The 144,179-nt window shown below is 39.7% G+C and overlaps 1 protein-coding gene across 4 annotated transcripts; it reads left to right on the forward strand.

Moving 5' to 3' along the window:
- Window positions 1-28,843: 28,843 nt before the first annotated feature.
- MAGED1 (MAGE family member D1) lies at window positions 28,844-111,936 on the forward strand. 4 transcript variants are annotated; one of them, XM_068962080.1, is made up of 13 exons: window positions 28,844-28,859; window positions 105,851-105,924; window positions 106,650-107,378; window positions 108,030-108,698; window positions 108,832-108,895; window positions 109,112-109,191; window positions 109,388-109,479; window positions 109,706-109,785; window positions 109,877-109,919; window positions 110,203-110,265; window positions 110,824-110,938; window positions 111,182-111,567; window positions 111,775-111,936. In XM_068962080.1, exons 2-12 carry the CDS (start codon window positions 105,880-105,882, stop codon window positions 111,557-111,559), a joined length of 2,358 nt encoding a protein of 785 aa, XP_068818181.1. In that variant the 5' UTR covers window positions 28,844-28,859; window positions 105,851-105,879; the 3' UTR covers window positions 111,560-111,567; window positions 111,775-111,936. The 4 variants fall into 4 exon arrangements, with proteins under 4 accessions (XP_068818181.1, XP_068818182.1, XP_068818178.1 ...); XM_068962077.1 differs by lacking the exon at window positions 28,844-28,859 and adding an exon at window positions 90,793-90,849; XM_068962078.1 differs by lacking the exon at window positions 28,844-28,859 and adding an exon at window positions 105,220-105,328.
- Window positions 111,937-144,179: the final 32,243 nt, after the last annotated feature.

The raw sequence follows: 144,179 nt of genomic DNA on the forward strand, positions 1-144,179 counted from the left end.
GGAGGGAGATTTAAGAGGGAGGGAACATATGTATACCTATGGTTAATTCATGTTGATGTATGACAGAAATCAAACCAATATTGTAAACCAATCATCAATTTAAAATAAATAAATATTAAAAATTAAAGTTTTTCTTCCTTATATATCATGCTTCACTTCTTTCTTGCTGCTTTCAAGAATTTTTTCCTCCAAATTTGGAAAATTTTATTCCATTATTTCTTCAAATACACTCATAGTTGCATTATCTTTCTCTCTTCTTGTGAATCTCTGATGACAGGAACATTATATTTTATAACAGACCCTGGTGCTGGGAAAGATTGAACGCAGGAGGAGAAGGGGACAACAGAGGATGAGATGGTTGAATGGCATCACCGACTCAATGGACATGAGTTTGAGCAAGCTCCAGGAGGTAGTGAAGGACAGGGAAGCCTGGTGTGCTACAGTCCATGGGGTTGTGAAGAGTTGGACATGACTGAGCGACTGAACAACAAGTACCTGAAGGTCTGTTCTCTTTTTTTCCAGTCTGTGAATATTAGTCAATTTTTATTGTTCTATATTCAATTTCACTTATTCAGTTTCTTGTCTTCTCTATTTTTGAGACCATCCAGTGATTTTATTCTAGTTTTTGTATTTTCAGTTTTAAAATTTCTATTTGAGCTATTCTATTCTATTTCTCTTCTATTTATGTCTTTTATTTCTTTGCTGATACTTTATTTGCTGAGATTTTCTACTTTTTTTGTTTCAAGTGTGTTTGTAATGCACATTGAAACATTTATAAGATGGATGCTTTAAAACATTTGTCAGATAATGCTAATATATATGTCAACTCGACGTTGGCATGTGTTGATTGTCTTTTCTCATTCAAGTTGAGATTTTCCTGGTTCTTGATGTGATGAATGATTTGTGTTGTATCTTGGACATTTTTATATCATGTTACGAGACTCTGGATCTTATTTAAATCCTTCATTTCAACAGATCTCCTCGGACACCATACTAGTGGGGTAAGGGGATATGCTGCCATTGCAGGCAGATTCTTTAATATCTGAGCCACCAGACCTGCCCTGGGAGAAGGGGAAATACTGCCTTATCATTTCCAGGTGTTTGTGGAAGTCTGGGTTCCTCACTCAGCTTCCCTTGATACTCAGAAAAGGAGTGGCTCCTCATTACTGTTGGAAGGTGAGCAGGAGTTCAGGCTCCCCACTAGCCCAACACTGAGACAACCCTATCTGGATGTTGTAAAGGGCACCTTGTTACTGTTCCCTATGTGGCCTCTGCTGAAACCACAGGGGAATGCTTCCTTATCACTGAAAAGGGAAAAGTTAAAGTGCTGGTCGCTCAGTCATGTCTGACTCTTTGCAACCCCATGGACTGTAGCCCACCAGGCTCCTCTGTCCATGGGATTCTCCAAGAAAAAATACTTGAGTAGTTAGCCATTCCCTTCTCCAGGGGATCTTCCCAACTGAGGGATCAAACCTGTGTCTCTTGCATTGCAGGCAGATTATTTACCGTCTGAACCACCAGGGAGGATAAATTCCAGCTCCCCACTTGGCTTCATCTAAAACCACTCTGATTCAGGAAAAGTTGTGCCTTGTACAGCCAGGTGAAAATGGAAGTCTATGCTCTCCACTCAGCCATTATTTTGGACCAAGGGGTGAATTAAGGCCGCATTTTTTCCATGAAGATTGGCTGGAGCAAGGCAATAATTGCCTAAAGTTTCCTATCGTATTACACAGAGGTGTATTATCTTATCCTGGTTCTTTTGCTACAGAAAGAAGGCTTTTCTTGAAAATGTACCCATTGGCATTTCTAGGTTTGCTAGATTCTGTTGCACACAGTCTTGGATATACGAGGGAAAAAAATAAATCCAGGAATTCACTGCTGTGTTGTACTTCATGTCCTGAGGTTCCTAGCTGGTCTGATTTCTTCTCTTCACCTATCATGTGTGGGGTTTTTAGTTGTTCTTAGTGGGAAGAATAGGGAGAAGTGTGTCTACTCTATCTTGTCCCATAATGTGACAGTTGATTTTTAATGAGAATTTTATTTTTCAAGTGCATCAATAATTTACACCTTTGCATAAGTTTGTTCTCTTCCTATCTACAATGGAAAAAAGTCCTAATGAGTGAGAAAGATTCCTTGATGCATAAATAAATAAGATCAAACCTTACAGATTATGATTCTTATGGGTGATGTCAATGAACCTAACATACTTATCACTTCTACCAAAGGAATTAAATGTTCACATCTTCTTCTTAATTATTGACACTGCACCCCCTCTTTGTTTACTAGTTTTTCTACAGTCTACGCCTAATATAGTCTATTAGATTTCAAGTTTCTTGGATTCTAACATGTGATTTTCATATTGTACTTCTTGTCATTTATATGGACCTTAGGTATGGGTTTCTCTTATAGCTCAGTCAGTAAAGAATCTGCCTGCAATGCAGGAGACAGGGGTTCGATTCTGGGATTGGGAAGATCCCCTGGAGAAGGAAATGGCAACCCACTCCAGTATCCTTGCCTGGAAAACCTCATGGACAAAGCAGCCTGGTGCACTGCAGTCCATGGGGTTGTAAAGAGTCGGGCACAACTGAGCAGCTAACACTTACCTAGGTATTGCTAAATTACTTCAGACAAATTTGTAAACATGGTTACAAAAAAAGCATACATGGTAGCCCATGATACATTATATAAGAGCATTTTGGTATCTGAATAATATAATACACGATAAAATTTTAAAGTGAAGTTAATACATTTTAGTGGCATGATAACATGACTTTATAAGTTTAGAAAAAGAACTCAATTATCTAAAGTTCTTAGGATCACTAAGTTTAAAATATCATGACATATTAAAGACATTAAAAAAGGTATATAGAATTGTACAGTTTAGTCCCATGTCCACACCGTCCTGCCTAATAAATTAAACTATACTAACTTTAATGTTTTGTGTTCTTTGAATCATTATTATGACTCTGAAAATTTTGAGTACAGACTAAAAGACATAATAGTTGATCCAATTTTTACTATTTACTACTACTATATTAGTGGACCTATGCAAGTACTTTAAACTCTTTGAGACTCAGTTTCCTCATCTGTAAAACTGGCGTAGTTCAGTTCAGTTCAGATACTCAGTTGTGTCTGACTCTTTGCAACCCAATGAACCTCAGCACGCCAGGCCTCCCTGTCCATCACGAAATCCCAGAGTCCACCCAAACCCATGTCCATCGAGTTGGTGATGCCACCCAACCATCTCATCCTGTTGTCCCCTTCTTCTGCTCTCAATCTTTCCCAGCATCAGGGTCTTTTCAAATGAGTCAGCTCTTCACATCAGGTGGCCAAAGTATTGGAGTTTCAGCTTCAGATCTGTCCTTCCAATGAACACCCAGGACTGATCTCCCTTAGGATGGACTGGTTGGATCTCCTTGCAGTCCAAGGGACTCTCAAGAGTCTTCTCCAACACCACAGTTCAAAAGCATCAATTCTTCTCACTCAGCCTTCTTTATAGTCCAACTTTCACATCCATACATGACCACTGGAAAAACCACAGCCTTGACTAGACGGACCTTTGTTGACAACGTAATGTCTCTGCTTTTGAATACGCTGTCTAGGTTGGTCATAACTTTCCTTCCAAGGAGTAAGCATCTTTTAATTTCACGGCCGCAATCACCATCTGCAGTGATTTTGGAGCCCCCCAAAATAAAGTCAGCCACTGTTTCCACTGTTTCCCCATCTATTTGCCATGAAGTGCTAGGACCAGATGCCATGATCTTGGTTTTCTGAATGTTGAGTTTTAAGCCAACTTTTTCACTCTCCTCTTTCACTTTCATCAAGAGGCTCTTTAGTTCTTCTTCAGTTTCTGCCATAAGGGTGGTGACATCTGCATATTTCAGGTTATTGATATTTCTCCTGGCAGTCTTGATTCCAGCTTGGGTTTCTTCCAGTCCAGCGTTTCTCATGATGTACTCTGCGTATAAGTTGAATAAGCAGGGTGACAATATACAGCCTTGACGTACTCCTTTTCCTATTTGGAACCAGTCTGTTGTTCCATGTCCAGTTCTAACTGTTGCTTCCTGGCCTGCATACAGATTTCTCAAGAGGCAGGTCAGGTGGTCTGGTATGCCCATCTCTTTCAGAATTTTCCACAGTTTATTGTGATCCACACAGTCAAAGGCTTTGGCATAGTCAATAAAGCAGAAATAGATGTTTTCCTGGAACTCTCTTGCTTTTTCCATGATCCAGCGGATGTTGGCAATTTGATATCTGGTTCCTCTGCCTTTTCTAAACCCAGCCTGAACATCTGTAAGTTCTCGGTTCACGTACTATTGAAGCCTAGCTTGCAGAATTTTGAGCATTACTTTGCTAGCGTGTGAGATGAGTGCAGTTGTGTTGTACTTTGAACATTCTTTGGCATTGTCTTTCTTTGGGATTGGAATGAAAACTGACCTTTTCCAGTCTTGTGGCCACTGCTGAGTTTTCCAAATTTGCTGGCATATTGAGTGCAGCACTTTCACAGCATCATCTTTGAGGATGTGAAACAGCTCCACTGGAATTCCATCACCTCCACTAGCTTTGTTCGTAGTGATACTTCCTAAGGCCCACTTAACTTCACATTCCGAGATGGCTGGCTCTAGATGAGTGATCACACCATTGTGGTTATCTGGGTCATGAAGATCTTTTTTGTATAGGAGACAGATGGCTCTTCCATTCCATTCTCCTGAGGAGCCTCCTAGGGCTTTTGCTTTTTCTTCTTTTTGGGTCTTTCACTTGTCTCCTTCCACTCCTTCAGGCCAGGACAACTGCAGCCAGCCTTTTCTTTTCCTTCTTCAAGCATTTCCTCTGTTTCTCCAGCTTGCTAGTAATCTCAACAGCCACTTCCTCTGCCTGAAATATTGCCCCCTTCATGACATCCAGATTTTTTTCGTGTAATCTCTCCAGTCTCATAGGACAGCTGCTCCACATCTTGTCCTTGAAGTTTCTCTCCAAATATACGGGTGGGTAATTCAGAGAACCAATCAGTTCATGAGGCAATACTGGATTTGTTCACCAGGTATTGGGAGATGCAGCCTTTGTTCTTGGCAGCTGCTCAGCCAATGAAGATAGAATGGAAAATTAGTCTATATTTTGGAGTATTAGCATTTGTCTTCAAGGCTGTGGAATTTTGGTCCTTTTGCTAGGTGCAGGGAATCACTCAGACACCAGGACTGATATATTTCATATCTCATATGCATTATATATATTGTATACTACACATATTGTAATATATATTATTTGTAATATACAATATCCATCAGTTCAGTTCAGTTGCTCAGTCGTGTCCAACTCTTTGCGACCCCATGAATCGCAGCACGCCAGGCCTCCCTGTCCATCACCAACTCCCAGAGTTCACTCAAACTCACGTCCATTGAGTCAGTGATGCCATCCAGCCATCTCATCCTCTGTCATCCCCTTCTCCTCCTGCCCCCAATCCCTCCCAGCATCAAAGTCTTTTCCAATGAGTCAACTCTTCGCATGAGGTGGCCAAAGTACTGGAATTTCAGCTTTAGCATCATTCCTTCCAAAGAAATCCCAGGGCTGATCTCTTTCAGAATGGACTGGTTGGATCTCCTTGCAGTCCAAGGGACTCTCGAGAGTCTTCTCCAACACCACAGTTCAAAAGCATCAATTCTTTGGCGCTCAGCCTTCTTCACAGTCCAACTCTCACATCCATACATGACCACAGGAAAAACCATAGCCTTGACTAGACGGACCTTTGTTGGCAAAGTAATGTCTCTGCTTTTGAATATACTATCTAGGTTGGTCATAACTTTTCTTCCAAGGAGTAAGCGTCTTTTAATTTCATGGCTGCAGTCACCATCTGCAGTGATTTTGGAGCCCCCAAAAGTAAATCTGACACTGTTTCCACTGTTTCCCCATCTATTTCCCATGAAGTGATGGGACCAGATGCCATGATCTTCGTTTTCTGAATGTTGAGCTTTAAGCCAACTTTTTCAATATCCATAATATATACCATATACAAGCTCTTTATATCTTTATATATTATATATAGAATATATTATGGATATTATATATATTATATACAGATATAATATATGTTCATTATGTGTGTTAATATATTATATAAAAATATATTCATAATATATATCATGCATGATAAATATAACATATATCACATAATCTATTTTGTATTCATATATATCTCTTATTGTGCCTTATAATTATATATATTATATAACAACTTACTATATATTTATAGTAATATTAATATATATTTATTATATCCATATACATGTATAGGCATGATATATAATATATATGTATGTACATATATAATATACAAAACAAATATTATGTATTCACGTATATCTCTATGCTTTATTATAATATATATTATATTGTATATTACATATTAGCAAATTGCCAACATCTGTTGGATCACAGAAAAACAAGAGAGCTCAGGCACCAAATAGAAGGTAAAGGGTACCGATATCTTTATGGTTAGTTGAAAATAATCAGCGGTTGATGAACATGGGTAAAATGGCTGAGTAAAGCAATAGACTGTAAATCTAAGAACGGAGGTTTGATTCCTCTTTTTACCAGGTCCTGTAGTGAATAAAACATATTGAATTCCAGAAAGACATCTACTTCTGCATCACTGACTACGCTAAAGCTTTTGACTATGTGGATCACAGCAAACTGTGGAAAATTCTTGGAGATGGGAATACCAGACCACCTTACCTGACTCCTGAGAAACCTGTATGCAGGTCAAGAAGAACTGGACATGGAACAACAAACTGGTTCAAAATTGGGAAAGGAGTATGCCAAGACTGTATGTTGTCACCCTGCTTATTTAACTTATATGTAGACCACATCATGTGAAATGCCAGGCTGGATGAAGCACAAGCTGGAATCAAGATTGCCGGCAGAAATATCAAAAACCTCAGATATACAGATGACACAACCCTTATGGCAGAAAGTGAAGAGGAACTCAAGAGCCTCTTGATGAAGGTGAAAGAGAAGAGTGAAAAAGCTGTCTTAAAACTCAACACTCAAAAAATGAATGTTTATGTCATTGAGTGTTCTGCCTATATTTTCCTCTAAGAGCTTTATAGTTTCTGGTCTTATATTTAGGTCTTTAATCCATTTTGAGTTTATCTTTGTGTGTGGTGTCAGAAAGTGTTCTATTTTCTTTCTTTTACATGTAGCTGTCCAGTTTTCCCAGCACCACTTATTGAAGAGGCTGTCTTTGCCCCATTGTATATATTCTTACTTCCTTTGTCAGAAATAAGTTACCCATAGGTGTGTGGGTTTATTTCTGGGCTTTCTATCTTGTTAGATTGGTCTATATTTCTTTTTCATGTTGAGGTTTGACAGAAAACAGCAAAATTCTGTAAAGCAATTATCCTTCAATTAAAAAAATAAATTAATTAAAGAAAACAACGAAGATCATGGCATCTGATCCCATCACTTCATGGCAAATAGATGGGGAAACAATGGAAACTGCGACAGACTTTATTTTCTTGGGCTCAAAAATCACTGCAGATGGTGACTGAAGCCATGAAATTAAAAGACGCTTTGAAGAAAAGCTATGACAAACCTAGACAGCTTAATAAAAATGAAGACATTACTTTGCCAACAAAGGTCCGTCTTGTCAAAGCTATTGTTTTTTCTAGTACATGTATGGATGTGAGTGTTGGACCATAAAGAAAGCTGAGTGTCAAAGAACTGATCCTTTTGAACTGTGGTGTTGGAGAAGACTCCACTCTTGAGAGTCCTTTTGCCTGCAGGAACAAACCAATCAATCCTGAAGGAAATCATTCATCATTAGAAGGACTGATGTTGAAGCTGAAGCTCCAATGCTTTGACCACCTGATGCAAAGAGCCAACTCATTGAAAAAAACCCTGATGCTGGGAAAGATTGAAGGCAGGAGGAGAAGGGGAACACAGGAGGAGAAGGGGAAGACAGAGGACATAATAGTTGGATGACATCACTGACTCAATGGATATGAGTTTGAGCAAGCTCTGGGAGACGGAGAAGGACAGGGAAGCCTGGTGCCCTGCAGCTCATGGGGTTGCAGAGTCGGACATGATTGAACGACTGAACATCAACAACAACATATTAACATAGCTATTACATATATTCTAATATGTTACATATTATTATAAATATTATATATTGTTTTTATATAATTTATTATTATGTAGGTTGGTGTGCTGAAGTCCATGGGGTCACAATGCCTCAGACATGACTTAGTGACTGAACAACAGCAACAGCAGTATAAAAATCATATATAATTCTTTTTGTGCCTTATATGTAATTATATATATATTATATCATATTATATAATTATGTAATAGATTTATTTTAGTATATTTAATATATTATCCTTTGTCATATGATTTCCAGAGGAAAAACACATTACTGTGTGTCTCTTCCATTCTCAGTTTTCTAACACTTCTACACTTCTGACATGAGATGTGTTGGGGGGTATCCCCCAGCAAACAATTCTGTACCAGCTGAGTGTTCTACAGCTCTCATATTGTTTACCTGGAGATAGCATCATACGCCAGAGGTTAAGGACTCAGTCCCACAAGACTGTCCCTCTCACTTCAGATGTCAATCGCAAGTCCAAGTTGTTACCTTTACTTCTGACCTGCTGACTGTAAATTGGAGGTTTCCATGACCCCCTTCTCAGATTCAATTAATTTTCTAGAGCAGCTCAAAGACTACAGGAGAAAATGTATTTACTAGATTACTGGTTTATTATAAAAGGATATAACTCAGGAACAGTCCAATGAAAGAGATGCATAAGGCAAAGGATGTGGGAAGGGGCACAGATTTTCCATACTCTCTCTGGACACACCACTTTTCCTGCATCTTGGGATATTCAGCAACCTGGGAACTCTCTGAATCTGTTCATTTGGTTTTTTGTGGAGGCTTTATTACATAGGCATGGTGAAATAAATCTTTGGCCTTTGGTGACTAAACTCAATCTTCAGGCCCTCTTCTTTCACTGGGGGCTATGTGTGTGGGGCGGGGGTGGTTAAGGCTGAAAATTTCAAATCAAAGTTGTTTCTCCTGGCTACTAGCTCCTATCCTTAGGAGCTTTCCAAAAGTCACCTCATTAACATAATCTTAAATGTGATTGACAGGGATTTGTTATGAATAACAAGACATCCATTTCACCTTTATGCCTTAAACCTATTTCAGGAACTGAGGAAAAAGACTAAATGTTACAGCAAAAAATGCCCTTATGGCTCTTATACAGGAAATTACAAGAATTTTAGGGGCTATGTGGCCAAAGACCAAGTATATATTTTTATTATAAATAATAATATCACACTATTTCTGGCCTTCTTCATTGTTTTCTGTAGATAAATATTTCCATCTGGTACCATTTTCCTTCTCCATTAAGCACTTTTACTAGTTATCGTAGTACATGTTGCCAGTAATAAATTATTTCTGCTTTTGTGTGTCTGAAAAATGTCTTTACTTTTGAAAGACTTTCATAGCAGATACAGAATTTTGCTTTACCATTTTACTTTCTTTCACAATGTTAAAGATGTTTCTCCACTGTCTTCTTACTTGCATCATTTCCCAGGAGAAAACTGATGTCATCATTTTCTTTATCCCTCTGTACATAACAAGCCTTTTACTCTGGGTGCTTTTAAGATTTTCTGTTTTTCAGTGGTTTTAAGCACTTTGATCATAATGTGCATAGGTGTAGTTTTCTTCTTTTTTCTTGTGCTTGGAATTCATTTATCTTCTTGGTTCTGTGGGTTTATAGTTCTATCAAATTTATAAATTTTTAGCCTTTCTTTCTTCAGTTTTTTTTTTCTGTCTCCTTTCCCTCTCCTCTCTTTCAGAGACTCCAATTATCCATTCATTAGTTACTGGTCCCATGGCTCACTGATACTCTGTTCATTTTTTATAATTCGTTTATAACTCTCCCTGTTTCATTTTGGATAGGTTATGCCACCAAGTACATTAATCATTTCTTATGCAGTGTGTTATCATCCATTAATTCTATCCATCATTATTTGCATCCTAAAAACTTTAGCTTTCATCTTAACAATGTCTATTTGAGTCTTCTTCATATATTCCGTGTCTCTACTTAACTTTATGAACATATAGAATATGATTATAGCGTCTATTTAAATGACTGTGTCTGCTAAATCTAACATCTCAGCTTTTGATCAGTTCCAACTTTTAGTTTGATTTTTTTTCCCTCAATAATTTTTGTTTATATTTTTATGCTTTTTGCATTCTCTGTCATTTGAAAGTAAATACTACCTGAAAATGAAAAATGAAAGTGTTAGTTGCTCAGTCACATCTGAATCTTTGCTACCCCGTGAATAGTAGTCCACCAGGTTTCTCCGTCCATGAAATTCTTCAGGCAAGAATATTGGAGTGGGTTGCCATGCCCTCCTCTAGGGGATCTTCCCAACCCAGGGATCGAACCCAGGTCTCTTGCATTGCAGGCAGAATCTTTACCATCTGAGCCATCAGGGGAGCCCCAAATACTACCTTCATAGTGTCAATTTTAACTTTTTCAGTGCTAAATATGTTTGTATTCCTATAAATATTCTTGACAAAGTTCTGGGACATAATTAAGGTAGTTTCTCTTCTATAGTACTCTTTGCTGAAAATTCTAGCCACCTAGGCCTCTCTGGATACTCAACTTCATGTTCTCAATGCAAGGAGTCCATCACTTTATCCTCAATTCTCTCTCCTTGCACCATAGCCCAGAAAACCTCTCAAAGTAATAAACTGAGGCATCCTTTGAGTTCATCACACTTGTTCCCATTGCTGGACATCTGGATCGCCAGTGTCTTAAAAACTGATGTTTCATATAGTTTGACACATCTTTTGGTTGTCTCAGCTTTGAGTGTAAATTTTGGTTTTTACTTCATATTGTCCATAGTAGAGATATGTGTAATTTCTTATGTCATTTAAATTGAAGTATTTTATGTACAATAATATGCACTGGCAATAAGTGCATTATATTCTGCTTTATCTACTTTTGCTTTATTGACTACATCAAAGCCTCTGACTTTGTGGATCACAACAAACTGGAAAATTCTTTAAGACATGGGAATACCAGACCACCTGACCTGCCTCCTGAGAAATCTGTATGCAGGTCAAGAAGTAACAGTTAGAACTGGACATGGAATAACAGACTGGTTTCAGATTGGGAAAGGAGTACGTCAAGGCTGTATATTGTCATCCTGCTTATCTAACTTATATGCAGAGTACATCATGAGACATGCCAGGCTGGATGAAGCACAAGCTGGAATCAAGACTAGTGGGAGAACTATCAATAACCTCAGATAGGCAGATGACACCACCCTTAGAAAAACTACCTTGATAGTGTCAATTTTAACTTTTTCAGTGCTAAATATGTTTGTATTCCTATAAATATTCTTGACAAAGTTCTGGGACATAATTAAGGTACCTGAAAATGGTTTGATATTCTTGGGTCATGCTTTGATTTGTGATTATACCACAGGACTGACATAGTGCTCATTCTAAGCCCAATGATTCCTCACTAATGAAGCTACCATTTTGTATACTCTATCTTGTGTACCATGAATTTTGAGTTTTTTTTTAGTGTGGTTGGTGGAGATAGATATTATTTCTGGCTCTGCATCCCTCTGCCAGATACTGTTAGTTCTAATCCTTTTGGGTGATTCTCTATCTGGCCTTGGATACTTTCCTCATATGCATGTTCTGATCAGTCTTCAGCTGAATGCTAAGGGGAATCTCAGTAGATATCTGTAGTTTGACTTCTGTGTAGTTTCTCTTCTATAGTACTCTCTGCTGAAAATTCTAGCCACCTAGGCCTCTCTGGATACTCAACTTCATGTTTTCAACATTTGAAAAACAATGATCATGGCATCTGGTCCAATAACTTCATGATAAATAGATGGGGAAACAATGGAAACAGTGACAGGCTTTATTTTCTTGGGCTCAAAAATCACTGCAGATGGTGACTGAAGCCATGAAATTAAAAGATGCTTGCTCCTTGGAAGAAAAGTTATGACCAACCCAGACAGCATATTAAAAAGCAGAGGCATTACTTTGCCGGCAAATGTCCATCTAGTCAAAGCTATGGTTTTTCCAGTAGTATGTATGGATGTGAGAGTTGGACCATAAAGAAGGCTGAGTGCCGAAGAATTGATGCTTTTGAACTGTGGTGTTGGGGAAGACTCTTGAGAGTCCCTTGAACTGCAAGGAGATCAAACCAGTCAATCCTAAAGGAAATCAGTCCTGAACATTCACTGGAAGGACTGATGCTGAAGCTGAAGCTCCAATACTTTGGCCACTTGATGCAAAGAGCCAATTCATTGGAAAAGACCCTGATGCAGGCAGGAGGAGAAGGGGATGACAGAGGATGAGATGGTTGGATGGTACCACCAACTCAATGGATATAGTTTGAGCAAGCTCAGGGAGTTGATGATGGACAGGGAGGCCTGACATGCTGCAGCCCATGGGGCTGCAGAGTCAGACGTGACTGAACTGACTGAATATGCACTACTCAGATGTATACAACTCAATTATCTACCAATCTGCACAATCATTGTCCAGATCGTTATTAAAATTTTAAAGTATTCCTAGATTTCCCATTCCTCCTCCACTACTGTTTCATTGCAAGCCAGTCTCCTTGTTCTTAGGCTACAGCCATGAAAAGTCCATGTGATCTTTTTGCTGCCACACTTCAGCTATCAATTCCTGTCTTTTTTCTTCAAGTATTATCGCTTCTGATTTTTCTTACAGATAGCTACCACAGAACAGAGTAGATCTTTTTGTTTTACTTTTAAAAAATTGAGTTATAAAAATTGGACAGTTACATGTAAAAGAATGAAATTTGAACATTCCCTAACGCCATGTGTCTTCCCTGTGGCTCAAGTGGAAAAGAATCTGCCTACAATGCACGAGACATAAAAGATATAGGTTTGATCCTTGGCTTTGGAAGATTCTCTGAAAGAGGGAATGGCAGCTAACTCCAGTGTTCTTTCCTGAATACCATGGACAGAGGAACTTGGCAGGCTATAGTCCATGGAGTCACAAACAGCTGGACACGACTGAAGTGATTTAGCCCTTAGCCCTAGCCCTAACACCATATACAGAAATAAACTTGAAATGGATACTGATCTAAATCTAAGACCAGATACTCCTAGAGGAAAGCATAGGCAGAGCAATTTTTGACATAAATTGCAGCAGTATTTTTTTTTTGGATCAGTCTCCTAGAGTAATTACACAAAAACAAAAATAAACAACCAGTACCTAATTAAACTTAAATTTTTTTGCACAGCAAAGACAACCATAAACAAAACAAAACACACACAGAATGGGAGAAAATAGTTGCAAATTATGTGATCAACAAGGGATTAATTTCCAAAATATACAAATAGCACTTACAACTGAATTTAAAAAAAAAGAAAACAATCAAAAAACTGGGCAGAAGTCCCAGATGGACATTTTTCCAAAGAAGACATACAAACGGCCAATGGGCACATGAAAAGATGCTGAACATTACTAATTATTAGAGAAATGCGAATCAAAACCATAATGAGGCATGGTAACTGATACCTCACATGAGTTACCAAAAAGTCTAAAAATAATAAATGCTGGTGTGGTTGTGGAGAAAAGGGAACACTCTTACACTGTTGGTGGGGATATAAATTGGTATGGCCACTACAGAGAATAGTATGGAGATTCCTTAAAAGACTAAAAATAGTTACCATATAATCCAGCAATCTCACTCCTGGGCATATATCCAAAGAAATTTCTAATTAGAAAAGATACATGCACCCAAGTGTTCATAGCAGCACTATTTACAATAGCCAAGACATGGAAGTGACCTAACTGTCCATTGACAGATGAATAGATAAAAGATTTGGTAGCTATATACAATGAAACATTTTCAGCCCTAAAAAAGAATGAAATAATATCATTTGCAGCAATGTGGATGTACCTAAAGATTATCACACTAAGTGAAATAAATCAGACAGAGAAAGATAAATATCATAAGGTATTATGTATATGTGGAATCTAAAAATACAAATGAGCTCATTTACAAAACAGAAATAGGCTCACAGACTTTGAAAACAAACTGATTTCTCAAAGGAAAAAGGGAGGAGGGTTAAATTTGGGATTAACAAATACAAACTACTATATATAAAGTATATAAATGACAAGGACCTATGGTATAGCACAGGGAACTATATTCAATATCTTGTAATAAACTATACAGCAAAAGAATTTGAAAAACAATAGATATGTGTATGTATAACTGAATCCCTTTGCTATACACCTGAAACATTGCAAATCATCTCTACTTCAATTTAAAAAAATAAACATTTTAAAATGAAGTAAATATGGTAGTGGGAAAGAATAACAAAGAACAGAAAGAAGCCAACATAGGTGCACAGTTGGAATTCACCCAGTTGGACAACTCTGGGAAATAGTAAATGCATCTTAGAGTTGTATCAATTAAGGTATAGGAAACTACTGTATTTAGCCACTCATTCCCATCACTTATTAGTTTTTCTAAGGGAAATATCTCTCTAACACTTTTGGCTTGCTCTAACTGAAAATAAGTGTACTTCTAGGAATTCCCTGGCAGTCCAGTGGTTAGGTCTCTATGCTTTCATTGCCAAGGGCCCAGGTTCAATCCCTGGTTGATGAACTGAGATACCACAAGCCACACAGAGTAGGGGGAAAAAATACATGTACTCCTACCCTATAGCAAGAAACAAAATCAAAAGTTCCCTCAGACAGAAAGCTGAGAAATTCAATACGGGCAACCTTTATTGTAAAGACATGAGTGTGGACAGGATATGAGCAGGGTAACAGTTTATCTGCCACAGTGTTTATTTGACAGTGATTATGCTTCCCTTGTAGCTCAGTCAGTAAAGAATCTCTCTTCCTGGGTCAGGAAGATCCCCTGGAGAAGGAAATGGCAACCCACTCTAGTGTTCCTGCTTAGAGAATTCCATAGTCAGTGGAGACTGGCAGGTTACAGTCCATGGGGTCTCAAGAGTCACACACGACTTAGCAACTAAACCACCACAGTGATTATCTGAGGTATTTCATACCTTCAAATGTCAAACAAGACATGAGTAGTAAAGAGTTAACTGACAATATAAAGATTTTTTAAAGAACATATGAATCAATATAAAATAAAAACTACAGATCATTTACATTCAAAGACATGACAATCCTAAGTGGGAAATGAAAGTAATAATAAAACAAAAAAAACCACAGGATACTTTTTGATCAACCAACATAGTGGAAAATAAACTTTTGGGAAAAAAAATTTAAGTGTAATTGACATATGCTGCTACTGCTAAGTCGCTTCAGTTGTGTCCGACTCTGTGCGACCCCATAGACGGCAGCCCACCAGGCTCCCCCGTCCCTGGGATTCTCCAGGCAAGAACACTGGAGTGGGTTGCCATTTCCTTCTCCAATGCATGAAAGTGAAAAGTGAAAGTGAAGTCGCTCAGTCGTGTCTGACTCTTAGCGACCCCATGGACTACAGCCTACCAAGGTCCTCCGTCCATGGATTTTCCAGGCAAGAGTACTGGAGTGGGGTGCCATTGCCTTCTCCGAATTGACATATAACACTATATTAGTTTCAGGTGTATAATAATGATGTGATATTTGTATATATTATAAAATTATCACCACAATAAGCCTAGTCACCACATATAGTTACAAAAAATGTTTTTCTTATGATGAAGACTTTTATGTTTACTCTCTTTGGCAACCTTCAAATATACAGTCCAGTATTTTTAACTAACTATAGTCACCATCTGTACATTATATCCCCAAGATTCATTTATATTATAACTGAAAGTTTGTACCTTTTGACCCCCCTTCACCCATTTTGCCCACCTCTACCCTCTGCCTCTGGCAGCCACCAATCCGTGTTCTAAATCTATGAGCTTGGTTTGTTTTTGCTTTATTTTTAATTTCATATATAAATGAGATCATACGATATTTATCTGTGTCTGACATTTCACTTAGCATAGAACCCCAAATTTCATCCATGCTGCTTCATATGGCAAGATTTCCTTCTTTTTTTGTAACTGACTAGTAGTCCATTTATCTATTATCTTCCATTGATAGACATTATCTATCATCTTTATCTAGTCTTCCATTGATAGACATCAGGTTTCTCAAATATCTTGGCTATTGTAAATAATGCTACAATGAACATGGGAATGCTTATATCTTTTCTAATTAGTGTTTTAGTTTTCTTTGGATAAATTCCCAGAAATGGAATTGCTGGATCATATGATAGTTCTATTTTTAGTTTTTGGAAGATCCTCCATACTGTTTTTTATTGTGGCTGCACCAATTTACATTCCCATCAACAGTGCACAAGAGTTCCTTTTCCTTTACATCCTTGCCAGCACATTTTGTCAAACAGTACTGAGCCTGAGTATTCATGTTTTCCCAGCTTGACACCAAACCCACCTAATCCATTGATATGGTTCAGTAGCTAAGTCCTGTCCAACTTTTTGCAATCCCATGGACTGGAGCGTGCCAGGCTTCCCTGTCCTTCACTATCTCCCGGAGCTTGCTCAAACTCATGTCCATTGAGTTGGTGATGCCATCCAAACATCTGATCCTCTGTTGCCCCTTTTCCTTCTGCCCTCAATCTTTTCCAGCATCAGGGAATTTTCCAGAGGGTTAGCTCTTCACATCAGGTGGCCAAAGTATTGGAGCTTCAGCTTCAGCATTAGTACTTCCAGTGAACATTCAGGTTTGATTTCCTTTAGGATTGACTGGTTTAATCTTCGTGCTATCCAAGGGGCTCTCAAGAGTCTTCTCCAGCACCACAGTTTGAAAGCTTCAGTTTTTCGGCACTCAGCCTTCTTTATGTTCCAACTCTCATCTCTTACCTCTCATTTAGCATGATGTACCCTGCATATAAGTTAAATAAGTAGGGTGACAATATACAGCCTTGATGTACTCCTTTCCCAGTTTGGAACTAGTCTGCTGTTCCATATCCTGTTCTGTTACTTCTTGGCCTGCATTCAGGTTTCTCAGGAGGCAGGTTAAGTAGTCTGGTATTCACATGTCTTTAAGAATTTTCCACATTTTTTTGTGATCCACACAAAGACTTTAGCATAGTCAATGAAGCAGAAATAGATGTGTTTTTTTTTTTTTTTCTGGAATTCCCTTGGTTTTTCTATGATCCTTGCTTTTTCTATGTTGTCAATTTGATCTCTAGTTCCTCTACCTTTTCTAAATCCTGCTTGTAAACCCAGTCTGTTACCAGTTATTTATCATTCACATAGTAGAATATCAATAGCTGCCAGCAAAAGTGAATGATGCTAATAGAATTATAACCACGACTCCAATCAAGAAAAGTGGCAGGATGCTGTAGAAAAAGTAGTGGTTTACTTCCTATTTTTCATCTTTCCTGTCTAGACAGCAAGTCAAAAACTTTATTTTTGAATCAATGGTATTCTTTCCTGAGTTTATTTTTTCATCTGCCAATTACCAATTTTTCATGTTTCCCAGGCCACAATGGCCAAAAACTTGAATAACTAATAAAGGAATATTTCTTTTATTCTGCTCCCACTTAGTCTTCAGAAATTTCAGTCTTTGCCAAATTACTTTGAGAGAACCCAGGGAGGTTTCTTTTGCCCCACAGGTTTTCTTACCTTGTTTAGCATAAGAATTACCTCAGAAGGCTCTCAGGCCTAATCTCATCCTCCCCGCTCTTCCTCCTCCCACTCCTCCCCCCCCTCCACTTTCTCCTCCTTTTCTTATTTTTCTTCTGTTAATTTTTGTGTTTAGTATGAGGTAGGGGTCCAAATTCATTCTTTTTGATGTGGATATTCAGTTTCTGACGACAACTGAAAGGACTATTCTATCACTGTAAACTGTCTTGTACTCTTGGTGTATTGATGATGAAAATCAATAGACCAATTGCAAGAGTTTATTTCTGGACTCTCCACTTTATTCCATTTATCTATATGTCTATTTTTATGCCAATACCACAATGTCTTGATTGCTTTAGCTTTGTAGAAAATCTTAAAATCAGGCAGTCTATGTCCTTCAATTTTGACAATAAAGATTGTTTTAGCCGTTATCAGTCCTATGAATTTTATGGCTAACTTGCTAATTTCAAAAAAAAATGTAGGATTTGAAAAGGGACTGCTTTGAATTTGTAGATTAATTTGTAGAGCATTTCCATCTAAACAATACTAAGTCTTCTGATTCATGAACATGTGATTTCTTTCCCTTTATATAGGTCTTCTTGAATTACTTTTAATAATGTTTTCTAGCCTAAGAGTAAGCTTTTTAAACTTCTTTTATTAAATTTACTCCTAATTATGTTTATGTTTCCTAATTCTATGGTAACTGGAATCACTTCCTTGATTTCATTTTTGGATTGTTTAATGCTAATGTATAAAAATAGAATTTAGTTTTGTATATTGATCTTATACTTTACAAACTTGTTAAACTCATTTATTAGTCCTAATAGGGTTTCTTTTGGAGATTCTTAGGATTTTCCCTAAATGAGATCATGTCTTCTGCAAATAGAGATAGTTTTACCTATTCTTTTCAATCAAGATTTGCTTTTTTAATCTTGTTGCATAACTGCCCTCTTTAGAGCCTCTAGCACAATGCTCTGGTACAGTGTTTAAAAAATGTGGACGTGTCTATCATTGCCTTATTGTTTATCTTAGGAAAAAAGCATGCAATCTTTAATTATTAAGTGTGATAATAGCTGTGCCTTTCTCACAGAAGACCTTTATAAGATTGAGGGAGTTCTGCCCAATTTCTAGTTTGGCTTTTTAAAAAAAAATCTTGAAGGAGGATTGGATTTTGTCAAATGCTGTTTCTGTGTCTATTCAAATAAGTCATGATTTTTGTCTTTTATTCTATTGATATGGTGACTTTTAAAAATAGATTTTATGATTTTGTACCAACTTTACATTTATAGGATATATTCTACTTGGTCATAATATGATCCCTTATATATGCTGGTAGGTTTGTTTTGGTAGTACATTTTTTTTGAGGATTTTTGTGTAAAAAACGTGTAGTTTTCTTTTCTTGTCATTCCTTTGTCTGCTTTTGTTAGTAGGAAAATATTGGCCTTGTAGAATTTGGGAAATATTTCTCTTTTTCTATTTTCTGTAATAGTTTGAAAAGAATTATTATTGATTCTAATTAATCATTTAAAAGTTTGGTAGAATTTATCAGTGAATCTGAACATGTATTTTTTCTTGTAGGAAGTTTTTTAAATTGCAAATTCAATCTCTATAGTTGTTATGGGTTTATTTTGATTCTCCACTTCTTATTTACTTTAGATAGTTTAATTCTTTCTAGGAATTTGTCCATTTCATCTAAGTATTATAATTTATTGGCAACAGTTACTCATAGCATTCTCTTATATACTTTCTTGTTTCTTTACTGTCAGAGTAACACCCACTATCTCATTCCTTACTTTAGTAATTTGAGTTTTCTGCCTTTTTTCTCTTGGTCCTTCTAGCTAAAGAGTTATGAATTTTATTGGTCTTTTCAGATAATTGATGTTTTTGTTCTCTTGATTTTCAATTTGTTGTTTTATGGCCTAGTGTAATTGTCTAACCTGGAGAATGTTCTGTGTGTACCAGTCAAGAATATCTATTCTGCCTTTTTAAGTGGAGTGTTCTGTAGATGTCTATTAAGTTTATGTTCTTTATAGTGTTCAAGTCTTCTAATTCCTTGTTGATCTTCTGCTTTATTGTTCTGAATATCCTGAAAGTAGAGTGTTAAGTTTCCAACTATTATTGTTGAATTCTCCATCAGTTCAGTTCAGTTGCTCAGTCACTTACGACTCTTTGTGACCCCATGGACTGCAGCATGCCAGGCTTCCCTGTCTTTCTCCATGAAAGAAAAGAAAGTGAAGTCACTCACTCGTGTCTGACTCTTTGTGACCCCATGGACAGTAGCCTATCATGTTCCTCCGTCCATGGGATTTTCCAGGCAAGAGTACTGTAGTGGGTTGCCATTTCCTTCTCCAGAGGATCTTCCCAATCCAGGGGTTGAACCTGGGTCTCCCGCATCATAGGCAGAGGCTTTACCATTTGAGCCACCAGGGAGGACGTCTTTCTCCATAACTCTCTTCAATTCTACAACTTTCTCCTTCTTTCATTTAATGCTCTGCATTGGGGTGTATATATATTTACAAATTTAATACCTTACAGAAATACTCTTTTATCATTTTAAATGTTTTTCTTTATGCATAGTAAACATTTTTGTTTTAAAGTCTATTTTTTTCTAATATTATTGTAGCCACTTCAGCTTTTATACTTAATAGTGAAAAGCTGTGTGCTTTCTCCCTAATTTCTGCAAAGAGGCTATTCTCACCACTTTTATTCAATATTGTATTGTAAGTCCTAAACAGTGCAATTATGCATGAAAAAGAAATAAAATTTACATTGATTGGAAAGAGGAATAAAAAGATTCCTTATTTTCAGAAAACATAATTGTCTAGAAAAAATTGCCAGGAATCTACAAAACCAAAACCCCTAGAAGTATCAAGTGAGTTTAACAAAAACTCAGGATATAGGTCAGCGCATAATAGTGACATTTAAAAAAAAAATTTGTACTAGCTCCAACATTTAAGTAAAATTGAAGAAATGATACAATTTATGATAACTCAAAAAGGAAAACTGTTAGGTGTGAATTTAACAACAACAACAAAATAAACAGAATCTGGATCTGCAGGTTGAAAGGAAGCTAAGAAGATATAAAGAAACGGAGATGATCTAGTGCTTATAGATTGGTAGAGTCCTATTAATAAGATAACAGTTATCCCAACTTATTCTATAGATTCAACATAACTTCAATCAAAATCACAACAGGATTATAGGTAGTTATAGAAAAGCTGATTCCATAATTTATAGGGAAAGTCAAAGCAATTAGAATCATCAAACCAATTTTGAAAAAGAAAAATATATTTGGAGGAATCACACTACTTGAGATTAAGATTTACTTTAAAACTACAGTTATTAGAGGGACTTACCAGGTGGCTCAGTGGTAAAGAATCTGCCCGCCAATGCAGAAGATGCAGGAAACTTGGGTTCGATCCCTTGGTTGGGAAGACGCCCTGGAGGAGGAAATGGCAACCCACTCCAGTATTCTTGCCTGGAAAATCCCATGGACAAAGGAGCCTGGCAGGCTACAGTGAATAGGGTTGAAAAGAGTTGGACACAACTGAGTGACTAAGCACACATACAGAGTTATCAGGACAGTATGATATTGGTGAAGGAGTAACACACAGATCAGTGAAAAATAATAGAGCATTCAGAAATAGACCAATACAAATACAATGAATTGATTTTTAAAGCAAAGATACAGATTCAATGGAGAAACAATTGTCCTTTTAACAAATGATATGCATACTAAAATCACTAAGAGATTCTACTACATATCTGTTAGAATAGCAAACGTAAAAGTAGTATAAACAATACCAAGTGCTGGCAAAGATGTAGAGCAATTATAACTCACACGTTGCTGGTGGCAACACAAAATATTATAGTCACTTTGGAAAACATTTTGGCAGTTTCTTATAAACATCTATATATCATAACCATTTATAAGCAATCCTATTCCTAGGCATTTCTTTTGAGAAATTAAAATTTATGTTCACCGAAAAGACTGATATGAATGTTATAGCTGCTTAATTCATCATCTTCAAAACTGGAAACTACCCAAATATTTTTCAATTGGTAAATAGGTAAACAATTTGCAATACATCCATATGATGAAATGCCCTTCATAAATAAAGACTAATGAATGGTTGATATATGTATCAACTTGAATGACTCTCAAAGGTGTTATCTGAAGTTAAAAAAAAAAAAAAGCCTTTCTCCAAAGGTTACATATTCTATACTTCCATTTAGATGATATTTAAAAAAAATAATAAACTAGATTGAAAGAGAACATTAGGAGTGGGAAGGCTGTGTGACTTAGGGTATCATAGGAAATTTTGGGAATTATGGGATTATTCTGTATCCTGACTGTGGTTTGGTTACATGATCTATGCTGTACATACCATAAAAAGTAATTTACTGTATGTAATTAAAAAAAAAACCTTTTTGTTTTGGAGTATAGCTGAATAACAAACAATGGTGTGATGGTTTCAGCAGAGCAATGAAGGGACTCAGTCTACTATATGTAATTTTTTAAAATGACAATTGTCTATGTACCAAGGTGAAATTAATGCCCATAAAATATAGTTAAATGAAAAAATAATGGTGCAAAATAATATGTATCACATGTGTTGTTTGGTAAAAATGTAAATATATATGTGTGTGTGTTTATTTGCATATGTATAACATATCTTTCAAAGAATAATTAAGAAATTCACTAGGTAGCTAAGGGCCAGGTGTAAGATGGAGAGTTGGACTTCCCTGGTGGTTCAGTGGTAAAGAAACAGCCTACTGATACAGGGGACATGAGTTAGATTCCTGATCCGGGAAGATGCCACATGCCACAGGGCAACAAAGCCCAATTGCCACAACGATGAGTCTGCATGACTAGAACCCACAAGCCACAACTACTGAGCCCATGTCCTCCATCTACTGAAACCCATGCTCCACGACAAGAGGAGCCACCACAATAAGAAGCCCACTGTGTACAACTAGAGAAAGCCCATGCACAGCAATGAAGACCTAGTGCAGTCAAATTTAAATAAATAAATAAATAGATGGAGAGTTTTTATCATATATCATTTTGTCTCTTTTATGGCAATTTAAAATTATTCTTTATATCTTTATTAAAATATATGATATATAGAAAATAATACATCTAATATATTTCCCATTCTAAACAATAGAATGGGGAAGACTAGAGATCTCAAGAAATTTAGAGATAGCAAGGGAACATTTCATGCAAAGATGGGCACAATAAAGGACAGAAACAGTATGGACCTAACAGAAGCAGAAGATATTAAGAAAAGGTGGCAAGAATACACAGAAGAACTATGCAAAAAAGACCTTAATGACCCAGATAACCATGATGGTATGATCACTCACCTACAGCCAGACATCCTGGAGTGTGAAGTCAAGTGGGCCTTAGGAAACATCACTATGAACAAAGCTAGTGGAGGTGATGGAATTCCGGATGAGCTATTTCAAATCCTCAAAGATGATGCTCTTAAAGTGTTGCATGCAATATGACAGCAAATTTGGAAACCTCAGCAGTGGCCACAGGATTGGAAAAGGTCAGTTTTCATTCCAATCCCAAAGAAAGGTAATGCCAAAAATGTTTCAAATTACCACACAGTTGCACTCATTTCACACACTAACAAAGTAATGCTCAAAATTCTCCAAGCTAGGCTTCACCAATATGTGAACCGAGAACTTCCAGATGTTCAAGCTGGATTTAGAAAAAGCAGAGTAACCAGAGATCAAATTGCCAACATCCATGGGATGAAAAAACAAGAGAATTCCAGAAAAACATCTACTTCTGTTTCATTGACTAGGCTAAAGCCTTTGACTGTGTGGATCACAACAAACTGTGGAAAATTCTTTAGGAGATGTAAATACCAGACCACCTTAGCTGCCTCCTGAGAAACCTGTATGCAGGTCAAGAAGAAACAGTTAGAACCAAACATGGAACAACAGACTGGTTCCAAATTGGGAAAGGAGTATGTCAAGGCTGTATATTGTCACTCTGCTTATTTAACTTTTATGCAGAGTACATCACACAAAATGCCAGGCTGGATGAAGCACAAGCTGGAATCAAGATTGCCAGGAGAAATATCAATAACCTCAGATACACAGATGACACCACTCTTATGGCAGAGAGTGAAGAGGAACTAAAGAGCCTCTTGGTGAAGGTGAAAGAGGAGAGTGAAAAAGCTAAGATCATGGCATCTGGTCCCATCACTTCATGGTAAATAGATGGGGAAACAGTGAGAGACTTTATTTTTGGGGGACTCCAAAATCACTGCAGATGGTGACTGCAGCCATGAAATTAAAAGACACTTGCTCCGTGGAAGAAAAGCTATGATAAATCTAGACAGAGTATTAAAAAGCAGAAACATTACTTTGCCCATAAAGGTCTGGATAGTCAAAGCTATGGCTTTTTCCGGTAGTCATTTATGGATGTGAGAGTTGGACCAAAGAAACCTGAGTGCCAAAGAATTGATGTTTCTGAGCTGTAGTGTTGATGAAGACTTTGAGAGCCCCTTGGACTGCAAGGAGATCAAACCAGTCTATCAATCCTAAATATTAATTGGAAGGACTGATGCTGAAACTCCAAAACTTCGGCCACCTGATGCAAAGAGCTGACTCATTAGAAAAGACCCCGATGCTGGGAAAGTTTGAAGGCAGGAGGAGAAGGGGACGACAGAGGACAAGATGGCTGGGTGGCATCACCCACTCAATGGACATGTGTTTGAGCAAGCTCTGGGAACGGTGAAGGACAGGGAAGCCTGGTATACTGCAGTCCATGGGGTCGCAAAGACTGAGCAACTGAACTAATTCCATTTTATTCCTCTACAAATTTAAGTGTATGCATTTTTCTTTATTGTATTTTTACTCTCACTGTGCTTCTGTTATTTTAGTGGTAACTTCTGAATATTTCTTAATTATTTAACTTAACAATGTCTGAACTTCAAAAATATATTAACTTCTCTACCAAACAATTTTATTCTGATCTCTATCTCTTCCTGAGTTGTATGATATTTTTGTTTAGAATCTTTGAATCACCATTTTTTCAACCCACCACTCAATATGATTATGTTTTTAATATACACCATGGTTTTTAAATTGACATCCATGTTTATCATTTTATTTACTCTTAATTCCTTTTAGCTTTTCAGACTGTCCTTCTGGTATCATTTTCCATATCCTGGAGTACAGTAGTTTTCTATCTTCTCTGTCCATCAGAAACACTTTAAGGAGCTTTAAAAATATACATAAATGCCTGACCTCACTCCTAAGCTTTAGATTAACATTAGCTGGGATGGGGATCAGCGATTGGCATTTAAAAAAGAAGAAAGATGGAAGCTCTCCTAGTTATTTTAATGGGCATCCTGAGTTGAGAACTACAGCTTTATAAAGTCCATACTTATGCTTGTCTTCCTCATAAAAATGTAAATTACAACAGTGAAAGGACTTTTACCCACTCTTTTATTTATGCTTTTATCTCTACTGCCCGGAACAGTGGCAATCACATGATAGTTGACCATCAAATGTTTGTTGAGTGAATGAAAGTACTAAGAATAGTATACATGGCAGAAGCAGAGAAGGGGAGCAGTTGTCTGGTTTTGTTTAAGGAGTGAAACAAAGCATCAGCAAGGTTTTGAGCTGACATTTGAAAGATGAATATGAGTTAGCAGAGTGTGAAAGCACAGAAATATGAGATCTTAGTGCACTTTCCAAATTATAAGCAGCTGCATGAGACCTGGATTCAGGGAGAAGCTGTGTGATGAGAGATGGAGTGAGAAAGAGACAGAGTTAGACTGTCAAGACTTTTGTATATCATGGCTGGCATTTGGGGGAGAAACATGGAAGGTCTGAGCTAAGTGATCCTGATAAATGAGAAGTGGATGAAGTCTGTAAATGTCCAGTGAGTTCTCCTATAATGGCAACCTTCTCCCTGTTCACTACATAATGTAACCCCGATAGTACATTCCTCTCTCACTTTATTGTTGTTCAGTGTCTGTCTCTTTTGTGACCCCCATGAACTGTAGCCTTCCAGGCTCCTCTGTCCATGGGATTTCCCAGGAAAAAATACTGGAGAAGGTTGTCATTTCCTTCTTCAGGGCATCTTCCCAACCCAGGAATCAAACCCTCATCTCCTGCATTGGCAAGCAGGGTTCTTTACCACTGAGCCACCAGGGAAGTCCCGCTATTCCACTTACTTGGTTTATTTCTACACAGTACTTGTCACATTTTAGCATATATTTCTAAAATATTTTATTATCTATGACACAAGAATGAAAGTTCTGTTAGAGCATAAATTTTAGTCACATTTCTATCCTCAGGGCCTGGTGCATATTAATTAAATTTTTTGAATGAAATAATCAAAATTTTGATTGCAGAGGGCACCAAGGAAAATGCTCAGGTTTCACTGCCTCTGGATTTATAATAATCCATTGTGTTTTTCTTTCCAGCTCAATTCCAATCACAATTAATTTTTAATATAAACCCCCTCATTTTCTGTATTTGGTCACTGATTACCACAATAGCCTCTAAACCAACCTCTCTGCCTCAAGGTTGCACTTGCTGCTGGTTAGTCGCTCAGTCATGTCCTACTCTTTGCAACCCATGTACTGCAGCATGCCAGGCTTCCTTATCCTTCACTATCTCCCAGAGTTTACTCAAACTCAGGTCCATTGAGTCAGTGATGCCATCCAATCATCTCTTCCTCTGTCGTCCCTATCTCCTCATGCCTTCAATTTTTCCCAGCATGAGGGTCTTTTCCAGTGAATCGGCTCTTTGCATCATGTGGCTGAATTATTGGAGCTTCAGCCTCAGCATCAGTCCTTCCAATGAATATTTAGGGTTGTCCCTTAGGATTGACTGGTTTGATCTCTTTGCTGTCCAAGGGACTGTCAAAAGTCTTCTCCAGGGGAGGGGGGTTCATGTTTGGGAACACATGTAAGAATTAAAGATTTTAAAATTTAAAAAAAAATAAAAAAAATAAAAACGTAAAAAAAAAAAAATAGTCTTCTCCAGTACCAAAGCTTGAAAGCATCAATTCTTCAGTGCTCAAACTTCTTTATGGTTCAACTCGCCCATCCATATATGACTACTGGAAAAACAAGACAGATGTTTTTGTCAGCAAAGTGATGTCTTTGCTTTTAACATGCTGTCTAGGTAAGTTATAGCTTTTCTTCCAAGGAGCAACTGTCTTAATTTCATGGCTGCAGTCACCATCTGCAGTGATTCTGGAGCCCAAGAAAATAAAGTCTGTCAGTGTTTCCATTTTTTCCCCTATCTATTTGCCATGAAGTTATGAGGCCAGATGCCATGATCTTAGGTTTTTGAATGTAAAGTTCTAAGCCAGCTTTTTCACGCTCCTCTTTCACCTTCATCAAGAGGCTTTTTAGTTCCTCTTCACTTTCTGCCATTAGGGTGGTGTCATCTGCCTATCTGAGGTTATTGATATTTCTTCAGGCAGTGTTGATTTGAGCTTGAGCTCAACCAGTCTTGCATTTCCCATGATGTACTCTGCATATAAATTAAATAAACAGGGTGACAATATACAGCCTTGATGTACTCCTTTGCAATTTTCAACAAGTTTGTACTAGCACAACCCATTTTCTATATTTTGATTTGAAACAGTACTACATTTTTTCTTATTTAAAATTGTCTTTGATTTTCTGTTTTCCTCATAATTAAGCTCAAACTCCATAACATGGCATGCAAGGTTCTTCCTTGTCTGCTCTCTTACATTCAGCCTTCATCTCTCATCACTGCTTCTTTCACACTATACTTCAAATCCACTATCTTTCTTCCTTTCCATTCATCCATTCCATCATGTATTCAACATTAAACAAGTCTTCACTGAGTACCCTCTAGTATATAAGGAGTATTTTAGATTTTAATTATTCACCAGTCGATGGAGTAGCCATAGTTTCAACACTGTCTTCTCTTCATCTATTATTATTGTCACATTATAATGCTACTAGTTCTTTATGTGTTCATTTCCCTCACTGATTGGAGGGTCTTGAAATCCAGGATTATGTCTTAATTTTCTTCATATGGACAATATCAGAAACAGAACCTTACACCAAGTGGTTGTTCAAAATCTGTTGGTTGAATGACAAAATATGAGTTAAATGCTGAAATGAACTATACAAATACTAGCAAAAGTAAAGACCTTGTGCTAGCCTTTGTCATTGCCCTGACCACATTTTGGTCACTTATTCATTCCACAAGCATCTATAATCACCTATTTTATGCTAGACTCTTATGTGTTTAAATGTTGCCTTGGCCCCTAGGCTGTGGGCTTCTAGTGCCATGTCTCTGGATCTAACGTACTATTTGGTACACTTGCAAACTGGCTGAAAATAATGACAAAAGAGAAGAACTGGGGTACAGATTTTGGCCCTAGAGGAGTTTTCTGGAGGTAACAGCAATAGGTAACTCAATATTGAACTTTTAACCAAAGTAAGGCTTATTTTTATTATTGAAACTTTTTGTCAATTATCATTGTCTTCATTTGGGTGGGAGGGGTATAAAAGTACACAAGAATGCTTTCTAAATGAGTTCACTTTCTTTTGCAAATTTTAAGTATGGAATGTTACTCTCTGGATACCATTCCAAGACGGAAATGATTCAGATTTAAGACTTTTTAAAGATCTTGAAATTTTTTTAAATTTAAATTTATTTATTTTAATTGGAGGCTAATTACTCTACATCTTGAAATTTTTATACTAGTAATTAAAATGAACTTATTTTTTAATTCCAGAAAGCAGTTAATCAGTATGATAAATATGTAGCTGTAGACATCTGAGAGTTAAGGAAGTAACAGTACTTGAACGTCTGAATCAGCAAGGCGAGGTGACAAATAGGATACATAGAGTTTGGCAGAGATGCTACAGTTCCTGGGATGACTAGGGCTAGTAGGATTTGTAAAAAGTTACTGATTCCTTCTTCCAGAGATTCTACGTCACTATCCAGGTGCGCATCTGGTGAGAGAGCCATTGAGATACAATATTTCAAAAGCTTGCTAGAAAGGCACAGGAAGTTGTCTGGAGTGAAGGCGGAGGTGGGGGCGGGGAGTGATGGGGGCGGGGGTGAGGGTGTGGCGTCCTGGGCAAAAGCTTCCGCCAAACAAAAGAAATTAGCACTTCCGGTCACGCCTTCATCTTGTCGCGGCGTTCTTCTCCAAGGTGAGTGTAAAGAAAGGGACTGATAATTTTCACAAGTGAGTCCCCAAACACTTCAGGAACGCTTTCCTCTTTGTTTCGCCACGAGGTGGAAAGAATTCATCTCCAGGGTACATTGAAGGATGTTTCTGACGCTTGTGGTTCTGATCTCTGTCTTCACTCTCTCACTCCTCAGGAGATGGCTGGCCGTCATCCCCTCCTTCTGACTCTTATGGTCCTTTTATCCCTGATTATTCTTCACTTCACCTCTTAATCTCGAATCCTCTTCCCGGTCTTTATGAACTTGGGTCATTCCCTGTACCATCGATTTCTTTCCTACCTCTTACTCCCACCTTCCACCCCGCCCTCTTCTTAGCTTCAGAACTTTTGCTACCCTCTTCCCCGACTCTGGCTTCCCTGATGGCTCAGACGGTAAAGTGTCTACCTGCAATGCGGAAGACCTAGGTTCGATCCCTGGGTCGGGACGATCCGCTGGAGAAGGAAATGGCAACCCACTCCAGTACTCTTGCCTGGAATATCCCATGGACGGAGGAGCCTGGTAAGCTACAGGCCATGGGGTCGCAAAGAGTCGGAAACGGCTGAGAGACTTCTCTTTCTTTCCCCTAGTCTGAGCCTACATTCTTCCCCTTTTTTCCCCTTTAGAGCCCGGTATTTTACTCCCCTGAAGACTTCTGATTCTCTTTGGTCCTGCTTCTGCGGAGGACAGTGAATTATTTATTAATACTTTATAAAATTAGGTGTGACTTCAATTTCAAGGGCAAGGCTGTTTTTGTTGTTTTTAAAAATCAGCAATGGAGCAGAAAATTTTTAGAGCTCTCAGAGACGTAGGAACTTGTTCAGATTATGTACTTGTATTTATTTATTACCCTAAACGAGATCCCATATCAGATATTGCACTGGTTTCAGCCTATGACATAAAAAAATGTTGGTATACAACTGAATCTCCAAATTTTGAGTGACAAACATAGTGAGTTTTGCTTATAACTTGGTGTCAGCTTTAGAAGATGGAAGCTTTCCCATCTTTAGAATTTCTCACAGGGCAGAAATGGTTGACAGATATGACATCCAATCACAAATTTATTAATTCATGTGAGTTGGGTTTATTATGTAAATCTTTTCCTGTTGTTCAGTAGCAACATTGAAGAGCAAGTTGACAGATTTTTCAGACAAAGATTTTTTTTAGGAGCTATGCATGTATTATCTATTTGGTGTAATATGAATTTTGTCTTTTTCATTTGTTGCAATGTGAATTTACGTTTTTGCACCATTTATTATGTCTAAACTGTCTTGCAAGACTGTTCATTAATTATCACAATTTATTATTTCAATTCCAAGAGAGAGAAAAGTAAATTTATAATGAGGGTGAGGGGTATTTCAGGTTATAAAGCGGAATTTAGCAGTCTCCTTAAACAAGCAACTTATTCCCTCTTCTGTAAGGTGTTAGACTTGCCAAAATAACGGATGATTAAGTATAGTTGAGAGACAATGAGTGAATATAAAATAAATATATAATAGGTTGTGATAGAGATGGTTGTACTATGTTAGATAGGAAAGGCAGAAAGGCCTCCTTGGTATTGTGACATTTGAGCAGAAATCTAAAGGAAAAGAGGGCACAGACTATACATATATGAGTGGGAAGCCAGGATATATTTATGACAGTGGCTTTGCATTTGTTGGTCATTTTGCTTCCAACATTCGCTCTTCTTCCCTCTGCCTGTGGTCACTAGCCAATGGCAACCCATTCCAGTATCCTTACCTGGAAAATCTCATGGACAGAAGAGCCTGGTGGGCTGCAGTCCATGGGGTCGCAAAGAGTCGGGCACGACTGGGTGACTAACACTTACTGCCTACTCGAATGATCTAATCTGTCCATGTAAGTTCCCCATATTGTCTTTCTCCTGGCTAGCTTGTTGCTACCATTTAGGTGAACTGTCAGTTACCAGCCCCTCTGGGAAGACACATCTGCCTCTATCCTGACCTCTTCCTCAGTGTGTTAATTTGTGGTGCATTGTATGCTATCCTACAGCATATTTGCTTTCCTCTCTCACTGCTCTTTTCACTGCGTGTTCATAATGTTGCCCATAAATGTTTGGTGTGGTAAATTGAAATGAATTTAGTGCCTGTCTTTATATACAACCTTTTTAATGTAGTTGGCTCCCTAATTAATGTTCAGAACCACTGTTTAAAGTCAGTATCATCATTGTCATTTTCCTGATGACAAAACCCAGACTCAGGTGGGTAGTAACTTGCTAAATGGTAGTGGAGTTAATGGAGTTAAAAGCTGTCAGATACTCAGTCCTGGCCTGATCGTCTCTTTCTCTCTCTCTGTCTCTGTTTATTAATGAGAAGTAGAAAATACTCAGAATATTTTATTAGACATAGTGTGGATATAAAAATTTCATTTTGTAAGCTTTCTTTCACAAGTCTAATTATATCAGGTACTTGATTTACTTCCTAGTTATAAATGTTAAGAGCTGAAAAGTGTGATGACTTTTTACTTGAAATTTTTTCCCATTTTCAAACTTTTTATTCTTTTTTTTCTTTTTAATTTTTAATTGGGGTATGAATACATAAGGGTATAGCTGAAAGCATTGTCACCACTGTGTAACCTACCACATGATCCAGCAATTCCACTCATGGTATATATCTGGAAAAAGTGAAAACACTAATTTGAAAAGGTGTGTGCACTCCAGTGTTCTTAGCAGCACTATTTACAATGGCCAGGATATGGAAACGACCCAAGTGTCCATCAGCAGATGAATGGATAAAGATATGGTGTATATGTACAATGGAATATTGTTGTTTAGTTGCTAAGTCATGTTCGACTCTTTTGCTACCCCCTGTACTGTAGCTCGCCAGGCTCCTCAGTCTGTGGGTATTCCCAGCAAGAATACTGGAGTAGGTTGCCATTTCTCAAGGGGATCTTCCTGACCCAGGGATCCAACTCGCATCTCCTACATTGGCAGGCAGATTCTTTACCACTGAGCTAGCAGCGAAGCCTCACAATTACTCAGCCTTAAAAAAGAATGAAATTCTGCCATTTGTAGCAGTGTTGTATGGACCTAGAGAATATTATGCTTAGTGAAACAGAGAAATACAGATACTTGATGGTATCACTTATATTTGGAATGTAAAAAATAATACAAATGAATATATATAGCAAAACAGAAACAGATTTGGTGATACAGAAAACAAACTAGTGGTTACCAGCAGGAAGAGGGGCAAATAGCAGGTATGGGATTAATAGATACAAACTGCTATGTGTAAAATAGATAAGCAATAAGGATATATTGTATAGCACATGGATTTATAGGTATTATATTGTAATAATTTTTAATGGAGTATAATCTGAGTCACCATGCTATACACCTGAAACTAATATAATATTGTAAATCAACTATAAATTCATGTTGGGCTTCCCTGGTGGCTCATTGTTAAAGAATCTGCCTGCCAGTGCAGGCAACGCAGGTTCGATGCTTGGTCCTGGAAGATCCCCTGGAGAAGGAAATGGCACCTTGCTTCAGTATTCTTGCCTGGAAAATCCCATGGATAGAGGAGATTGCAAAAGAGTGGGACACAACTTAATGACTACACAACAGCATACTCCATTAAAAAAAAAACAATTAAAAGTATCTGAAATCCCTTGAATATATTTCCCTACCAGTTACAATCTAAACCCCAAATTAACCACATCTTGGCTTCTATCACTGTATAATAATTTTCCCGTTTTAGGACTTTATAAAAATTTGGTATGTTTTTGTGTGTGTTTGACTTTGGCTTAAGATTTTGTTTTTGATACTGATCCAAGTTATCGAGTGTAGTAGTAATTCCTTCATTCTTATAGCTCTGTATTCCATTGTGTGAATATGCCACAACTGATAGGCATTTTGGTTGTTTACATCTTTGGTCTGCAAATAGTACTATAAGCATTCTAGAACATGTCTTTTGGTGATATATATACACAGATTTCTGTTGAACATATACCTAAGAGTAGAACTGATGAATTCATAGGTTATGGATAAGATTAGCTTTAGTAAGTATTGCCAACCAGTTTTCCAAAGCAGTTGTACTAAAAAAAAACTGCTAATAGAAAAACTTTTAAGAGTTCCAGTGCTCTAGAATATTGCCACCACTTACTGTGTTGTCTTTTTAAGGAAAAAATATGTAATCATTCTAGTGGTTATTAATGGTATCTTGTGGTTTTAGTTTGCATATCTCTGCTGATCAGTGTGCATCTTTTCCTGTTTGTTGGCCTGGATATCTTGTTTTCAAGGTACCTATTCAAGTCTTGTGACCACTTTTTCTCCTGGACCATCCTTTTCTTATTGTTCTGTAGAAGATCTTTCTTTAGTAAGGATATGAATACTTTGTTAGATCTGTTTATTGCAGATTTCAGTTGCTTCCACTTTCAGACTCTTAATGGTGTCTTTTGATGAACTGAATACAACCACATTTTGGAGATATTGCAGGTTTGCTTCTACCATTGCAGTAAAGTGAGTATCACAATAAACAAGTCATACAAATTTTTGGGTTTCAAGTGCGTTTAAAAGTTAATTTTGCACTATGCTGTAGTCAAGTAAGTGTGCAATGCATGCATGCTCATTCGTTAAGTCTTGTCCAACTCTTTGCGACCCCATGCACTGTAACCCGCCAGATTTCAGGCAAGACTACTGGAGTGGGTTGCCGTTTCGTCCTCCAGGGGATCTTCCCAACCCAAACCTGTGTCTCCTGCATTGGTCACCTGGGAAACTCCAAGTGTGCAATAGCACTGTCTAAAAAAGAATATACCTTAATTAAAAAATACTTTATTACTAAAAAGTCTTAACCATCATCACGCAGGGTTGCCACAGACCTTTAATTTGTAAAAAATGCAGTATTTGTGAAGCACTGTAAAACAAGATATGCTTGTATCTCAATTTTAATATTGTTGAGTTCATAATTTTTCCTCTATATGGGTAGTGCTTGTTTGTCCTGGTTAAGAAATCTTTGCCTTTCTCAAAGTCATAGAGATATTTTTCTATGTGATGTTATTGTTTAATCTCATTTATATTTCTAGTTCATTTGATACTGATTTTATTGTATGTTGCCAGTATGAGATATGGATAAAAGCCCATTGTTTTGTTGTTGTTGTTTTGAAACAGACATCCAGCAATTCAATACAATTTATTGAAAAGATCATCCTTTCCTTCTAGCATCATCATCTGTTTCATAAATCAGATGATTAGGTTATATATGTGGGTTTGTTTCTGGATTCATTTCATTTTGGTTTTTTTATTCTTGTATGAGTACCACTGTCATAATTAATGTAACTTTATAATGTATCTTATATATGGTCAGTAAGTCCTACAATTTTGCTCTTTTTCTTTAATAATGCTTTGGTTATTCTTGGCCTTTTGAATTCCATATACATTTTAAAAAATAGTTGATATATTTATTTTAATTGGAGGCTAATTGCTCTGCAATATTGTAGTGGTTTTTGCCATACATTGACATGAATCAGCCACAGGTGTACATGTGTCCCTCATCCCGAACCCCCTTCCACTCCTCTCCCCATCCCAGCCCTCTGGGTTGTCCCAGTGTACTCGCTTTGAGTGCCCTGCTTCATGCATCAAACTTGGACTGGTGATCTATTTCACACATGGTAATATACATGTTTCAATACTATTCTCTAAAATCATCCTACCCTCGCCTTCTCCCACCGAGTCCAAAAGTCTGTTCTTTATATCTGTGTCTCTTTTGCTGTCTCACATATAGGGTCATTGTTGCCATCTTTCTAAATTCCATATATATGCATTAATATACTATATTGGAGTTTTTCTTTCTGGCTTACCTCACTCTGTATAATAGGCTCCAGTTTCATCCACCGCATTACAACTGATTCAAATGCATTCTTTTTAATAGCTGAGTGATATTCTATTGTGTATATGTACCGCAGCTTTCTTATCCATTCATCTGCTGATGGACATCTAGGTTGCTTCCATGTCCTAGCTATAGTAAACAGTGTTGTCATGAACATTGGGGTACACGTGTCTCCTTCAGTTCTGATTTCCTCGGTGTGTATGCCGAACAGTGGGATTGCTAGGTCAAATGACAGTTCTATTTCCAGTTTTTTAAGGAATCTCCACACTGTTCTCCATAGTGGCTGTACTAGTCTGCATGCCCGCCAACAATGTAGGAGGGTTCCCTTTTCTCCACACTCTCTTCAGCATTTATTGTTTGTAGACTTTTTCATAGCAGCCATTCTGACCAGCATGAGATAGTACCTCATTGTGGTTTTGATTTGCATTTCTCTGATAATGAGTGAGGTTGAGCATCTTTTCATGTGTTTGCCATCGGTATGTCTTCTTTGGAGAAATGTCTGTTTAGTTCTTTGGCCCATTTTTTGATTGGGTCATTTATTTTTCTGGTATTGAGCTGCATGAGCTGCTTGTATATTTTTGAGATTAATTGTTTGTCAACTGCTTCGTTTGCTATTATTTTCTCCCATTCTGAAGGCTGTCTTTTCACCTTGCTTATAGTTTCCTTCATTGTGCGAAAGCTTTTAAGTTTAGTTAGGTCCCATTTGTTTATTTTTGCTTTTATTTCCATTACTTTAGGAGGTGGGTCATAGAGGATCCTTCTGTGATTTATGTTGGAGAGTGTTTTGCCTATGTTTTCCTCTAGGAGTTTTATAGTTTCTGGTCTTATGTTTAGATCTTTAATCCATTTTGAGTTTATTTTTGTATATGGTGTTAGAAAGTGTTCTAGTTTCATTCTTTTGCAGGTGGTTAACCAGTTTTCCCAGCACCACTTGTTAAAGAGATTGTGTTTTCTCCATTGTGTATTTTTGCCTCCTTTGTCAAAGATAAGGTGTCCATAGGTTTGTGGATTTGTCTCTGGGCTTTCTATTTTGTTCCATTGACCTATATTTATGTCTTTGTGCCAGTACCATATTGTCTTGATGACTGTAGCTTTGTAGTATAGTCTGAATTCAGGCAGGTTGATTCCTCCAGTTCCATTCTTCTTTCTCAAGATTGCTTTGGCTTTTTGAGGTTTTTTGTATTTCCATACAAATTGTGAAATTATTTGTTCTACTTCTGTGAAAAATACCATTGGTAGCTTGATAGGGATTGCATTGAATCTGTAGATTGCTTTGGGTAGTATACTCATTTTCACTCATATACATTTTTTAGAGGGCTTCCCATGTGGCACTAGTTGTAAGGAACCCACCTGCCAACGCAGAAGACTTATGAGATGTAGGTTTGATCCTTCAGGAACATCCAGTGGAGGAGGGCATGGCAACCCTCTTCAGTATTCATTCCTGGAGAATCCCATGGACAGAGGAGACTGGAGGGCTGCGGTCTCTAGGGTCACCAAGAGTTAGACACGCCAGAAGTGACTTGGCATGCACACATTTTAGAATTAGCTTGTCAGTTTTCACAAAAATCCTTCTTGGCATTCTGATTCAGATACCACTTTAATAGATCAATTTGATACTTTTCCCATAAATATCTCAGTGTTCATCTCCTAATATTAGGAGCATTTTGTAAATAATTTAATTGCCATTATCTTACTAAGAAAACTCAACAGTAATGCCCTAATATCATATACATACCTACTGCATTTGCAGATTTTTCTCAAACAAGTCTTTTATTTAAAACTGTTATCCAACCTAATGTGTTTTTATATTTCTTAAGATTTTATTGTTGTTTTTTATATTTTATTGAACTTGTTATATATTTAGTACTTTTCAAGTCATTACTTCTGTTGCTCAAACTGTCCGGTTTGGAAGTAGCCATATGAAACTCCTTCACATTGGCTTCTGTTTTTTTCTTTTTCTTTTATTCCTGAAATTTTCAAATAGTTTTAAAGAAGAAAGTAGTAAGCACACACACCACACATAACCATGTCCCAAGCTTCAACAATTAATACCATTTAACCAATTTCATTTGATTTTTTTCTCCTCACCCACTTTTCTCACTGGGGCATTTGAGAAAATGGCACTCAGCCATTGTGTCATTGCACAGATAAATAACTCATTATGGATCCCTAAGTCTTAAGTGTGTTAAATAGGGAACCACTAGGCCATTATACTTAATAAGATTAACAGTAATTCTTTATATCATTTAATACTCAGTTTATATTCAGATTTCCATGATTGTCTGAAAAATGTCTATTTATGGTAGCTTTGTTAAATCTATATCCAAAGAAAGACCATTTATTGCTACTGGCTGTTTTTCTCTTGAGTTTCTTTTTTCCTGTAAATCCTCTAAAGCCCCCATGCCCTGCCAATTTTAAAGACTGTTGATTTATTGGAGAAACTGTCTGATTGATTTATTGGAGAAACTGTCTGATTGACAAATGGATTTAGATGACTGCTTCTTTGATGTGGTTTTTATTGTTTTCTCCTTCCCATATTTCCTCTTCACTGGAATTTAGAGCTAGAGGCTTGATTAGCTTCAGTTTAATTACTTTTTAAAGGTAAGAATCATCTCAGGGAGTGTAATGCACTTTTTATTGCATTACCTCATGAGTGATTTTATCTTTTTAACTGATGGCTGGAGTTGATTTGTGTTTTCAGGTTAACTCAGCCTGATCCCTCCATTGTAGCGTTTCTTCCCAGCCTTTCTCCTGTAGATTTTTGGAGCCATTGGAGATAACTGTCTAAATTCAGTATTTCAATAGTGGCTGTAAAGTAGTGGTAGAATTCTACTAGTTATTCTGCATTTATTAGCAGGGATTATTTTATAAAGGAAAACTTTTCCTCGCCAGATACCTTTTTTTTGTTCTAATTTATGTTTCATAAAAAGAAACTCAGGATTTATGAACAGAAATAGACTCACAGACATAGAAAACAAACTGACGTTTACCAAATGGGATAGTAGGATTAGGGGAGCAAGAGATAAATTAGAAGTTTGAGATTTAAATATACCCTACTATTTATAAAACAGATAAACAGCAAGACCCTATTGTGTACTACAGGTAACTGTGCTCAATATCTCATAATAACCTATAATGGAAAAGAATGTGAAAAACTATATATACATACACATATGTGTATATAACTGAGTCACTTTACCATACACTTGAAAGTAACACAACATTATAAATTAACTATAGTTCAGTTAAAAACTTCACATTTAAAACAAAAGATAAATGCTTTTTTTTTCATATATCAGTTTCCAGAATTGATTTCCTAGAGACCTTCATTGTTTAATATCATTAAGAATTCATGGATTTTTATGTATTTAATGTATCTATTGTGATTGGTTTACAATGCTGTGTTAGTTTCAAGTCTACAGCAAAGTGATTCAGTTACAGACATATATTTATTCTGATTATTTTCCATTAGAGGTTATTATAAGATATTGAATATAGTACCTATGCTATACAGTAAATCCTTTTTACTTATCTATTTTATATGTATAGTAGTGTGTATCTATTAAATCCATCAGTTCAGTTCGGTTCAGTTGCTCATTCATGTCTGACTCTTTGTGACGCCATGAACTGCAGCACACCAGGCTTCCTGGTACATCATCAGCTCCTGGAGCCTGCTCAAACTCATGTCTGTTGAACTGGTGATGCTATCCAACCATCTCATCCTCTGTCGTCCCCTTCTTCTCCTGCCTTCAGTCTTTCCCAGCATCAGGGTCTTTTCCAGTGAGTCAGTTCTTCCCATCAGGTGAATAAAGTATTGAAGTTTCAGCTTCAGCATTGGTCCTTGCAACGAATATTCAGGACTGATTCCCTTTAGGATTGGTTGGATCTCCTTGCAGTCCAAGGGACTCTCAAGAGTCTTCTCCATCACTACAGTTTAAAAGCATCAATTTTCGGCACTCAGCCTTCTTTATGGTCCAACTCTCACATCCATACATGACTACTGGAAAACCATAGCTTTGACTAGATGGACCTTTCTCAGCAAGGAAATGTCTCTGCTTTTTAATATGCAGTCTAGGTTGGTCATAGCTTTTCTTCCAAGGAGCAAGCGTCTTTTAATTTCACGGCTTCAGTCATGGTCTGCAGAGATTTTGGAGACCAAGAAAATAAAGTCTGTCACTGTTTCCATTGTTTCCCCATAATTTGCCATGAAGTGATGGGACTTGATGCCATGATATTAGTTTTTTGAATGTTGAGTTTTAAGCCAGCTTTTTCACTTTCCTCTTTCACTTTAATCAAGATGCTCCTCAGTTCTTTGCTTTCTGCCATAAGGGTGGTGTCATTTGCATATCTGAGGTAATTGATATTTCTCCTAGCAATGTTAATTCCAGCTTGGGTATCATCCAGCCTGGCATATTGCATGATCTACTCTGCATATAAACTAAATAAGCAGAGTGACAATACATAGCCTTGATTTACTCCTTTCCAATTTGGAACCAATCTGTTGTTCCATGTCCAGTTTTAATTGTTGCTTCTTGACCTTCATACAGATTTGTCAGGAGGCAGGTCAGGTGGTCTGGTATTCCCATCTCTTTCAGAATTTTCCACAGTTTGTTGTGATCCACCCAGTCAAAGGCTTTGGCGTAGTCAATAAAGCAGAAGAAGATGTTTTTCTGGAACTCTCTTGCTTTTTCTATGATCCAACAGAAGTTGGCAATTTGATCTCTGGTTCCTCTGCCTTTTCTAAATCCGGCTTGAACATCTGGAAGTTCACAGTTCACATACTGTTGAAGCCTAGCTTGGAGAATTTTGAGCTTTACTTTGCTAGCATGTAAGATGAGTGCGATGCCAAAGAATGCTCAAACTACCACACAGTTGCACTCATCTCACATGCTAGTAAAGTAATGCTATTTGTAAGGCTTCCTCAGACAACCATTTTGTCTTTTTGCATTTCTTTTTCTTGAGGATGATTTTGCTCCCTGTCTCCTGTACAATGTCATGAACCTCTGTCCATGGTTATTCAGGCACTCTGTCTATGAGATCTAATCCCTTGAATCTAATTGTCACTTCCACTGTATAATCGTAATGGATTTGATGTAGGTCATACCTGAATGGTCTAGTGGTTTTCCCTACTTGTTTCAATTTAAGTCTGACTTTTCCAATAAGGAGTTCATGATCTGAGCCACAATCAGCACCAGGTCTTGTTTTTGCTGACTGTATAGATCTTCTCCATCTTCAGCTGCAAATAATATAATCAGTCTGATTTCAGTATTGGGGCTTCCCTGGTGGCTCAGAGGTTAAAGCGTCTGCCTGCAATGCAGGAGACCCTGGGTTCGATCCCTGGGTCGGGAAGATCCCCTGGAGAAGGAAATGGCAACCCACTCCAGTATTCTTGCCTGGAGAATCCCATGGACGGAGGAGCCTGGTGCACTACAGTCCACGGGGTAGCAAAGAGTCGGACACAAGTGAGCAACTTCACTTTCACTTTCAGTATTGACCATCTGGTGATGTCCATGTGTAGAGTTGAGTCTTGTGTTGTTCGGTGTGGGTGTTTGCTATGACTACTGCGTCAATTGGCAAAACTCTGTTAGCCTTTCAGTTCAGTTCAGTCACTCAGTTGTGTCTGACTCTTTGCAACCCCATGGACTGCAGCACACCAGGCCTCCCTGTCCATCACCAACTCCCGGAGCTTATTCAAACTCATGTCCATCAAGTTGGTGATGCCATCCAACCATCTCATCCTCTGTTGTCCCCTTCTCTTGTTCCCATCAATCTTTCCCAGCATCAGGGTCTTTTCCAGTGAGTCAGTTCTTCACCTCAGGTGGCCAGAATATTGTAGTTTTAGCTTCAGCATCAGTCCTTCCAATGAATACTTAGGACTGATTTCCTTTAGGATTGACTGGTTGGATCTCCTTGCAAGTCCAAGGGACTCTCAAGAGTATTCTCCAACACCTCAGCTCAAAAGCATCAATTCTTTGGTGCTCAGCTTTCTTTATAGTCCACCTCTCACATCCATACATGACTACTGGAAAAAAACATAGCTTTGACTAGACAGACCTTTCTTGGCAAAGTAATGTCTCTGCTTTTTAATATGCTGTCTAGGTTGGTCATAGCTTTTCTTCCAGGCAGCAAGTGTCTTTTAATTTCATTGCTGCAGTCTGCAGTGCAGTTTGCATCTGCAGTGATTTTCAAGCCCCCAAAACAAAGTCTCTCACTGTTTCCATTGTTTCCCCATCTATTTGCTGTGAAATGTTGAGACCAGATGCCATGAACTTATTTTTCTGAATGTTGAGTTTTAAGCCAACTTTTTCACTCTCCTCTTTCACTTTCATCAAGAGGCTGTTCAGTTCTTTGCTTTCTGCCATCAGGGTGGTTCTATCTGCAAATCTGTTAAGTCTTTGCCCTGCTTCATTTTGTACTCCAAGGCCAAACTTGCCTGTTAATCTAGGTATCTCTTGACTTCCTAGTTTTGCATTCCAGTCCCCTATGACAAAATGGGCATCTTTCTTTCAGTGTTAGTTCTAGAAGGTCTTGTAGCTCATCATAGAACCTTTCAACTTCAGCTTATTCAGCATTAGTGGTTGGGGCATAGACTTGCATTACTGTGGTATTGAATGTTTTCCCTTGGAAACCAACAGAGATCACTCTGTCATTTTTGACATTGTACCCAAATACTGCATTTTGGACTCCTTTGTTGAATATGAGGGCTAGTCCATTTCTTCTAAGGGATTCTTGCCCACAGTAGTAGATACAATGGTCTCCTGAATTAAATTCGCCCAGAGGGGGAATATGGGTTTATTGGGGATTATTCAAGATGGTGGAGTTGAAGGACGTGTGTTCATCTTCTCCCACGAGAACTCCAAAACTGCAACCCACTCTGAACAGCCATTGACAGGAAAATGTTGGATCCCACCAGAAAAGATACCCCACGTCCAAGGGCAAAGGAAAAACCCCAACAAGGCAGTAGGGAGGCAAAATCACGTTTAGAATCATACCCCACACCCGCCAGAGATGCTCAGAGGGATCAAACAAATTGTGCCATTTTAGAAATTAGAAGTAGTTTTCATTTGTTTCCTGTATCATTTGACAAGATTTCATTAGATCTTGACTTCATTGCTCTCTGATACATTTTAAGTTCATCATGTACACTGTCTGCCCCAGTGCTAGAATCAGTCATTTTGCAAGGAATCGTGTATTCTTTCAGTAAGGATTGGTACTTTGAAAACAAGATGTGAATGCTCAGGAGACTTTTTTTTGTCATGCTCCCTGACCTTTTGTTGTGCTCTTTTCCTCTCTATTTTGAATACATTTGAATGGCTTTATTTATGTAGACTTTCATTCATTCAGCAAAAATTCACTTACAATGATATATATGGTGTTATGTTTGGTATAGGAGATGTGAAGGTAAATCTGACTAGTTTCCTGTCCTTGATGAAGGTTCATTATAGTGGTAATATGAATAAACAGTCAGTGACTAAAGAGTATGATCAGTACTCTGGTGGGCATAGGCAAGTGGGATTGACAGTCTGTGGCAGCACAGAATGGGCATTTGAAAATGCCTTGGAAAGAGGAGATAATGCTTGATATTGGATGATTAGAAGAAGTATGAAGGTAGAAGAGCTGTGAAGGGTTTCAGTCAGAGGAAACTGAAAGAGGCAGAGGGATCTTGATGTATTCAAGGAAAGGTATGTATAGAGTTGGTCATAACTGAAACATGAGTTTTATGTAGGGGAGGAGAGACAAAATTGGAGACATAGATGGGGTCCAGGATGTTGAGAGCCCCAAAAGTCAGGTCAGAGAACTGAGATTTCACTCTGAAGGCTATGAAGGAGAAGTAATGAAATTGTCTTAAGCAGATGAGATATATAATCACCCCTGTGATGTACTGATGATGCACTGGCTGGGTGGGGAGGAATGGGGCAGTAGGAGAATAGTAAGGAGGAGAAACAGAAGAGAAAGAATGTCATGTTACAATGAACTTCAGGTATGTGTGTAGCATGTGGGAGAAGTTTGTGTGTGTGTGTGTGTGTGTGTGTGTGTGCATTACAATAGGTTATAACATATACTATAGATTGTATATATATACACACAATAGATTATATATATTACATATAGAACTATATGCAACAGGTATATATAAAGTGTTTAATATATAATGTATATACATACACACACACGACTGTCCTACACACCACACACACATATATAGAATAATATAGATAAAATAGATCTGTGCATACACACATGAATGTAGTGTTATGTGTTTATAATTCTGTATGTGCATGTATATCCAGGGACTGTCTCATTGCCATGGATCTAGACTTTAGAATATTTCAGTGGAGAAACATTTCCCATGAAAGGTGGAGGAGTGGGAAACCACAATAAAGATTCTCCTTGACCTAACATTAGTCATGCTCCTTTGAGCCCTTTTTTTGACTAAACTTTATCTTTGGGCATTGTCTTGGCCCTACTTAGCTCAGTTTTAGAAAGAATCCTGCCAAGTCAATTTAGCAAGAATCCCCCCACCCTTGCTTGATATTTTAGCACTCTGGTCTGCCTTCAGTGAGAATCCCAAGTCAGTTTAGCAAGGATCAACTTAGTCTTGACGTCTCCTTTTAGTAATTTTCTATAGCTCCATGCTGTAGATCCCCAACTGTCTTTAACTGTATTCATAGTTGAGTCCAGTATCTCCCCTGTATTGCAGTAGTCTTGACACCTATCACAGTAGTCTTTAATAAAGTCTTTCTTACATTTTAACAAGTGTCAGAATGATTTTTTATTTAACAGACCACACCAAAACTTTGGCTTATTATGCTTTTCCTCTTCAAAGTTCCACCAGTTGACACTGTGGCCCAATTGTGTATCCTTAAGTAATCTTGAGAATTCCTCTTCCTCCTCTCCTTGGGATTTAAGGGTATGGAGAGGGAGGGAGTGAGGTGATTTTTTTTTTCAGCTTCTTCTGGAGGTTAGTATGTCGCTTTAACAGTTATTTCTGGGAGAGTGAAATGATGATTGAAGATGCTTATCTCCTTTTATATGTTTCTCTGTGCCAGGCATTGTCGTATACTAAACGACGTGTATTGCACTTCTCTGTTAAAACTACTATCTTAAACTTTTAAAACTATATAATGTGAAATTCATCTACATGGATATATAAGATATATACTTGAGATGCTTCTGTTAGTTTAAGGATTTAGGGGAAGCCAGGGCAGTGAGTGTGTATGGATCTGTGTTGGTGAAGGCACAGAGGGCCAGTAGTGTAGCTGGCAAAGATGTTGTTGAAGTGAATGTAGACTATTGTCTATGGAAAGTAGAATAGATAACAAGTGGTATATGTATATTTTTAGGATGAGAAATTTGAGCATGTTTATATGTTCTGTAGTGGAGGAGCTAATAAAGTCAAAGAGGTCGTTGAAAATGGAGAGAAATGGGGTAACTGGAGAAACAGATGTGGAAAAGATATGGTATAGTGAATATGTGGAAGGACTGGCCATGAGCAAGAGAAGGGGCATCACTTCAAATATCAGAGTTAAAGAGGGTCAGAAAGGCTTGTTTGTGAGGTTGTGGAGAGGCAAGAGATTGAGAGTTTTTTCTTGCCCTGGTACATTCTCTGTGATAAGGTAGTAAGGGCTTTCTGGAGTGTGCGAGGGGATGAAAAGGGGCCAGAGGAAGGAGGAGTAAGGTTGCACCCTTCTCTGGGGAATGAGAGAAGATTGATGGGCAGTAACTAATAAATGCATATCTGAGCTGGAAATAAAGTGATTTTAGTCTTGTCCTTTTTTCCAGGCGTATTCAGCTGCCAAGAAGTGGGAGTAAGGAAGGCAAACATTAGATTTGATTTTAGACTTGTGAATGTGTGATGATGATTTTGGGTGGTGGGAGGTTTGAAGGGCTAAGTGGGTTGTTGAGGTTACTGATGAGATTTGTTCAGGTTATAGACCATGGGATCTAGTCTCATCAGGAAAGAGTGTATTCTCAGTAGGATTCTGTAGAGAAGCTGGGAAGATAGGTGGGTGGCTGTTAGTGAAGCTGTATGGCGACTTCAAAGCTCAAAGAGATGTTTAAAAGGTGGAATGGCAAATAAGAAATTGTGGTCATAGTAGGATATTGGAGTTTAAGATTTCAGAGGAAAAGTAATTCTGAATGATGAGAAGGTTCTGTGGGTGGGTGAATTGGACTGGAGGAGGTCAAGGAACTGTGAAACTGGGGGATGAACAAGCTAGCCCTGGGATCATCAAAGATGGGAAAAGATACAGCGTTTAAGAGTGGAGAGGACGGTGAGAAAGATGCTCTGTTTTGTAGAAGAAGGGGTGAGTGTGGCTGAGAAGCACATGGTATGACATTGATTGGACTTTGGATATGACATTGATTGGACAAAGGATAGGACATTCCTATCCTTTGATAGGAATGGAGATTTTTACAGAAGGGAGGAGTTAGGGAATGGAAGCAGCTTTGCACCAGATCCCTTGGATGGTCCTGCCTTGTTTCAACTTTGTCTTTGCTTCACAAACTTTTTTTTTGTTTTTGTTTTTTTTGGCCCAAACCCAGGACTAGGAAAAAACTGGTGGCAAAATCTTGAATGTAAGGGAAGCTAATAGAGCATTCTGTTCACTGATTCCTGTGCTTGGAGGGACTTGAACAACTGCCCTTAGCAACTTTCAGGGAAATGGCACTGCTGGTAGGACCCTAGCCTGCCCAGGCTTCCCGTTCCAAGAATCCTATTATAAATGAATGTGGATAACCAGTGCCTATAGCTTTCACAAAGGGGTGGATGCTTTTTATATCATCCCTTATCTCAGAAGATTGAGAACACATGCTCTTAGGGTATGCTTTAAAGGAGTTCCATATGAAGGCCCTGGATTTTTTTTTAAAGTTTTTCAAATTGTGTAATATGATAAAAATATCAAAAGTTGCATAAAGTATAAAAGTACACTGAAATGAATAATTATAAAGTAAACACCCATAAAAGAACCTTCCAACACCAAATATAGAACATTGCAAGTTATCTAGAAGCCTCAATTCTCCCAGAGGTAATGGTTCTCTCTCAGAGGTAACCATTTATCCTGACTTGCCTTTTATATTTTTTAATATAAATTTACTTATTTTAATTGGAGGTTAATTACTTTACAATATTGTATTGGTTTTGCCATACATCAACATGAATCCTCCACAGGTATACACATGTTCCCCATCCGGAACCCCCCTCCCTCCTGCTTCCCTGTACTATCCCTCTGGGTTGTCCCAGTGCACCAGCCCCAAGCATCCAGTATCATGCATCGAACATGGACTGGCGGTTCGTTTCATATGTGATATTATACATGTTTCAGTGCCATTCTCCCATATCATCCCACCCTCTCCCTCTCCAGCAGAGTCCAAAAGACTGTTCTATACATCTGTGTCTCTTTTGCTGTCTCGTATACAGGGTTATCATTACCATCTTTCTAAATTCCATATATATGTGTTGCTGCTAAGCTGCTAAGTCATTTCAGTCGTGTCCGACTCTGTGTGACCTCGTAGACAGCAGCCCACCAGGTGCCCCTATCCCTGGGATTCTCCAGGCAAGAACACTGGAGTGGGTTGCCATTTCCTTCTCCAGTGCATGAAAGTGAAAAGAGAAAGTGAAGTCACTCAGTCGTCTCTGACTCTTAGTGACCCCACGGACTGCAGCCCACCAGGCTCCTCCATCCATGGGATTAGTATACTGTATTGGTGTTTTTCTTCCTGGCTTACTTCACTCTGTATAATAGACTCCAGTTTCATCCACCTCATTAGAACTGATTGAAATGTATTGTTTTTAATGGCTGAGTAATATTCCATTGTGTATATGTACCACAGCTTTCTTATCCATTCATCTGCTGATGGACATCTAGGTTGCTTCCATGTCCTGGCTATTATAAACAGTGCTGCAGTGAACATTGGGTACGAGTGTCTCTTTCAATTCTGGTTTCCTCGGTGTGAATGCCCAGCAGTGGGATTGCTGGCAGTTCTATTTCCAGTTTTTTAAGGAATCTCCACACTGTTCTCCATAGTGGCTGTACTAGTTTGCATTCCCACCAACAGTGTAAGAGTGTTCCCTTTTCTCTACACCCTCTCCAGCATTTATTGCTTGTAGACTTTTGGATCGCAGACATTCTGGCGTGAAATGGTACCTCATTGTGGTTTTGATTTGCATTTCTCTGATATGCATCAGAGCATCTTTCATGTGTTTGTCAGCCATCTGTATGTCTTCTTTGGAGAATTGTGTGTTTAGGTCTTTTCCCCACTTTTTGATTGGGTTGTTTATTTTCCTGGTATTGAGTCGTATGAGCTGCTTATATGTTTTGGGAATTAATCCTTTTTCAGTTGTTTCATTTGCTATTATTTTCTCCCACTCTGAGGGTTGTCTTTTCACCTTGCTTATAGTTTCCTTTGCTGTGCAAACGCTTTTAAGTTTAATCAGGTTCTACTTCTTTACTTTTGTTTTTATTTTCGTTACTCTAGGAGGTGGGTCATAGAGGATGTTGCTTTGATTTATGTCATCGAGTGTTCTGCCTATGTTTTCCTCTCAGAGTTTTATAGTTTCTGGTCTTACATTTAGGTCTTTAATCCATTTTGAGTTTATCTTTGTGTATGGTGTTAGAAGTTTTCTAATTTCATTCCTTTACATGTAGTTTTCCATTTTCCCCAGCACCATTTATTGAAGAGGCTGTCTTTGCCCCATTGTATAGTCTTGCCTCCATTTTCAAGAGTAAGGTGCCCATAGGTGCATGGGTTTATTTCTGGGCTTTCTGTCTTGTTCCATTGGTCTATATTTCTGTGTTTGTGCCAGTACCATACTGTCTTGATGACTGTAGCTTTGTAGTATAACCTGAAATCAGGAAGCTTGATTCTTCCAGCTGCATTCTTTCTCAAGACTGCCTTGGCTATTCAGGGTGTTTTGTATTTCCATATGAATTGTGAAAATTTTTTGTTTTAGTTCTGTGAAAAATGCCACTGGTAATTTGATAGGGATTGCATTACATTTGTAGATTGCATTTGGTAGTATAGTCATTTTTTCAATACTGACCCTTCCTACCCAGGATCATGGAATATCTCTCCATCTGTTTATGTCATCTTTAATTTCTTTCATTAGTGCTTTATAATTTTCTGTGTACAGTTCTTTTGTCTCCTTAGGTAAGTTTATTCCTAGATATTTAATTCTTTTCTGTTGCAACGGTGAATGGGATTGATTCCTTAATTTCTGTTTCTGATTTTTCATTGTTAGTATATAGAAATGCAAATGATGTCACTTGCAAACAGTGAGAGCTTTACTTCTTCTTTTCTGATCTCAATTCCTTTTATTTCTTTTTCTTCTCTGATTGCTGAAACTAGAACTTCCAAAACTATGTTAAATAGTGGACACCCTTGTCTTGTTCCTGATCTTAGGGGGAATGCTTTCAGTTTTTCATCATTGAGAATAATGTTTGCTGTAAGCTTATTATATATGGTCTTTACTATGTTGAGTTAGGTTCCTTCTATGCCCATTTTTTGAAGAGTTTTAATCATAAATGGGTGCTGAATTTTGTCAAAGGCTTTTTCTGCATCTACTGAGATGATTATATGGTTTTTATCTTTCAATTTGTTAATATGGTGTATCACATTGATTGACTTGCATATATTAAAGAATCCTTGGATCCCTGGAATAAACCCAACTTGATTATGGTGTATGAGCTTTTTGATGTGTTGATGAATTCTGTTCGCTAAAATTTTGTTGAGGATTTTTGCATCTATGTTCATCAGTGATATTGGCCTGTAGTTTTCTTTTTGTGTGTTGTCTTTGTCTGGTTTTGGTATCAGGGTGATGGTGGCCTCATAGAATGCATTGGGAAGTGATCCTTCCTCTGCCATTTTTTGAAAGAGTTTTAGAAGGTTAGGCATTAGCTCTTCTCTATACGTTTGATAGAATTCTCCTGTGAAGCCATCTGGTCCTGGGCTTTTGATTTTTGGGAGATTTTGGATCACAGCTTCAATTTCAATGCTTGTAATTGGGTTGCTCATAATTTCTATTTCTTCCTGGTTCAGTCTTGGAAGATTGAACTTTTCTAAGAATGTGTCCATTTCTTCTAGGTTATCCATTTTATTGCCATATAGTTGTTCATAATAGTCTCTTTTAGTCCTTTGTATTTCTGCATTGTCTGTTGTAACCTCTCCTTTTTCATTTCTAATTTGGTTGATTTGATTTTTCTCTCTTTCTTTCTTGATGAGTCTGGCTAAGGGTTTGTCAATTTTGTTTATCCTCTCAAAGAGCCAGCTTTTAGTTTTATTACTCTTTACTATTTTTACTTTCATTCCTGTTTCATTTATTTCTGCTCGGATCTTTATGATTTCTTCCCTCTACTAATTTCGGGATTTTTTTCTTCTTCTTTTTCCAGTCACTTTAGGTGTAAAGTTAGGTTGCCTCTTCGATGTTTTTCTTGTTTCTTGAGGTAGGATTGTATTGCTATAAACTTCCTCTTAGAACTACTTTTGCTGCATCCCATAGGTTTTGAGTTGTCGTGTATTCACTGTCATTTGTTTCTAGAATTTTTTTTTTATTTCCATTTCTATTTCTTCAGTAACCTGTTGGTTATTTAGAAACGTGTTATTTATTCTCCATGTGTTTGGGTTTCTTACAGTTTTTATCTTGTAATTGATATCTAGTTTCATAGCATTGTGGTCAGAGAAAATGTTTGATACAATTTCAGTTTTCTTAAATTTACTGAGCTTTGATTTGCAAGCCAAGATGTAGTCTATCCTGGAGAATGTTCCATGTGCCCTTGAGAAGAAGGTGTATTCTTCTGCATTTGGATGGAATGTCCTGAAGATATTAATGAGATCTGTCTCATCTAATGTATCATTTAAGACTTGTGTTTCCTTATTAATTTTCTGTTTTGATGATCTGTCCATCAGTATGAGTGGGGTGTTAAAGTGTCCTATTATTACTGTGTTACTGTCAATTTCTCCTTTTGTGTCTGTTAGTGTTCGTCTTATGTATTGAGATGCTCCTATGTTGGGTGCATAGATATTTACAATTGTTATGTCTTCCTCTTGGATTGATCCCTTGATCATTATGTAGTGTCCTTCCTTATTTCTTGTAATCTTTATTTTAAAGATATGAAGATTGCTGCTCCAGCTTTCTTTTGCTTCCCGTTTGCATGGAATCTATTTTTTTTGTATAATTCATATGTTGGTGCATTTGATATGGTCCCAGAGGAGAAGGCAATGGCACCCCACTCCAGTACTCTTGCCTGGAAAATCCCATGGACAGAGGAGCCTGGTAGGCTGCAGTCCATGGGAGGCTGCAGTCCATGGGGTCGCCAAGAGTAGGGAATGACTGAGCGACTTCACTTTTGCTTTTTACTTTCATGCATTGGAAAAGGAAATGGCAACCCACTCAAGTATTCTTGCCTGGAGAATCCCAGAGACAGAGGAGTCTAGTGGGCTGCCGTTTATGGGGTCTCACAGAGTTGGACATGACTGAAGCGACTTAGCTGCAGCAGCAGCAGCAGAGGTCTCTGAGACTGTCCTTAGCTCTTTTCATTCTTTTTACTTTATTCTGCTCTTCAGAAGTTATTTCCACCATTTTATCTTCCAGCTCACTGATTTGTTTTTCTGCTTCAGATTTTCTGCTATCGATTCCTTCTAGAGTATTTTTAGTTTCAGTAGTTGTGTTGTTTGTCTCTGTATGCTTATTCTTTAATTCTTCTAGGTCTCTGTTAATTGATTCTTGCATTTTCTCCATTTTGTTTTCAAGGTTTTTGATCATCTTTGCTGTCATTATTCTGATTATTTTTCAGGTAATTTTCCTATTTTCTCTTCATTTATTTGGACTTCTGTTTTTCTAGTTTGTTCCTTTATTTGTGCAGTATTTCTCTGCCTTTTCATTTTTTTAAAGTTATTGTGTTTGAGGTCTCTTTTTCCTAGGCTTTCCTTGAAGAAGGTTGAGTTCTTTCTTCCTTTTGGTTTCTGCCCTCCTCAGGTTGGTCCAGTGGTTTGTGTGAGCTTCATATAGGGAGATATTTGTGCTGAGTTTTTGTTTGTTTTTCCTCTGATGGGCAAGACTGTGTGAGGTGGTACTCCTATCTGCTGATGATTGGGTTTGTATTTTTGTTTTGTTTGTTCTTTAGATGAGGTGTCTGCACAGGGTGCTACTGGTGGTTGAGTGATGCTGGGTCTTGTATTCAAGTGGTTTCCTTTGTGTGAGTTCTCACGATTTGATACTCCCTAGGGTTAGTTCTCTGGTTGTCTAGGGTCTTGGAGTCAGTGCTCCCACTCCCAACGGCTCAGGGTTTGATCTCTGGTCAGGAACGCAGATTCCACAAGTGGTTTGTTATGGCATTAAGGGAGAGTAAAACAAATATCCAAAAATGAGAAACCAAAGATGAACCCCAGACAAATGGCAGTTACAAAATCAGGCAAGTGATAATTAAAATAAGGGGATATACACATATACAACCATGAACAAAGTGAAAAGAGTCCAACAAAAATACAGTACAGTGAACAAAGGAAAATCAAAAATTATATTTACCAGTTAAGAACAAAACTAACTTAAGCACAAACTGGAAAACAAAAGTAAAGCAAGGTGCCAAGTGGGGAATAAAGCAATGAAAACAAAACTAACAAATATGTTGAGAGGAAAGGAAAGAAAGAAAAAACAGATATGCTAAGTTAAATAGAGTTAGATGAAGGGGATTTATATACATTAAAGATTAACTGCAAAGGGAAAAGAACAGTAGGAAAAGCAAAGAAAGGAATAAATTTGGAAAAAATAAAAATAGGTTTTAAAAATTAAAATGAGAAAAAGGAAAACTCCATACAACTGCAAAAGCCTAATGTAAAGGAAGAAGTTTATGACAACAATAAAAAATGTGACTGATAGAAAAAGCTCAAAAGTTTAATTGGATTTCTTAGTGCCAATAAAATCGACAACTACAACAGACCAGGGCAAGGGTGGTGAGGGGTAAGGGGAAAAAATGAAAAAAAAAAATCCAAAAGAATCTACAGAACAAGTAAAAAAATAAGAATAATAAATTTTTTTTTTTAATTCTCTACTGTCAGAGTCCTTTCCTGTGCTGGCAATCACCGTCCACCTTACCTCCCTAGGATGCCCTCCAGTAGTGTACTGATCTCTGGACCTGCTGTTCAGATTCTCATCTGGTCCTACTCCTGTGTGTTTTGCCTCCAACATCCACAGCTATCACAGCTAGTACATTTTCTTTTGTGGGAGCTCTCAATGGCCTTTTATATATTCCATAGACAGAGTCTGCTTAGTTGATCGTGTGGATTTAATCTGCAGCTTGTATAGCTGGTGGGAAGGTTTTGGGTCTTCTTCCTTAGCCACACTGCCCCTGGGCTTCAATTGTGGTTTTATTTCCACCTCTACATGTGGGTTGTCCACTGAGGTTTGCTCCTGAGGCTTCCCTGGAGGGCTTGGGTTTGCCCCTTTGAGGGCCAGGTGTGGAAGTGGTGCAACTGCTTGGGTCACAGGGGTTTTGGCAGCAGCAGGTACGCAGGGGCATTGGCGGCTAGGACAGCAGGAAATCCCATGCTCTAGAAGGGTATGGCACCCAGTGTTTGCCAATACACTCCAGTATTCTTGCCTGGAGAACCCCTTCTCTAACAGAGCAGCCTGGCGGGCCACAGCCTACAGAGTTGCACAGAGTCAGACAGGACCAAAGCGACCCTGAACGCGTAAACACAAGACTTTTTTTTTTTTTTTGCCAGTGGCAGCTCTGCTCCAGTGAAAGTTGAGCATGAGGGTGGTACAGCTGCTTGACTTGCAGGGACCCTGGCAGAGCCAAGTGTTAGGGACACAAACTGCCTCCATGGCAGGAGCAATGTCCCTATCAGAGTCTTTTTCGAGCATCTTGTAGCTGGCAATCAGAAGGCCTGTTTGGCTAGTCTTTCTCTATAGCTCTGCCCGTTCAGGCACTTAAAGGGATCCCTTGCCTGGGGTCCTTCTTTGTTGTTCAGCACATCAAGCACATAGAGGCCCGCCCCCCCCCCCCCCCCCCGACTGGGGTCCTACTCTATAGTTCAGTGCTTCAGTCACTTAAAGGATCACCCTGGGTGGGGTCCTACTCGGTAGCTCAGTGCGTCAGGCGTTTGATCTGCTGGCCTCTCTATTATTCAGCTGCTGATGCTGGCGTATGGAGAGAGAGAGGCTGTGGTGATGGCTCTAGCCCCTACACGTGTCTCAGCAGTATCACCTTGCTTCGATGGCTGCCTGGCTTTCCTCCACAGGCATTTCCCACCATGATCTCCTCCCTCACATCCCCTTGATCCGTCTCACTGCAGTCAATAGCAGCCCTCGCCCTGGGATTGCTCCACAATCCCTAAACTCCAGCTCCCAGCTGCTGCCACTTCCAGGACACCAGCATTCCTGCTCAGCATATGTATGGCTGCGGCAAGGACTGTCTGATTCTCATTCCATTTAGGCTGCCACAGATCAGCTGTTTCACTCTCAGCCTTAAATGTTTCTCCTCTGACTCAGACAGTTGCCCCGCTGTGGGGATTGGATCCCTGCTTCAAGTCCCCCACCTGCTGAGGGTAGGTCCAGTCCTATTAATACTCCTGGTTTTCCCCCTAGTTCCTTTGTTCTACTGAGTTTTGCATGGTTCTATATATTCTTTTCCACTGGTCAGATCCTCCTGTCCAGAGTCTCATTTTTTATGCTTGTTTGTTTATGGCACACCTTTAATTACCTGAATTTAGTGGAAATACACTTACAGTGGTCAAAAATTGAGTTTATCAATTTTCAGAAAATTGACAAAATGTTTTATATTAAGATGTGAAATATTATGCATATGTATTATTGATTTTTTATTTTAAAAGTAATAGAATAATAGCTCTAAACCTTAATTAAAATTAGTATTTAATGTACTTCTTAGATCTGACTATATATAAGTTATTTCACTAATATCACAGCATATTTAAAATTGGGCTTTCCAGCTTCCACTAGTGGTAAAGAACCCACTTGCCAGTGTAGGAGATGTAAGAGACACAGGTTCAATCCCTGGGTTGGGAAGATCCTGAGAGCACATTTAAAATTAGGAGGTGCTTATTTCATATTTTAGTTAACTGTTTCTTTACTTTTTACTATTGTTATTATTTTTGTTTTCTCTATGTATGTTGAGAATTAGAAATTTCAAGATATTGAAAGCAGTGGCATATTTATTGTGGCTCTCCACTTGATGTCCTTTCATCCTTTGGCTGCTGTTTGTGTCAGTCTGTTTAATGCTCTGGCTGCATTTTCATACATACTCACATGGAAAAGTTATTGTAGAATAACTTTTGTTATTCTATGTTCTAGAAAACATCCTCTTTATTACCAGTTGGACACTACAGTGTAGTCCTACAATACAGTTAGTGTAGGAGCCTGTTATCTTTTACAACACATTGGGCTTTGCTCTATATCACAGGGCAAACCACCTGAGAATGTCCATCTGACAGATATTGCTTGAATAGTATGTTATGCAGAGGTTTCACATACCAGTGTGTGTAGTTTACCAGTTGGGAATTTTGTGACCAGGGATGTGGGAGATCCAGCAGGCTCAGGCTCCATTTATGGCTTGGAGGTGAAGGGTGTGTTCTATACATCACTGAAGGGTGTTTTGAGCTTATTTTTCAAGGAGGAGGGGATCCTGGAGATCACAAAGGGGAAATTCTAGGTGGGAAGGAGAATAGTGAACAGATAACTTCAGGAGGCAATGAGCGTGCCTTTCTACTTTTCATTCCCTCTATTTGTTTTCTTGGTTATTAGAAAAAATATTTTCCCAAGGCCCTGGTAGACAAACAGTGTGAGTGAACAAAGGGGGAAGTCATAGTAGATGAGAGAGGAAAATGTACATAGTCTGAGAATGTTAGAAGTGCTAGGATACCAGTGGAGAAGATCAGTTGATTGCAAACCTTAGAAAAGTTAGCTAGAAACCGTTAGTTAATCAATAAAGAAAATAAGTTAAAATGTAGTAATATAGACTCTGCTGCAAAATGAGGTATAGTTGAGTTAGATGTATTTTCTACTGAGTCTGGTGGATGAGATAGACACAGACATTGCAACAGGGAATATTCTGATGATGAGACCAGGGTGTGGTACTTTCAGTAGCAATATGGAGGAGGGTATCTCTAACCAATCCTGGGGCAAGGTTCAGAGAAGACCTCCTGGAAGGGCCCATGGGAAGAGCTTAATTTTCCATAGAAGTAGCAGTTAACCTGGCAGTGGATGAGAATCCTCTGGATGTTGGGACCAGAGAGCAGGTGGTCATCTAGACCATGTAGGTCATCTAGTCAGCTAGTCTTGAGCTTGGGAACTACCTGAAGAAATGGACAGCTGGAGGCCACTCTGGTGCAGAAGAGCTAGAAAAGGGGGGCAGATAGAAATGGTTTTATAAATGGTTCAATTTATGCTATAATATTGATCACCTTAAAAAGCAGAGACATTAATTTGTCAACAAAGGTTCATCTAGTCAAGGCTATGGTTTTTCCAGAAGTCATGTATGGATGTGAGAGTTGGACTGTGAAGAAAGCTGAGCACCAAAGAATTGATGCTTTTGAACTGTGGTGTTGGAGAAGACTGTTAAGAGTCCCTTGGACTGCAAGGAGATCCAACCAGTCCATCCTAAAGGAGATCAGTCCTGGGTGTTCCTTGGAAGGACTGATGTTGAAGCTGAAACTCCAGTGCTTTGGCCACTTGATGCAAAGAGCTGACTTATTTCAAAAGACCCTGATGCTGGGAAAGATTGAGGGCAGGAGCAGAAGGGGATGACAGAGGATGAGATGGTTGGGTGCATCACCAACTCAATGGACATGGGTTTGGGTAGACTCTGGCAGTTGGTGATGGACAGGGAGACCTGGCGTGCTGTGGTTCATGGGGTTGCAAAGAGGACATGAATGAGTGACTGAACTGAACTGATTGATCACCTCAGCCTTCATGGAAGAGCAGCCACTTCCATTTCCCTATGAAATGATCAGTTTCTCTATATGCCATGGTTTTTGCATCTTTTTGAAGGAATTCTTTCTCATTGTGATTTTATGAAGGTGTTCTAGTATATCTTCCTATAAAATTTTCGTAACCTTCAGAATTAGATTTATGACTCACTTTGAATTCATTTTTATGTATTGTATTATGTAGAGATCTTAATTTTTTTTCTGAATGATTAATTAGTAGTTCAGAACTGTTTACTGTGTTGTCTGTTCTTTCTCCACAGATTTATAATGCTGTCTCTATAATATACCAAGTTGTTATGTATGTATATATTTATGTATCTGTTTTAGATTTTTTGTTCTGTTCCACTGGTCTGTTTGTCTCTTTTATACTAGTATTACACTGTTAATTACTGTAGTTTTATAACGTATCTGATATTTGATAGGGAAAGACCCCTTCCTTATTCCTCGCCCTCAAAAGTACATTCTTTGCTGCTTACTTTTTCATACGAATTTTGAGATAAGGTTAATATGGTCTCTAAGAAACCAAAATTTTGATTAGAACTACATTTTAGTTATAGATTATAGATACAGAAATGGCATCTTTACAACAAAGAATACAGTTTATCTCTCCTTTTATCTATGTATTTTTAATGTCTTTGAAAAAAGTTTTATAATTTTCTCTGCAAGGGTCTCATACCTGTTTTGTTTCTTTGCACTGATAGTTTCTGTTGCTCTAGTTAATATCTTAAAATTATATTTTGTAATTTGTTGTGACTAGAGTATGGGAATGCTTGTTTCTGGTGTATGGTTTTTAGATCCATTCACCTTACTAACCTTTCTCCAGGCCCAATTGTTTGTTTGCAAATTTTATTGAGTTTTTACATAACATTTATGTAAAACATACTTAGAAGTGTGTTTTATACATGAATTACACAGTTCAGTGAATCATTGCAAAGTGTTTTTGGTTTGTTAATGTAATTTGTGGATAACTGCACTTGTTTTTCCCATTCAGTCCTTATACCTCTGTAAGTTGATGTCATTGTAGATAAAGTAAAGTAGAATTCTTTTGTGAAACAGTTTCACTTGAGCATCTCTGAGGCCTCCTGCTCTAACGAGCTGTGTTTGATGTGTAAATACAGCAAAATTCATCAAAGAAAGGAAATTACCTTTATTTGGAAATTTGACTTAATAAACCTTTAGTTCATAAGTCATGTCTGACTCTGTGACCCCATGGACTGTAGCCTGCCAGGCTCTTCTGACCATGGGATTTCCCAGGCAAGAATACTGGAGTGAGTTGCCATTTCCTTCTCCAGGGTATCTTCTCAACCCACGATCAAACCACATCTCCCACGTGGCAGGTAAATTTTTTACCACTGAGCCACCAGGTGGTAGTATTTCAGTTAAGTGACTACTATCTGGGTGGTGCTAGTGATAAAGAACCCACCTGCCAATGCAGGAGATGTAAGAGACCTGGGTTTGATCCTTGGGTCAGGAAGATCCCCTGGAGGGAGTGCATGGCAACCCACTCTAGTATTCTTGCCTGGAGAATCCCATGAACAGAGGAGCCTGGCAGGCTACAGTCCATGGAGTTGTAGAGTCAGACATGACTGAAGCAACTTAGCGTGCATGCATGTCCAGGATTTGGTCTTTAGCATTTGTGAAATGCTAAAATGAAACTTGGTGATAAACAAATACAAATTAATTTACCGGGACTACTGGGAGGGATTGGGGGCAGTAGGAGAAAGGGACGACCGAGCATAAGATGGCTGGATGGCATCACGGACTTGATGGACATGAGTCTGAGTGAACTCCAGGAGATGGTGATGAACAGGGAGGCCTGGCGTGCTGCGATTCATGGGGTCGCAAAGAGTCGGACACGACTGAGCGACTGAACTGAACTGAACTGAAGATAAATACAGAGAGAAAATCACACGTCTTACACTAATATTTTCTTTCTGATAGCCAGAACACTCAGGTCCTCTCCCTAGGGCATGTCATTTGGGGTACTTGGAAAGTCAAACTAAGAAAACATCATGTTGCTCATTATAAGCATGGAATTAAAGAAAGTAGAGTATCTCACAAACTTGGAGTTTTTTGTGCAGCTGTGGTTTGTCTGAGGAATACATTTAGATGTTCTACCCTCTCTCCATCACATCCCAAGTAGTTTGAGAGGCAGCAAGATGTAGTGAACTTCATAGCCAGTAGATAGGGATTTGAATCCTGACTCTTTGTGTACTGACCTTAGACGTTTCATTTTTCTCACTGGTGAAATAGAAATCATTACAAATATATCCTCTCAAAGTATTTTTTACGTAGTGAGTCCAGTGGAATCATGGGTTTATGTTTACTCATGCCTGTGGGCAGAGAAGAAAGTGCCAATGATCCTTACCCAATTTGTCAGAATGATCTTAGAAGTATTAACCTGTTTTTAAATAGAGAGTTGGCAATTTCAACTTTATCACCAGATGTATTAGTTTCCTATCGCTGCTGTAAAAATTGTGGCATAGATAATAAACAAAAATTTACTGTCTTGCAATTCTGGAGGTCAGCAGTCCTAAAATCAATGTATTACCAGAATTGAGCTCCCGCCCAAGGTTCTAAGGGGAAATCTGTTTCCTTGCTTTTTCCAGCTTCTTAGAGGCTTCCAGCATTCCCTTGGTTCATGGTCTTTTTCTCCATCCTCAGATCTACCTGTATATCATCTTCATCTCTCTGATTCTGACCTTCTACTTTCATGTTCGTAGCTCCTTCTCCGACTCTGATCCTCCTTTTTCCTTCTTATAAAGACTCTTGTAATTACATTGAGTCCACCAGGATAATTCAGGATAATCTCTTCATCTCAAGATCCTTAATCTCAAATGCAAAGTTCAATTTGCTGTGTAAGGTGACAAATTCACAGGATCAGGATGTGGACATCTTGGGAAGGCCATTATTCTGTCTACCATACCATGTTAATGAATTATCAAGTAAGAATTACACATTTCTTTTGTGGGTTATTTTCATAGAACAAAACATCAATTTCTAAAGTTGTAGAAGTCTTATCCCTTTCTTTAAATAATACTTTTAAGGAAAGATTTGTATTAACAGAGAATAGAATTAGTTGGTAAAAGTAATGAATATTCATAAGTCTCCATATTGTAAAAGAGCACGAGATTGACATCTTATTAAAATTCTCAATTTAACATCTTTCAAATTTAGAATATTTGAAATAATTGTGAAGCAAAATGATTTCCACCCCTCCAAGGCTGTAGGGGAGTGAGTACAGAGCCCACATCTCTTTTTGAGTTTCCTTTTGTTGATTGTGAACATTTGCATTTGTAAAATTAGGTTCTGGACTTTTACTAACTATATTTTTAAAGAAAAAGCAGGTCTGGAGCCCGATTTTTCTTTTAGAAATGGAAAAAGATATGAAAAGGATTTTATTTATTATCAATGAACTTCTGTATTTTGTGTCTCAAAGTAGTTGTTAAGATTTATTTTATGTCTCATAAAGTAGTTGTTAAGATTTAGTGTGATCACTTTTACAAAGTTCTTATACCTGCTTGGTGAGTAAGAGCAATTCTCTTATAGTCTTATAAGTAAGAGCAAGTCTCTTACAGTCTTCTGGGGCTTTCCAGGTGGCGCTAGTGGTAAAGAACCCACCTGTCAATGCAGGAGCTGTAAGAGACACAGGTTCAGTCCCTGGGTCAGGAAGATTGCCTGGAGGGGGAAATAACAACCTACCCCAGTATTCTTGCTGGAAAATTACATGGACAAAGGAGCCTGGCAGGCCACAGTCCATAGGGTTGCACAGAATCGGACATGAGTGAAGTGATTTAGTGTGCACACACCTATACATTCTTCTGTAATTTCCACTTTTTGACTCTTATTAATTTCCTCTGACTTGTCTTAAATTTTCACAAATTAGTTTCCTAGTCTCCCTACTGAAGCTATTCCTTGAGCTTGGGGTATTGTATTTTTTTTAAGTTTGATTAGGTTTAATTATGATATACTAGTTATAATTTCCTGTTGCTTGGAAATATCTTTGTTTGTTATTTATCTGTGAAAAATACTTATTTTATGGCTTGTCTTTGCTAATCCCAGTGTTTGAAATCTTTTCTGTTACCAGCTGATCCTGCTGATTTTCTTCTTTGTCTAATTCAAGGTTCAAGGATCCCAGGGCAAGTCCTGTAGTTCAACTTGAGTTGCAAAATGACTTCCTTCCCATCTATCCAGCTGGTTGTAGGAAGGGTCTCCTGATAGTTTTCCTACTCTAAGTAGTTTTGGGCTTTAATCTGTTTCCTTTGCCTTTCAAGACAACTGAAATGGAAGTTAAATTTGTGGGGATTGCCTCAGGGCAGAAATTGCCTCTGCTTATATTTACTTCTCTAGGTTCCCCTTTGCTCATGGTGTTGCTCTGTTGCCATATTTTTATTGCCATTTTTGTTGTTTTCAGGTAGTTGTTACTTCTTTTTTACCAAGATTTTTTTCAGTTGTTTTATTATGAGAGTTTGTCCAAACAAGCTGGGGGGCAATTACCAGAACTAGAAATTTTTCCTCCAACTCTTTCCTACCTTTTTTTTTTGCGATAAGATTTAGGCTCAAGATGCTTCATTACCTTTTGGGTTTTATTTTCTTCATTTTAGAAAGGAAAGATCTGTTGGCTGAAATAAAATGTACAACCTAAAAGTCGGGAGTTAAGTTTGATTTGGGAACCTTACTGAGGGAGGAGACAGGATATATAGGAGGGTTTTTTTTTTTTTTCCCGGGGGAAAAAATGTACTCAAACCTCAAAATATTATTGCTAATCACAAAGATATACATCTCTAGTTAATGATTTTAGTGTTTATGTTTGGGAAGATGCAAGAGTCTGGGATCAATTTATTACATATGCATCTTATGACTATCTAGAGCAAGTATCCCCAGCATAGAATGTTTCCTGTTTTTCTCTATAGTGAATTCCCTTCAGAATGAACCACCTGGGGGTGGGGGGCGGGGTGGGCAGCGGCTCCAGTGGCTGTTGACTTGATGGTGGGTAACATTTGTTGTTTATTGGAATGGCAGGCAACATTGTTTCCACACATCCAGCGCTCAGAAAAGTAAAGATACTTGCCCAAGGTCCAATAGCAAGGAAGAAACAACATTGGGATTTTAGCCTTGCTCTGTTTAACCCTGAAGGCTATGTGCTTAACCAGTTCAGTGTACTCTAACCTTTGGATTCCAATGTTTTTTGTTTGTGGATTATGGAACAAATCCATGAAGAGCAAATGACATGTTTGTTTTGTTTTGTTTTTTACTGGGTTTTCATCGATCAAGGTCAGTACCCTTTCCCTGGCTCTTGGAAACAGAACCATTTCTATGCCTCTTTCATAAGACCTTTACCTGTGCCTGGTTCTGAAACCTCCTGAGTAAGAAACCCCCTTCCACCGCCCTCCTTATACCTTTCAGAACTGAATTTAGGGACATGAAGTACCCCAGTTCTAACCACAAAGTTTTGTTTCCTTTTCAACTACAGGATTTTCCACATCAAAAGAACAAAATAAATTCCCAGCTGAATTTGGAAAGAGCTGAGGACAAAGAAACCCAGAAAGAAATCCTCTTAGGTGAGCACAGAAAGGAAACTGAGGCAGGAAGAGGCTTGTGAACTTATACCTTTATTAGATAGTGTTAGGTTAGTTTTGGAATTTTGGTTGGTGCCCACAGGCCCCTTGACATGGTGGGAAAACACAGGTTAAGAGCCTGGCATACTTAAATTGGCTGTCAGTTCCCCAACTTAGTAATTCTAAAATACTGAAGTCAGTTCCCCTCTCTGGCCATCAGTTTCATCATCTATACATTTGAAATAATAATATCTATCTATCAAGGTTTTCCATGTGAAGTACAGCCTTGCAGTGAAGTGCTTGTGCTTTTGTTATCTGTATTGTTGCAACTGTAGGGGTGGGAAAATTTTTTCTTCTTCCTTTCTAGGTTCTTTGACTGGCCTAATAATTGACATACGACAGATTAACGGGAGAAAAACTAATTTAATTTTTTAAATTATTTTAATTGGAAGATGATTACTTCACATATTGTGATGTTTTTGCCATATATCAACATGAATCAGCCATGGGTACACATGTGTTCCCCCATCATGAATCCCCTTCCCACCTTCCCCCCAACCCCATCCCTCTGGGTTGTCCCAGAGCACCAGCTTTGAGTGCCCTGCTTCACGCACCAAGTTTGCACTGGTCATGTATTTTACATATGGTGATGTACATGTTTCAATGCTATTCTCTCAAATCAGAAAAGCTAATTTAATTTTGTATGTACAGGAATCCTACAAAAATGTGAAATTCAAGTGATCAGAGCAGAGCTGTTATACCTTTTAGACAAAACAAAACCCAATAAATTTATGAAGTATCAACAAGGCATAGAGGGTTTGGGGCTAGAAGTAGTAAATAGTAAAGAATTAGTAAGGTTTTTTGTCTGGCCATCTTGGGCTCTAAATTACCTGTCTCTGGTGATAAGGATGCCTTCTACCTTTCTGGTACAGGGAAGATATCTTTCCCTTGAAAAACTTTTCTCCTGCTTTCAGGGAGACAAAGGAGGTCCAGATTATCCTTGTACCAGCTGTTTCTCAAGTACCTTTAATTCAAAATAATCAATATGTGAACATGGCATATTTTGGGGTGACATTCTGAACCCCTATGCCCCTCTCAGGAGAAGGCAATGGCACCCCACTTCAGTACTCTTGCCTGGAAAATCCCATGGACAGAGGAGCCTGGTAGGCTGCAGTCCATGGGGTCGTGAAGAGTCAGACACGACTGAGCGACTTCACTTTGACTTTTCACTTTCATGGATTGGAGAAGGAAATGGCAGCCCACTTCAGTATTCTTGCCTAGAGAATCCCAGGGATGGGGGAGCCTGGTGGGCTGCTGTCTATGGGGTCGCACAGAGTCGGACACGACTGAAGCAACCTAGCAGCAGCAGCAGCAGTATGCCCCTCTCAAACTCTCCATCAGGTGGGTGCCACAAGACCAGGCAAAGGAAAATTTTTTCCTATTTTCTTTGTGGCTACCTTTTTGTTAGCATGCCCAGTTATTTCTTACTTCTCTATTGCTTCCCCTTTTTCAGTACCGTGAAAATGAATCTCTTGCTGTCTCCCTTCTTCCAAATCCTTGTTTTTCACTCTTAGCACCTCCTTTGTTCAGGTTATCTTCTGATTTCTCTACTCAATTGAATCTCCTTCACTGTCTCTGCCACTACCTTCCAAACAAACCAGTCATCCTGACATTACTTTGCTTCTCCAAGCCTTCCTGAGTTGAGTGGCCACCTAAAAATGAGACAAAGCCAAGAAATTCCTGGGTCTTACTTTTCTGACCAATTTTCTTTCTACCTCATTTTGGCAGCTTCATCAAGTAAAAGATATATGATTTTTTTTTCTGTCTGTTCTTTTTTAATTGTTTGCTTATGGATATTTTTACCTTTTTTTTTAACATATTTTGTATTAAAACTTTATAAGGAAGGAAATGAACTTGTTCATTACCCAGCTATAAATCCTATTAACTAATTGATATATTTTCTTTCAGTATATACAGTTTTGCATCCTGCTATATTAGTTTGCCATTGCCAGTACTGCCGTAACAAAATACAGGGTGTTGATAGGGTTGGTTTCTTCTCAGTCCTCTATCCTTGGCTTGTAGATAGCTATCTTTTCTTCTGTGTCATGTCTTTACATGTTCTTTCTGCTATGTGTCTCAGTGTTCTAACTTCTTGTAAGGACACCGGTCATACTGGATAAAGGCCTACCCTAATGACCTCATTTTAACTAAATTACCTCTTTAAAGGTCCTATATCCAGATAGTCACATTCTGAGGTATTGGAAGTTAGGACTTCAACATAAGAATTTTGAAGGGATGCAATCAGCTCATACTTTCTCCTCTAACACCTGCTTTCTTTAAAAATTATCTCATGAGAATCTCCCTTGACAGTAACAATTTTTGGCAACATTTTTGATGTCTGCATAATATCCCATCAGAAGAGTATACTGCAGTTTGTTGAGTATACTGCAGTTTCCATGTTTTTGGATATTTTGTGTTTCCATTTTTTTTTTACTAATGTTAATGCTTCGTTGAGTCATTTTGTATGTGAATTTTTATTTGCAATCTGACCATTCTGTTGGATAGATTTTCTAAAGAGTGGCTCAAAAGGTACAACTGTTTTCTGACTCATAATTACACATTGGGAAGTTGTTTTCTAGAAATTGGTACCAGTTTACATTCATACCTGCAAAGACAACAGTCAAACATGCACTCATATAAACTGGTGAGAATGAAAGAGGAACAGTTAACCTCACATGGTTGTTTCAATTTACAGTTATTGATGACTAATAAGGTGAAATATTTCATGTGTTTATTATCTGTTTGTATTTCCTTTTTGTGAATGGTTTACACATATTTTTTAACCCATTTATGTTTGAGGATCTATCATTTATAACTAAGTACGATCTACTTGAAAGAGGGAAATTTCAGAAAAAGCCAAATTTCAGAGAATATTATGAATCCAGAATCCAAGACCAATTGGTCAGAGTCTCTTTTGTGGAGAAGACTAACATGTGATGACATAGGCTTCAGGAAAACTTGGCAGGAAAGAATCTAACATGTTCCCTTTTCCAGGGAGGTCTGTTGCAGGCACAACACTGCCTGCCACTTATAAAAATAATCCTACTGAAGAGAAAGGCTGAGAGTGCGATGGCTGAGAATAGGCTGAGCTAGATGTCTGCTATATGAGGAAACCTCTAGAAGAAAGAGCATAGAGTTACAGTTCCTAGGACTATCGCTCTGAAAAATTTTTAGAATGTGTGAGACACTGGGAGATTTTTGATGTACAGAAATCCTACGTGTATGATTAGTGTCTGAAAGCTTTTTGATGTTGTTGTTAGTGTTCATGGTTGATGCCTCAGAATACTCTAGTAGAGAGAAATCGTATGAAGGTAATGAATATAAAGTAATTTTTAGTCATTGAGGTTGGTTTTATTTGACATCTGAGGGTTCACTCCTGAGAACTTATTCATTCATGTGACTGTAAAAATGTGGGAAGGCCTTCAGGCAGAGCTCAATTCTCTTTCAACACCAGAAATTTCATAGGGTGGGGAAACATTCCCAATGTGAAAGAAATTGCAGTGAATAATCAAGCTTTTTCCAGCATATGAAGAAGAATAGTGAAGAGAAACCCTGTGAATGTATTAACTGGAAAAGACTTCAGGACAAGCTCAGAGATTTTCTTTTGAAACATGAGAGAGAGAAGCGAAAATCCGATGGGAAAAAAAATCCTCCATGCTTGTAATGCTTGTGTGGAAAGCTTTTCAGATCCAGTTCAGACCTTACTAAGTATGGAAGAATTCATGGTGCAAAGAAACCTTATGCATGTAATGAATGTGGAAAAGAGATTTTGCTGATATCAGCCCTATAGAACATCAGAAAATTCATAGTGGAGATGGAAAAGATCCTTATCATTGGCGAATTCATGGTGAAAAGAAACTACTAGAATGAAGAAGCCTTAAATTAGAGGCTGTCTATCATTAAATGATTCATAAAGGCAAGACCCTCTGTGTAAATAAAAATTATAAGTATGCTTTCAGCAGGATTTAGCCTTATTTGTTATCAGTGAGTTCATAGTGCAGTAAATGTAGAAAGGCCTCCAGTTTGAAGTGTAATTTTACTCAGCGTTAGACAATACAGAAATCGTATTAGTGTAATGCTATGGAAAAGTCTTTGTGAGAAAAATCAAATTTTGGTAGAAATGAAAAGAAGGTTTATAATAAAAGTTAATTAAAATACTTTCCACTTAGCATATAATTATGCACCTACCACGTATGAGAGTTGGACCATGTAAAGAAGACTGAGTGCCAAAGAATTGATACTTTTGAATTATGGTGCTAGAAAAGACTCTTGAGAATCCCTTGGACTGCAGGGAGATCAAACCAGTCAATCCTAAAGGAAATTAACCCTGAATATTCATTGGAAGGACTGATGCTGCAGCTGAAGCTCCAGTACTTTGGCCACCTTATGCAAAGAGCCAACTCTTTGGAAAAGACCCTGATGCTGGGAAAGATTGAGGGCAGAAGAGAAGGGGGCAACAGAGGATGAGATGGTTGGATGGTATCACCAACTCAATGCACATGAGTTTGAGAAACTCTGAGAGATGATGAGGTACAGGAAATCCTGGCTTGCTGCCATGCATGAGGTCATAAAGAGTTGGATTTGACTTAGCAATTGAACAACAGCCACGTGCTAAGCACTATAAGAACTTTACATAGTTTGTTTAATCATTTAATTCTTGCAACAGTCATAATATAGGAACTCTCATTCTTTTTTTGCACATGAAGAAACTGAGAAAAAGAGATGAAAGAATTTCCCCAATGTCACAGAGCTTTCACTGGAAGAGCTAGGATTTGAATCCCAGAGAGTTTAATTCTTCCGAGTTTATAATGGCAATGTGTAAATCTTCAGAGATGTGTTAGCCTTTATTTATCATTAAGGGATTCATTCCAGAAATCACAATTCATTCTTCAGTGCAGTGAGTTTTTGTAGCATTCAGTCAGTTTTGGGATCTGGTAAATACTCCCAGAAACTGCACATCGGGCTCAAAAAAATGGAGTAAAGGTTATAAAGAGTTTATCCTGTAACTCCCTTTGAATAGGGATCACCTCCAATTTTGAAAGATTTCATTAATAGCCTGATTCTCTTCTCAAATGTTCTCCATAACCACTTCTCATGGTGTAGACTCTGAAATTGGCAAAGACAGTTTTGTTGTTGTTTTTCAGTCACTAAGTCAGGTCTGACTCTGCGACCCCATGGGCTGCAGGGAGGAAAGAAGATGCTAAGTTGCTGGCTTTGATAATGAATAAAAGAGTCATGAACTAAGAAATGTAGACTCTCTGGAAGCTGGAAAAGGCAAGAAAATGGATTCTCCCCTAGAACTTCCAGAAGGATTGCAACTTTGTGAACCCATTTTAGACTTTGAACTTCTAGAATTATAAAAGAATAAACGTAATGTTGCTTTAAGCCACTAAGTTTGTGGTAATTTGTACTGATGGTAGGAAACTAATACACTGTGCAGGTAGCCCAGTTTGCCTGGAGGTTCCAGGCCAGTTACTTCTGGCCATGAAACGTCTTTTCCAGTATAGCCCCGTGTTTATACATGCCATCATTTTATATATGTGTTATGGTCTTAAGATTTGGAAACAGTGCTCTAATAAATTGTTCCATTTAAGAAAAGAGCTTTTACCCTTTTCTGTACTTTTCCCAGGGGTCCTGGATGCAGAAGGAATGAAGATATGTCGATCCATTGTTTCTCCAGGTGTGATAGGCCTGTTAGCTAAGGTGCAGCACTTTGCTTGTTACCAGATTTCTGATCCTTAGTCAGAGAGGAATATTTTCTGAATCAATTGAGACAAAATTGAAGTACAAATCAGAATACCAATATATGGGGTTTTGTTTCTTCTGATGACAAGATGTTTCTTCAGTGGGCAGTGCTGGATGCACATGGACAGAATTTATCTCCTGATGTTGATTTCTGCTACAACATACTGTTGAAAGAGTGTTTAGGAGATACTCTGCCATTAGTTACACTACTTCTCCCCTGTTAGTTCTCTTAGATAACTCTTCTTATTACTTAGGCACTCCATTGTGACAGCCTACATTCCAAGATAAATAAGTGTCTTGTGCCTATTCCAACCAATTGAAATGGGTTTTCATACTGTGCTGTCTTGACCGTGATTCTGAGGTGTAAGGGGGCAACTGTTTGGTAGATTACTGATATTTGCCAGAGATCGGAGACTGGCATCATGCTGGCCTCATATACTACATCATGATGATGATTTTTTAAAGAAATATTTTAAGTTTCTTCTCTATACCAGGTACTCTGATATATAGTTTGATAGAGATAAGAAAAAGATATGTTCCTGGTCACAGAGAAACTGATATTAGTAAAAAGAGACATGTAAACAAATCTACACAGCAACATATCACAGATGCTTGATAAAAAGCCTATATAGAATACATTAGAGACACAAAGGAAGAAATAGTTAATTCTACTGGGTGGGAGAGGGTTCCAGAAAAAAATTAATGCATACATCTTGAAAGGTGTGTTGTCAGTTTTAACTGTTGGATCTGAGAAAGAGTCATTTCAAGCAGTGGTGGTATGAGCAAAGACACATTATATGAGATAATTCAATGTTTATGGTATGTTTATGATATGTTCAAGATCATTAGTGTACTTGGAACATAGTGAGAGGGTATTTAATGAGAAGGACGTGGTGGCTGGATCATGGAGAGCCTTGAATGCTACACTAAAAACAGTGGGAAGACATTTGGGAATTTCAGTCAAAGAATTAACAGGATAAGATTTGTAATTTAGAAATATCCAGTGGATGAGATTGTGATGGATACACTGAAGAAGACAGAACTGGGTACAGGGAGAACATTTCAGAGGCTATTGCAAAAGAGGAGAGATGTTGATGCCTGAGTTAAGGCAGTGGGAATGAAATTAGAATACATGTATATAAGGAATTAAGAACTTGGTGCCTGACTGGAGGATATGTGAAGGCTGATGAGAAGAAGGAATCTAGGAAGATCCTCAGTTTTTTTTACTGCCTTGGGTGGTTGAGATTTAAAAGCCATTCCCTGAGCTGGGGAACTCAAAATGAGGAACAGGTTTGAGGGGAAAATGATGACTTCAGTTTTGAACAGTTGAAATCGGAAGCACCTTTGGAATGTCCAAGAGGAATTACTCAATAAGCAACCAACAATTTTATTCTGCTGCTGTGAAAAAAGTAGGGTTAGATAGTTTTGGAGGTCAAATGCAGAGGTGGTGGTTTTAATTAAGGTATGAATGAGACTGCCCCAGGAGAATATGCGGAGTGAGAAGGGGGAGCAGGACAGAATCTCAGAAATACACGCATGTGAGGGTGAAGGGTGTGGGCAAAAGAGATGAGAATAAGCAGCAGGAAAGATGGAGGGGAACCAGGGGAAATACTGCATTCTTGTTGTGCCCTCTTGTGGCGATCTGAGTTTCTCTCTCAGAATAAATTTCTCCTCTCCTGTCTTCAGTCTCCTCTGTCCCTGTTTTGGACCAGTAATTTCCAGCTCCACTCTATCTGTGACTGGGGCTACCAAGTTGTGTGGTGCTTCACCTTGTGATTCATCTAGCCTGGCATTTCACATGATGTACTCTGCATAGAAGTTAAATAAGCAGGGTGACAGTATACAGCCTTGATGTATTCTTTTCCCAATTTGGAACCAGTCCATTGTTCCATATCCAGTTTTAACTTTTGCTGCTTGGCCCATGTACAGGTTTCTCAAGAGATAGGAAAGGTAGTCTGGTACTCCTATCTCTTTCAGAATTTTCCACAGTTTGTTGTGACCCACACTGTCAAAGGCTTTCAAGTAGCCAATGAAGCAGAAGTAAATGTTTTTCTGGAACTCCTTTGCTTTCTCCATGATCCAACAAATGTTGGCAGTTGATCTCTGATTCCTCTGCCTCTTCAAAACCTAGCGTGTACATCTGGAAGTTCTTGGTTCACGTACTGCTGAAGCCTATCTTGGGAGTATTTTGAGCATAACTTGCTAACATGTGAAACTGAGTGCAATTGTACAGTAGTTTGAACATTTTTTGGCATTGTCCTTTTCTGGGATTGGAATGAAAACTGACTTTTTCCAGTCCTGTGGCCACTGCTGAGTTTTCCAAATTTATTGACATGTTGAGAGTAGCACTTTAACAGCATCATCTTTTGGGAAATAGCTCAGCTGTCAACTCCACTAGCTTTGTGGTAGTAATGCTTCCTAAGGCCCACTTCAGACTCCAAGATGTCTACTGTCCAGCTCTAGGTGAGTGACCACACCATCGTGGTTATCCAGGTCATTAAGACGTTTCTTCTATAGTTCTGTGTATTCTTGCCATCTCTTCTTAATCTCTTCTGCATTTGATTTAGGTCACACTTGAATGGCCTAATGGATTTCCCTAAATTCTTCAATTTAAGCCTGAATAATAAGGAACTCATGAACTGAGCAACAGTCAGCTCCAGGTCTTGTTTTTGCTGACTGTATAGAGCTTCTCCATTTTCAACTGAAAATAACATAATCAATCTGATTTCAGTATTGACCAACTGGCAATGTCCATATATAGAGTCATCTTTTGGAAAAGTGTTTTTGGAAAAGTCTTTGCTGTGACCAGCATATTCTCTTGACAAAACTAATATTCCCTGTGTTTTGCAATATATCCTTGTAGCTTATTCATAGGGTTAGTTTGAACCTCTTAAATCCCTACCTCTATCTATCCCCTTCCCTTTCCCTCTCCCCACCAGTAATCACAGGTTTATTCTCTATATCTCTGAGTTTGTTTCTTTTTTGCTACAGTCACAAGTTGTTTTATATTTTAGATTCCATGTATAAGTGATATCATAGAATATTTGTCTTTCTAACTTCATTTAGCACAGTACATTCCAGTCCATTAATGTTGCTGCAAATGGCAAGATTCCAGGCTTTTCTTGGACTGAGTGTATACACACATATATATATATAAATATGTATATATATTCAATGAGTAGTATTCCATTGAATATATATATATATTTATGTGTATGTGTATATACACACACACACACACACACATATATATATATATATATATATATATATAAAACTTCTTTTGTCTGTTGATGGACACTTAGGTTGCTTCCATATTTTGGTAATTGTAAATAATACTGCTATGGATAAAAACTATTATATATACAATGAATAACAAAGTCCTACTGTATAGCACAGGGAACTGTTAATATCTTGTGATAAACCACAATGGAAGAAAATATTTTTAAAATAATGTTTATATTTGTATAACTGAATCACTTTCTCTACAGCAGAAATTAAGATTGTAAATTAACTATGCTTCAATAAAAATAAAATGAAAAAATTAATAAACACAAATAATGCTGCTATGAACATTGAGAACTAACACCCAAGAAAGATGTCCTTTTCATTATAGGGGACTGGAATGCAAAAGTAGGAAGTCAAGAAACATATGGAGTAACAGGCAAATTTGGCTTTCGAATACAGAATGAAGCAGGGCAAAGGCTAGCAGAGTTTTGCCAAGAGAACGCACTGGTCATAGCAAACACCCTCTTCCAACAACACAAGAGAAGACTACACGTGGACATCACCAGATGGTCATGACTGAAATCAGATTGATTATATTCTTTGCAGCCAAAGATGGAGAACCTCTATACAGTCAGCAAAAACAAGAACGGGAGCTGACTGTGGCTCAGATCATGAACTCCTTATTGTCAAATTCAGACTTAAATTGAAGAAAGTAGGGAAAACCATTAGACCATTCAGATATACCCTAAATCAAATCCCTTATGATTATACAGTGGAAGTGAGAAATAGATTTAAGGGACTAGATCTGATAGAGTGACTGATGAACTATAGAATGAGTTTCATGACATTGTACAGGAGACAGGGATCAAGACCATCCCCATGGAAAAGAAGTGCAAAAAAGCAAAATGGCTATCTGGGGAAGCCTTACAAATAGCTGTGAAAAGAAGAGAAGTGAAAAGCCAAGGAGAAAAGGAAAGATATAAGCATCTGAATGCAGAGTTCCAAAGAAGAGCAAAAAGAGATGAAAGCCTTCTTCAGCGATCAATGCAAAGAAATAGAGGAAAACAATAGAATGGGAAAGACCAGAGATCTCTTCAAGAAAAGTAGAGATACCAAGGGAACATTTCATGCAAAGATGGGCTCGATAAAGGACAGAAATTGTATGGACCTAACAGAAGCAGAAGATATTAAGAAGAGGTGGCAACAATACACAGAGGAACTGTACAAAAAAGATCTTCACGACCAAGATAATCACAATGGTGTGATCACTTACCTAAAGCCAGACATCCTGGAATGTGAAGTCAAGTGGGCCTTAAAAGCATCACTATGAACAGAGCTAGTGGAGGTGATGGAATTCCAGTTGAGCTATATCAAATCCTGAAAGATGATGCTGTGAAAGTGCTGCACTCAATATGCCAGCAAATTTGGAAAACTCAACAGTGGCCACAAGACTGGCAAAGGTCAGTTTTCATTCCAATCCCAAAGAAAGGCAATGCCAAAGAATGCTCAAACTACCACACAATTGCACTCATCTCACATGCTAGTAAAGTAATGCTCAAAATTCTCCAAGCCAGGCTTCAGCAATACATGAACTGTGAACTTCCAGATGTCCAAGCTGGTTTTAGAAAAGGCAGAGGAACCAGAGATCAAATTGCCAACATCCACTGGATCATGGAAAAAGCAAGAGAGTTCCAGAAAAACATCTATTTCTGCTTTATTGATGATACAACGCCTTTGACTGTGTGGATCACAATAAACTGGAGATTTCTGAGAGAGATGGGAATACCAGACCACCTAACCTGCCTCTTGAGAAACCTGTCTGCAGGTCAGGAAGCAACAGTTAGAACTGGACATGAAACAGACTGGTTCCAAATAGGAAAAGGAGTATGTCAAGGCTGTATATTGTCACCCTGCTTATTCAACTTATATGCAGAGTACATCATGCGAAATGCTGGGCTGGAAGAAACACAAGCTGGAATCAAGATTGCCGGGAGAAATATCAATAACCTCAGAAATGCAGATGTCACCAGCCTTATGGCAGAAAGTGAAGAGGAACTAAAAAGCCTCTTGATGAAAGTGAAAGAGGAGAGCGAAAAAGTTGGCTTAAAGCTCAACATTCAGAAAACAAAGATCATGGCATCCGGTCCCATCACTTCATGGCAAGTAGATGGGGAAACAGTGTCTGACTTTATTTTTCTGGGCTCCAAAATCACTGCAGATGGTGATTGCAGCCATGAAATTAAAAGACGCTTACTCCTTGGAAGGAAAGTTATGACCAACCTAGATAGTATATTCAAAATCAGAGACATTACTTTGCCAACAAAGGTCTGTCGAGTCAAGGCTATGGTTTTTCCAGTAATCATGTATGGATGTGAGAGTTGGACTGTGAAGAAAACTCAGTGCTGAAGAATTGATGCTTTTGAACTGTGGTGTTGGAAAAGACTCTTGAGAGTCCCTTGGACTGCAAGGAGATCCAACCAGTCCATTCTAAAGGAGATTAGTCCTGGGTGTTCTTTGGAAGGACTGATGTGGAAGCTGAAACTCCAGTACTTTGGCCACCTCATGTGAAGAGTTGACCCATTGGAAAAGACTCTGATGTTGGGAGGGATTGGGGGCAGGAGGAGAAGGGGACGACAGAGGATGAGATGGTTGGATGGCATCACTGACTTGATGGACATGAGTTTGAGTGAACCACGGGAGTTGGTGATGCAGAGGGAGGTCTGGCATGCTGCAGTTCATACTGTCACAGAGTCGGACACGACTGAGTAACTGAACTGACTGAGTGAACTGATGAACTTTGAGGTCTATGTATCTTTTTGAATGAATGTTTGTTTCCATTTTCTTTGAATATGTACACAGGAGTAGAGTTGCTGAATCACATGGTAGTTCTTAGGTTTAGTGTCTTTGAGGAGCTTCCATAGTGTTTTCCATAGTGACTGTACGAATATACTTTCCAACCAACAGTGTGAGAAGCTTCCCTTTTCTCTGCATCCTCACCAACATTTGTTACTTGTGTTCTTTTTGATGATAGCCGTTCTGACAGGTGTGAGGTGATAGACCTCATTGTGGTATCTCATTATGGTTTTGATTTGCATTTCTCTGGTGATTAGCAGTGCTGAACATATTTTCAAGTGCCTGTTGGCCACCTGTATGTCTTCGTTGGAAGAATGTCTGTTCAGGTCTTCAGCTGATTTTTTATTGCGTTGTTTGTTTTTGATACTGAATTGTATGAGCGTTTTATATTTTGGATATTGACCTCTTGTTGGTCGAGTCATTTGCAAATATTTTCTCTGGTTCTTTAGGTTTTCTTTTGGTTTCATTTACAGTTTCCTTTGCGGTGCCAAAGCTTTTAAGTTAATTAGGTCCTATTTGTTTATTATTGCTTTTTCTTTTTTCTTTAGGAGACAGATCCAAGAAAACATTGTTATGATTTATATCAAAGAATGTTCTATGTTCTCTTCCAGGATTTTTTTGGTTTCAGGTCTTACCTTTAGGTTTTTAATCCATTTTGAGTTTACTTTTGTCTAAATGGCAACCCACTCCAGTACTCTTGCCTGGAAAATCCCATGGATGGAGGAGCATGGTAGGCTACAGTCCATGGCATCGCAGAGTCGGACACGACTGAGCGACTTCCTTTTTCCTTATGGTGTGAAAATGGTTCTATCCCATTATTTTACATGTGGGTGTTTATTCTGGTCTCTTTTGTCATAGATTAATTGATCATAGATGCTTGGGTTTGTTTCTGGGCTTTCTGTCTGTTTAATCTGTGCCAGTACCATATTGTTTTGATTACTATAGATTTGTAGTATATTCTGAAGTCTTGGAGGCTGATCCCTCCAGTACTCTTTTTTCCTAAATATTTGACAGTTTGGGGTCTTTTGTGGTTCCATGTGAAATTTAGGATTGTTTGTTCCAGTAGTATGAAATATGTCATGGGTATTTTGATAGGAATTGCATTAAATCTATAAATTGCTTTGGATAGAATGGCCATTTCAACAGATTAATTTTTCTGATCCAAAAGCATGGAATATCTTTCCCTTTTTTGGTATTATCTCCAATTTCTTTCATCAGTGTTTCATAGTTTTTACTTTTTTACATAATTAATATTTATACAATTTTCACACAACAGTAGGATACAAATTCTTTTCAAGTTCCCATATACTATAAGTTAGGAGACACTGGAGCATATCCAGGGACATAAAACAAGGTGCAAAAGTTTCATGGTCTAAATGTGTTGAAGTCCTACAGAGTCTGTGCCCTTATCACTGTGGAATTATTTTAGAAACCAATATCAAAAGATATTTGAAAGTAGCCCACATATTTTCAAGTGCAGTGTGACATTTACCAACAGAGATCTTTGACCTAGCCACTGAAAGCCTCAATAAAATTAAAAGACTGAAAACACACAGAGGGTGATTGCAGAGAGGAAATCATTTAAATGCGAAATTAATATCAGAGATTTTTTGAAAACTTCATGTATTTTGAAATTAAAGGTCCACTTTTAAATGATGGGTGTGAAGAAGCCTTAACAAGGAAAATTAGAAAATACTTCTAACAGAATAAAACTGAAGAGAGAATTTACCAGAATTTGTTGCAGGCAGCTGAAGGTGCTCAATGCAACTAAATACAATGTGGTATCCTGGAATGAGGTATGAATGAAAATCGTGGACACTAGCATAAAATTTTGTGAAGTTTGAACAAAATCTGCACTTTAGTTAATAGTGTGGTATCACATGTTAATTTTCTGTTTTTTTTTTAAACAATATAGTATTTCTTTATATTCTCAGAATTGAATTAGAAATTTCAAGCCTCATAAACAATTTTTTTTTAATCACTAAGGTAATAAACTTTCTAGACTTTGAGCCGTAATACTAGATGCCAAAGTACATGGAACTATATCAAAGGTTTGAGTGAATATATACAGATTTAGCATTCTATTCATATTAATTCAAACTTTTTAGCTAGGCAGAAATTAATGAGTTTTCTAAAATATATATTATGCATGCTATTTATATATATGTATACAAAAGCTTTTCTACTATGCTTAAAAAGGGCTTGAGAAGTAACTTCTATAGCTCAATTCCAGAAAAATAAACTATCCAATCAAAACATGGGCCAAAGAACTAAACAGACATTTCTCCAAAGAAGACATACAGATGGTTCACAAACACATGAAAAGATGCTCAACATCACTCATCATCAGAGAAATTCAAATCAAAACCACAATGAGGTACCATCTCACGCCAGTCAGAATGGCTATTATCAAAAAGTCTACAAACAATAAATGCTGGAGAGGGTGTGGAGAAAAGGGAACCCTCTTACACTGTTGGTAGGAATGCAAACTAGTACAGCCACTCTGGAGAACAGTGTGGAGATTCCTTAAAAAACTGGAAATAGAACTGCCATTTGACCTAGCAGTCCCACTGCTCGGCATACACACTGAGGAAACCAGAATTGAAAGAGACACATGTACCCCAGTGTTCATCACAGCACTGTTTACAATAGCTAGGACATGGAAGCAACCTAGATGTCTTATCAGCAGATGAATGGATGAGAAAGCGGTGGTACATATATGCAATGGAGTATTACTCAGCCATTAAAAAGAATACATTTGAATCAGTTCTAATGAGGTGGATGAAACTGGAGTCTATCATACAGAGTGAAGTAAGTCAGAAAGAAAAACACCAATACAGCATATTAACACATATATATGGAATTTAGAAAGATGGTAATTATGACCCTATATGCAAGACAGCAAAAGAGACACAGATGTAAAGAACAGACTTTTGGACTCTGTGGGAGAAGGCGAGGGTGGGATGATTTGGGAGAATAGCATTGAAACGTGTATTATCATGTATGAAATAGATTGCCAGTCCAGGTTTGATGCATGAGACAGGGTGCTTAGGGCTGGTGCACTGGGATGACCCTGAGGGATTGGATGGGGAGGGAGGTGGGAGAGGGGTTTAGGATGAAGAACACATGTACACCCATGGCTGATTCATGTAATTGTATGGCAAAAACCACCACAATATTGTAATTATCCTCCAATTTAAATAAATTTTTTTTTTAAAAAGGGCTTGAGAAAGAACAACAAAGAGATGGATAAATGGGTAAACATAAACTAAGTGAAATGGGAGCACTGAATATGAAATTGGAAAAAGTTAAAAAATTAGAAGTAAAAGATCATCATATAGACTAATTGTTTTTAAACATGGCTGCTCATTAAAAACACATTTGGAGCTCTGGAGAAAAAAGCAATACCTGGGCATTTGTATTTTTCAGAAAATTCCAAGATAATTTTGATACATATCTGGAATTTAAAAAGTGGTTATGGGCTTTTCTATTAAATGGTGGTTTAAGTGATATAGAATTACATTATTTTCTGTTGACCAATCACAATACAATGGTATTTAGCAAATAATAGTTACATAATTACAATAGTAAAATTACCAATTTTCACATTCAATAGCCAGACAAAAAGTAAAAGATAATTACAATTGCAAGCCATAATGGAAATATGATTAAACTAACGTCCCATGGACAGAGGAGCCTGGCAGGCTACAGTCCATAGGATCACATAAAGTCAGTCACTACTGAAGCAACTTAGCATGCATGAATATAAAATAATTTTATACAATTTGTTGGGTTAAGTAAAATGATGTTATAAGTTAAGTACATACATGCACCTGTTTTCATCTACTAGCCTTTGTCTTTTGGTTCATGCATTTAATCCATGTACATTTAAGGTAATTTTCTATATGCATGATCCTATTACCACTTTATTTTGGGTTTATTTTGTGTTGGTCTTTTCCTTCTCTTGTGTTTCCTGTCTAGAGAAGTTCCTTTAGCATTTGTTGTAAAGCTGGTTTGATGATGCTGATTTCTCTTAACTTTTGCTTGTCTGGAAAGCTTTTGATTTCTCTGTCAAATCTGAAGGAGAGTTTTGCTGGGTATAGTATTCTTGGTTGTAGGTTCTTCCCTTTCATCACTTTAAATATATCATGCCATTCCCTTCTGTATAGTTTCTGTTGAGAAATCAGCTGATAACCTTATAGAAGTTTCCTTGTGGGTTATTTGTTGTTTTTCCCTTGTTGCTTTTAGTGTTTAATTTTTGTCTTTGCTTTTCATTAGTTTGATTACTACATATCTTGGTGTGTTCTCCTTGGATTTATCCTGTCTGACACTCTGTGCCTCCTGGACTTGGTTGACCATTTCCTTTCCCACGTTAAGGAAATTTTCAGCTATTATCTCTTCAAATATTTTCTCGAGTCCTTTCTCTCTTTCTTTTTCTTCTGGGACCCTTAAAATGTGTTGTTGGTGTAATAATGTTGTACCAAAGGTTTCTTAGGCTGTCTTCACTTTCTTTGATTCTTTTTTCTATATTCTGTTTTTCAGCAGTGATTTCTACCATTATGTCTTCCAGGCTGTGATTTCCACCATTCTGTCTTCCAGGTCACTTATCCATTCTCTGCCTTAGCTATTCTGCTATTGATTCCTTCTGGTGTGTTGCTCATCTTTGTTTGCTTGTGCTTTAGTATTTCTAGATCTTTGGTAAACATTTCTTGGCATTTTCTGCATTCTTTTTCCAAGATCCTGGATCATCTTCACTATCATTATTCTGAAACATTTTTCTGGAAGGTTGCCTCTCTCCACTTCATTTAGTTGTTTTTCTGGGGCTTTATTTTGTCCCTTGAGCTGGGAGATAACCCTCTGCCTTTTCATGCTGATTAGCTTTCTTTGATGTGGTTTTAATTCTAACAGCTGCAGGAATATAGTTCTTGCTTCTTCTGTCTGCCTTCTGGTGGATGAGGCTAAGATTCTTTTGTAAGCTTCTTAATGGGGGACTGGCAGTGGGAAAAACTGGGTCTTGCTCTGATGGCATGCTCAGTAAAACTTTAATCCAATTATTTGATGATGGATTTTGTTAGTTGTTTGGCTTGAGGTGACCTAGCCCTGGGTCTAGGGCTCTATGGTTGGGTTAATGGTGACCTCCAAGAGGGATTACACCAAGGGATACCTTCTAGGACTGCTGCTGCTAGTTTTCCCATCCCCACAGTGAGCCACTACCGACCTATGCTTCCACAGAAGACCCTCCAACACTAGCAGGTAAGTCTGGTTCAGTCCCCTATGGGGTCATTGCTCCTTTCCCTTGGGTCTTGGTGCACACAAGAATTTGTTTGTGCCCTCCAAGAGTGGAGTCTCTCGTTCTCCCAATCCTGTGGAAGTCCTGTAATCAAATCTCACTGGCCTTCAAAGTCACATTCCCTGGGAATTCCCAGCCCCTTTTCTGGATCTCCAGTCAGGGAAGCCTGACTTGGGGCTCAGAGCTTTCACAACAGTGGGACAACTACTTTGGTATTATTATTCTCTAGTTTGTGGGTTGCCCATCTGGTGGGTATAGAATTTGATTAAATCATGATTGTGCCCCTCCTACCATCTTGTTGAGGCTTCTCCTTTGTCTTTGGATGTGGGGTATCTTTTTGGTGGGTTCCATTGTCTTCTCATCAGTGGTTGTTCAACAGCTAGTTGAGATTTTGGTGCTTTCACAGAAGATAAGGACACATCCTTCTACTCCAGCATCTCAAACCCGTAATGTTTTATAGTTTATAGTATGGGTCTTGGCTTCCCTGATGGCTCAGATGGTAAAGTGTCTACCTGCAATGCGGAAGACCTAGGTTCAATCCCTGGGTCGGGAAGATCTGCTGGAGAAGGAAATGGCAACCCACTCCAGTACTCTTGCCTGGAATATCCCATGGACGGAGGAGCCTGGTAAGCTACAGTCCATGGGGTTGCAAAGAGTCAGAAACGGACATGTTTTATAGTTTATAATATAGGTCTTTCACTTTCATAGTTCTGTTTATTTCTAGGTATTTTTCTCATTTCAGGGCTCATCAATGACTGTCATTTTATTATATAATTGGAATTTTTTTAAGCTTTGAGCTTCAGAAAGGTTTTGGTACATGTGCTGTGCTTGACTTTCCTTAGGTATTCTTTTTACTCTTCAGTTAGGTTTTCACATATCTTGTTCAGCAGTTTTGTTTTATTTTTCTTTGTTTGCTGAGACATATTTTATATGTGTATTTGTTTTTATGATCACTGTTGCCTCCAGTGTAGGCTGTAGAGGGTATATTTAGGTCAGTACCACTAGAGCACCCAATGATGTACAAGTATGAAAAGTGTTCATATGCAAAAGAGATCACATGTAAAGTCCAGTCTGCTTTATTTCCAGAGAACAGTTCTTTACAACACAAATTGTCCTAGGGCAAAAACTGTGAAAATTCCATTATTTGGCCCTACTTACCTTGGATACAAATTGTACTCTGAAATGGTGTTAGTTCAGTAATAGTAGACAAGCACAGTACTTAAGTTTGTATACAAGGGCTTGAAAGCTAACACAAAGCTAGCTAGCAAAAAGGAAAAAAAAAATAGTCAAAATGACTGTTAGATCTGAATTTCCAGAGAACTTGTTAACAGGAACATCCTATCAGAGTAAATTCTAGTTGTTTTTTAAAAGGTTTTTTTATGCCTTAAGAAATGATTCACTGATGAACAATCTGTCTTACTTTAAAAAGGCTTCCATGCATTTAGATGAATATGTAACTTCCTTTCTAATATTTCACATAAAGTTTTGTCCCTATCCCAGGAAAGAGTTATTTTGATTATGCTCTAGTAAGACTTATCAGTGTGGCCAGGAAGATAAATCCAATTGGTGCTTAGTCCCCACCATCCTGATTAATTAAGTAGCACCTATTATACTGTAGTATCTCTATCCCTTAAGAGTTTGAACTCCTTAATCCAGGGCTATTGGGAGTCTAGTGGTGATGGACATAAAGTTTCATGTTTAGATTTAATCTTCAGTTCAGTTCAGTCGCTCAGTCATGCACAACTCTTTGCGACCCCATGGACCGCAGCACGACGGGCCTCCCTGCCCATCACTAACTCCCAGAGTCCACCCAAACCCATGTCCATTGAGTCGGTGATGCCATCCAACCATCTCATCTTCTGTCGTCCCCTTCTGCTGCTGCCCTCAATCCTTCCCAGCATCAGGGTCTTTTCAAATAAGTCAGCTCTTCGCATCAGATGGCCAAAGTATTGGAGTTTCAGCTTGAACATCAGTCCTTTCAATGAACACCCAGGACTGATCTCCTTTAGGATGGACTGGTTGGATCTCCTTGGATCCTTCTTTATAGTCCAACTCTCACATCCATACATGACCACTGGATAAACCATAGCCTTGACTAGATGGACCTTTAATTGCTGCCAAATATTTGTCTTAAGTGCTAATCAAAAACAAATTGCACCTAGAAACTTGTTTATGTTAAAAGATGGATAAAGCCAGTAAAGAGAATTTACGTGATCTCAGTGGTCTGCATCATGAAGGAGCTGTAAGGGATCAGTACATGGCATCCAGTCCCATCACTTCATGGCAGATAGATGGAGAAACAGTGACAACAGTAGCAGACTTTATTTTTGGGGGCTCCAAAATCACTGCAGATGGTGACTGCAGCCATGAAATTAAAAGACGCTTACTCCTTGGAAGGAAAGTCTTGACCAACCTAGACAGCATATTAAAAAGCAGAGACATCACTTTGCCAACAAAGGTCCATCTAGTCAAAGCTATGATCTCTCCAGTAGTCATGTATGGATGTGAGACTTGGACTATAAAGAAAGCTGAGTGCTGAAGAATTGATGCTTTTGAACTGTGGTAGTAGAGAAGACTCTTGAGAGTCCCTTGGACTGCAAGGAGATCCAGCCAGTCCATCCTAAAGGAGATCAGTCCTGGGTGTTCATTGAAAGGACTGATGTTGAAGCTGAAACTCCAATACTTTGGCCACCTGATGCGAAGAGCTGATTCATTTGAAAAGACCCTGATGCTGGGAAAGATTGAAGGCAGGAGGAGAAGGGGATGACAGAGGATGAGATGGTTGGATGGTATCACCGACTTGATGGACATGAGTTTGAGTAAACTGTGTGAATTGGTGATGGACAGGGAAGCCTGGCGTGCTGCAGCTATGGAGTCACAAAGAGTTGGACATGATTGAGTGACTGAACTGAACTGAACTGAAGTAAATAACACTTGTATTCCTTGCCCAGGTTTAGAATCAATTGAAATATAAATGTAAGAATCAGATAGATGGAGATCAGAACATTATCTTCATTACTCATAAAGCTGCTTGGAGAAGATGGTTTTAGTGTGAACTTCCAATTAGTGTGGACCCCAGAGTTAGGCAGACTTAGACAACTGCAAAACCACAGGACTCCAGGCCAAAAGTAATCCCCTTCTTGCATGGCAAGGAGCCAGTCAGAATGCATGTTCACTGTAGACACACAGGTTACTGAAAGGGAAGCAGAGAACAAGGGCTGGAGCCAAATCTACTCAGATATTTCTCCTAAACATACTAGGCATAGAACTCATTTCTTCTCCCATGGGCAGAAGAGCAGGAGTGTTAGTGTAGTTGAAGTTCTTCCACATGGAAACATGAGAAGTAAAGATTAAATATCCCATCTAACATAGCTCAGTGATACATTCAGTATTGCCATTTATCTTCAGTACCAAAAATATCACAATTTTGCTTTTAGGTTCACACAAAAAATCTATTGGGATATTTTGGGAAGACTAAAGTATAGTGCAAATAATTGCATAGTATCATATTAAAGTCATATCAATGGAACATTTCAAAATTTCATCTAAATGCAGTAACAAAACATGAAGAAATGCTTCTTAAAGGCAAATGTACTGAAAGAAATCCATTCACAACTATCAAGTGGGAACTCTAAATATAACTTTTGAGCAAGATATGTTCTTCTAGTTACTAAAGCTCTGAAATGAGGCTTCAAGTGAGAAATTTCCGTATTATATTTGCATTCATGTAATATCCTCATATTGGGAGAGTTGTGGTATGGGGGCAGGAGAGAAGAGAAAGGAAGGGGAAAAAAGAAATGAGAAAAATTGCAGTGGATTGGCACCATGTATAAAATTGTGGATGATCTGAGCTATGTATTTGATGCAGAAATGGGAAGAGTATTGAGTGACAGTGGGATAGTGTGGTGGTGAAGTGCCAGGGTTTGTGTGATCGTGGTGGCAGTGGGGACAGTGTGAATAATAGTGGAGGATGGTATGAAATCACTGGAAATGAAGTTGGGCAATGTGAATGATAGTGACAGGACAAGATCAGAATGTATATGATAATGATAGTTAGGGACACAGTGTATGTCATACTGTGGAAGATGAAAATTGTGCATGTGAATGGATGTGTAAAAGAGTAGGGTGGGAGAGACAATAGTGAAAAATGATATGAAGTTAATGAGACAGTCGGATCTTTGTGTGTTTGAAAATTGTGGATGGGGCATTTCAAGCAATAATAAGACGATGTAGACAGTGGATGGAATGGGGAAAATGTAGTGTGATGGTAGAAGATAGGTACATGGTGGAAGTGATAGGGTTAGGACATTTGTGTGCTTGTATGTGATGCTGTGGGCAATGAGAAGTGTTACCAATTTGTGGGAGTGGATAGGTACAGTGAGCATGCCTGACAGTGGAGAATGATAACATGATCATTTGGAGCATGGAAATCATGAGTGGGGTTGTTGATTAAAGTGTATGTTGGGAAAATGCAGTTTCTGACTGTCAGTGAGGAATGGCACAAATATGTGTGTGAGGATGGAGGTAATGTGGATATTCATTGTGAGTGTGTATGATATGGAGATGACATGAGCATGTGGGAAAGGAGTTTTGGAGGATGATGGAGGTTTTATAGTGGGGATGTGGACTGTATGTGTGATAGTGGCTGTGGATAGGCACTGTGTGATAGTATAGGGATTGAGTAATGGTAGATATGACTGTAAGTGATGCAGATGGTGTGTGTGGTAATGTAAGTTGATTAGAGATAGTTGTATTTGACAGTGGGTATTGTGATACTGTATGGACTCTTGTGTGTATAATAATACAGGATAGAACAATGTACATGCAGAAATAGGAGTAATAATGACAGTTGTGTGTTAGTGTGAGAGTTTAGAGAATTGGGATGGTATATGGGGATCATAAATTACCGTCATTATCATGTAAGTCATAGAAGAAATCATGTATGAATGAGATAGTATGTTAAAGACTGTGTATATTTGTCAGAGAGAGAGATTTCATGTTTTGTGATAGGTATGTGAAATTGCATTTGGATATGAGCAACAGTGATCTGAAAAATACGTTGCTTATAGGGGATAGCTTTATCTTACCCAAAACAAATCCAGTGGTATAAAGCCCAAGACTTCCATGATTTTCATCAATATCTTAGCTACCACATATTTTATTGTTTGTTGTTCCATGACCCTTACTTAGCATGTTGTTCCCATGATAGTTGCCCAATGGCTGCTGCAAATCTATGTTTCAGGTAGAAAGACGAGGAAGAGGAGAAGGCAAATTGTCAGTAGAGTTATTCTCCTTTATACAAAGCTTTCCCCAAAATCCTACCCAATGGTTTCCACCTACATCCAGTGTCCAGTGGACAGATCTGACACATGACCACCAGTGTCTGCAAGGTTGTCTGGGAAATATAAGTTTATCATTGGGAACATTATCACCCATAATAAAAAAAAAAAGGTTTATCTAAATAAGAAAAGAAGATGTTGGGTAGGATACAGCCAGTAGGGTATAATGAATAGATTAAAATATCAGATGTGAGAGATACAGGATTCAGGGTACAGGGACACTATATAATTGGCATAATTTGAGATGCTGGGGATGATGATGTGGTAGGCAAAAATAAACGTGTTTTCTCTGTCATCATTGAATTTTACTATCTTGTGAAGAAGGGAGACATTAATCACAAACCAAATTTTTGTGAAGTTGATACTGCTGTGGAGGGGAAGTACAGGGTTCTGTGAATAGGTTTAAAGAGAGGTTGATCTACTCAGGGAGGTCAAAGACAGAGGAAGTGATGATGGAGCCGAGATCTGAAGGCAGTGTCAGAGTTAACTGGATGAAGGATGATGGATGGTTGGGATGGGGGAAAAGTGTTCCCAAAAGAGGAAACAGGATAAACAAGGGCATTTGTGCACTGTTTTTTTTTTTTAATTTTAATTTAGAATATTTGCTATTGTTATATCTTCAAGTTCACTAATCTTTTTCTAGTTAATTCCATCCAGTGTATTTTTAAATTTCAGTTATTACAGTTTTAATCACTAAACCTGTGATTTGCATCTTATTAATTATATATCATTTCTCTACTTAACATGACCATTGTTTTCTCTAGCTTTTTGGTTATATGGAACAAATATATGTTATCTGCTAAATATAGCATCTATATAAGTTCTGCATCCGTTTGGATTGATTTTTTTTCTCTTCATGATGGGTCATGTTATTTTGTTTCCTCATATGCCTGGGTTTTTTTTAATTGGATGCCAGACATAATGAACTTCACTTTTGGGTAAAATTTTGGTATAAATGTTTACCTTTGGGGCTATTTTTTTATTATTATACATCTTCTTGAGCTTTATTACAAGAAGCAGTTACTTTGAAGCAATTAAATCTTTTTCAAGCCATGCTTTTAAGATTGATTAGGCAGGACCGCAGCAGTGTTTGCTAAGTCATCCCAGTGTACTGAGGCAAAACTCATCTGAATAACTCATGCCTCAGGAATTATGAGTTTTTCTGCTCTGAATGGTGGGAACAGGTATGATCCACAGACGTGTTTGAGCTTCTGACACTTGTTCCCTCTAATACTTTCAGGTGGTTCTTTTCCTAGCCTTGTATGATTTCCTTAAGTGCATTCACTAATCAGTACTCTCCTGAATATTGCAATCCTTCAAAGGTCTTTGGAGTGCTCCCTAAGTGCAGCTTTCTCCTTTTTAGTATTCTCTGAACTCCAGCCACCTTGGTCTTTCTGGTCTTATCCTTGTCACCTAATAGAATCCTCTGAGGCTTGACTGCATTCTCCCTCATTGTACCACAAACTAGAACCTCCCCCAAATTGTAAAGGTTCACCTCATTTTCCTTTATCTCTTAGGGATCACTGTAAAAATTATTTCACATGTTTGATCCTGTCTTTTTAAGTGTTTTTGTCAGGTTGAAGTGTAAATCGAGTCTCTAGCTTGCCTCCCAGGAAGCTATGTGGAGGAGACTTGTTAAAGAATTCTTTCCATTTTCATTTCCATTTCCTTTTGCTCTTCTTTATTCTTCCTCTCCTCTCCTTTAAGCTGGTTGATTTCCTCACTGCTGCCATGCATTAGATATAAGTGATGGCTGTACTTTAAAATTAGTGTTACCAGATAAAAAGAGCCTGATCAAGAAAAAGAACTTCATTCAAAATCAAGGCTTGGAGGAAGATTTTGGATCATAGGGAATGCGACCACATATTTCAAGGGTCACTCTTCATGACTCTGAATTTAAGGAGCTTCTGAGTGTAAAGACAGGTTAAAGAGGCAGATTAATATCCCGTCAAAGGATAGATGTTTAAGCCTTGGAATAGAAACTCACAGAATTGGCTCCCAACCAGAGAGCTTCCAAGAAAGTGTTAGAGTAACTGTGCTTTAATCTCAGACCCTGTCTTATATTAGGATAAATCCATACATAGGACAGTCAGCCCATGATGTAGGTCACATGATTATAGCCTCAGTCCAACTGTGGAGATCATAAGTCACCAAGAAGGTCATGATGGTGAGAAAACATGTACAAAGAGCATTGAAGAGCCTTTAACCAGACTTCAGATATTGCTAACACCAGAAAATTCATCAGCAGAAATAAGCCTTACAAATCTAATGATCATGGCTGATCTTTCAGCCAGAGTTCAGATGTTACTCAGCATCGCTAGCCATTAGTTCAGTTACTCAGTTGTGTCTGATTCTTTGAGACCCCATGGACTGCAGCATGCCAGGCTTCCCTGTCCATCACCAACTCCCAGAGATTACTCAAACTCATGTCCATCAAGTCAGTGATGCCATCCAACCACCTCATCCTCTATCGTCCCTTTATTCTGCCTTCAGTCTTTCCTAGCAGCAGGGTCTTTTCTAGTGAGTCAGTTCTTCGTATCAGGTGGCCGAAGTAGTTTCAGCTTCAGCATCAGTCCTTCCAGTAAATATTCAGAACTGATTTCCTTTAGAAAGGACTGGTTGGATCTCCTTGCAGTCCAACGGACTCTCAAGAGTCTTCTCCAACACCACAGTTCAAAAGCATCAATTCTCTTGAGCTCAGCTTTCTTTATGGTCCAACTCTCAAACCCTACATGACTACTGGAAAAACAATAGCTTTGACTAGATGGACCTTTGTTGGCCAAGTAATGTCTCTGCTTTTTAATATGCTGTCTAGGTTGATCATAGCTTTCCATCTAAGGAGCAAGCATCTTTTAATTTCATGGCTGCAGTCACTATCTGCAGTGATTTTTGGAGCCCCCAAAAATAGTTTCTCGCTGTGTACATTGTCTCCCCATCCATTTGCCATGAAGTGATTGGACTGGATGCCGTGATCTTAGCTTTCTGAATGTTGAGTTTTAAGCCAACATTTTCACTCTCTTCTTTCACTTTCATTAAGAGGCTCTTTAGTTCTTCCCTTTCTGTGATAAGGGTGGTATCATCTGCATATCTGAGGTTACTGATATTTCTCCTGGCAATCTTGATTCCAGCTTGTGCTTCATCTAGCCTGGAATTTCATATGATGTCCTGTCATATAAGTTGAATAAGCAGGGTGACAATATACAGCCTTGACATATTCCTTTCCCGATTTGTAACCAGTCTGTTGTTCTATGTCCAGTTCTAACTGTTGCTTCTTGACCTGCATACAGATTTCTCAGGAGTCAGGTCAGGTGGTCTGGTATTACCATCTCTTAAAGAATTTTTCAGAGTTTGTTGTGATCCACACAGTCAAAGGCTTTGGTGTAGTCAGTAGAGCAGAAATAGATGTTTTTCTGGAACTCTTGCTTTTTTGATGATCCCACGGATGTTGGCAATTTGATCTCTGGTTCCTCTGCCTTTTCTAAAACCAGCTTGAACATCTGGAAGTTCATGGTTCATGTACTTTTGAAGCCTGGCTTGGAGAATTTTGAACATTACTTTGCTAGCATGTGAGATGAGTGCAAGTATGCGGTAGTTTGAACATTCTTTGACATTGCCTTTCTTTGGGATTGGAATGAAAACTATCCTTTTCCAGGCCTGTGGTCACTGCTGAGTTTTCCAAATTTGCTGGCATCCTGAGTGCACCACTTTCACAGCATCATCTTTCAGGATTTGAAATAGCTCAACTGGAATTCCATCACCTCCACTAGCTTTGTTCGTAGTGATGCTTCCTAAGGCCCACTTAATTTTGCACTCCAGGATGTCTGGCTCTAGGTGAGTGATCACACCATCATGCTTATCTGGGTCATGAAGATCTTTTTTGTATAGTTCTTCCATGTATTCTTGCCACCTCTTCTTCATATCTTCTGCTTCTGTTAGGTCCATACCATTTCTTTATTGTACCCATCTTTGCATGAAATATTCCCTTGGTGTCTCTGATTTTCTTGAAGAGATCGCTAGTCTTTGCCATTCTATTGTTTTCCTCTATTTGCATTGATCATTGAGGAAGGCTTTTTTAAATCTTTCCTTGCTATTCTTTGGAACTCTGCATTGAAATAGGTATATCTTTCCTTTTCTCCTTTGCCTTTCACTTCTCTTCTTTTCTCAGCTATTTGTAAGGCCTCCTCAGACAACCATTTTGCCTTTTTGCATTTATTTTTCTTGGGGATGGTTTTGATCACTGCCTGCTGTACAGGGTCATGAACCCCCATCCATAGTTCTTCAGGCACTCTGTCTATTGGATCTAATACCTTGAATCTATTTGTCACTTCTACTGTATAATCATAATGATATTGATTTCAGTCATACCTGAATGGTCTAGTGGGTTTCCCTACTTTCTTCAATTTAAGTCTGAATTTGGCAATAAGGAGTTCATGATCTGAGCCACAGTCAGTCCCAGTCTTGTTTTTGCTGACTGTATAGAACTTCTCCATCTTTGGCTGCAAAGAATATAATCAATCTGATTTTGTGGTGATGTCCATGTGTAGAGTCTTCTCTTGTGTCGTTGGAAGAGGGTGTTTGCTATGACCAGTAGGTTCTCTTGGCAGAACTTTGCCCTGCTTCATTTTGTACTCCAAAGCCAAACTTAGCTGTCACTCCAGGTATCTCTTGACTTCCTACTTTTGCATTCTTTCCCCTATGATGAAAAGGACATCATTTTTCATGTTAGTTCTAAAAGGTCTTGTAGGTCTTGATGAAGCATTCAACTTCAGCTTCTTCAGCATTACTGGCTGGGGCATAGTGGATTACTGTGATATTGAATGGCTTGCATTGGAAATGAACAGAGATCATCCTGTTGTTTTTGAGATTACACCCAAGTACTGCATTTTGGACTGTTTTGTTGACTATGAGGGCTACTCCATTTCTTCTAAGGGATTCTTTGCCCACAGTAGTAGATGTAATGGTCCTCTAAATTAAATTCGCCCATTCCAGTCCAGTTTAGTTCACTGATTGCTAAAATGTTGGTGTTCACTCTTGCCATCTCCTGTTTGACCCCTTCTGATATATCTTTATTCATGGACCTAACATTCCAGGTTTCTATGCAATATTGTTGTTTACAGCATCGGACTTTACTTCCTCACCAGTGACATCAACAACTGGGCATTTAAAAAAAAATTTTTTTTACTTATTATTATTATTATTTTTTACTATATAATATTGTTTTGGTTTTGCCACACATCAACATGAATCCGCTACGGGTGTACACGTGTACCCAATCCCGAACCCCCCTCCCACCTCCCCCCCCACACCATCCCTCCAAGTCATCCCAGTGCACCAGCCCCAAGCATCCTGCACCCTGCATCGAACCTAGACTGGCGATTCATTTTTTATATGATATTTGCTTTGGCTCCATCTCTTCATTCTTTCTGGAGTTATTTCTCCACTCTTTCCCAGTAGCATATTGGGCACCTACAGACCTGGAGAGTTCATCTTTCAGTGTCGCATCTTTTTGCCTTTTCATACTGTTCATGGGGTTCTCAAGGCAAGAATACTGAAGTAGTTTGCCATTCCCTTCTCCAGTGGACCACGTTTTGTCAGAAATCTCCACCATGACCCGTCTGTCTTGGGTGTCCCTACAAGGCATGATTCATAGTTTAACTGAGTTAGACAAGGCTGAATGGATAAATGAGTTAGACAAGGATGAATGCATAAAGATGTAGTATACAAATACAAAGAAATATTAACCATAGAAACAAATGAAAATCTGCAATTTGTAACAACATAAATGGTCCTAGACAAATACTGTATGTTATCACTTATATACGGAATCTAAAAAAATAAGACAGATAAATGAATATAGCAAAACAGAAACAGACTCTGAGATATAGAGAACAAGCTAGTGGATACCAGTGGGCAGAGGGAAGGAGAGAGCGGCAATGTAGGGGTAGGGGATGAACTACCATGTGTAAAATAAATAAACCACAAAGATATATTCTGCAGCACAGGGAAATGCAGGCATTATTTTATAATACCTTTAATAGAATATAATCTATAAATGTATTGAATAGTATTGAATAATTTATAAAAGTATTGAATCCTGTAAATGTTGTATACTTTAAGTGAATATAATATTGCAAGTTAACTAAATTTCCATATAAAAAAGTTACTAACTGTAGTTCAACGTATGGTGATGAGAAGCCATAGTCTTCAGGAAGAAGTCAAACCTTAGTAATCATCAGAAATTTCAACCTGGAGGGAAACTGTTGACTATCCAAAATGTAATGCAAAACTCCCCTCTCTTGATTTAAGAAAAATTTTTTGGAGTATAGTTACTTTACAATGTTCTGTTATTTGCTGCTGTACAGCAAAGTGAATCAGCTATATGTATACATATATCCCCTCTTCTTTGGATTTCCTTCCCATTTAGGTCACCAAAGAGCATTGGGTAGAGTTTCCTGTGCTATACAGTAGGTTCTCATTTCTTATCTATTTCATACATAGTAGTATATATATGTCATTCCCAGGATCTCCCAATTCATCACTTCCACTTTCCCTTTTGGTGTCCATACATTTGTTCTCTACATCTGGGTCTGTATTTCTGCTTGGGAAATAAGTTCATCCATACAGTTTTTCTAGATTCCACATATATGTGTTGATATATATTTGTTTTTCTCTTTTTGACTTACTTCATTCTGTATGATGGTCTCTGAGTCTATCCACATCTCTGCAAGTGGCGCAGTTTTGTTCTTTTTTATGGTTAAATAGTTTCCCAGTGTATGTATGTGCCACATCTTCTTTATCCATTCCTCTGTTGATGGACATTTAGGTTGCTTCCATGTCCTGGCTATAGTAAATAGGGCTACAGTGAACTGTTGGTGGGAATGTGGATAGGTGCAGCCACTATGGAAAACAATGGGGATGTTCCTTAAAAAACTAAAAATAGAGCTATCATATGACCCAGTAATCCCACTCCAAGGCATATATATATATACCCAGAGAAAACCATAATTCCAAAAGATAACATGCATCCCTTCTCTTACCTCATGCAGATTCCCCCTAATCTCTGTAAGTGGTTCTTTGGATCCCTCGTCACATGGCTTTGGGCTTCCCTGGTGGCTCAGATGGTAAGGAGCCTGCCTGCAATGTGGGAGACTCTGGTTCTATCCCTGGGTTGGGAAGATCCCCTGGAGAAGGAAATGGCAACCCACTCCAATATTCTTGCTTGGAGAATTCCATGGACCAAGGAGCCTGGTGGGCTATTGGTCCATGGGGTCACAAAGAGTCGTACACAGCTGAACAACTAAGACTCACATGGCTTTGGCAAGGGAGTCACATGCCCTTCCCTTCTTCAAGAGAGGGAAAGACACTACCAAGCCAAGGACTCACAGCACTGTAAATTGTTCTCTGATTCTTTCTAGTCTCTACGTACATTTGATTTGGGCTGAAAAGGAATGGAATAAGTATCAGTAGCATGACTAGTCAGCCACCCCTGCCTAAGCCCTATAAGATTGTGTTTAGGACTCTTTGGTGGCTCTTTTTAGAATATGGGGATACTTGGCATCCTTTTTTGTTTGCTTGTTTTAGCAATGCAGCTTTAACCAAAATTCTGAGGCAACTGTAGAAGTCCCATTAAATGTCCTGCTGAATTTGTATTGTGTTTTCTTACTTTATACTTCTGTAGAAGCATGCTTCTGTCATGAAAATCATCAAAATAACTCAGAATTTTATAATTTCCACTTAGAACATAATCTTGAAAGGTAAATTACTAAGAAAGCATTTTTGGGCCTGAAATCCACATTTCCAAATTAATTTCCAAAAAAATGAATGTTTATTTGACTTTTGGATTGCCATAAAAAAATAGAGTAAATAACAATGGAAAAGAAAGTAATGGTTTACCTTTTTTCTTAGCTCAGGAATTCATAAACAAAATTAAAAGGCAAGCTACAGACTAAAAAAATGCAACAAATGTGCCAGGTATAAGGTTAATATCTTTAATATTTAAAGAACTCTCAGGCAGAAGTACACATGACTAATAAACACTGAAAGTGTGTTGCGCTTCATTAATCATGAAAGAAATACAACTTAAATCAATTAAGTATCAATTTGTCTATTAAACTGGAAATATTTTTAAAGCAAACATTCAATACTAACACTCTCAGAGTACATGAAACCTCTTGTACATTACTAGTATTGATTAAAAATTCTTCTGGAAAACATTTTGGTAAAAGAGTTCATATATCTTTGCCTAGTAATTCCATTTCTAATAATATACCATAAGGAAATAATTTGAGATATGCATTGAAGTTTGTAGGGGAAAAGTCACCACAATGATAATCTAATGAACAAAAATAAATGGAAATAATACTTTTGTTAATTAGTCATAGGTAAATTTATATCCTTGGATAGTGCATAGTTATAAAGGAAGTTTGCAAGGCTTTTTAATGTCATGGAAAATGTTTTGTGAAAATAATTGTGATGTAACATGTACTGAAAACTGTCTCAGATGGAGTACATCAGTTACTATTGTGCATGCGAGTGTGGTATACAATGTTGGCATTGGTATGGTATTCCAGTGCTTTCCAGATGATCCTTGTTTCATAAAATGAAATCAGGAACTGCCATAAAGCTGGAGTATGTGATGACTTGTCTAAGCCCAGATCCTTATCTGTTACAGTTGTTTTTAATGCTTCATGATTCTCAAATTACATATTATATTGATATTGAACATTAAGACACACATGGAGCTAAATCATATTGCAAGTATCTGAGAACATTCAGATATATGTATGGATTTGCCAGTGCAAATGATAGAGGGTCTGTATGTCACAAGATACCGAGAGCCTCTGTGGCATGATCATCTGATAAAATATCAAACAAACATTCTCAAACTGTGTGGAAAGTTCTACTAGTAGTCTTCTTCCTCTTGTCTCTTCTGGTAACCTTCTGCCTATTAATGGAATGTTAGTTGTTAGGTGATGGGAAGGAGGAATTAACTGGAAGGGAAGTGGGGGTAATGAAAGAAGGTGTGTAATCTATTTAAGTTTATAACAAAATAATTTGATGTAATCACAAGATGTCAGTTTGACGGCTCCCATGATGCAAATTGGCATGAAAAACACAGTAAGGTTTCTTAAAATTGCGTGTGATTGGGCTCAGTAGTTTATGTTAGACTGAGATCCATTAGTCCTTGAAAGCAGTTAATAGGTGTGTTTTTGCTCATCATTCTATCCCCTACACTTATCACAATATATGGCATCTCATAAGTATACAGTACTTTAAAATTTCTTTCTATGTTCTTTTACATATGTAAATAAAAGAGATGAAATAAAGTTATCTCCATTTCAGAAAACATGGAAGAGGGATTTAAGAACTCCATCATGCTCATTTTGAGGCACCATGGTGTTTTATGTTTGGGCTTTGATGTACAGTATCTTTGTAAGAGTTTCAAGAATCATATTTGTTTATTTTTAATCTTAGTTTGGCCACTCATTGTGGCATGCAGGATCTTAGTTCCCTGATCAAGAATCAAACCCATGCCTCCTGCAGTGGAAGCACAGTCTTAACCACTGGACCACCAGAGAAATCCCTCAGATATCCTATTTTGAATGATTAGTGTATCATTTACTTAGAAAGGGATGTTATAATCACATGCTGTGATTCGGGTTTTATTATTCCTTGCACATCTATCAAATTGTTCTTTGTCTATTATTCTGTTTACATTATGCAATAAACTTAATCTAAAATAATGTTTTGCTAGGCTTCCCTGGTGGCTCAGAGGTTAAAGCGTCTGCCTCCAATGCAGGAGACCCCGGTTCGATCCCTGGGTCGGGAAGATCCCCTAGAGAAGGAAATGGCAACCCACTCCAGTATTCTTGCCTGGAGAATCCCATGGACTGAGGAGCCTGGTGGGCTGCAGTCCACGGGGTCACAAAGAGTCGGACAGGACTGAGTGACTTTACTTACTTAAAATACTATGTCTAATATGAATATATCTTCTTTTGTTTATTGATTATGTGCCATAACTTATTTCATCCTTTTATCCTTGCTATATGTTTGTGGTTGAGATATTTCTTTTGTGAATTTCATGTAATTGTTTAATAATGAAAAAGGTATTGCATAAATTTCCTTTTATTAAAGCATCCCCAAGATATCTATAATTGTAGTTTGGATTTCCTCTTTCAAGGAAAGCTTCACTTATTCCCTCTCTAATGCTCTTCCCGTCTTTATATAATTCTACATTTCTGCCCTGTATCATTTTCCTTGTGCCTGATAAATCTTTTAACACTTCTTGTAGGGTAGATCTTCTGGTGATGAATTCCTTCAGTTTTTGTTTGTCTGAGAAAGTCTTTTTATCTCCTTCACTTTTAAAGAATACTTCAGCTAGACACAGAAATCTAGGCCATTGGGTTTTATTCTTTTAACATTTTATTTATTTTTATTTATTTATTTACTTTACAATATTGTATTGGTTCTGCCATACTTCAACATGAAAGATTTCACTTCACCTTCTTGCCTACATAGTTTCTGATGAAGTCTTCTGTAATTCTCATCCTTATTCTGCTATAAGTATACTTAGATTTATTTCTCTCTTGGCTTCTTCCAGTATTTTTTCTTTGCTTCTGGTTTTCTGCAGTTTGAATATCATGTTCCTCAATGTAAATTTCTTAGTGTTTTTCTGCTGGGTGTTCTCTGAGTTTCTTGAATCTGTGATTTGTTGTCTGCATTAATTTTGGAAAAGTCTTAGCCATTATTATTTACAATATAATGTTCCATTCCATTCTTCTATTCCACTCTCTTTTTTTCTTCTTCTTTTGTTCCAGTTGTGGCATATGTTGAATCCTTTTAAATTGTCTCACAATAATTGAATGTTCTGTTTTTCTTTTTCTTTCTTCTGTTTATATTAGTTTGGGAAGCATCTCTGGCCATATCTTCCAAGTTCACAAATTCTCTCAGCCATGTCTAGTCTACTAATGACCCCATCAAATGCAATCTTTATTTTTTTAATGAGATTTCTGTATTTCTAGCATTTCTTTTGGGGGGGGGCTGCACCCCTTGGCATGTGGGATCTTAGTTCCTGGATCAGCAATCGAACACATGCCCCCTGCAGTGAAAGCATGGATTCTTACCAGTGGGCTGCTAGGGAAGTCCTTCTGGCATTTCCATCAGATTCTTTTTGAGGATTTCCATCTCTTTGCTTACATTACCCATTTGTTCTTGCATATTGTCTGCTTTTTTATTAGAGTCTTTGACATATTAATTATAATGTATTAAATTCCCTAATAATTCCAATAGTTCTATCATATTTGTATCTGATACTTTTGCTTTGTCTCTTCAGACTTTTTCTTCTTGCCTTTTAGTGTGCTTTGTAATTTTTTTTGAAAGCTGGACAAGTAATAGGAACTGAGAGAGGGGGCCTCTATTGTGAAGATTTATGTTCCTCTTACTAGGAGTTGGGCTTTGTTTAAATTTTACTTTAGCAATAGGTGGCAGGGGCTTCATATTCCCCTAGTGTCCTTCATTTTGTCTCCTATCTTGACTTTGGGCTCCTTAAAAAGTCTCTGCTTGCAGCTCATTCGGATATAATCCATTATAATATACTTGAGCCCTGTTGGTATGGTGGTAGGTGCTCTCTCGCTCAGTCGTGTCCAACTCTTTACAGCCCCATGAACTGTAGCCTGCCAGGGTCCTCTGCCCATGGAATTTTCCAGACAAGAATACTGGAGTGGGGTGTCATTTCCTACTCCAGGGGATCTTCCCAACCCAGGGATCAAACCCACATCTTTTAAATATCCTGCATTGGCAGGTGGATTCTTTACTACTGAGCCACCTGTGAAGCCCAAGGTATGGTATGGTTTGGGGGAAAGGCAGTGTTTTGTAATATTCCAATTATATTTCAGTGTTTTAGTGGGCCTGTAACTCCGGCCTATGGCCTTTACAAGTATTTCTATTTGTTTAGTCCTCCCTTGCCCCCACCCCTCCCACCCCTTCTCTGCCACACACACACCTTAGGTAAGACAAGAAAGGTAGAGAGGGGCTGGAACAAGGCTCTGGTAGTCTTTCCTCTTGAAAAGTAGGACTTTGTTATGGAGAAGGCTCTGGGCATATTTCACAAGTATAATCACAAAGACTCTTCCCCTGCTTCTGCTGGGGCCATAGTGCTGGGGGTCTTTCTCAGATCGTGACTGTGAGAACCTGGTGAGATTCCTGAAATAAAGCCCATGAAAGTGTGCTTCCCCAACAGGACTACCACTCCCAAGAGTTTCTCACTCTCATTTTAGTCCACTTCAGCCTCTAGGAGTTTGTCACATTTTCATTTAAGAGTTCCTACAAGTTTATGGCTCTAGTGTCTTCTGCCTTAGGTAAGCAGATCTTATTTGTGACCCTTGATTTGCCTGTCCTTCAATATTACAGGATGGTGATTCGCTCTGAAACCTCATTTTTTCTGTTGAGTACAAGAAAAGTCATTGACTGTTAGTTTGTTCAGCTTTTTTGTTAGCACTTCTTTTCAAGACTGTCTCTAGCCTCACATTTATTGTTTTGTGAAGAAATGCAAAAAAAGAAAGAATCAGTTGATACTGTGGGTTCCTGAAAAAAAAAAGGGAAACCTAGACCCTGTATTCTAGCGATGAGAAGAAACCCCAGATAGGTTTGTAAGATTCTCTAATAGTGTGGCCTTGTGTCTCACTTCCTGGGAAAGGTCAGGAAGAGGATGAGAACAAGGCTACAAAATAAAAATGGTTGTGTGGTATCTGTAGGCATTCTGAGCTTTGGGTCTCTTCACATAGTTTCTCTCAGCTCAGGATATCATGGAAGTATAAGAAGAGTATGTTCATCAAAGACAGCCTCACAGAGATGAAAAAGCCTCAGCATATGATAGGAGTAGCAGGGTATTTCCCATGTATATGAGTGGAATATGACACCCTCGGAGAGAGTGAGACCCCATCAGGGCTTTGTGGTAGAAATTGAGGCTCAACTCAACAGCTACCTGCTTGGACAAACAATGGTAAACCAAATACAACATCATATCATGCTGGCATGTATATATGATACCCAACATATATCACCCTTCCTGATGTTTTGACACTGAGATACCATAATTTAGACACAACCCCAATAAATGGGGTGAGGAGAACTTCACACTGCTAGAGTTCAGTTTCAGCCACTCAGTAGATTGGGAACTTGACAGAATTCAAGCTAAGCTGCAGAGAAAAAGAAAACTTGCATTTCTTGTATACCTAAATTTGTCAGATAATATCCATACCTGATGAAGAACCAGTAGCAGAAAGTATGTGATAAATGCTGAGTGTGTGTGTGCTAAGTCACTTCAGTTGTGTCCAATTCTTTGTGACCCTATGGACTATATAGCCTGCCAGGCTCCTCTATCCAAAGCGTTCTCCAGGCAAGAATACTGGATTGGGTTGCCATGCCCTCCTCCAGGGGATCTTCCCGACCCAGGGATTAAACCCATATTTCTCTCTTGTCTCCTGCATTGGCAGGCAGATACTTTACTGCTAGCACCAGCTGAGAAGCCCTATAAGTACTGAGTATCACAGACAAATTTGTCTATTCAAAACATGGGCCACGTGGCTCTTATTGATTGAAAACCACAGTGGTCTTACCTCCAGGCAAGAGTGACATCATGTGAGAAATGACCCCTGGCACTTTGATGAGTACCAAATATAAAGGGAACTAGGTATTTGAGGAGCAAAAAGAACTTCTAACATTAAGCATTCTTTCTGCAGTGAAAGCTGCCATTCCACATCACTCCTCCTCCTCCACGTTTTCCATCTTACTTCAGGCACTTCTCTTTTCTCCCTAGTTATTTTCTCTACATTCCTCTTCTTTTTCTTCTTTCCCCTTGTTTATTTTCCTTTCTTTTTCATTTACCCCTAACCCGTTTTATCTCCTACCATTTCCTTTACACACTCTTCCATCCTGCATCCCTTCTCCCTTCTGCATTCTACTTCCTTATTCTCCTCCTGCTTTTTCCATTTCAACTTAGTATCCATTGTTTCTCCATTCTCTCATTTGTCATTATCTTAATAAATCCATTTACTTGCGATTGTCATTATTTTTTTCTTTTATTACTGTTTTCCTTTTTCCTTCCTCCCTTTTCTTCCTCTTATACCCTCTCTTTTCAACTTTTCTCTCTTCATTTCTCCCTCTCTTCATGCTTCTAACAACATGGTGATAAAAAATAAGAGACTAGAATGGAACCAAGGTATACTTAAAATGGTACAATCAACAGGAATAGGATTTGGGAACAAGGCAGAAAGAAACATGAAAAACTAAGTAAAATAAGAAATAAACTACTAAATATGATGTTTAAAAACTACTTATAAAAAAGCAACAAACGTTCTAAATGGTGAAATGGTAAAGTCATTTCAAGAAAAAGAAAGGGATATTACTTATTGAGATTATTACTTAATATCTTTTTTGATGTTTCACCAAGTCATCAGAATAACTGTAATATATAATGTAAATTCAGTTCAGTTCAGTCGCTCAGTCTTGTCTGACTCTTTGTGACCCCATGGACTGCAGCATGCCAGGCCTCCCTGTCCATCACCAACTCCTGGAGTTTACTCAAACTCATGTCCATTGAGTTGGTGATGCCATCCAGCCATCTCATCCTCTGTCATCCCCTTCTCCTTCTGCCTTCAGTCTTTCCTAGTATCAGGGTCTTTTCAAATGAGTCAGTTTTTGCATCAGGTGGCCAAAGTATTGGAGTTTTAGCTTCAGCATCAGTCCTTCCAATGAATATTCAGAGCTGATTTCCTTTAAGGAAAATGTAGTGTACTTTTTAATGTAAATTAAGTGATCAAATTATTTTTATAGTATGATTTTACATTAGAAATCTCAATTTTTAAAAAAAAATACTTGAAACACATATATATGGAATTTAGAAAGATGGTAATGATAACCCTATATGCGAGACAGCAAAAGAGACACAGATGTAAAGAACAGACTTTTGGACTCTGTGGGAGAGGGAGAGGGTGGGATGATTTGGGAGAATGGCATTGAAACATGTATACTGTCAAGTAAGAAATGAATCGCTAGTCTAGCTTCGATACAGGATACAGGATGCTTGGGGCTGGTGCACTGGCATGACCCAGAGAGATGGTATGGGGAGGGTGGTGGGAGGGGGGTTCAGGGTTGGGAACTCATGTACACCTGTGGTGGATTCATGTCAATGTATGGCAAAACCAATACAGTATTGTAAAGTAAAAAAATAAAATTAAAAAAAAAATACTTGAACTGGGGACATAGACTTCCAGCAAGAAGGAATAAATGGTGTAGATGTACTCTTCCATGTTTGTCCTTGGGTGCATTCTATATAATCTAAATGTGAAATCACCCTGAAAGTAGAAGATAAGATGGTGTGCTTTCTAGGGAGCTTAGATCCCAAACAATGACATAGTGTGAGTTCTCTGGCTATGTCATTAGGCACCCAGATCTCTTCCAGTCAGGGCAGTATTCCTACAAGCTTAATATGGAGCTGGAACTCTCATTTAGCTCTCAGTAACAAGGAGCCCCACTCTCCCAGGTGTCAGTGGAGGCTGAGTGGGAATATGGACTTCCACTCACATGTGATAAGCCAGAAGATTAAATAAGATTCAGATCCTTATCAGATGCAAAATATCTTGGATACAATTGAAAATCACTTGTCATATCAAGAAATATTATAATCACACCTTGAATGAGAGAAGACAGTCAACACACACCAACATCGAGATGATACAGATATTAGAATCATCTACAGGGGTTTTTAAACAGCCATGATAAAGATGTTTCAATGAGCAACTGTTCATAGAATACAGAAAGTCTCAGCAAAAAAATAGAAAATCTCCAAAAGAAATAGAAGGTATAAGGAGCAATCAAAAAGAAATTTAGGAACTGAAAAATCCAAAATCCAGTAAATGAACTTAACTAATAATAGATGAACTCAGAAGTAGAATAAATAGAAAAATCAGTTAGTGAACTTAAGGTGGAATGACAGAAAGTATCATATCTGACAGGGAAAAATAGACTGAAAACCAAAAATAAACAGAGCTTCAAGTATTTGTTGGACTACTGCAAAAGATCTAACATAGGTATCATCTAGTCACAGAAAGAGAGGAGGAGGGGCTGAAAGATGTCTGAAAACTTCCCATGTTTGGAAAAAAGCATACTTGGATAGACCCAACATCATCAACCAACAGGGTCTAATCGATATTTATAGAACACTCCCCCCAACAACGACAGAATACGAAAAACTCTGATTAAGAAGTCAAAGAAAATCAAAATAAGAGAATGCCCACAGATTGAATGCAGTTGCTATCATAATTACAGTAGGATGCTTTGTGTGTGTGTGCCCAGTCATGTCCTACTCTTTGTGACCCCCATGGACTGTAGCCCACCAGGCTCCTCTGTGCATGGGATTTCCCAAGCAAGAATACTGGAGCGAGTTGCCATTTCCTTCTCCAGGGGATCTTTCCAACCCAGGGATTGAACCCAAGATACTTTGTAGATACAAATTATTCCAAAATGTATGGGAAAGCAGAAGAACTAGAATAACAGATAAAATAATTCTGAAAAAGAACAAAATTCTCTTCAACTTCAGAACTATTGTTTAGCCACAGTAATCAAGACCATTGCAGTATTGATGGAGGAGTAGACACATAGACCAGTGGAACAGAATAGAGAACTTGAGAAATAGCCTTACACAAGTATGGCCAACTGAGCTTTTACAAGGGTGCAAAAATAACTCAATGGGAGGATTATCTTTTCAACAATTGTGCTGGAATGATAAGATGGATTTTTGTAGCTCTGCCTCTCCCATCCCCCCAAATAAAACTCAACCTAGACCTCACATCTAATTCAAAATGTAAATCCAAATGGAAGATAGACTTCCATACAAAAGTTAAAACCACAAGACTTCTGGAATATAATACGGGATAAAATCTTCAGATCGTTAGGGCTTGTTGAAGAGTTCTTAGAAATGACACCGATCTTTAGAAGGAGAAAAAATCAATAAATTGGGCTTTCTAAAAAATGTGCCATGTGACTCTCTTAAAGAGGATGAAGACAAAAGTTACAAACTGGGAGAAACCAGTTTGCAAACCATATATCTGACAGGGGACTTATACATAAAATATGTAAATTCTTAAGGCTCAACACTTTAAAAAAAAGCAATTAAATTAGAAAACTGGACAAAAGACATGAAGAAACATTGCACCAAAGAGGATATATTGATGGCATGTTAAAAATATTCAACATCATTAACCATTAGTGTTAGTGTTAGTTGCTCAGTCATGGCCAACTCTTTGTGACCCCATGGACTGCAGCCCACCAGGCTCCTGTGTCCATGAGATTTTCCAGGCAAGGATACTGGAGTGGGTTGCCATTTCCTTCTCCAGGGGATCTTCCCAACCCAGGTATTGAACCCGGGTCTCCTGCAGTGCAGGTAGATTCTTTACCGACTGAGCTACAAGGGAAGCCCATAAATTCTTATTTCTCTGGGATAAATGCCCAAGAGGTCAATTGTTGGATTGTGTAATAGGAGCATGTTAGGTTTTATAAGAAACTTGCCAAACTTTCCCAGTGATTGTATCATTTTACATCCCCAGCAACAATGTGTGAGTGGATCTATTTTCTCCAAATCCTCGCCAGCACCCGTTGTATTTTTTTAGGCATTCTGGTAGATGTGAAATAATAACTCATTGTGGTTATAATTTACATTTTCCTCATTAACCTGAGTGACTGAACTGAACTGAACTGATGACTGTTTGTGCAATAGAAGACTTGACTCGGCAAGTCTGAGGTGTTCAGACCTTGAGCATTCCAAAAAAAAAAAATGTCTGCACATTCCAAAGAAAGGTCCAGCTCTTGACAAACTCCTGGGAGATAACCTCTAAACCTTTGGCATATTATGCCTGATTAGAATCTTTTTGTTCAGCCGGGGCTTTAGGCCAACAGATGGTTTATGTTAAGAGTATGATTTATAGTGGGGCCTTGAGCCTTGTGGCATTAGTTTGACCTCAACACAGGCTGGAGACTGAGTAGCTAAAGTTAGCCACCCAGGTGTTCCATGCCTACATGACTAAAAACTCCAGTAAATCCCAGGGATCAGGTTTGTTACACATCTTGCTGGGAGAATTAAGCACTGGCCATACAATTCCACTGAAAGGGAACAAATGGAAGCTCACCCCTGTTCTCTCCTGGACATGTGAGTTATGTACCTTTTAGCTTTGTGGATTTAAATTGGTATCCTTGCATTGTAATAAACTATAGCCTTGAATGTAACACCTATCCTGAGTTCTGTGAGTGCTTCTAGTGAATCACTGAATGCAAGGGTGGTCTTCAGGACCCCACCACTGGTAAATCCTAGGTCACATTCTTTAAGCTGCTAAGGTGGCTCTTGCAGTTGGAACTGTTACGTAATACAGAATATACACACTGTATTACCTTACTAAAATGTGAAAAAAATATTTGCAATACATCTAGCCCTACGGGATTTCAATTAGCATCTGTAAGAGTGTTCAAAGAAATCTCCAAAATAATTAAGACAAAGACAACACAAGAAAAATAGACAAAAGACTTGCACAAGCACTTTACAAAAGAAATCCAGTAGGTCCATTGACATATGAATATGTATTCCACTTATCAGAAATGTAAATTAAAACCACAAGGAGATACCAATAAAACACACACCAGGTTGGGAAAAAAATTGGAAAAGGCTTCTGATACCAAACACTATAGAGTGTATTGATCTTACTCCTGGGCATCTGATGTCACAGGAATAAATATTAAGCATTAAAAGTAATGATATATGTACAGGTATTTTATTGCAATGTTGTCAGTATGTGCTCCCTCCCCACACCAAAACACCTGAAACCAAAATGAATTACCATCAATGAGAAAATGATTTACTATATTGTGGTCCATCTCTATCATGGAATAGTATGCAGCGATGCAAAAGAATGAGTCAGAGGTAGATTAACATTAACTGAGATAAATCAGATTAAAATATATATAATATGATCTTCATCTTTGTAAAACTAAAAAAGGACTTTTTGAACATGATAGAATATAAAAAATGGTTTTTAAAATGCATATCTCAGATGAGGGTAGAGGTAAAAGAAAGTGGGAGGCAGTAAGTATTAATAAAAGAATGCAATTCAAAGTATGGCATATATAAGGTAATCCGGTCTATGTAAAGTAAAATAAAGTAAAAGTAAAAAAAGGAATATATGTACATAAAGTGTTGTATGAGAAGTTAGCAACAAAACCTTAACAGTTACCTCAAAGTGGTGAAATTTGGAGTGATGGCTACTTAATTTCTGAAATACTTAGATAATGTTTGAATTTTTAATGACAGGTATGCATTTGTGTAATGAGGAAAAGTAAGTGGATTCATCACAGGAAAGAAACAAGAATGCCTTTGAGGTTTCTTTTATAAGCGACAGAATGAATGGTGGTATTCATTCATTCATTAAACAAGTATTTTTTGAGCATATAAAATACACTAGGCATCATTTTATGTTCTAAGGATACAGCAATGAATAAAACAAAAGTCCATCTCCCTAAAAGGATTCTAATGGAGAGAGAAGGGCATGACCGGACAAACACAGTGTTGGTGAGGAGGAGGATATATGGGACCTGTTAATTGTGAAAATACAGAGACAATTGCAAGAGTAGGGTAGGTTGTCAGATTACAGATTTAGAATTCATAAGTCAAGACTGGAGATAATAGATATGGGATCAGAAAGCATATAAAATGGTGTTTTAGGCCTCCTTTCTTGAGTCTGATCACGTCCCACTGCAGACACTTTCCAGAGGAAGTGCTGAGAAAAAACAGGCAGCTGACAGAGGAGGTTGCTATGCAACAGATGGGGAAAGTTATCCAGCCAGGCAGAATTGATGTTGGCCCTTGGGGACCAAATGCTGCAGTACTTCCCAGCACTAGCTTCCTTTTGTATGTTGGCTTCTGGCAGAGCTGATGCCAGAATAAATGTGAAAGGTACAAAGATGTACCTTGGATTTTTGGAAAGTATCAGTTCAGTTTGAGTCATTTCACATCTATATAACATTTTCTGCCTTTTTGAGCCTCTCCATTCTGGAAGCACAGTTTGTGTCATTGCATAGGACCCCAGTAAGTGCTACTTGTCTTGCCCATTTTGCATGTTGAGAAGCCAGACTTAGAGAATTCCAGTGGCCTGAGTGGGTTCACACAGCTAGTGACAAACTGGCCCAGCACTCCATCCCAGGAACTGAGGCCCAGCCCTGGAAGGAACCAGGGCAAACATTTACTCTCAGTCAAAGCTTGCCATGATTCAGACACACAAGTACCTGAGTGTCCTGGCTGCTCTGAAGGGCACCAAGAAGGCCTCAGGGACATTTGTGCCACTCAGAGCAAAAGAGGCCTGACAGATCAGGGAGTGGACCCCAAAGAGCAATTCGCACACCTGGGTGGACCCACACAGAGCAGGCAGGGGTGGGGAGGGGGTGCTGGGGCCCCTACCTGTGTTCTCCAGGATGCAGAGCATGAGCTCAAGTTTGGGATAGACGTTGACAGAGCAGGGGAGGTTGAGTGAATCTGCTGCTTAAACTGAAGAAGTGAGGGTGCCTCAGTCCCTCAGCCAGCAATGGTGCAACATGGGTTTTAGGGTCTGGAAAACCAGGCCCACATTTTGCATTTTCTGTTTACTGACTGCCCTTGTCTAGTTCATGAAATATGTCTGTACCTCATTATCTTGATCTGTAAAATGGAGATGCTGATATCCACTTTTCAGGGCTTCTGTGAGAGGAAAACAAGCCCTAGCATAGATCCTGCTGTGAAGTACAAGCTGTGCTTATCTCTCCCCACCTCCTCACACAAAATAAATAGCTGGAGCTGCACAAAGGGCAAGAAAGTAGCTAATGTTTGAGTCCGGAAACTGTTGAGTGGGGAGGAGATCTTGTAGGGTCACATGGCAGGCACAGACTTTTTCTACCTCCATTAATGTATCCCTCTCTGGCCATTTTCCTAGGTCCCTAAATGGGTGAGATTATTTTTAGCAGGAGCCTAGCACTTGTTGCAATTAGAGACCCTACACAGAGACCTCTTTAATAGTGACCTAAATGCTGCTAGACAAGCGGGTGGTTGATGTACGCTGACTGACAGGAGGGGCCACGATAGGGGAGGGAAAGAACAGAGACGCATTGCGGAAAAGGTAGGGGGGCCGACGCGTGGGGCAAGGGGTGGGATCTAGAGGCACAGCGCATCTGTTTGGGGGAGGGGCCGATGCATACTGTCAACCTGGTTGGTGATGGGGTGGTGTGTTGGCAAAGGGGCGGGACTGCCTCCTACTGCACATGCTCAGCATAGCCTTCAGGGCGAAGCTTTTGTTGGGGAAGCGGGCGGGACTCTTATTTGGTCGATCAGGTCTTGCGCATGCGTACAACCATCTGAGGTGGTGGGTGGTATATTAGGCGAAGAGGCGGGGTCGTCTTAGCTGCCGCGCTGGCATTTTCTCCTGGACAAGGAGAGGGTGCGGCTGCTGAGAGCCGAAAACTGCAATCCCGATCCTCTGAGTCGTGAAGAAGGGAGGCTACGAGGGGGTTGGGGTTGGGGCCTGAGGCAAGGTGAGACTTAGCCCCCAGATAGGGCATCTTGCCCCCTGGTGCGGGCCCCCTGTTTTTCATCCCGATCCCTTTATCCTGGATTCTTATCCCTCTCCCACTCCCCAAGCCCCGATTCACACCCCTCACCCGATTCTCCCTTATTCAGAATCCCTGTTCGCTCTCTAAACCCCTCCCATCGTTCAAAACCTCTACAGATTTCTCGACTTCGGTCTGTACTGTTATACGATCCTCATTATTCGAAAACTCCATTCAATTTCCCAAATGCGAATCCCAACTCAGTCTGCCTGGATTCAGAATACTTACCTGAATCCTGATTTGAAGCTTCTCTTCGTAGCTTCTCAGGATTCAGAACCTCCATCCGGACACCCATTCACTTTTCCCACTCCAATCTGGTCCGTTCCTCTCATATTCAGCACCTCATCCGCCCCCACAATCAAACCTGAAACACCACCATCTCCCCAAATTCGGTCCTTCCCGTTTGCCCTCTAGTATAACGCCCAACTCCTCCTCCACACCCCCCAGGCTCTGCTCTTGCCAGAGGGACAAGAATCATGTCTCAGAAAATGGACTGTGGTGCGGGCCTCCTCGGCTTCCAGGTGAGATCTCCACTCCCCACCCCACTGTTTCCCTAGCCGACAGTTCCCCCGGGGCTCCTTTGGCTGTCCAGACGCTTGGATCTGATGTTGCCTTCTTGATGTCTAGATTCCGTCATTTTTCAGATTCCCATGGTTTAAGGTGTGTGTGTGTGTGGTGGGGGCGGGGGGGGTATTATCCCTTTTCAGCCATCAGTCCCCCTTCAGATAAAGGGGAGACCCTGTTAATAGTAAGAGCAATCTGCCCAGATAATCCCAATTGAGTAAGGAACCTTCCCCCCGCCCCCCATAGTCCTGACGCTTATGGAGCTCTCTGCCGCCCCCTCCCCCAACCTCCTGCCTCCACCTTCCCTTTCTCCTACATTCCCCATCCCCTGCGACCCCCTTATTTTCCTCAACTCCTCAAGGCGGCACTCTTGATCCACCACCTCCTCCTGAGCTCCTACCCCAGGCTGCATTGGTCTGCTCTAACCTCCTAGATCAGCAGCCCCCCTCCACACTTGTCCCCTCTCTTCATTTGGCCCCACTCCTTGTTTAGCCCCTGCCTCACTCAGCCCCTATCAGATGTTTTGTTACCCCTTCACGCCACTCAGGCCTGTAGATGTCTTACTCACCCTTCTCTTTTTGCACCAACCAACCTCACCTCCCCTATACATTCCGTCCCCCACCTCACCCTGCCAACCCCACTTCAGAAGCCCAGAGGTTTATTTTTTACCCCTTATTTGCAGGCTGAGGCCTCCGTAGAAGACAGCACCTTGCTTATGCAGACCCTGATGGAGGCCATCCAGATCTCGGAGGCTCCACCTACCAGCCAGGCCACAGCAGCTGCCAGTGCACCGAATGCTAGTCCTCAGAGTTCACAGCCCCCAGCAGTCAGTGAGATGGCTGATACGCAGGCTTTAGCAACTGCCACTAAGCCTAAGACAGCCTTTAAGGTCCAGAATGCCACCACAAAAGGTCCAAATGCTGCCTATGATTTCTCCCAGGCGTTTAATGCCAAGGAGACTCCCAACATGCTGCCTACAGCACACTTTAAGTCCCAAAATGCCCCCCCAAAGGGCCCAAATGCTGCCTATGATTTTTCCCAGGCAGCCCCTACCAGTGAGTTAACTGCCAACAAGTCGGACATGGCCTTTAAGGCCCAGAATACCACTACTAAAGTGGTCCCAAATGCGGCCTACAATTTCTCTCAGTCTCTCAATGCCAGTGAGATGGTCAACACTCAGCCCAAGACAGCCTTCAAGGCTTGGAATGACACCACTACGGTCCCAACTCCTGATACCCAGACCCAGAATGTTAACCCAGCCAAGATGGCCACTTCCTACGCTGACATAGAGGCTGACCCAAGCCCAGGTATCTGTGAATCTGATGGTGCAGCTGCACAGACATCAGCGGATGGTTCCCAGGCTCAGAATCTGGAGTCCAGGACTATAATTCGGGGCAAGAGGACCCGTAAGGTGAGATCCCTACTAGGTCTACTTTGCTTTGGGCTCTCCTTTCTTCTCTGAGGTGGTTCATTTGTTCTAAACAAGACAAAACTAAATATATATAATTGTCTGTATTCAACTACATTGTAGGGGATGATAAGGTAAATATGATGATTCTTGCTAGTCCACAGAATAATGGGGAGATGAGACGTGGACCCGTAATATATACAGTCTGTGTGTAATTCATTTTACATTTTAAAAGTAGCCATGTGTTAGATCTTGGCCTAGGCACATTCACACAGGTTATCTCACTCCTTAAATCTTCATGGTACCTCATACCAGTTAGGGATCATAGTTTCAGTTTTACAGAGAAGGAAAATAAGTCCCAAAGAGGTGAAGTGACTTGAGTGATTTGTCCAGGGTGGTACAAGCAGAGCCAGTGATGGACATAGGAAGAAGAGAAGCCTCAGGCCCCACCCTTGGGTTGCTCCTGGCCTGGTTCAGAGATGAAACTCCTGCCTGGAAGACAGTGAAAGACAAGCCCAGGACTCAGGGTGACCATTGGCTAGTAGGTCAGGCTGTCACTACAGGTGAGGGTTTTAGGGGGCCTTCCTGAAATAGATATGGTGAGGACATAGAAACACTTGGTAACCCTGACCTTCCTTTTCTTTGATGATGCAGATTAATAACTTGAATGTGGAAGAGAGTAGCAGTGGGGATCAGAGGCGGGCCCCACTGGCTCCAGGGACCTGGAGGTCTGCACCAGTTCCAGTTACCACTCAGAGCCCACCTGGCGCACCCCCCAATGTGCTCTGGCAGACCCCACTGGCCTGGCAGAATCCATCAGGCTGGCAAAATCAGCCAACCAGGCAGACCCCACCAGCACGTCAGAGCCCCCCAGCAAGGCAGACCCCACCAGCCTGGCAAAACCCAGTTGCTTGGCAGAACCCAGTGATTTGGCCAAACCCTGTGATCTGGCAGAACCCAGTGATCTGGCCGAACCCCATTGTCTGGCCTGGTCCGGTTGTCTGGCCAAACCCACTGGCCTGGCAGAATCCACCTGGGTGGCAGACCCCACCTGGATGGCAGACTCCACCAGGCTGGCAAGGTCCTCCAGATTGGCAAGGCCCTCCCGACTGGCCACTACCCCCTGACTGGCCACTGCCACCCGACTGGCCACTCCCCACTGACTGGCCGCTCCCACCTGACTGGATCCCCACTGATTGGCCAGTTCCACCAGACTGGCAAAACCTGCGCCCCTCACCGAACCTGCGCCCCTCTCCTAATTCGCGTGCCTCACAGAACCTGGGTGCCTCACAGCCCCGAGATGTGGCCCTTCTTCAGGAAAGGGTAAGAACTGTTAATTTCAGTTGCTTCTCCCCACCCACCCTCACCTCTTTTCTTTGTTGTACTTCCATCTATAATTCAACCAAGTGTTCTGTCAATATCTTATAACTCTAATGAGTTCCTTTTTCCCTCTCAGGCTAATAAGTTGGTCAAGTACCTGATGCTTAAAGATTACACAAAGGTGCCCATCAAGCGCTCAGGTAGGCATTCAGTACCCTCTCCCAGAGATCTGCCCTTCCCCTCACCCCATTCTCTATGGATATCTCTGTGCTTATATGTCCCCTCCCCTTCAATCCCCTCTTTCCATGGGTGAGTCTTCCTTTTTCACCTACTGTGCTCCCCTGGGCAGGGCTGGCAAAAATGTCACAGCTCTGTGGCCCCTGCTCAGCTCAGATGCTCCCTCCTCTCACCTGCAGAAATGCTAAGGGATATCATCCGTGAATACACTGATGTGTATCCAGAAATCATTGAACGTGCGTGCTTTGTCCTGGAGAAGGTGAGAAGGCAACCCTGAAGGACAGAATGATGGGGAAAGGTTTGCGAGGAGGGCCTTTGATAGATATTATGAGAAAGTCTTGGTTTAAAGATTCATGGGATTCCTATTGGGAGTTTGATGCAAATCACAGGGAGTGAATGTGGGTATGCTTATGCTAGATTTTGTAATTTCATAGTCTGTTTTCTTGCCCCTGTAGAAATTTGGAATTCAACTGAAAGAAATTGACAAGGAAGAACACCTGTATATTCTCATCAGCACCCCTGAGTCCCTGGCTGGCATACTAGGAACGTAAGATGGGAAAGGAGGGGAAACATTGCCATTCTCAGTGGCAGTTTTTTCCTAGGAGTTTCAAGTAGATCAGGATTCAGGGTCACATAGCAGGTCATGGGCAGAGTTGGGGTAGAGTTGTCTCCTAGCTGAGGAATACTTAGGAAAGCTGGATGGGTAAACTGCCTGGGGTGCCTGTGTAAATGCCTGCTGAAAATATATTCTTTTTTTAAAAAAACTTCTTTAGGACGAAAGACACACCAAAACTGGGTCTCCTTTTAGTGATTTTGGGTGTCATCTTCATGAATGGCAACCGTGCCAGTGAAGGTGAGTGGCCGGACCAGCAGCTGGGGGTTGGCTGCCACCTGATTTCCATGTTCATTTTCCATCCCTTGTCTCCCCTTGCCTCCCATTGCAGCTGTCCTCTGGGAGGCACTACGGAAGATGGGACTACGTCCTGGGTATGATTGGGCTCTCTCATCTCTTGCCTGTTATATGATTCTTTGGCAACAGAGGATGGTTCCAGGATTGCATCAACCTGGTAGTCTAAGGGAATTGGTTTGGGGAGGTACAGAGCCCAAGAATGTGACCTGGGGTGGATGGGGAAATAGTCCTGGTCTCTGCTTCTTCTCTTATCTCTGACTTCTGTGCTGGAAAACTGTTTTCTTTCCTTTGGGCAATGTCATAGTCTCTAATTATGGATCTCCCCCCCTCTTTTTTTTTTTTTGTTTTTTTTGCTCTCAGAGTAAGACATCCCCTCCTTGGAGATCTGAGGAAGCTTCTCACTTATGAATTTGTAAAACAAAAGTAAGTGGTGCCTAAGTGGCTTTGTCTTGTCCTCATGAATTCTGTGTGCTGGTCAGCCTCAGAAAGCCCTTCCCATGCTGCTCATTTCTTATATTAACTATACCTATGCATATGCATACATATATACTCAGGAATATTTACTGAGTATATTCCTTGTGGCTGAATTTTCCTGAAGTATAGTTATCTTGCAAATGGAGCTTGTCCACCATGCCCACAGTAGATATTCCCAAGGCTGGGTTAGCAGAGGCTTTGCAATGGGCCTATCTGTGGTTCAGTAACAAGATTGTAACAACCTAGAGTCAGAACTGTGGCAGAGGGGGTGAAAAAGTGTTGTCCTTTCTATGACTCTACATAAGTCATCCTCTAGTCCTAGGTGACTGGTGTAGAAACACAGGAATTCGAAGGCCTGATTATTAGAGGGTAAATAATCTGTGTTTAGGAATGAGACTGGAGGGAGTTGCTACCTGAAATCTGAGGTGCCAGAATCTCAGATTATTATGCATTGATGGACTCTCATTTTGGCTGAGTAGAAACAAAGGCCTTTCTCCTCTTTCTAAGGTACCTAGACTACAGACGAGTACCCAACAGCAACCCTCCTGAGTATGAGTTCCTCTGGGGCCTCCGATCATACCATGAGACTAGCAAGATGAAAGTGCTACGATTCATTGCAGAGGTAATAGAGGAACAGCTCTAGACTTGATAGGTTAAGGGATGAAGTATGACTGGCTGGGAGAAGTCCAGAGCAGGAATGAGATCTTTCTTAGGTATTGCACATGGTAGGTGCTACATTGTTGGTGGTATTTTTTGTTGTTACTGTGTAAACAGTAGCACAAAGTAGGGTGCTAAGTATATAGTGGATGCTTCATAAATATTAACTAATACTATCATGGGCTTTATTTTCTACTCCTCATCTCAGGTTCAGAAGAGAGACCCTCGTGACTGGACTGCACAGTTCATGGAGGCCGCAGATGAGGCCTTGGATGCTTTGGATGCTGCTGCAGCTGAGGCTGAGGCACGGGCTGAGGCGAGAACCCGCATGGGGATTGGAGATGAGGCCGTATCTGGGCCCTGGAGCTGGGATGACATTGAGTTTGAGCTGCTGACGTGGGATGAGGAAGGAGATTTTGGAGATCCCTGGTCCAGAATCCCATTTACCTTCTGGGCCAGATACCACCAGAATGCTCGCTCCAGATTTCCTCAGACCTTTGCCGGCCCCATTATTGGCCCTGGTGGTACAGCCAGTGCCAACTTTGCTGCCAACTTTGGTGCCATCGGTTTCTTCTGGGTTGAGTGAGATTTTGGGTAGGTATATCACTTTGGATTGGGCACTTAGGGTCACTGGGAGTTATAGAGTCCATGTGAATGTGTTTATGTGCTCTAGCTGGGAGTTCTAGGAAACCCATGGTGATGAGATGAAGGAAGTATGGGGAAGCAGTATTTGTTATTTATATTCCTTGCTACTTGGTATATGCATTGATTTTTAATTTTTTTTCTTTTTTATGTTCACAGATATTGCTAATACGTTGCAGTTGTCTTTCCCCTGAGTGAGGATGAAGCCTCAGAATCCTTCTAAACGCAGCTATCTAGAGAGCCACATCCTGTTGACTGAAAGTGGCATGCAGAAAAAATTTATTTGCTGTTCCTTGTCTATTGCTTACCCCCTCCCTTGTGTGCTGTCAAGTTTTGGTATCAGAAATAAACATTGAAACTGCAAAGTAAATTAGATGTGTTCTCTGTTTTTTCTGGGTTTAATGAGAAATCACCATGTTTATATGGGAGAGATGGGGCCTCAGTACTAGCCTGAAGGGCAGATCAGCTTTCTAGCTAATGGATATGGAAACAAAAGAGTGATTGATGAACGTGAATGTTAAAAGAGGTCTAAAAATAGGTATGGTATTAAATATCACTAAGTGAATCATGTGATAGATATGCTGCTAGGTGTTTTGGAGTGACATTGAAAGATGAAATGAGAGAGGGTGTAGGTGGTCAGACAGTTGCATTTAAGAAGACAGAGGAGGTAGAACTCCAGGTAATAAAAATAAAGTTGAGAGAGTGGGTGGTTGAAGGGAAGGGAATGTAGCTGTTCCTGGAGATAATGTTCTGGGGACTCAAGGGTGTTGGTTATATTATCCATGTGGAAAGTGAAATAACTTTGATGGGGGCAAGAATAGGAGCAGAGAACATGATGAACCAGATGCCAGAGTTTCCTGTGTGAGAAGAAAAGTCTCATGCCTAATCACATTGCCTGTAAAGGAGTGGGCCCACTGACCCCTCCTTACCGCCACCCCCGCTGCTATCTCTGGAAATGCTGCCCAGGAATCTGCCTCTAGAAAGCCTTTGCAATTCCCCACCCTGACAGGAACAGGCTCTCATCACAGAGACAACATCTTATGCATAGTGAAGAAGGCCTCACAGTGGCTGCTTCTCCCCTCCTGCAGGGAGAAAAAGGAAATTATGCTTATGCGTGCATGGTAAGACACCTCAGTTGTATCTAACTCTGACCCTACAGACTGTTGTCTGCCAGGCTCCTCTGTCCAAGGAATTCTTCAGTCAAGAATACTGGAGTGGGTTGTCATGCCCTCCTCCAAAGGGTCTTCCCAACCAGGGATTCAACCCTGGTCTCATATCTCCTGCATTGGCTGGTGGGTTCTTTACCACTAGAGCAACCTGAAAAGCCCCTTTTATTGCTTAGGGAACAAGAGAATGTAAGACAAAGTTCCATGCAGAGCCAGTCAGCCTTTTGGCTGTTGAATGGGAATGGCTTGAACTGCTGAAGTCTTGCTGGAAGCAGAGTTCTCTTGCTGAGGATCAAGTTAGGTTGAGGTCATAACTTCCTCAAAGGCTTAGTGGTACCCAAGCATGTGGGCAAGGGCAGATGTAGGAGCTCTTGGGGCTAAAGAAAGCAAGAGCAAAGAGTTTAGCTTCCTGGGAAGGGCTCAGCAGTGGGCAAGGACAGTGTCTAAGGCTTCTTTCAGGTTCTTGGGTAATGTCCACATTCTGAGAGGAAGAACCCAGTGTTAGTTGGAAGGAGCCAGTAGTCTGGAGCCCCCACCCTTCCCTGCCTTTTGTCCTCACTGCCATGCTTCCCTCCTTCAGCCAGGCCTGGGTCCTGACCATTTTCTTAGGCAAGCCTGAGGGAACTGTTGAATCCTGCCCCAGTCCCCTTTTACCAAGGCCACAGAAGCAGAGCCCAGAACCAAGGACACCTCCAAAGCTAATTGAACCCCTTTGTAACGGTGCCAAAAGCCCCTGATCATCATTAACAAGCTTCCTGACTCCAACTTAGCCAAAGATGCCCACTCCAGTAAACACCTATAGCACCCCAACCAATCACGTAATGCCAACTTTCCAGCAGGATTTTTTTCTTTGACTTGAGGCTATAAAAATTGGCTATTAACTCATGAAAACTGTTGACTCTCCCTGGCTTGTCAGGAGTTGTCAGCCTGCTGCACTTGCGGTGCCCACTTTATCTCTGATCTTTGTTCTTGATAAACTTACTCCTATCTGTGGTACTCTGTATTTGGAAATTCTTTTCCAACTCATGGTTGGACTGGCCCAACATTTGGTAGCCTGTACAGGGACAACTCTCAGGGAGCTCTACCCCACTCTCCTTTTCTCTTTTATTTTTTTCTCAAACCCTCTGCGAACAGGCAAGTGGCTGTGGAAGCAACTGAGGAACTCTGGCCAGGGTTACTCTCTGGCATGTTCCAAAGGCTCCACTGCCCACGCCCCAGTATCTGCCACCCAAGTGGATGGTGCTGCTGCTGCTAAGTCACTTCAGTCATGTCTGACTCTGCGACCCCATAGACGGCAGCCCACCAGGCTCCGCTGTCCCTGGGATTCTCCAGGCAAGAACATTGGAGTGGGTTGCCATTTCCTTCTCCAATGCATGAAAGTGAAAAGTGAAAGTGAAGTCGCTCAGTCCTGTCTGACTCTTAGCGACCCCATGGACTGCAGCCTACCAGGCTCCTCCGTCCATGGGATTTTCCAGGCGAGAGTACTGGAGTGAAGCCATTGCCATTGCCTTCTCCGCAAGTGGATGAGGGCTCTCGTTTTCTCTTTCTCCTCCTTCTCCCTTAAGCTGAGGACCAGGCCAATTAAAATTGTGTGGGCATGGGTTAGGCACTTTAAAACCATTAGGGCACCTGCTGCTTAAAGACTCCTATGACAGGATAAGGGGAATCACAGAACAGACCAGGCTATCAGAGCATCTGCCCCCAGCAAGACTACTTTGTGCACTGTCTCAGGCACATATTGCTTCAAGCAAAATTGAGCCCACTCCCCAGGTCTCTGCCTTCCCAGCAGGGCTACAAGGCAGGTTCCTCAGCCTGTCTTCTCTGCTACTTTCACTTTTCCTCCCTCTGTCCAGATTAATTTACAGGAGCCTAAAAGCAGCCTCTGAGTCATCCCAAAGAGTGCTGTCCACATTTCATGGAATTGTCAAAAAGCATTCACAGTTGGTTCCAGGAAACTCTTTTCTGTTGTTAACTGGCCTTAGCCACCAGGTGTATTTTCGCAGTTTGTGCCTAGGCTTGGGTCTAATTGCATGGTTTTGTGCCACTCTGTCCAAACACTCAGGGGTCACCTCTCACTGTCAGATGTGGTTGTTGGGACAGTTGTCCATTTGTGCCATTAGCCACATGTGGTGCCTTGTCACACATGGAGGATTTACTGGGAAAGTTGGGATGGCTTTTGTGGCTAGTGAGCTGTCAGTACTCCCATTCTAAGAATGGACTCAAGTACATCTTGAGAACCTGCCTTAGACTCACCTCTAGGCTGTATTCTCAGTAACTGGAAAAATTTGACCCTGGAAATCTTGAAAAGGCTCACATTCTTTTGCAACAAAACTTGAATCTGGTACAAATTGGGGAACCAAGAAGAATGGCCTCTTAATGGCACAGTAAATTATAACACAATCCTCAACTTGATTTCTTTTGCCATTCCTTGTGCTGAAACCTTAATGGCACTTAGAATCTGTACTTGAGGGACTCATGCCACATATGTCTTTCTTTTGCCACCTCATCTCAACTCCCTCTGTCTCTCCCTTTCCATCAGATCTCCTAACCCAGGACTTTCTCCTATAATCAAAAGCCTGGGGAAAACTCTTCTAACATTCTACAGAATCCCCTTCTAACTCCTCCTATCTCTCGGCGCAGCAGATGGTGGGGGGAGGAGAAGAAAATAGGAAAAGAACCAGACTTCCCCTACTCCTGCAAGTTCCCTTACTCCTTCAGATTCTTCTTACCAAACTAAGACACCACCTCCCCAGATAAACAATACTTGCTGGGACAACAGTCTGCCTCTGTCATCAGAGTCAATCTGAACACTCTGCTTTAAAATTTTTAGCCAGGAGACCATGACCACAGAAAAGAAAAAGACAATATAGCCAGGATATTGTTAGACTCTGGAGAAAACTGGTTGAAATGAATTTTTTTGAAACTGCAAAACTGGTTCTTTTCACGTGTGCAATTAGAAAAAGCTGGCTTGTTAAAATACTTCTTTGGAGCTCTGATCCTAATATAACAGAAACGCCTGGGTAACAGCCTGAAGTTAACTCTTACTATGTCCTTGAGGTACGCAACCAACTCTACTTGAAAATTCAGCAGTTGGGCAAATTAGTATAGCTTCAAGCCAACAATAAAAAAGACAAAGAGACTTTAAATTTCAAGCGGAACACTGAGATCTCTATCCATCTTGATATATATGTATGTCTCAGTGTGTGTCTTTGTCTTTGGGTAATATTGCTGAGGTTAATTTGCAGATAAGCTCTAATTTAATTGGCCTAAAGAAAAGTAAATGCTTACAAACCAAACAATCCTAAATTCAAAAGAAATGAAATGAATTTCAGGTTCACATGAACTGGAGAATATTTACTATTAAACTAATACCTGGTATTAATGTTTATTTGTTAATCTAATTAACATAGACATTGTAAAGAAACTTTTAAGAATGAAAATTGAAATGAAATAAGCTTTGGTGGGTTATGTTTACCAGTCTACAGAAGCTGATATAAAAGACAGTTCATGGTTGCTGAAGGAAAGTAAAATGTGTGGTTTTTTTTTAAGTTACAGTAAATGGGAATGAAGGGATGGAGCCAAAGCAAAAATACACCCAGGTGTGGATGTGACTGGTGATAGAAGCAAGGTCAGATGCTGTAAAGAGCAATATTGCATGGGAATCTGGAATGTGAGGTCCATGAATCAAGGCAAATTGGAAGTGGTCAAACAGGAGATGGCAAGAGTGAATGTCGACATTCTAGGAATCAGAGAAATAAGATGAACTGGAATGGGTGAATTTAACTCAGATGACCATTATATATACTACTGCGGGCAGGAATCCCTCAGAAGAAATGGAGTAGCCATCATGGTCAGCAAAAGAGTCTGAAATGCAGTACTTGAATGCAATCTCAAAAATGACAGAATGATCTCTGTTTGTTTCCAAGGCAAACCATTCAATATCATGGTAATCCAAGCCTATGCCCCAACCAGTTATGCTGAAGAAGCTGAAGTTGAATGGTTCTATGAAAACCTACAAGACCTTTTAGAACTAACACTCAAAAAAGATGTCCTTTTCATTATAGGGGACTGGAATGCAAAAGTAGGAAGTCTAGAGATACCTGGAGTAACAGGCAAATTTGGCCTTGGAGTACAGAATGAAGCAGGGCAAAGGCTAATAGAGTTTGCCAAGAGAATGCACTGGTCATAGCAAACACCCTCTTCCAACAACACAAGAGAAGACTCTACACATGGACATCACCAGATAGACGACACCAAAATCAGATTGATTATATTCTTTGCAGCCAAAGATGGAGAAGCTCTATACAGTCAGCAAAAAACAAGACCAGAGGCTGACTGTGGCTCAGATCATGAACTCCTTATTACCAAATTCAGACTTAAATTGAAGAAAGTGGGGAAAACCACTAGATCATTCAGATATGACCCAAATCAAATCCCTTATGACAATACAGTGGAAGTGAAAAATAGATTTAAGGGACTAGATCTGATAGAGTGCCTGATGAACTATGGATGGAGGTTTGTGACATTTTACAGGAGACAGGGATCAAGACCACAAGAAAAAGAAATGCAAAAAAGCAAAATGGCTATCTGAGGAGGCCTTACAAATAGCTGAGAAAAGAAGAGAAGTGAAAAGCAAAGGAGAAAAGGAAAGATAACCCATTTGAAAGGAAAGTTCCAAAGAATATCAAGGAGAGATTAAAAAAAGAAGACTTCCTCAGTGATCAATACAAAGAAACAGAGGAAAATAAATGGGAAAGACTAGAGATCTCTTCAAGAAAATTAGAGATACCAAGGAAACATTTCATGCAAAGATGGGCTCAATAAAGGACAGGAATGGTACATAGCTAACAGAAGCAGAAGATATTAAGAAGAGGTGGCAAGAATACACAGAAGAACTGTACAAAAAAGGTCTTCAGTTGAGTTCAGTTCAGTTGCTCAGTCGTGTCTGACTTCTTGTGACCCCATGAATTGCAGCACGGCAGACGACCCTGTCCATCACCAACTCCTGGAGTTCACTCAAACTCATATATCTTCATGACCCAGATAATCACGATGGTGTGATCACTCACCTAGAGCCAGACATCCTGGAATGTGAAGTCAAGTGGGCCTTAGGAAGCATTGCTATGAACAAAGCTAGTGAAGGTGATGGAATTCAGTTGAGCTATTTCAACTCCTAAAAGATGATGCTGTGAAAGTGCTGCACTCAATATGCCAGCAAATTTGGAAAACTCAGCAGTGGCCGCAGGACTGGAAAAGGTCAGTTTTCATTCCAATCCCAAAGAAAGGCAATGCCAAAGAATGCTCAAACTACCTCACAATTGCACTCATCTCACACGCCAGTAAAGTAGTGCTCAAATTCTCCAAGCCAGGCTTCAGCAATATGTGAACCCTGAACGTCCAGATGTTCAAGCTGGTTTTAGAAAACGCAGAGGAACCAGAGATCAAATTGCTAACATCTGCTGGATCATTGAAAAAGCAAGAGAGTTCCAGAAAAACATCTGTTTCTGCTTTATTGACTATGCCAAAGCCTTTGACTGTGTGGATCACAATAAACTGTGGAAAATTCTGAAAGAGATGGGACTACCAGGCCACCTAACCTGCCTCTTGAGAAACCTATATGCAGGTCAGGAAGCAACAGTTAGAACTGGACATGGAACAACAGACTGGTTCCAAATAGGAAAAGGAGTACATCAAGGCTGTATATTGTCACCCTGCTTATTTAACTTATATGCAGAGTACATCATGAGAAACGCTGAGCTAGAAGAAGCACAAGCTGGAATCAAGATTGCCAGGAGAAATATCAATAACCTCAGATACACAGATGACACCACCCTTATGGCAGAAAGTGAAGAAGAACTAAAGAGCTTATCAATGAAAGTGAAAGAGGAGAGTGAAAAAGTTGGTTTAAAGCTCAACATTCAGAAAACGAAGATCATGGCATCTGGTCCCATCACTTCATGGCAACTAGATAGGGAAACAGTGGAAACAGTGGCTCACTTTATTTTGGGGGGCTCCAAAATCACTGCAGATGGTGATTGCAGCCATGAAATTAAAAGACGCTTACTCCTTGAAAGGAAAGTTGTGACCAACCTAGAAAGCATATTCAAAAGCAGAGACATTACTTTGTTAACAAAGGTTCTTCTAGTTGAGGCTATGGTTTTTCCAGTGGTCATGTATGGATGTGAGAGTTGGACTATAAAGAAAGCTGAGCTCAGAAAAATCGATGCTTTTGAACTATGGTGTTGGAGAAGACTCTTGAGAGTCCCTTGGACGGCAAGGAGATCTAACCAGTCCACCTTAAATGAGATCAGTCCTGGGTGTTCATTGGAAGGACTGATGTTGAAGCTGAAACTCCAGTACTTTGGCCACCTGATATGAAGAGCTGACTCATTTGAAAAGACCCTGATGCTAGGAAAGATTGAGGGCAGGAGAAGGGGACAACAGAGGATGAGAAGGTTGGATGGCATCACCGACTCAATGGACTCGAGTTTGAGTAAACTCCGGCAGTTGGTGATGGACAGGGAGGCGTGTCGTGCTGCGGTTCATGGGGCCGCAAAGAGTGAGACACAACTAATGACTCAACTGAACTGAACAGGGAATGGAGTTAAACTTTATTAAGTGAAAAGGCAGTAAATGTGATTTTACAGGTGGCTGTTCTCTGAATGGGCAAATAAGTGATGAATACAGAAAGTGAAAAAAGGTTTGTGGGATCTGGACCCTGAGAGAGAGCTTTGTTTGTGGTACAAGTTTCTTCAGACATTGCATTTGAAATCTTTTCCTGTTACTTTGGCTAAGCAAATAACTTTGGTTTCACAGTAAATGTAAGCTGGTACCAAACTGGGAGTTGGTTTCTTCTTCATGTTAAAAGAACAGGGTTTTTTTGGAATGTAACTTTTGATAAAAGACTATGTATATTTCTGCACCATTAAGATCTATATTTGTTTTTAAAACTTACTGTTACTATGATAAAGTAAATATTATTTCACAGTGATCTATGGAAACTGAGGCAAACGTAGACAAAATTCATTCTGCTTCAACAAATATTAACCCCTTCAGTTCAGTTCAGTTCAGTTCAGTTGCTCAGTCGTGTCTGACTCTTTGTGACCCCATGAATTGCAGCACGCCAGGCCTCCCTGTCCATCACCAACTCCCGGAGTTCACTCAGACTCACGTCCATCGAGTCAGTGATGCCATCCAGCCATCTCATCCTCGGTCGTCCCCTTCTCCTCCTGCCCCCAATCCCTCCCAGCATCAGAGTCTTTTCCAATGAGTCAACTCTTCGCATGAGGTGGCCAAAGTACTGGAGTTTCAGCTTTAGCATCATTCCTTCCAAAGAAATCCCAGGGCTGATCTCCTTCAGAATGGACTGGTTGGATCTCCTTGCAGTCCAAGGGACTCTCAAGAGTCTTCTCCAATACCACAGTTCAAAAGCATCAATTCTCCAGTGCTCAGCTTTCTTCACAGTCCAACTCTCACATCCATACATGACCACAGGAAAAACTATAGCCTTAACTAGACGGACCTTAGTCGGCAAAGTAATGTCTCTGCTTTTGAATATGCTATCTAGGTTGGTCATAGCTTTTCTTCCAAGGAGCAAGTGTCTTTTAATTTCATGGCTGCAGTCACCATCTGCAGTGATTTTGGAGCCCCCAAAATAAATCTGACACTATTTCCACTGTTTCCCCATCTATTTCCCATGAAGTGATGGGACTGGATGCCATGATCTTTGTTTTCTGAATGTTGAGCTTTAAGCCAACTTTTTCACTCTCCTCTTTCACTTTCATCAAGAGGCTTTTTAGTTCCTCCTGACTTTCTGCCATAAGGGTGGTGTCATCTGCATGTCTGAGGTTATTGATATTTCTCCCGGCAATCTTGATTCCAGCTTGTGTTTCTTCCAGTCCAGTTTCTCATGATGTACTCTGCATATAAGTTAAATAAGCAGGGTGACAATATACAGCCTTAATGTACTCCTTTTCCTATTTGGAACCAGTCTGTTGTTCCATGTCCAGTTCTAACTGTTGCTTCCTGACCTGCATACAGATTTCTCAAGAGGCAGGTCAGGTGGTCTGGTATTCCATCTCTTTCAGAATTTTCCAGTTTATTGTGATCCACACAGTCAAAGGCTTTGGCATAGTCAATAAAGCAGAAAGAGATGTTTTTCTGGAACTCTCTTGCTTTTTCCATGATCCAGCGGATGTTGGCAATTTGATCTCTGGTTCCTCTGCCTTTTCTAAAACCAGCTTGGACATCAGGGAGTTCATGGTTTACATATTGCTGAAGCCTGGCATGGAGCATTTTGAGCATTATTTTACTAGCATGTGAGATGAGTGCAATTGTGTGGTAGTTTGAGCATTCTTTGGCATTGCCTTTCTTTGGGATTGGAATGAAAACTGACCTTTTCCAGTCCTGTGGCCACTGCTGAGTTTTCCAAATTTGCTGGCATATTGAGTGCAGCACTCTCACAGCATCATCTTTCAGGATTGAAATAGCCCAACTGGAATTCCATCATCTCCACTAGCTTTGTTCTTAGTGATGCTTTCTAAGGCCCACTTGACTTCATATTCCAGGATGTCTGGCTCTAGAGTGACCACAGCATTGTGATTATCTGGGTCGTGAAGATCTTTTTTGTACAGTTCTTCTGTGTATTCTTGCCACCTCTTCTTAATATCTTCTGCTTCTGTTTGCTATGTACCATTCCTGTCCTTTATCAAGCCCATCTTTGCATGAAATGTTCCCTTGGTATCTCTAATTTTCTTGAGGAGATCTCTAGTCTTTCCCATTCTGTTCTTTTCCTCTATTTCTTTGCATTGATTGCTGAAGAAGGCTTTCTTATATCGACTCCTAAATCGAACAATTTAAAATGGGTAAACAATGGCTATAAATCTGTCAGGGCTATGGAAAATACAAGATGGCCACTTGGCTTTTCCTGGCTCCCTGACAAACCTCACTTTTATTTGATGGGATAAAACCTTTCCTGGTTGCAGGCCTGATGCTCTCACAATGGAGAAAAATGGTTAAAAGTGTGTCTTCCACTTGGGTGTAGGTTCTACAATCCCCAGTGATCAAGGTACCAACCTTACTTTGACAAATCATACATGCCTTAAGAAAAACTTTTCAAACTTCTTAAAACTATCACTGTCACCTTCATCCTCAATCATCAGGCAAGGACAACAGGACAAAGATTAATTACATGAAATTAAATAAACTGCTAAATATGAATATAATTTTCATGACTTTTTGTCTGACGTATTGCTAGCTTCCAGTCTTTTTTTCTAGATATAAAGAAGCTCTTCTCCTCAAGCTATTTGTGTTCAAAGGAACTTTGTAATTTACACATGTGGGTAAATTTAAAACTTTTTTCTTTCTCTCTGTCTAGGTCCTCCAGAAATTGGAGACATATGGGTTCTGAACAGCTTTATCAGGTAAATAAAAGACTGTATCCTGACATGTACAGGAATCTCAAATTATTTTGAGGACCTCTAGAAGAAAAAAATACACACCAAGGCAAAATCTGATGGCAGGTCTATGGCATCTGTAGTCAATGAACCCAACTTATTTTAAAAACAAATTAGTCTTTGCTGTGTTTAATAAATAAATGAGGGTAATGTCAGAAAATTGTGTTTCACTAAATGTTAAATTCTAGTTTTGTTAATTAAGGTCTATGTTTATCAAGACTCATTGCCCAGTTAGTTCCTTTCTGTTATGTTATACAGTTACAAGATTTAATTGAGTTAATAAGAGGACATTCAAAGTTTGTTTCTGAAGCCTAACTTCATAATCAGTCTTTGGATAAGGATCAGATACTCCATGAACTACAACAAGGAGAGTCACACCAGTCTACAGTCATTTAACAAACTAAGTCAGATATACTGGGATATACTGGGCTGCACCTAATCAGTTCAGTTCAGTTGCTTAGTCATGTCCGAATATTTGTGACCCCAATGGACTGCAGCATGCCAGGCTTCCCTGTCTATCACCAACTCCCGGAACTTGTTCAAACTCATGTCCATTGAGTCGGTGATACCATCCAACCATCTTGTCCTCTGTCATCCCCTTCTCCTCCTGCCTTCAATCTTTCCTAGCATCAGGGTCTTTTCCAATGAGTCAGTTCTTTGCATCAGGTAGTCAAAGTATTGGAATTTCAGCTTCAGTATCAGCCCTTCCTATGAATATTCAGGACTGATTTCCTTTAGGATTGACTAGTTTGATCTCCTTGCAATCCAAGGGATTCTCAAGAGTCTTCTCCAACACCACAGTTCAAAAGCATCGATTCTCCAGCACTCAGCTTTCTTTATAGTCCAGCTCTCACATCCCTACATGATTACTGGAAAAACCATAGCTTTGACTAGAAGGACTTTTGTCAGCAAAGTGATTTCTCTGCTTTTTAATATGCTGTCTAGGGTGGTCATAGCTTTTCTTCCAAGAAGTAAGAGTTTTGTAACTTCATTGCTGCAGTCACCATCTGCAGTGATTTTGGAGGCCCCCAAAATAAAGCCTCTCACTGTTTCCACTGTTTCCCCATCTGTTTGCCATGAAGTAAATGGGACTGGATGCCATGATCTTAGTTTTCTGAATGTTGAGTTTTAAGCCAACTTCTTCACTCTCCTCTTTCACTTTCATCAAGAGGCTCTTTAGTTCTTCGCTTTCTCCCATAAGGGTGGTGTCATCTGCGTATCTGAGGTTATTGATATTTCTCTCAGAAATCTTGATTCTAGCTTGTGCTTCATCCAGCCCAGCATTTCACATGATGTACTCTGCATATAAGTTAAATAAGCAGGGTGACAATATACAGCATTGACATATTCCTTTCCCAATTTGGAACCAGTCTGTTATTCCATGTCCAGTTCTAAACTGATGCTTCCTGACCTGCGTACAGATTTCTCAGGAGGAAGGTTACCTGGTCTGGTATTCCTACCTCTTAAAGAATTTTCCACAGTTTGTTGTGATCCACACAGTCAAAGGCTTTGGCATAGTCATCCAAGCAGAAGTAGATGTTTTTCTGGAATTCTCTTCTTTTTTCTATGATCCAATAGATGTTGGTAGTTTGATCTATGGTCTCTGCACTTTCTAAATCCAACTTGAACATCTGGAGGTTTAGGGTTAAGATAATGTTGAAGCCTAGCTTGGAAAATTTTGAGCATTGCTTTCTAGCCTGTGAGATGAGTGCAATTGTGTGGTAGTTTGAACATTCTTTGGCATTGCCTTTCTTTGGGATTGGAATGAAAACTGACTTTTTCCAGTCCTGTGGCCACTGCTGAGTTTTCCAAATTTGCTGGCATGTTGAGTGCAGCACTTTCACAGCATCATCTTTTAGGAGTTGAAATAGCTCAACTGAATTCCATCACTTTCTCTAGCTTTGTTCATAGTGATGCTTCCTAAGGCCCACTTGACTTCACATTCCAGGATGTCTGGCTCTAGGTGAGTGATCATAGCATTGTGATTATCTGGGTCATGAAGATCTTTTTTGTATAATTCTTCTGTGTATTCTTACCAACTCTTCTTAATATCTTCTGCTTCTGTTAGCTCCGTACCATTTCTGTCCTTTATTGTGCCTATCTTTACATGATATGTTCCCTTGTTATCTCTAATATTCTTGAAGAGATCTCTAGTCTTTCCCATTCTATTGTTTTCCTCTATTTCTTTTCACTGATCACTGAAGAAGGCTTTTTATCTCTCCTTGCTGTTCTTTGGAACTCTGCATTCAAATGGGTATATGTTTCCTTTCCTCCTTTGGCTTTCACGTCTCTTTTTTTCTCAGCTATTTGTAAGACATCCTCAGACAACCATTTTGCCTTTTTACATTTATTTTTCTTGGGGATGGTTTTGATCACTGCCTGCTGTACAATGTCATGAACCTCCATACATAGTTCTTCAGGCACTGTGTCTATTAGATCTAATCCCTTGAATCTAGTTGTCACTTCCACTATATGATTGTAAGGGATTTGATTTAGGTCATACCTGAATGGTCTAGTGGTTTTCCCCACTTTCTTCAATTTAAGTCTAAATTTTGAAATAAGGAGTTCACGATCTGAGCCACAGTCAGCTCCCAGTCTAGATTTTGCTGACTGTATAGAGCTTCTCCATCTTTGGCTGCAAAGAATATAATCAATCTGATTTTGGTGTTGACCATCTGGTGACGTCCATGTGTAGAGTCTTCTCTTGTGTTGTTGGAAGAGGGTGTTTGCTATGACCAGTGCATTCTCTTGGCAAAACTCTATTAGCCTTTGCCCTGCTTCATTTTGTACTCCAAAGCCAAACTTGCCTGTTACTCCAGGTGTTTCTTGACTTCCTACTTTTGCATTCCAGTCCCCTATGATGAAAAGGACTTATTTTTTAGTGTTAGTTCTAGAAGGTCTTGTAGGTCTTGATAGAACCATTCAACTTCAGCTTCTTCAGCCTTACTGGTTGGAGCGTAGTCTTGGATTACTCTGTTATTGAATGGTTTGCCCTGGAAATGAACAGAGATCATTCTTCATATTTGAGAATGCACCCAAACACTGCATTTAGGACTCTTTTGTTGACTATGAGGGATACTCTAAAGGATTCTTGCCCACAGTAGAAAATATAATCAAGATGGCAGAGTAGTAAGATGTGTGCTCATCTTCTCCTGTTTGAACTCCAAAATTACAACTCACTGCTGTACAACCCAGAGAAGGAAATGGCAACCCACTCCAGTATTCTTGCCTTGAAACTCCCATGGATGCAGGAGTCTGGTAGGCTGCAGTCCATGGGGTCGCCAAGGGTCGAACAGCGACTTCACTTTCACTTTTCACTTTCATGGGTTGGAGAAGGAAATGGCAACACACTCCAGTGTTCTTGCCTTGAGAATCCCAGGGACGGTGGAGCCTGGTGGGCTGCCATCTATGAGGTCGCACAGAGTGGGACATGACTGAAGCAACTTTGCTGCAGCAGCAGCAGTACAACCATAAAGGAGAATGTTGTATTCCACCAAAAAAACAATACCCCACATCTAAGGGCAAAGGAGAGGCCCCAGCAAGACAGTTGGAGGGGTGAAATCACATTTAGAATCAAGCCCCATACCCACTAGAGACGCCTGAGGGCTCAAACAAAACCTTGTGTGCACCAGGACCCAGAGACCCCACAGAGACTGAGCCAGACCTGTGTTTGAGTGTTTGAGTGTCTCCTGTGGAGGTATGGGTCATCAATGGCCTGCTGCAGGGGCAGGGACTCTGTGTGCAGCAGGCCTGTATCACACAGCTTGTGCCATATGCCCTCTTGGAGGAGGTCACCATTAAACCCACCATAGAGCCTCTGAGCAGATGACTCACAAACTGCAGAACAAGTATACCAAATAAATTCTCACACAGTTAAGAAAGTTCTAGGACTCACTGCAGATTTCCCAACCTGGGGATCTGGCAAAGGGACTGAGAACCAGGTAATTTGACTTTGGAGGCCAGTGGGATTTGATTACAGAACTTACGCAGGACTGGGGAAACAGACTCTTGGAGGACACAAACAAAACCTTGCGCACACCGGGACCCAGCAGAACGGAGCAGTGACCCCACAAGAGACTACCCAGACTTGCCAGTGAGTGTCCCAGAGTCTCCAGTGGAGGTGTGGGTTGGCTGTGGCCTGCTTCAGGGTCGGGGGCACTGAGTGTGTCAGTGTGTGCATAGGACTTTTTGAAGGAGGTTGCCATTATTTTCATTACCTCCACCATAGTTTGGCCTCAGGTCAACCAACAGCCCTGCCCATCAACAGAAAATTGGATTAAAGATTTGCTGAGCATGGCCCTGCCCATCGAAACAAGACCCAGTTTCCCCCACAGTCAGTCTCTCACATCAGGAAGCTTCCATTAGCCCCTTATCCTTATTTGTCAGAGGGCAGACAGAATGAAAACCACAATCACAGAAAACTAATCAAACTGATCATATGGACCACGGCCTTGTTTAACTCAATGAAACTATGAGCCATGCCATGTGGAGCCACCCAAGACAGACAGGTCATGGTGGAGAGTTATGACAAAACGTTGTCCACTGGAGAAGGCAATGGCAAACCACTTCAGTATTCTTGCCTTGAGAACCCCATGAACAGTATGAAAAGGCAAAAAAATATGACGCTTCAACATAAACTACCTAGGTCGGTAGGTGCCAAATATACTACAGGAGAAGAGTGAAGAAATAACTCCAGAAAGAATGAAGAGACGGAGCCAAAGCAAAACAACTCCCAGTTTGGGGTGTGACTGGTGATAGGAGTAAAGTCAATGCTGTAAAGAACAGTATTGCATAGGAACATGGAATGCTAGGTCCATGATTCAAGGTAAATTAGAAGTGGTCAAATGAGATGGCAAATGTGAATATCGACATTTTAGGAATCAGTGAACTAAAATGGACTGGAATGGGTGAATTTAACTCAGATGACCATTGTATCTACTACTGTGGGCAAGAATCCCTTGGAAGAAATGGAGTAGCCCTCATAGTCAACAAGAGAAAATGCAGTATTTGGGTGCTGTCTCAAAAACGATAGAATGATCTCTGTTAGCTTCCAAGGCTGCACCTAAGGAAAGTTCTTAAATTCTTACTTATGGCATTTCTAAAACTGCTAGCTATATTGTTTTCTATATTGCCTGTTTTACAGAATTGTCTCTCTCACATTACTAAATATGTGATGGAGTTTCTAATGAAATGAAGATGTATAGTTCCATATGAGATCAATGATTGTAATAATGTAACTCTATATATGGGAAATGAAGCAGGGCAAAGAATAATAGAGTTTTGCCAAGAGAATGCACTGGTCATAGCAAACACCTTCTTCCAACAACACAAGAGAAGACTCTACACATGGACATCACCAGATGGTCAACACCGAAATCAGATTGATTATATTCTTTCCAGCAAAAGATGGAGAAGCTCTATACAGTCAACAAAAAAAAGACCAGGAGCTGACTGTGGCTCAGATCATGAACTCAGACGTAAATTGAAGAAAGCAGGGAAAACTGCTAGACCATTCAGGTATGACCTAAATCAAATCCCTTATGATTATAAAGTGGAAGTGAGAAATAGATTTAAGGGCCTAGATCTGATAGATAGAGTACCTGATGAACTATGAAATGAGGTTCGTGACATTGTACAGGAGACAGGGATCAAGACCATCCCCATGGAAAAGAAATGCAAAAAAGCAAAATGGCTGTCTGGAGAAGGCTTACAAATAGCTGTGAAAAGAAGAGAAGCAAAAAACCAAGGAGAAAAGGAAAGATATAAGCATCTGAATGCAGAGTTCCAAAGAATAGCAAGAAGACATAAGAAAGCCTTCTTCAGCGATCAATGCAAAGAAATAGAGGAAAACAAAAGAATGCGAAAGACTAGAGATCTCTTCAAGAAAATGAGAGATACCAAGGGAACATTTCATGCAAAGATGGGCTCGATAAAGGACAGAAATGGTATGGACCTAACAGAAGCAGAAGATATTAAGAAGAGGTGGCAAGAATACACAGAAGAACTGTACAAAAAGGATCTTCATGACCTGGATAATCATGATGGTGTGATTACTCATCTAGAGCCAGACATCTTGGAATGTGAAGTCAAGTGGGCCTTAGAAAGCATCACTATGAACAAAGCTAGTGGAGGTGATGGAATTCCAGTGGAGCTATTTCAAATCCTGAAAGATGATGCTGTGAAAGTGCTGCACTCAAGATGCCAGCAAATTTGGAAAACTCAGCAGTGGCCACAGGACTGGAAAAGGTCAGTTTTCATTCCAATCCCAAAGAAAGGCAATGCCAAAGAATGCTCAAACTACTGCACAATTGCACTCATCTCACACGCTAGTAAAGTAATGCTAGAAATTCCCCAAGCCAAGCTTCAGCAATATGTAAACTGTGAACTTCCAGATGTCCAAGCTGGTTATAGAAAAGGCAGAGGAACCAGAGATCAAATTGTCAACATCTGCTGGATCATGGAAAAAGCAAGAGAGTTCCAGAAAAACATGTCTTTCTGCTTCATTCACTATGCCAAAGCCTTTGACTGTGTGGATCACAATAAACTGTGGAACATTCTGAAAGAGATGGGAATACCAGACCACCTAACCCACCTCTTGAGAAATCTGTATGCAGGCCAGGAAGCAATAGTTAGAACTGGACATGGAACAACAGACTGGTTCCAAATAGGAAAAGGTGTATGTCAAGGCTGTATATTGTCACCCTGCTTATTTAGCTTATATGCAGAGTACATCATGAAAAACTCTGGACTGGAAGAAACACAAGCTGGAATCAAGATTGCTGGGAGAAATATCAATAACCTCAGATATGCAGGTGACACCACCCTTATGGCAGAAAGTCAGGAGGAACTAAAAAGCCTCTTGATGAAAGTGAAAGAGGAGAGTGAAAAAGTTGGCTTAAAGCTCAACATTCAGAAAACGAAGATCATGGCATCTAGTCCCATCACTCCATGAGAAATAGATGGAGAAACAGTGGAAACAGTGTCAGATTTTATTTTTTGGGGCTCCAAAATCACTGCAGATGGTGACTGCAGCCATGAAATTAAAAGACGCTTACTCCTTGGAAGAAAAGTTGTGACCAACCTAGATAGCATATTCAAAAGCAGAGACATTACTTTGCTGACTAAAGTCCATCTAGTCAAGGGTATGGTTTTTCCTGTGGTCATGTATGGATGTGAGATTTGGACTGTGAAGAAGGCTGAGTGCCGAAGAATTGATGCTTTTGAACTGTGGTGTTGGAGAAGACTCTTGAGAGTCCTTTGGACTGCAAGGAGATCTAACCAATCCATTCTGAAGGAGTTCAACCCTCGGATTTCTTTGGAAGGAATGATGCTAAAGCTGAAACTCCAGTACTTTGGCCACCTCATGTGAAGAGTTGACTCATTGGAGAAGACTTTGATGCTGAGAGGGATTGGGAGCAGGAGGAGACGGGGACGACCGAGGATGACATGGCTGGATGGCATCACTGAATCAATGGACATGAGTCTGAGTAAACTCTGGGAGTTGGTGATGGACAGGGTGGCCTGGCGTGCTGTGATTCATGGGGTCTCAAAGAGTCAGACACGACTGAGTGACTGAACTGAACTAAACTGATAAATGGGAAAAAGCAACAAGAGGGAATATTTTTCTGGACTATGAGACTACTAGTTAGACAGATATGGCCCAGGAGTTTTGCTACTTTCATAGTCCAGTAATAACATATTGAGTGACCTTTCTGAAAAATCTTCACCAGACCTGGGAATGAGCTTTCACAGCACTACAGAACAAAATGGTCATAAAATACCCCCCAGATCATGGTCAAATTAATGGCCATGAAGAGGCCCTGCCAGCTGGAAACTGGCACTTACTATGTGCCTCTGCAAAGATTAAATTAGGAGCTGCTGCAACTGCTGACTTTGAACATCCCCTGAATAGAGTTCATGGTAGAAATCAGGAATGAGGCACTCTGTGCTCTGGGAAAAACTGGCAGGACAGGCCTTCAGATAGTTAGATATTTTCAAGTAAAGGTTTTCATGAGCCCCAATTCTTGCATCTTCCACATACCCAGAGAAACACTTACATCACAGGCCAATGTCTGGTCCTGACTCTCCTGACTGGCCCCTTTTCTAGGCCCCTTGGCAGCTTTTCTGCTTCTGTTAATCTTTGGGCCATGTATCTCTAACCTTCTTGTTGAGTTTGTTTCACCTAAAATGTGATAAATAAACCTCCAGTTGTTGCTACAACAAGGATAGCAGCCTGTTAGTACACAGACTGCACTGGAACAAGTCACTTTATCATTCCACAGACTCTCATCTCCCTCCACAAATGCACCCTGGCAGAGAGCAGGCATTGGAACCCAGGACCCCACAACGCCTCTCTCCAGAAGGAAGAAGCCAGAGTGGTCTCTGCCCCTTTCCCAATGACCTGGGTCCTCGTGACCTAAGATGAGGATAAGCAGGTAGACATGAGCAGGGTGTTAAGGGGCCATAGTTTGGCTCATTGATAAGAAGAGAGGAGAATGTAGAGTCTTGCCCAAGGCCACAGTTGTGAAGCCTTGTGCCAAGGCCACAGAAGCAGAGCCCAGAACCAAGGACACCTCCAAAGCTAACTGAGCCCCTTTGTAACATTGCCCAAAGCCCGCGATCCTCACCTAGAAGTTTCCTGACTCCAAATTAGGCAAAGATACCCACTCCAGTAAACACCCTATAGTGCCCCAACCAATCACCTAATGCCAACTTTTCAGCAGAAATTTTCTTTGTCTTGAGGCTGTAAAAATTGGCTATTAACTCACAAAAACTGTCCCTGGTCTGTCAGGAGTTGTCAGCCTGCTGCACTCGCAGTGGTCACTTTATCTCTGCTATTTGTTCTTGATAAATTCACTCCTATCTGCAGTATTCTATATCTGGAATTCTTTTCCAACCTCTTTTAGGACTACCACAACAGAAACCTCACCCAGAAGCCTTTCAGGCAGGGTTGCTCTAGCCCTGCATCTTATGGTACCTTGGGTCTGGACTGATGTCCTTACATTTTTGGATGCTGGTTATTCTACGTGTTGGTGGAAACACCCAAGCTCTGTTGGACTGGGGCTGCCTTTCTGCAGGGGAGGGTGCTTTCACCACATCCCAGCTTCGGCCACAGAGTCCCTCACCTACCCCAGGCTTCTCCCGATACGTGTTTACAGCACCCACATTCAGGTAGACGGACTCTACTTTGCAGCCTCAGGAAAGAACAACGTGTCCATCCATAAGTCACCTGGGTAAGCACAGGTCTCCCCTGAGCTATCATTCCCTCTCCCCATCAACACCCACATTCCCAGCTCCAATTTGTGTGCAGATTATAGCTGATCTTTAGGTAGGGGAACTATAAGGGCTTTTGGCAATGTTATAAAATTTCTCTTTAGACCAGCTGTGTGATGTGTGGGGATGCCACCAGGCCTAAGAGGCAGGCTCTTCCCCTAATAGAGTTCTTTGAGGCTCCCTTGCCCGGTTGTCAATGGAAATGAGAGATGAGAAGAGATGACCTCTTCCCCCCTCCCTAGCTCTTGTCTGTGAGACATAAACCTAATCTCTGTAATAAGGATGGAACTTTGTGGATCCTCCCAGCTGTGTTAGGTGCTGAAGTGCTGGAAGAGTCTTGGGGTCATTGCCTTTGGACAACTAATCCCAGGTAAATTATATTTCGAGAACTATGTGATTACTGTAGCAAGGAGAGAAGCAGTGTACAGATGGCTCTGAACTTTCTCCACCTCTGAGGGCACTTGGGGAACTTTTCGTTCTTCTCTTACCTCACCCACACTCTCCTTTGGAAAATAAATATGTTTAAAGGTGCAGCAGAAAGATCACTGACTTTGGTGTGAGATCTGAATTTGAATCCAGCCTTCACTTATTCTTAGTGTAATACTGTTCAAGATATTCAGTCTAGAGTCAGTTTTCCTACCTGTAATATAGAGGCAGAGAGCTTGGCTGGTGGTGGGCCATGCAGGCAGCAGGTTGGCCCTGGGGCAGCCAGAAGCAGCAGTGAGGTCAGGGAGCTCTCCGCTTCTGAATGTCCTCCAACCTTGACTCCAGCCTTCCCCAGACCTCCCAGTGACTCCAGCAGAGCCTTTGCCCAGGCCCCCAGGTGGCATGCTGACTGACACCTGGTGGCTGGTGTAGGTTTACATGGTCAATGAGGACCAGCAGTGAGACAACCAAGGCACCATACATGTCACCCAGCTATGTGGAGCAGCTGAAGGGCATGTCCCTGCTAGACAGGGCCTGACAAAACATGGTCCACTGGAGAAGGGAATGGCAAAACACTTCAGTATTCTTGCCTTCAGAACTCCATTAACTCAATGAAAAGACAGAAAGTATGACACCGGAAGATGAGCCCCCCAGGTCAGTAGGCCTCCAACATGCTACTGGGGAAGAGCAAAGAAACAACTTCATAAAAAATGAAGAGGCTGGGCCAAAGAGGAAACTTGGCTCAGTTATCAGTGTGTCTGGTGGTGTAAGTACAGTCTAGTGCTGTAAACAGGTTCTCATTGCATCAGAACCTGGAATATTAGGTCCATGTATCAATGTAAATTGGAAGTGGTCAAGCAGGAGATTGCAAGAGTGAACATCAACATTTTAGGAATCAATGAACTAAAATGGACAGGAATTGGTGAATTTAATTCAGATGGCCATTTTATCTACTACTGGGGGTGGGGGCAAGAATGCTTTAGAAGAAATGGAGTAGCCATCAAAGTCAACAAAAGAGTTTGAAATGTAGTACTTGGGTGAAATCTCAAAAGTGACAGAATGATCTCAGTTTGTTTCCAATGCAAACCATTCAACATCAGAGTAATCCAAGACTATGCCACAACCACTAATGGTGAAGAAGCCGAAGTTGAATGATTCTATCGACCTACAAGATCTTCTAGAACTAACGCCCAAGAAAAGATGTCCTTTTCATCAGAGGGGACTGGAATGCAAAGTATGAAGTCAAGAGATACCTGGAGAAACAGGTAAGTTTGGCCTTGGAGTACAAAATGAAGCAGGGCAAAGGCTAACAGAGTTTTGCCAAGAGAACACACTGGTCATAGCAAACACCCTGTTCCAAAAACCCAAGAACCCAAGAAATGACTGTACAGAAGGACATTACCAAATGGTGAATACTGAAATCACACTGATTATGTTCTTTTCAGCCAAAGATGGAGAAGCTCTATACAGTCAGCAAAAACAAGACCTGGGGCAGACTGGGGCAAAGATCGTCAGCTCCTTATTGCAAAACTCAGGCTCAAACTGAAGAAAGTAGGGAAAACCACTAGGTCATGCAGGTATGACCTAAATCATTTCCCTTAATGATTATCCAGTGGAAGTGATGAATAAATACAAGGGATTGATCTGGTAGACAAAGTGCCTGAAGAACTATGGATGGAGGTCCTAACATTGTACAGGAGGCAGTGACCAAAACCATCTCCAAAACAGAAATATAAGAAGGGAAAGTGGTTGTCTGCACAGGTATTACAAATAGCTGAGAAAAGAGAAGTGAAAGGCAAAAGAGAAAGGGAAAGATATACCCAACTGAATGCAGAGTTCCAAAGGCTAGCAAGAAGAGATGAGAAAGCCTTCTTAAGTGAATAATGCAAAGACATAGAGGAAAACAATAGAATGGGAAAGACTAGAGATCTCTTCAAGAACATTGGAGATACTAAGGGAACATATCATGCAAAAATGGGCACAATAAAGCACAGAAATGACAAGGATCTAACAGAAGCAGAAAAGATTGAGAAGAGGTGGTAAGAATACTAAGAAGAACTATGGAAAAAAGAACTTAATGACCCAGATAACCACTATGCTATCTATGATCACTCACCTAGAACCAGACATCCTGGAGTGTGAAGTCAAGTGGCCCTAGGAAGCATCACTACGAACAAAACTAGTGGAGGTGATGGAATCCCAGCTGAGCTATTTCAAATCCTAAAGGATGGTACTGTTAAAGTGCTGCACTCAATATGCCAGCAAATTTGGAAAACTCAGCAGTGGGCACAGGACTGGAAAGGTCAGTTTTCATTCCAATCCCAAAGAAAAGCAATGCAAAGATTGTGCAAACTACCATACAATTGCACTCATTTCACATGCTTACAAGATTATGTTCAAAATCCTTCAAGCTAGGCTTCATCAGTATGTGAACTGAAAACTTTCAGATATACAAGCTGGATTTAGAAAATGCAGAGACCAAAGATCAAATTGCCAACATTCCCTGGATCATATACAAAGCAAGGGAATTCCAAAAACTTCTGCTTCATTGACTATGCTAAAGCCTTTGACTGTGTCAGTTCAGTTCAGTCACTCAGAGATGTCCAACTCTTTGTGACCCCATGAACTGCAGCACAGCAGGCTTCCCTGCCCATGACCAACTCCTGGAGCTTGCTGAAACTCATGTCCATTGAGTCAGTGATGCCATCCAACTATCTCATCCTCTGTTGTCCCTGTCTCCTCCTGCCCTCAATCTTTCCCAGCATCAGGGTCTTTTCAAATGAGTCAGCTGTTCCTATCAGTTGGTCAAAGTGCAGGAGCTTCAGTTTCAGCGCCAGTCCTTCCAGTGAATATCCAGGACTGATTTCCTTTTGGATTGACTGGTAGGATCTCCTTGCAGAACAAGAGACTCTCAAGAGTCTTCTCCAACACCACAGTTCAAAAGCATCAATTCTTCAGCACTCAGCTTTCTTTATGGTCCAAATCTCAAATCCATACATGACTACCAGAAAAACCATAGCTTTGACTAGATGGACCTTAGTTGGCAAAGTAATGTCTCTGCTTTTTAATATGCTGTCTAGGATGGTCATAGCTTTTCTTCCAAAGAGCAAGCATCTTTTAATTTCATGGCTGCAGTCACCATCTGCAGTGATTTTGGAGCCCCCCAAAATTAAGTCTCTCACTGTTTTCATTGTTTCCCCATCTATTTCCCATGAAGTAATGGGTCAGTTTTCATTGCAATCCCAAAGAAAGGCAATGCCATGCTCAAACTACCACACAATTGCACTCATCTCACATGCTAGTAAAGTAATGCTCAAAATTCTCCAAGCCAGGCTTCAGCAATACATGAACCCTGAAATTCTAGATGTTCAAGCTGGTTTTAGAAAAGGCAGAGGAACCAGAGATCAAATTGCCAACATCTGCTGGATCATGGAAGAAGCAAGAGAGTTTCAGAAAATCATCTACTTCTGCTTTATTGACTATACCAAAGCCTTTGACTGTGTGGATCACAATAAGCTGTGGAAAATTCTGAAGGAGATGGGAATAACAGACCACCTGACCTGCCTCTTGAGAAACGTGTATGCAGGTCAGGAAGCAACAGTTAAAACTGGACATGGAACAACAGACTGGTTCCAAACAGGAAAAGGAGTACATCAAGGCTGTATATTGTCACCCTGCTTATTTAACTTATATGCAGAGTACATCATGAGCAATGCTGGGTTACAGGAAGCACAAGCTGGAATCAAGATTGCTGGGAGAAATATCAATAATCTCAGATATGCAGATGACATCATTTTTAAGGCAGAAAGTGAAGAGGAACTAAAGAGCCTCTTGATGAAAGTGAAAGAGGAGAATGGAAAAAGTTGGCTTAAAGCTCAACATTCAGAAAACTAAGATCATGGCATTTGGTTCCATCACTTTATGGCAACTAGATGGGGAAATAGTGGAAACAGTGGCTCACTTTATTTTTTTGGACTCCAAAATCACTGCAGATGGTGACTGCAGCCATGAAATTAAGAGACACTTACTCCTTGGAAGGAAAGTTATGACCAACCTAGGTAACATATTCAAAAGCAGAGACATTACTTTGTCAACAAAGTCCGTCTAGCAAGGCTATGGTTTTTCCAGTGGTCATGTATGGATGTGAGAGTTGAACTATAAAGAGGGCTGAGCGCAGAAGAATTGATGCTTTTGAACTGTGGTGTTGGAGAAAACTCTTTTTTTTTTTAATTTTTATTTTTACTTTATTTTACTTTACAAAAACTCTTGAGCTTCCCTTGGACCCTCAGACCAGTCCATCCTAAAGGAGATCAGTCCTGGGTGTTCACTGGAAAGACTGATGTTGAAGCTGAAACTCCAGTACTTTGGCCACCTGATGTGAAGAGCTGACTCATTTGAAAAGACCATGATGCTGGGAAAGATTGAGGGCAGGAGGAGAAGGGGACGACAGGGGATGAGATGATTGGATGGCGTCACCAACTCAATGGACATGGGTTTGGGCAAACTCTGGAAGTTTGTGATTGATAGGGAAGCCTGGTGTGCTGCAGTTCATGGAGTCCCAAAGAGTCAGACATGACTGAGTGACTGAACTGAACTACACTGAATGAGACCGGATGCCATGATCTTAAGTTTTTTGAATGTTGAGTTTTAAGCCAAATTTTTCACTCTCCTCTTTCACTTTCATCAAGAGGCTCTTTAGTTCCTCTTCAATTTCTGCCATAAGGGTGGTGTCATCTGCATATCTGAGGTTATTCATATTTCTCCCTGCAATCTTGATTCCAGCTGTGCATCATCCAGCCCGGCATTTCACATGATGTATTCTGCATATAAGTTAAATAAGCAGGGTGACAGTATACAGTGTTGATGTATTCTTTTCCCAACTGGAAACCTGTCCATCATTCCATGTCTGGTTCTAACTGTTGCTTCTTGACATGCATACAGATTTCTCATCAAAACAAACTGGAAAATTCTTAAAGAGATGGGAATACCAGATCCCCTTACCTGCCTCCTGAGAAAACTGTATGCAGATCAATGAAGCAATTGTTAGAATAGGACATGGAGCAACAGACTAATTCAAAATTGGGACAGGAGTACATCAAGGCTGTATATTTTCACTCTGCTTATTTGAGTTATATGCAGAGTATATGGTGCAAAATGCCAAGCTGGATGAATCACAACCTGGAATCAAGACTGCCAGGAGAAATCTCAAGAACCTCAGATATGCAGATGATACCACTTCATTGGCAGACAGCAAAGAAGTAAAGAGCCTCAGAATGAGGGTGAAAAAGGAGCATCATAGCACCCAGTTCCCTCAAAAAATGAAGTCTTGGTACCCGGTTCTAATACTTCATGCAAATAAAAGGGGGAGAAATTGGAAACATTGACAAGTTTTATATTCTTGGGCTCTGAAATCATTGTGGACGATGACTGCAACCACAAAATTAAAAGATATTTGCTCCTTGGAGAAAGAGCTATGACAAACTTAGTGTATTCAAAAGCAGAGACATCACTTTGCCAACAAAGGCCCGTATAGTCAAAGCTATGGTTTTTGTGGTAGCCATGTATAGATGTGAGAGTTGGACAATAAAGAGGGCTGAGGACCCCAAAATTGATACTTTCAAACTGTGAAGCTGGTGAAGACACTTGACAGTCTATTGGATAGCAAGGAGGTCAAACCTGTCAATTCTAAAGGAAATCCACCCTGAATATTCGTTGGAAGGACTGATACTGAAACTGAAGGTCTAATACTTTGGCCACCTGATATGAAGAACTGACTCATAGAAAAAGACCCTGATGCAGGGAAAGATGGAGAGCAAGAAGAGAAGGGGGTGACACCGACTCAATGACATGAGTTTGAGCAAACTCCTGGAGATAGCAAAGAACAGGGAAACTTGGTTTGCTGCAGTTCATGGGGTAGAATGAGTAGGACATGACTTAACGACTAAACAAAACAATGTGATTACTGCAAGCTCATAGGTGTGGAAGGCCACAAGGTAGTTCTTGAGAGCCTGAAGTAAGAGGAAGGTGGTGCCATTGGGTCTGGAGCTGGCAGAGGAGGCCCAATGCCTGTGGAAGGCCCTTTGGCTCCATCTCTGGATTTCACCCTAATCCTGGCTTCAGTATACCATCTGCCCTGTTCACACCTCAGAAGAGATTCGATACTTTCCCTTTTCTGCTCACAAAATTCTGGTGCAATTTGGACAGCTGACAAAATCCAAATAAGGTCTATTAATATCAATGTTACTGGTCTGGGTTTGATTATTGTACTGTTTTCTGTAAGAGAATGTCTGCAACTTACTCTCAAAATATTTAAAAATTTGTGTCCTCGTGTGTGTGTGTGTGTGTGTGTGTGTGTGTGTGTGTGTATGTAGCGAGTGAGAGATGGGGGATAATATAAATATAGTAAAATATTAACATTGGAGGACCTAGGCTAAATGTATATGGTAATTCTTTTTATTATTCTTGCAACTTTTTTGTAAGTCTTAAATTACATAAAATAAAAATTTAAAAATTATTTTTATTTTAACAAATATTACTTAAGTTCACTTATCCAACATCTACACACACTTCTTGCCACTGCACTCTTTGGTTATATATGGCCTTAGGAACATGATTTCCCTGTTCAAATGCTGATACCCAACTTGTCAACACTATACTGAATTCCTAGTACATACTAATCTCAAGGACCAGTCAGTCAGGTACTGAGGGTATATGTTAATTAATTTGAACCCATTATATCATGGAAGAGTTAGCTTTATAATTTCTCTGCAATAAGTGAGTATTCTAGACATGGACTTACCTTCACTGCCTGCAGTACTTCTGTCAATACCACCATCTGTGATTTTACAGAACATTTCATCCATATTATAGAAATTTCATCCATGTGAAATTTCATGAAGAATTGCTTCTGATCAAAGGATTATTTAAACCCAAACAGTGTGGTGATTGGTTTATACCCATGGAATTCACTGCTTTTATCATGCACTCCATCACTCAGAAATAAAAAAAAAATTGTCCTTATCCAATGGAGTAATGACTGTATTGAAGAAAGTTATGCCATAAGTTGAGAGACAACACCTTTTGTGTTAGAGGTGCTGCCCTACAATATATGCTATATGTCTTGAAGTAGCCACAGATATATATGAGGTCATCTAATGGCTCAGTCGAAGGCAATGGCAACCCACTCCAGTACTCTTGCTGGAGAATCCCATGGATGGAGGAGCCTAGTGGGCTACAGTCCATGCGGTTGAGAAGGGTCGAACACAACTGAGCGACTTCACTTTCACTTTTCACTTTCATGCACTGGAGAAGAAAATGGCAACCCACTCCAGTATTCTTGCCTGGAGAATCCCAGGGACAGAAGAGCCTGGTGGGCTGCCGTCTATGGGGTCGCACAGAGTTGGACACGACTGACGCGACTTAGCAGCAGCAGCAGTGGCTCAGTGGTAAAGTATCCACCTGCAAGGCAGGAGATGTGGATTTGATCTCTGAGTCAGGAAGATCCCCTGGAGGAGGAAATGACAACCCATTCCAGTATTCTTGCCTGGAGAACTCCTTGGACAGAGGAGCCTGGTGGGCTACGCTCCATGAGGTAGCAAAGAGTCGGACAGGACTGAGCATGCATGCATGCAATCAACAACCAGAATTCCTATGTCTAAGAATGGAAGAATGGAAGTTAGAGTTGCTCCTAAAGACCTATTCACAAAATGTTTTTGTTCCCTGAAACTTTGGACTCTACTGAGTCACAAGTTTTTAGTATCTAAGGAAGGCATAGTCCTATCAGATTACTCAACAATGTCTCCGTTGATTTGGAAGTTTAGATGGCCAACTGGTGATTTTGGAATCTCCATACCAGTAGACAAACAGGCAAAAATTGGGTCTTTTGAACTGGCTAGACGACCAATTTCTTTTTTTCTTTTCAGAGTGTTAAGATTTTATTTAAAATAAGAGGTTTAGAGCTCCCTGTAGAAAGTAAAAGAAAAGATTCCCCTCCCTTCTTTTTTCATGTACTTTAGAAACCCTAAAGTTGTTAGTAATTTCTTTACATTTCTTTGAAATGTAGATAATTCCTTTCAAGAACTAGATAGGTCTTTTGTCAGCTTTACAACCCAGAAATGCCTTTCTCAAAGACTGGAACCCATCTCTTTAAAATGCAAATGTCAAGGCAGATAGCACCCCTAACTCCCATTTTCTGGGAAGTAGGGGTAGGAGTCTAACATCTGTGGGCACCTGGATCCAAGCTGTACAGCTACCTTCAGTCATAAAGAGATTAGAAGTTTGTTTTACCTCTATATAAAATCAATTAGCTAACCTATATTATCACCCCAATTACTGGATAAAATTAGTGACAAATGGTGTTGTCAAGTGCTAAGATGACTGATTTCAATCTTCAAGGGGAAGTAAGGTTGATCCTACATAATGGGGGCAGAAAGAAGTGTGTCTGGAGACCAGATCTTCTAGGGTAACTTATCATGTCCCAACATGGTTACAGTTATTATACAACTACAGCAGCCCCATAGAGACAAGGCTACCAATTTCTCAGACTCCACATAAATAAATGTTTGAATTGTTCTTCTAGATCTAGAAACCATCCAGCTGAAATGCTCACTGGATAAAAGGAAACAGGACATGAAGAGTAAAGAAATAAAGTTTATATCAACTTTGACCTTGCAACAAGTTTTAGAAATGAAAACTGCAATAGTTAACCATATTTGATTCTTCAAAACAATATGCATATAAGTTTATATTTTAGCGTGCCTCTTTATCATTCTCTTTTAGCTACTATTTTATATATGATGAGGGTTTCCTTGGTGACTCAGATGATAAAGAATCTTTCTGTGATGCAGGAGATCCAGGTTCAATCCTGGTTCAGGAAGATCCCCTGGAGAAGGAAATAGTAACCCATTCCAGTATTCTTGCCTGGGGAATTCCATGGACAGAGAAGCCTGGTGGGCTGCAGTCCATGGGGTCACAAAGAGTCAGACACGGCTAAGTGACTAACACTTATATATGATGAGTTAGTGGTAGATTTATTTTTTATTTATCCATTCTATTACAGAATATTGATTCAATATTTGTATTGAACCAGAAGAAGAATTGATGCCATCTGAAGATCCTGAACTTGGACCTGGATACTATGATTGGTAACACTTCAGGTTTGGCTCCCTTTGGGGATGAGTAAATACATTTCTGCTTGTATGAAGGATAGTTTCATGTTGTCATTTTCCCAGCATATGAGATGGCAAAAGTGTGTATAGATACTGGACAAATGGACTGTAAGGAATATCTGTCTTGTTGGTATCCATTCATTTTCCTAATGGCACTCAATTTTCTTTTAGAATATTATAGTTCTTCCATTTTTGTAGTACACAAAACTATGGTAGTTAGGATTCTAGGATGAATCACAAGATCCCCACATCTGATGTACATACAGCTTCTCACAGTTATTCAATAAAGCACCAATCTAGACACTGACATGAAGAGATTTTCCACATGTAATAAAGGTCCCAAATCAGTTGACCTTAAGTTGGGAAGATCATCCTGGATGGGCCTGCCCTAATCAGATGAGGTCTTAGGGGGACCTGTACTCTTCCTGTTAAGAGATATTTGAAGAGTGAGAAGGATTTAGTGCATGGAACTTACCCATTCCTGGATTTGAAAATTGAGGGGCTATATGGCAAAGAATATGGGTGGCCTCTGTGAACTAAATGAAGCCTTCAGCTGATAGTCAGGAAAGAAACAAGGACCACAGACCAACAACTACAAAGACAGGAGTTCTGCCAATAGTCTGAATGTACATGGAATTGGATTCTTCCCCCAGAGGCACCATAAAGGAATGTGGGCCTACTAATACTTTGATTTCAGGCTTGCCTGAACAGAGAACCCAGTCAAGTTGTGCCTGGACTTCTGACCTACAATTACTATGAGATAATAAATGGATGTTATTTTCAACTCAAATTGTAGTCAGTTGTTTTTCATTAATAGAAAACATATATCGTCTTTGTAGGATGACATGTTCAAATATGTGCCTCATCCTATTGAAATGTCATAAGCCAAATTCTTCCTCTCCCTGTACTGCTATTGTAAAGGGGCAAGCATGCAACCTACTCTGCTCAATCCCATGTCTTTCCTTTGGACTTTGAAGCTTAACTTATTGACCCAAGAGTGAAAGGATGGTTTATGTGATTTTTATCCCCAGAGCAGCATCCTGATCAGACTATTCCTGTTTTTCTGCTTTGTGCTCCCTATCCAGTTCTCAGATTCCTTTTTCCAGTCTTCCTCCAGTTCTGTGAGTCTCTGACATCTTTCTAATAAAGTCAAGTTCCAATTGCTTATGACCAATAATGTGCTGGGGCCAGGTTTCCCCTATGTGTACTTCATCCTGTCTTTACATTCAGTGAAACTGGTAACTTGAAATTGGTCATGGTGGGATTATGTGCTCTCTGAAAAGTTGCAAGGACTACCAATCAGGGATTTTTTTTTGTTTCATTTTGAGAACCAGTTGTTAACCATTACCAGCGTACCATGCTTATAATAAAAATCTTAGATGGTGAAACATGTGAGAGCATGGAAAAGGGCTGGGATACTGTGAGATTTAGGAGAGCAGAGATAGTAGGATCTTGTAGAAAGAACTTAGATTTTGCCATCAGAGAGCCCTAGCCTCTAATTCTGCTTCCACCAGTGGTGTGATTTGAGGCAAGTGTTTTCTCCTTTCTGTGTTTTAGTTTACTCATCTATGAAAGTATATGAGAAAAGCCATCTATGGCAAACCAACAGCAAATATCGTTCTCAATGGTGAAAAAATGAAAGTACTTCCTCTAAGGTCAGGAATAAGACAAGGATGTACACTCTTGCCACTTATAATTTGCTTCTTTGCTTTCTTTTCTTTTTAAAAAATTTATTTTTTGATCGGAAGAAAATTGCTTTATAATAAAGTGATAGTTTCTGCTGTGAAAGTGAAGTGAAAGTCACTCAGTTATATTCAACTTTTTGCAACCCCAATGGACTATACAGTCCTTGGAATTCTCTAGGCCAGAATACTGGAGTGGGTAGCCTTTCCCTTCTCCATGGGATCTTCCCAACCCAGGGATTGAACCCAGGTCTCCCACATTGCAGGCGGATTCTTTAGCAACTGAGCTATCAGGGAAGCCTGTAAGACACTGCAAATCAGCCATAATTATACATATGTCAAATTGTCGACATCTGCTGGATCATCGAAAAAGCAAGAGAGTTCCAGAAAAACATCTATTTCTGCTTTATTGACTATGCCAAAGCCTTTCACTGTGTGGATCACAATAAACTGTGGAAAATTCTGAAAGAGATGGGAATACCACACCACCTGACCTGCCTCTTGAGAAACCTATATGCAGGTCAGGAAGCAACAGTTAGAACTGGACATGGAACAACAGACTGGTTCCAAATAGGAAAAGGAGTACGTCAAGGCTGTATATTGTCACCCTGCTTATTTAACTTATATGCAGAGTACATCATGAGAAATGCTGGGTTGGAAGAAGACAAGCTGGAATCAAGATTGCCAGGAGAAATATCAATAACCTCAGATATGCAGATGACACCACCCTTATGGCAGAAAGTGAAGAGGAACTAAAGAGCCTCTTGATGAAAGTGAAAGAGGAGAGTGAAAAAGTTGGCTTAAAGCTCAACATTCAGAAAACTAAGATCGTGGCATCTGGTCTCATCACTTCATGGGAAATAGATGGGGAAACAGTGGAAACAGTGTCAGACTTTATTTTTGGGGCTCCAAAATCACTGCAGATGGTGACTGCAGCCATGAAATTAAAAGACACTTACTCCTTGGAAGAAAAGTTATGACCAACCTAGATAACATATTCAAAAGCAGAGACATTACTTTGCCAACAAAGGTCCATCTAGTCAAGGCTATGGTTTTTCCAGTAGTCATGTATGGATGTGAGATTTGGACTGTGAAGAAAGCTGAGCGCTGAAGAATTGATGCTTTTGAACTGTGGTGTTGGAGAAGACTCTCAAGAGTCCCTTGGACTGCAAGGAGATCCAACCAGTCCATTCTGAAGGAGATCAGCCCTGGGATTTCTTTGGAAGGAATGATGCTAAAGCTGAAACTCCAGTACTTTGGCCACCTCATGTGAAGAGTTGACTCATTGGAAAAGACTCTGATGCTGGGAGGGATTGGGGGCAGAAGGAGAAGGGGACGAGCAAGGATGAGATGGCTGGATGGCATCACCGACTCGATGGATGTGATGAACTCTGG

The sequence above is a fragment of the Capricornis sumatraensis genome, chromosome X, assembly GCF_032405125.1.
Source record: "Capricornis sumatraensis isolate serow.1 chromosome X, serow.2, whole genome shotgun sequence".
NCBI classification, from domain to species: domain Eukaryota; kingdom Metazoa; phylum Chordata; class Mammalia; order Artiodactyla; family Bovidae; genus Capricornis; species Capricornis sumatraensis.

Coding starts and splice junctions, on each gene's coding strand:
- MAGED1 (XM_068962077.1), top strand. CDS start 90,819: ATGGCTTTGGGCTTCCCTGGTGGCTCAGATG. Junction 90,850..105,850: donor CTTCCCTGGTGGCTCAGATG/GTAAGGAGCCTG, acceptor CACACCCCCCAG/GCTCTGCTCTTGCCAGAGGG. Junction 107,379..108,029: donor GGGGCAAGAGGACCCGTAAG/GTGAGATCCCTA, acceptor TTGATGATGCAG/ATTAATAACTTGAATGTGGA.